The 142,828-nt window shown below is 44.4% G+C and overlaps 3 protein-coding genes across 4 annotated transcripts; 1 reads left to right on the top strand and 2 right to left on the bottom strand.

Annotated features, from left to right (window-relative positions):
• Positions 1-28,306: 28,306 nt before the first annotated feature.
• On the bottom strand, positions 28,307-36,823 carry GMNC (geminin coiled-coil domain containing). Its single transcript, XM_038145837.1, has 5 exons — positions 36,707-36,823; positions 35,756-35,912; positions 35,577-35,662; positions 34,072-34,188; positions 28,307-32,792 (listed from the first exon to the last, which is right to left on the bottom strand). The coding sequence occupies exons 1-5, from the start codon at positions 36,707-36,709 to the stop codon at positions 32,148-32,150; spliced, it is 1,008 nt and encodes a 335-aa protein (XP_038001765.1). The 5' UTR covers positions 36,710-36,823; the 3' UTR covers positions 28,307-32,147.
• A 23,049-nt stretch (positions 36,824-59,872) lies between these two features.
• OSTN (osteocrin) lies at positions 59,873-121,323 on the top strand. 2 transcript variants are annotated; one of them, XM_038146316.1, is made up of 6 exons: positions 59,873-59,963; positions 76,334-76,394; positions 112,446-112,544; positions 115,352-115,569; positions 119,698-119,794; positions 120,099-121,323. In XM_038146316.1, the coding sequence occupies exons 3-5, from the start codon at positions 112,446-112,448 to the stop codon at positions 119,780-119,782; spliced, it is 402 nt and encodes a 133-aa protein (XP_038002244.1). In that variant the 5' UTR covers positions 59,873-59,963; positions 76,334-76,394; the 3' UTR covers positions 119,783-119,794; positions 120,099-121,323. The 2 variants fall into 2 exon arrangements, with proteins under 2 accessions (XP_038002244.1, XP_038002245.1); XM_038146317.1 differs by lacking the exons at positions 59,873-59,963; positions 76,334-76,394 and adding an exon at positions 93,925-94,090.
• Positions 121,324-124,210: 2,887 nt separating this feature from the next.
• Positions 124,211-133,870, bottom strand: UTS2B (urotensin 2B). Its single transcript, XM_038146318.1, has 5 exons — positions 133,414-133,870; positions 131,134-131,235; positions 128,249-128,286; positions 126,818-126,911; positions 124,211-125,094 (listed from the first exon to the last, which is right to left on the bottom strand). The coding sequence occupies exons 1-5, from the start codon at positions 133,535-133,537 to the stop codon at positions 125,069-125,071; spliced, it is 384 nt and encodes a 127-aa protein (XP_038002246.1). The 5' UTR covers positions 133,538-133,870; the 3' UTR covers positions 124,211-125,068.
• Between the last annotated feature and the right edge of the window lie 8,958 nt (positions 133,871-142,828).

The following is a 142,828-nucleotide window of genomic DNA, read 5'->3' as shown; positions in this document are numbered from 1 at the left end:
ACCAATTTAGCTGGAAGTTTTTGCGTACTGAAATTGAAATCCATGTCTGCAGTCACACTGTGCTCTGCCAATTGCTAAATCCTTCTCATGTGGAGAGTGGTGGTTGCTGTGGGCCAGCCTACATGGCAGGGACAGTTTGGCTGATGGCACCTGGTGATACAGAGGTGGATTGAGCCCCACGTGGAAACAGCCAGCCCTGAGCTGACAAGGGATTCCATATAAATAGCAGGGTTTCCCTTTCCAGTTTGCCAGCCTGTTTTTTGCTGTGCAGGAAAGGATTTTCAGTCCATAGATGTGATGGCAAGCTCATAAACAGCACCTCAAGTGAGTCAGTGTTCCCAATTCTGAGCCAAAATCAACAAAGCCTGTGCTCAGGCCTGGATGCTGGGAAATGATAATTGCTTTTTGAGTTGTGGACATGTCCTACACTGAGCCATTTAGCCAAGATCTTAAATTACCCTGAAATGAGCAGAGAGGATGTAATGGTCAGGGAGGTCTATGACAATCCAAAGGACTTTCCAGTCAACAGGACCCCAAAATTGCTCCCATGGGCAGCCAGCTCCAAGTGGTGCTCTCAGCAGAGGCTGGTGAACTAGTGGTGAGCAGCACATGTGATTCAGAGTGGGGCCAGAGCATGCAGAAGGTGCTGAGCCACTGGCTGGAGCTACTGTGCTTTTGGGAAAGACCAATTCTCCCAGGTCACGCTGAGAGTCCTGTGAAAGCCAGTGGGGAGATGTCTTTTATTCTGATGTATTGATGTTTGACGTTACTGAAGGAAGTACAAGGATCTAAGACTCGAGGTTTCTTTTTACTTTTGCCCGTTTAAAGTGGGGTAGCTGAATGCTTAGTCTGGACTTTTTGTTTGCAAAGCAGCCACAGCTCACACTGAACACAGGGATAATTGTAAGTTCTCATCACTTCTGGAAAATGGGCCATTAAATAGGTCATTAAGTATAGCATTAGCTGCCTCATTTCAGCCACCTAGGCTGAAGAAATTGGGCTGTTGCAAGGCAAACAGAGGCTCAGATTGGTGCTGGGTGCAGGCTGGCTGGCCATGCTGTTGTCTCCTGCTGCACCAGCGGAGCACAGGCAACCTGGGAGCTTTCAGACAGGTGTCATGAAGTCCACACTGGCATTTAATAAACTCCTTTCTCAGGAGAAACAAAACTTTTCCTGAAGTCATGTTTTCACAACACATAAGAGATCCACAACCCACAGGACCTCTGAAAGTGGCAATCAGAGTTTTATGCTTTTAGATCATTGATTCACGACGAGTTCAGGTTGGAAGGTCGTTCAAACAGTGACTGTTGGTATCCTGCTATGGAATGGGTTGACTTCTGTCCCTTTAGGAATCTGTCCACAGGAGAATGCCCCTGTGAGCTACCCCATGTAAGTGGTCTCCTGTGAGCACAGGGGTGGCCATACCACCTCAGTCTAAAGATCCAGCTCTTCCAATGTGCTGTATCAACTACTGGATCCATGTAAAAACACATAAGAGCTTGGCAAGGACATATGAATCTCCCAAATGCAACTATTTGCTGTTTAGGAAGGGTCAGAGCCAGAAGGAGTTTCTCTGTCTTGAGCAACTCTATACATTTCTATTTCAGGAAGTTTTTCTGTCCTCCTCCTTCTCCCACAGACCTATTGCATCCACACCATCCCTAGACAGGAACAAATCAATCTGAGAATTGAATTGCAGAGAATAGACATGAAGAACAGTTGGAAGCAGCAGGAGAAAGCAAGCCAGCTTTCCTCTGGCTCAATTCCTCCTTGATGCAGCTGTAAGGAAGCCTTTTCCCAGCACGCTGGGTCTTTGCCACAGCTTTGGATTTGCTAAACCAAATTTGTGAAGAATCAGAACATACAGAAAAAAAAATCATTAGTGAGGTATTTAGCATGAATGTGAGCAAAGTAAGCCAACTGTGGGGCTGTGGGATGACCCCACCCAAACCCGCACGTGTTCCATAGGTCCCGGAAACAAACGTGAAAGCTCAAATGGCATCATTGTGCTACAGTGAGCTCTCTTCTTTGAAACATTCAATGATAAATGTTTAAACAGCTGCCCTTGTAGGATCCAGGGAAGGAGAGCAGTAAGGCATTGTCTTGTATTAAAGCCACGCTGGACTTCGGCCAGAGCTGAGGAATTTGTAGGTGACATGAGTACATTTTTCATGCATTTTGCTGAATCCCCTGCATGGCGTAACTTTCTCCGTGGGAGATTTAGCCAAACAGTCTGAAGAAAAGAAAGAAATGTGGACAAACCAGCTTCTGTGATTTATTGCCTCAAAGCCATTCAGTAGAGATTGTCCCAGCTGGTCATAAACTACTTATTTCCTACTTCAGTGGAGGGGAAGAAGGGTACTGGATGCACGTTTTGCCCAGATAGAGATCTCTATTCTTTAATTTATCTCACACACTTAGGACAAATGAATAGTAGTGTTGATCTTATCTCTTAATTTCTTGTTTATTTATTTATTTATTTTCTCAGTCCTCTTGCCCCCCCCTCCTTTTTTTTTTTCCCACTCCCTTCAAGATGGGAAGTTTTTAACATTAGCTTTATGTCACTGGGGAGTTGATAAAACATAAATTAATAACTTTAGTAACCACAATGCCTCATCTGGTGTGATCCCAGAGAATATAAATACTTGAGGGCTATGAACTGTGTTTTCCTTCCCAAATATCAATTGAGATTACTGATCCATTGATTTAGACTGCTGTGAAGCCCTGAGTATGTGTCTGCATTAGGGTTTCAGTTCAGACCAGGAGCTCCCTGTAAAATTAGTTTGGTTTGCATTGTGGTGCCATCTTAAGGATGCTTGAATTACTGTCCCTTTGAAAGAAACTTGTCTGGAATATGTGGTTCCCTAATCCATTCCAGGCACCACTGGGAACCAGACTGTGGGTGGCAAGAATTAAAAAAAGAGGCAAAAAAAGCCAAACAGAAAATCCTCAAGCAATAAAACCAAGAAAAAATGCGTTTACTGTGGATGTCAAGTCCTCAGCAAAAATCTTCCTGGTCCTTGGCTCTGCTCCTCTTAGTTAATCCTATTTGCTAATGCAAATGTAGTCTTAGAAAATCCACAGGTGATCTGTGGTGAATTTGAAGGCTTCATGTCTAAGCACTTCCAGTATAACCATAAAGTAAATGTACAAAATTAAGTGAGTCCAGCTGTGTTGTGTGTTACCTGTTTGCCTGCAAGCTCTGTGAAATGCAGCTACTTCTGTTGTCACAGATGGGAATTGTTCAAAATATCAGTGTTCTTTTTTAAAATTCCATATAGGTAAAATTCTTATTTCTACAATATAGTAAATTGTTGGGGCTGGGAATCCCTCATTGGAAAGGGAGCGAATCTGTGATTCTTCTGGTGCACCTGTATGTACTATGGGACTTCAAGAGCAGCTCTGAATTGTACAAAATTCCATGCCAGAACATTTTCCACGTGTCTAGAAACCCATTTATCATCAAAGTATCCATCCTTTGAGGTGTGATCCTGCCCACCCACAGCACCAGCATCCCAGCACTGATGATGGTTTGTTCTTCAGCCTTGGGGACAAAAACTCACTGATCATCACACGGGTGCAAATCACCACATCCCATCACCTCCCACAACTCTCCTCTCTGCTGCCCCTTCAGACGACTTTAATTAAATCCCTCATTCATCACAGCCTCCCAAGGTGCAGAAACTGCAGTGTTACAGGGGCAGAGGGTGCAGCATGGGGGAGGCTGCACTGGTGGGAGTGGGGTTAAGTGTTCCTCACCATTGCACTTGGATGTCTGTGCACCCCACTCTCTCACCTGACTGCACACTTTGGGTTTTTTGATGACAAAGTGATGAAATCAACTCAGCTGAGATTGATTCTTTTCAGAGGGAAGGAATGGAAAGCAAGTGAGATAGTCTGACACGCACACACCTGCTCCTCACAAAGCTGCTGTGCAGGCAGGTGGATGGGCAGTGATTGTCAAGCAAGGTGTCCTGCTCCAAGCTGAGTCAGAGGATGTGGAGGGCAAAAAGCAGAGGCTACCTCTGCCACCTCACTATTCCCAAGGATTAAACACCCCCCAGAAGTGAGCTGCTGGATAATTTTGTTCAACTATTGACAAGATCTCTGAGCTTGCAGTGGCACATTGGGAAAAGTTTATTTGTTTGTTCCATGGGGCTTTCCATAAAACTACTGAAAGCAAGTTTTTTTAATCTTTCTCTCTCTCACAGACACTTGTCCTTGCTAACACCCCACCCTGCTGCTATCCACATTCAAGTAATAAGAGATAATCACTTCACCTGCAATTTTCCTACCCATAAGTAATGCAGTTACCATGAATATTTAGGAGGAGGTTCATGATGATGCTGTAAATCAGGACCAGATCTGATGTCTAGATCTGCAACACATTTTTTATTATAAATTTTTTATAATTGGAAAAAAAGGGGATTATGTAAAACATCAACAGTCCTACTCTTTTGCCAAACACCCCTTTGGCTGAAAGTGTGCTCTCTATTAAGATGTGTTACTTCTTCTATAATCCAAGACTTTAAACATTCTTTTTGCAGGACTGTTAAGGAAATGATGAACAATTAAAATGTAAAGGATTAACAACTCTGACAAAATTATAACCTATTGAATTTACTTTGTTCTATTTAATTTTTACCTCTGTGAGGCCTCATACACTGAAATGCTGTGTCATCAGCACCCAAGACGCTCATTTATGGGTTTCTTTAATGTGTTACACCCTCTCTGGTGTAATCTGCAGAGGTCAATGCATGTAACTGCAGTTGCCCTTTAGTAGATGTCTGAATTTTTGGGATCTATCCTTTTCCAGACCATCTCAATAGAAGCCTTGCCCTCTTCTTGGCCACTGTTTGACCAGGCCTTTATGGACACAGATTTCATGGAAAGAAAACTGATACAGAGAGAATTAATCAGCCAACTGTCCTTACAGACAGGAGATCTGCATGTGGAAAATTCTTACAAACACAGACTTTGAAACTCAGTGTAGGGCTTTGGGATTTAAGGGCATATTTGAACTTAGCAAAAAGAAGCGACTCAGTGAATATGAATAGTCCCAGCCTCCGTGTTTGCAGCTTATGTATCACTTCTGCAAACACAGGGGTTTATAATTGACTGAAAGGAGAAATACATCTTGCAACACCCACCAGCTCCTGCAGCCTGGGTGATTTCCCACCTGAGCACCTTGCTGGTCTATTTTTATCCTGTCAAGAGGTTACAGCACCTTGCTGGCCATGATTTCCTTTACCTAACAGGTGCTGGTCACACTTCATTTTGCAAATGAGGCATCTTGTGAACTATCATGAGAGTAAAGAATTACTAGAGCTGAGGGCGTGGGGGTGAAATGGAAAGAAAAGGAAGGAGGGCAAAGAATGACTTTGCAGACAAATCCTCCACACTATTGAATCTTTGTTGGCACAGAAAAAAAACCCCAAACATCAGAAAAGTCACGCTTCAGTTCTCTGCTGTTGCATTATCTTTTTTCTTTTCTTTTGCTACTTCAAAATACCTACAAGTATGCTGCCCTCCTTGAAGCCAGCTCCTTGAAAATGAAGTGTACATTTCAAAGACTGTGTACAGTATAACTCTTTGTGTTTGGCTTGGAGAAATATTTGGTGGGTGGAAAGGAAAAAAGGAATTCAAGTAGTTGGAAGTAAGTGAATGTTCCTCCAATGCCTGCTCAAAACACTTTGAATCTAAGGACATGTCTTGGCCATGCTGGACAAAAGTTGCATCTTGTGATGTTAGAAGACAGTTGAAGCTCTTGAAAGGGAGTTGCAGAATTAAACACCCCCAAAACCTGTGAGGCACATGTCCAGAGAGAGGGAGGTCCCCACTTGTCAGGGAGGCAATGCCCACGTGGAGATGACGGCGAGGACTGGTTGCCTCAGCATCTGTCTCCAGTCCAGGGCAGGGTCCTGAGCTCCTGCGGCACATCTGTGCTGCTGGCAGGGCTGCCAGGAGTGGTTTGAAGAGTGCTTCATCCACAGTGAGCAGCAGTGAAAATATCTCATCTTGTCTGGCATAAAGCCACTAGAGCATCAATAATGGAGAAGTCTGAGACACTGTTAACTTCCCAATTGTTTTGCTCTCATATAAAAGCAAAATATTCTCGGTCATTTCCCTGAAGTGTGGCCATAAAGAACACATCTTTAACATCAATGATGGCTAAAATTGGATGAGGTTGTTCCTGTGTTACGGCAATCAATTCAGCCATGTTAGGCACTGCTGCTGTCAAAGGTGCTCTATTGGCATTTAATTTCCTGTAATCCACAATTAACAGGCATTTCCCATTCAACTTTTTACTGGCCATACAGGAGAGTTATATGGGGAGTGAGTGGGAACAATTATTTCATCTTCCCTTAAGTCCAATATCACAGGGGAAATCCCTTCTCTGGCCCCCAAAGGGGGATTTTACATTAGTTACCTCTGAAGGAGATAGAGTGGGGGTGGCAGCTTGCAGCTGGTGAAGTGATGAAAAATCCAAAGCAAAAGTTCACTGACTGCCCTTATCATCAGTCCAAGACCTGCCCTATAAGATGTGTAAGCCAAGCCTCTTTATTGTCTCCAAACTTCTTGGAGCCAGAAAAATGTTGGAAAAATGTGTACAGACGGGGAGCCAGGGCCCAGAGGGAAAACTGAAGACTGCTCAAATATTGCTGCCAGTTTGTGTTACAAGTTGCTCCATAACACCCACTGAAGTAATCACTGGTGAAAGAATGAGAGGGTTTTTAATTCCAAACTTGACAATTTGATAATAAATCTCCCTATATTTTTTTTCTTCCCCTTGGATGCACACGTAACCCCAAAGCTTCTAAAACAGGACTTCTGGTGAGCTTGCAGGAGAAACAATGATGAATTCACCCCCCAGGTGACATGGTCTACCTGCTCTACATTCCCCAGGCAAACTAGGGAGGACAACTGATTTGGATCACCTTTTGTTTGCTGAGCATGTACAGATGAGATGATTAGCTCAAATAAGTGGGCAGGACTGAACTTTCTTAGCATATATTTGTTCTGTCCTCATTTCTTTTCCTTTGGACTCAGGTGCCAAAGCACGTTGCCATGATGAATATATGAAGGCCTTGGAAAATTAGAATTAAATATGTGTATTTTTTGTAAGCTGAGACATCATGGAAAAGGGAACTCTAAATCTAGTGTAAATAGCTATCAACATACTTCTGTTTGTTTTTCGGTCCAATTGTCTAAGTGTGCTATAACTCATGTTTTAAAATAATACTTGAGGTGAGCTGATGCTAGGCTGCATCTCTTTTCTCTCTGGATTCCTAAGCAGCATGTACTCAGCCAAGGAGAACAGGATGGGCACTTGGGTCTGGTGTCCAAAGCTTCCATTGACCACCCACCCAGCACCTCATGGCTGGGCCAGGAGTGAAATGCATCAGGATTTTGTGTCTTGCTTGGGCACTGAACAGAGCAACACAAAAGCTTTGCCATGCTTTTGTGTTTTGTTTTGTTTTCCTTTTTTTGTTATTTTTAAATTTACATTTTATTTTCCGTAATTCTCTGTGAGTTAGTAATTTCCTGGGCATATTTTGGGGTTAGCTTAATAAATTTGGGGTTGCTTGAGCCAGGACTTGAATTCTTTCATCTGTATTCAGAAAAGCTGGAAGACTTTTCCTAAGCTTTTTTGAAGTCTCAAGTTCATGTAAACACCTAAAAGAAGCTCAATTTTATGCATGCAGAAGAGGTGCCTCAATGCTTGAAATAATTTCCAGAAAATGATAATTTCTCACAGATTGTTTGACCTTCATCATCAAACAGTCAAAAAGTTATTCCATTTTTGACTAATTTTGGCCTGAAGCTGTCCCAGAGCAGAACTGAATATTCCAGGACAAGTCAGTGTTTCAGCATATTTTGAATTCCAGACGAAAAACAAACGTGGCTTCCCTTGAAAGAAGTAAAAAAACAATTATTATTTAATTTTGAAAGACAATTTGGAAATAAAAAATATAAATGTTGAATGTAGAAGTTCTTCAGTGGTTTAGAAAAACATAATTGTATTTTTGGCTTTTATACACTGCTTTTGCATTTAGATGAAAATGATATTTTAGTTGACAAGTAGCTCAGTTAAAACCTCCCCTCTGGGTGTCTGACTGTCCTCATGCTCCTCTCCTGTACAAAACATGCCCAGTAGAAGGCACAGGAACAACATCAAAAGCATCATCTTGATCTGTGCAGGCAGAGCCTGTATCCTGGTCCATGGTCTGAAAGATGCAGCTCCTGGAGTCAAAGTGCTCCTTTCCTTGATACCCATTACAAAGGATTTCCAGTTAACACAAGATCAGCAGCTTTCCTGACCAGGCACCTCTGAAGTGAAGTACTCCTTGCTTGCTCCCACGGGAAATAGAGGAAAATATGGCCAAAGAAATAAAAAAAAAAAGCCAAGGTCAAATCTAATTAAAACTACATTTGCCATTGCAGGAACAATCAGGCTGTGAAATCAGTGTTATTTGACATCACTGTGGTCAAGAATACCACAACATACAGGAAGAGTCTTTCACTTGAGATGAATGTGCATCTGTCTCTGCCTGGACACACACACATATCTCCAGAGGTATCCTAAACCATTCTAAGATATTTGCACTTAACATTAAGCCTTCTGCCACCCTGTTTGTGCCTGTTGAACCCTAATCTGTACTAAAGATCTAAGTTCCTATTGAAGTCTAGGAGCCCACAGAGGCTAAAGGACCCTCCTGTTGTCCTGCTATGGAGTGCAGGACATTATTCCAGCTCAGTTACTGTGGCTGGAGTGCTGCAGCTCTGAGCAGAGGTCTGCTGAGTCAGCCTTTATGCTCTTGGAGATGAAAATGTGCAAGCAAAAAAGCTGCCCCCCCCAGAGGCTCATTTTTGGGTGGAGGGGGCCAGGCTGCCCACACAGCCATCACGTCCATAAGGCAGCAGGTTCCAGTGGAGTAAGGATTCCTGGGACCTGCCACAGATTGTAAGAGCGTGTCCAATCTGCAAGTTTCAAAGCCATTGGGAAGCAGTGAGTCAGTGGAGGGATCTGATAAGTCCTTTGTTAGAGGCTTGTTCCAGTTCTAATTAATCACATTCAATAACAATTCAATTAGTGCCGTGAGTTAAAAATTACCAAGTTAGCTGCACAAACTGAGATGGACACATTCAGGGCTGAGACAAAAATAGTCTGGCAGAAATGAGAGGCATTGAATAAGGCAATGATCTCCTGGGACAGTTCTGGAAATTGTTCATTTTCCATGTCCTCATTCTCCAAATGCTTCTGGTATTGCTTTCCCTCCCTGACCTGGGCCCTCCACGGCAGATCTCACTCACGTTTTCTCTTGCTAATGGACAAGAGTGGAGACTTCTGGTGTGAGTGGGTGCTGTGGTTAGAGAGCAGACTGGAACCTCTCTTAGAAACTCAGTCCACTCTGCTAAGAGCTCCCTGTACATGAAAAAAAATGAAGAAGCCCTGGGAAGATTAATACAGCCTAAACAACAAGCAAAAGGAATACAATTGAATAGGATCCATGTCCTGAGAGCCAATGCTCCCAGCAGTTCAACTGCCAGCCCTCAGGCTGCTGGACACCACACTCACATCTACCAAGAGAAATACACCGAACATCACCATCCCTTTGGCTTCTCCTATCAGCCATTTCTTCATGTATGAATTTCTTTTAGTTTCATGTATTTAATCTTGTATAGTTTTTAGAGCACTTGGATTGTGTTCACTGTTTATATTGCATCAAATACAACAGGGTTCTGGCTTGGACATTTTGGCTGGTAAAAAAGGAGGTGAAGTGAAAGTCATCATTCCACACTTTATAGCATTTAAAAGTTACTGATGTTAGTATGCTGAAATGCGGAGAAACTTCTATCAAGAGGAAACAAGAAATAACAGCATGAAAATACTCAGTCATTCTTTAAATAAAATAAAAACTGAACACTAGAAATCATCTTTGGCAAGCTAGCTCCATAATTTGCCCTGCATCTTTGAGGTGAAATGCCTTTGGTTGCTTTGTTAGGTGTTTCTTCCTCCATTTTCCACTCTCTTAAGTTCTTTGAGGGTGTTTCACCAGAGGAAAAGGGAGCACAATCAGAATATCATAGAAATCTGAATTGTTATGTACACACACACATGCACTGATATCTGAGCCAGCACAGCATCAAAGTGTCATTGTTGTCTCTAGATGCATCAAGCTGGTACAGCTCCTGCAACACTTGCAAGCAGACCTGGGGAGCAGATCCCCAAAAGCTGAGAGTGTTGCTGAAAATTTCTTTTGGAGATGGTTTTCCTTTATTCTGGCCCGGCAGTGCTGTCATGAAGCACTGAACCCTCAGGTTGCAACATTTCTTTTAATTTCAAGAATCAAGAGCACTTTCTGTTTCAAACCAAACTTGTCTTGCCTTTACCTGAATATCTAACTGGTGTGTAGACAGACAGGCCTTTATACCCAGTGTATCTCCATTTGGCACTTCCTCAGCAAGTCAGAATATTTACCTCTAATCTCATTTTGCATAGAATAGTACAAACAAATTCCAGTTGCAATCAGTCAGAACAATATTTGCCATTTTGGACAAATGATTTGGAAAAAGAATTACTGAGAGCTGTTTTCCCATATGTCATCAACTGAGATACAGCTGGGGCAGTGCTGGTGATGGGGCTGATGCACAACATGGGTGTAACTAATGAAATGGGAACTCTAAAGAGGGAGCAGTGGCAAAAATAAACCTCTAATTCAGCAGCCAGATTAGCAGTGGAAATTATTTTTTCAGCACACACTGCCTCTGTGGCTCCCAGCACAATAGGTGCTGATGTGCTGTTGCATGATGATTCAAAGTCCACTCCAATAACTGGGAAAGAGCTTTCTATTAATTTCTTTGAGCTTTCCATTGTCTTACAGAGGCAACTGTTTATGGCTTGAGCCACAGTTGCAGAAGGCTCTTTCTAGGATAGATTAAAATGGATGGACACTAAGCAAGCAAGAGGCAGCAGAAACCCCCCAGGATCCCAGAGTAATTCCATCACTTGTCTTCTAGTGGCCAATGGCACTGCTGACAAAAGTGCCATCACAGCCCATAGCTGCTGCTTCTACCCACATGTGGGGGCCCTGATTGCACCAACAGCTCTTCATTGTCCTGATCAGCCTCACCTCCACCCACAGCCCTTGCCCATCAACCCAGGGATCCTATTTAGGCTCAGACTGGGGCCCTGAGCTCTGGTTTGAGCTATGCTGCAGGACTGGGGTGGTCTGCAGTTTGGCCATGCCCTTTCCTGGCCATAAATCCCACTGATCCAGACTCCAGTGCACACAGTGACTTCTGCCCTGGCTCTGCATGTGCCTTGCTGCTTGGATCCACCTGAGGGTGACCTGTGGTTTGACTTCAAACCTGCCCCATCACCATGGACTCTCCAGCAATCTGAATTCTCAGCTGAGCCTGCCCTGCTTGGGTGTTGTGGATGGGCTCCTGGCTGGCGAGGCCCAGTGCTGCCAGTCAGTCCTTGCAAATGTGCTGGGCACCTTGAATGCAGCAGATTTCAATGCAGTAGCTGAATTTTCTAAATCATGGAATTGTCCAGGCAATTTTCAATGTGGGTAAGTGCATCAGAGATATACCTTTACTTTGAGGGTTTCCTCTCTATTCTGACAAAAGGGGATTAAGGAATATACTGCTCTGCACCCTATGCAGACCTTGCTTTGGAGAAGGAGCAGTTGCAGCAGCCTGTTTTCAGCCACTGCCTCCTCTGCACACTCCTTAGCTGGGTGCAGTGCAGGAATCTGGCCCTTGACAGGACCTGCACTCACTGAAGCCAGCCTTGGCACAGAGTGTGTTAGGTCTGTGACCCTTGCAGATATCAGTAGTAGATGAATAGGCGTGACCAAGACCCCATAGTGTGCCAAGTTTGTAAACCTTTTTTGTCAAGGGTTATCTTTTCAGTGCATATGGAGCACCTACCTTTGTGTGGTTTTGGTCATGATTCCAGGTGCTGCTGAAATGTAAATACTTACTAGAGTAATATCCAAGCTCCGGCTGCTTTTGTTTTGCTTTTCATAAGCTCACATACCAGAGAGGGCTGGAATTCAGGATTTACCAATAATAGACCCTGCTCTAAAGGGGATGTAAAGGTGGGTGAGGAATGTTAGCAGATAGACATGGTTACTCTTGGGAATAAATAACTAGGATTGCTTCTGTGAATGCCTTGGGAAATGTTTAACTGTCCTGCTTGTTGAAAATGCTTGAATTTACATAATCCATTAGGTTGAAATGATCTCTGAGATCATCAAGTCCAACCTTTGATCAAACACCATTATGTCAACTGGACCATGGCACTGAGTCCCACATCCAGTCTTTCCTTAAACGCCTCCAGGGATGGTGACTCCACCACCTTGCTGGGCAGCCCATCCTAATGTTTAATCACCATTTTTGTGAAGAAATTCCTCCTAATGTCCAACCTGAACTTTCCCTGGTGCAGCCTGAGACTGCATTCTCTTGTCCTGTTAGAAGAGCCTGACTCCCACCTGGCTGCACCCTCCTTTCAGGGAGCTGTAGATAGGGAGAAGGTCCCCTCTGAGCCTCCTTTTCTCCAGGCTCAACACCCCACAGCTCCCTCAGCCATTCCTCATAGGATTTGTGCTCCAGACCCTTCACCAGCTTCATTGTCCTTCTCTGGACTTGCTCCAGCCCCTCAATGTCCTTCCTGAGCTGAAGGGCCCAGAACTGGACACCGGCCTCAAGGTGTGGCCTCACCTGTGCTGAGTACAGGGGACACGTTGTCCAAGTTCCTAGTTCTTGAAAGAGCTGTGGGGTTTGAAAAACTAGTTTTTGTTTCAAAATCTGTTTTGTCATGTGATTTAAATGAGTTATTTCAAGGGGGAAAATTCCTTCAAATCAACCTATTGTGTTTTGAAACAAGACCAGAGCCCTTGCTGTGCAAACAATAGGGGCTGCATTGCCAGCATCTCCCTTGCCTCAGCTGCAACAGACCATGCACTTTATGCTGCTCGACTGGAATCCGAACTGTCGTGTCTGAGTGTTCAGGACAAGCTGGTTAAAAGTGGTCTGAGATCAGTGAACGAGGCTGAGGGCTGCTGTCCTCCAGGGAGAGGGATGAATCCTGGGTTTTGGGGTGTCCTGCTGGCTTTGGTAACTGGTAACATGTGGGGCTCGTCGCACTCTTCAGTGTGCTCCTTCAGGCAGGGCTTGCACAGCCATCCCAGGTGATGCCAGTCTTTAATTCAGCATCAAACAGACTAATATCTCAATCTGTCATATTTGACAGAGTTGCTTTGTGAGGGAGCTCGTTTTTCATGAGCTGCTACTTTATCTCTCTCTTCCTTTCCCCATTTTCTTCTGTTTCATCTTCCTCTGACTTCCGTTTTATTTTTCCCTCTGGCCAGCCTGCCTAATCTTTATTTTTTGCTTGAAAGTCTTTTACTGTCTGAAAGCTGAAATTGTGGAGCATATGGGCACTTAATGCAGGCCACCTGTGTGCATCCAGGGACCCTACACAGTCCATGAATTGTCTGCTTGACAACCTCACTGTAAAATGTTCTGCAACCACAAACAGCAGATATGAGTCAGGCTGCTGCCAAGACATGGTGGAAACCCTAAATTGTTGTGATTCCTTTCTGTCCTGTAAATGCTCTTTATTTGCATAAATTCAGAGAAGCCTCCTGGATTGCCTCAAAGCTGCAGCTGTTTCACTGAATCAATCTCAACCACCTCAACTGTTTTTTGCTGCAATTTTGCCAGCACCCACTGCAGGCACAGCTGTAGGACACAGCAATTTGTTTCCATATGTTCTTCACACAGCATGTGTAGTAGCACCCAATGGTGCAAAATGTTACTAGTGGGCCTGATCCAAAAATTTTAGATCTATTTATTCGGTGCTTGGAGTCTGGTCCTCCAGTATTATTTTGTACACAATTTATGCAGTGGAGTTTAAACCTGCAAATACAATGCAAGCAGCAGATAGTCATAATTATGGTGTTAATAAGTGGTCTCCTGGCAAGATATCCCGTGTAGGCTGCTATGCAAGCCATTTCTCCTTTATTAATTGTTGCTAATTATGTTTTCACTGTGAATGATCCATTAACTAGCTTAGCATGGCAGAGTTGAACAAGAAAAAAGTATTACATTTGCTCAGAGAATAAGTAGAAAAAACTGTAACTCTTGGCTGGGTCTCTCTCACTCTCAGATGTGTTCCTGACCACTGTTTATTGCCTTCCAGGCCTCACGGGCTGTACAGGCTGTAAAATGAGCATTCAGGTGATATCATCTGTTCCCTTTTTCTAGTGCAAGTGATTCAAGGTCTAATTTTTTTATTCAAAGCAACCCAGCTTTTGCTATGTGTAAAAGCATATTATAATGATGGCCAAGATGTGATTTGAGTGCTTTAATGAGCAACAATGGCATCAATCATCCACTTGGAAGGTGGAGTTGCTTTCAAACAAATCTGGATACCTTTCCTGGAAGTACTCATGAAGGAACTGCTGCAGGCTTCTCTTATAACAAGGACTTATTTTATGGAGCTTGGATACAATTGCTTATCCAGAAATCAGTGGCACTAGTGGGTAAAAACTTCAATTGAAGACTGATGTCTGAATAAACATATACAAGAGACTGGCCTAATCTGATTGGGTTTCAACATCCTAATAGTATTCTAAAATAGTTACTGAGTAGAACAGACTCCATAAACAAATATGACTATATGTTTAGATAATCCCCATCTTTGTCTGCTGAACAGTTTAAATAATTAAGAAGGAACCCAAAGGGAATATGGATTTAAGAAGATGTTTCTTTTTAAAGCAAGAATATCCAACATATTGTCCTCAAATCCAAGGCTCAGAGAACAAATGGGTCTTTGAAAATATATCATGGTAAAAGACCAGGGTGTTAACCAAGCCATTACAAACAAGTGGTGAAAGGAAACTGTCTTCAGTTTGGTTTAGCAACACAACTGGGAAAAGAGCAGCTAGGCTGATAGTATTGAAGACTGTCAGCACTGCCAGAGTAGCACATGATGAACAGCACAGGATTTGGAAAATCTGCATGAGCAGCCGCCTCGCTGCCAGCATGTGCTGATGCTCCACAGGAAGGACTTGAAACATTCACAGAGAGCACAGGGAAAAAGGGCAGTGTGAAGAATGTCTGGGAAAGCATGAGCAGAATCCCAGTGCTGTGCTGCTCTGCGGAAGAATTGCAGAGCCTCCCAGTGCACCTGGAGCAGCTCTGGCACTGTACCACTCCTTGACTCAGGTGTATTTCTGCAAGAGGAGTAGGGAACTTGGTCATTGCAAATACCCACTGCTATGATGCTTGTGGTTTTATTCCTTTGTCCTGCTACATTTTATTACCTTTGATTGAACTTATTTACTTACTTTGCTCTTTTCTTGTTATGCTATTTTAAATTCCCAGTTAAGCCCTCCAGCTTGCTTAACTAAAGGCTAGAGACAGCAGAGGTTATGGATTGGCCAAAAATTATCAAAATTGTTATAGATTCAAGAGGTGTGTCATGTGTAAGTATACAGCTGCTTCTCCATTGGGGTGTCACTCATGGCCACAGTGCAGGTGCTCCCCTACAAGGGTGAAGGCAAGCAGAGGGCACCCAGATCTCTCCTTTGTCCTCTCCTCTGCAGGGAGAGCTGGAAAAAAGCTCTGTGCACCGATTCTTTACCTGGAAATCTGGAAGAATTGTTGTGTGTATTTTAAATGGCCTTTAGGTGAAGCACTATATGTATTTGAGATGGGAAAACACTGGGAAAGGTGGTTATGAGCAATGCTCTTCCACAGTGATGCAGAGAAAACTGTTCTCTGCTAAGACTAAAAATTTTTCACTTGTGCAGGTGATTACAAAGCAGGAAGAACTAAGGACAGTGAGTCACTTCCCTCCAGTTGTCAGATCAGTTTGGTAGTGATCAATATCCTCCACACCATCTCTTTGTGTCTATTTGGCGTATAAACATAAACTTGCAGGCTGACTGGGACTGTAACTCTGAATAGTGGAGCAATAGGTGCACAATCAGACTACTGCAAGATGTGTCGTGCATTTGTGCCAAGCCAGTTTGGCCTCTGGATCAGAAATAAATGGCCTGATATTGCAAGTATTGTTCATTGAATATAGATGTACTAGCCTAGCCCCAAAGATTACAGTTTGCTGGAGGATACTGGTTTGGAAGAGATTAGATTAACTAAAGAGTGATTTTTTTAAAGGGTATTTTTCCTTTAAGCATGATGAGGGTGTTGAAATGATTGATAACCATTTTAATATAACTAGAGTCTGAGAAAGAACTTGGTGGATAAATACCACTTCAGATAAAGGTTTCAGTGAGATTTGCTTTCAAATACTTTCAAATGTATAATTTTTCACAGATTTCCTCCTGGAGCAGCTGTTCCAGCTGGATGGTGAGTCCCAGATAGCTGCTTTCATACCCTGCCTGTACAGAAGCACAAACTGCAGCCAAACCAGGGTTGCACTTGTGCAACTTGTGCATTGCATCTTGCATGCCTATGCTCTACACTGCAGCTTGTTTTAGTAAGAGAATACACTACACTGCTCTGGCCAGAAGATGGCAATGAGAAATGAGGTTTTACACTTTATTTTTTTAATCAAGTATTGTACTCTGATGCTTCAAGCTGATCACAGTTTATATGTCAAATTCTTCCAGGCAGATTTTTTTTTTTTTGGAATTATTAAAAAACCCCAGCTTCACCTCTACACAGACAAAGCCACCAGTGGGCTGTGTCTGAGCACATCCAACAAGAGGGAATGGAGGTGCAAGTTTAAAATCAATTGTCCTTTAATTAATCTTTAATATCTTGTTTCCATGGACTGCACAGTGCTTGTAAAGCCCAAAAAACGCTTAGCAGCTGTGTTTTAAGGACTTTGGGAAGACCAGATGGCTGAAGATTCCCTTGAGCACTGGGGCCCAGGGTAGCTGCTCCCCTGGAGCTTCAGCTGAGGGGTTTTTAACAGTGTAGGGGAGATTTGTTAGAATGTGTTGATTTCTAAAGCAGGAATGTAGTTTTAACACAAGGTTCATTGCCAGAGATTCCCAGCACCAGTGAAAATGAAGCTGTGTAGTTGCCCTTCAGGAGCTAGGGGCTCAGAAGAATTATTACTCACCTGTTCCAGGGACATGAGGGTGTTGTTCCTGGTGTGGCAGCTCTGGCTCCATCATGAGATGTATCCCCCAGAGCGCTTTGTGCTGCATTTCTTCTGGTTTTACTCTCACCTCTAGAAAGACCTTGGTTCTTTATACAAGATAAGAAGTTCATGGGACTCTTCAGAAGATGATGATTGCCATTAAACTCTTGCTATTATTTTTATCATGCTGACTCCTAATACCCATCAGAAGTAGGAGAGTGGAGTCGGCAGAGGCAAACTCACTGCGCCAGAAGAGGAAATTTCTCTCCTCCTTTAGTATTTCCACGATTGACTGGAAAGCTGAGTACCCAAAAGCAGAGGTGTTTTACTGCTGGGGAATAACTTAGAACCAAGCAGTTCTTCTGACCTGAGTGAATGAGCAGTTATTTCAAACTTCCCCCTCAAACAGAAACAGAGATAGTAAAGTGTTTACAAACTTTGCACAGTCTCCTTTGCTGATCCCCCGAAAGTGAGATGTGTTTCCAGGAGGAAGATGAACAGCAGGAGAATGCTGAGGAGGTCAGAAGAGAAGTAAAACCACCCCGGGTACAAGACCAGAAGTTAGTGTAAAGAGCCAGGCTGACAGCTTGCCTTATTGCCTGATCCATGTTGATTCCCTCAGGTGATCTCTTGACATAGGAGCTCATACCCCACTATTTCACAGTCCTGCTGAGGTGATTTTAGCTACCCAAACTGACTGTACCTCCTGGACCTGCTATTCTGCATCTTCTTTTTGGGGCAGGACAGCGTTTAAGGCTCTCCCCGCAGGGGAAGGGAGCTTATCTGTGGTGTGTATTGTGCACCATGATGGCAATCTAAGAGCAAGTGACTAATTTTAGCTTCCTTGTTTGCTCTCAATTCAGCAGTTACAATGAAGACTCTCCAGTGTCCTCTGCTGTTCTTGAACAACTCAACCAGACCTAGTGTCAACAAGGAAGCAGCTAATCGAGGGCTGCTGGCGTAAATGATCAGACCCAGGACAGCACAATGAATGCACACGCCTCCACAGGTGCCCCATACCCACTCTGTTTGCCTTTCCTTGGTATTGGATTAAGCTGGCACGGCCATCCTCCTCCTGTGTGGGCTGATGATCACAACCCTGTCATTTTATGGGACTGGAAGTATCTAAGTGTACCATTTTCTCTGCTTGTTATCGTTTGCCAGGCTGAGAATCAGAATTCTTTAGGGACAGTCTGAAGAGGTTATGTCCCCAGTGGGAAAACTTTGGTTAAATAGTCCAAATTGGTTGGTTTGTTTCCTGGGACACCTTCTGATACCCTAATTCATGCTTGGGGAGGATTGACTACAGTGGTATATGGCAGGATACAACATGAATGTGTTCATTCTCCTGTGTCACTTCATGTTGAATTGGGATTTTTTGGAATTACTCTGTCCCTCAGTGACTGCTCAGTGCTGGGATTACAGGAGCAGATCTGTGGAGCCGATCCAGTCACTGTTTGTGGTGAGGCTCAGCCAGCAGGATGATGGATGTGAGGCGGGGGCTGAATACTTGCTGTGGCACCAGGGCTGTCTGTCAGAGGCAAGGATGACCATCCATCCTCTCCTGCCTGTCCCCAGGCACCACGGACTTGGTGTGGGGATACAGGCTGGAGATGAAGGCTCAATCAGGAGCTGTGTCTTTCAGGGTGTGTGTTCCAGTTTGTCCTTCTTGCAGACAAGGCTTGTCCCTGATCTTTGACCCTGGCACATTTTAGCTGTGGGCTGTGTGGTGCTGGGCTCTTACTCCCCTACCTTATGTAAGACTACAGTGAAGAGGCAAATCTGACCAGGGAATTTCTCTGCTAATGAGAAGTGAGCAAAACCAGAGAAAAAGTGCAAAATGCTGCAAATATAGATTAATTGATAGAAAAATACCACAGAAAGGTAAAATACTATAATTCCTGTCTTTGCATTTTCCCATTTTTTTTCCACTGTTTTTATCTGTTTTTCTCTAGTTTCTGTTTCTTTACTGCTTATATGGCTCATTCCAGCCTTTCACATGCAAATGTATTTTAGTAGGAGCTGTGGAGACTCCACTGGACTGACATGAGTCCCAGTCCAGCAGGGTACTTGCTGAGGAGTCTGCAAAAGTGAGTCTCAGCTACACAGGACATGCATAGAGAGCGACTATGGGTGGATGCGTTCTTCAATTTTTTTTTTGACAGAAGAGAGGTGCCAAGCAATCAAAACCTTTTTACACCATGGCAAGTAATAAATCAAGGCTCTGATATTTTAAGCAGTGGTTGTATAACATCCATAAAGGAAGAATAGGAGTTCTGCCATCCATGCTGGTTATTCATCATCTTCTCCATCAGTTTAGCCAGTCTCAGGTATTCAGGTTGTTTCTTCCTTCTTTTTATTTCTTAGTAAGCATGACTTTATTTTCTAAGGAGCACAGAAATAAGAATAGAGAATGAACATAATGATGACAAATGGTTGCTTTGGCCTTCTCTGGGAAGACTGTGATAACCTTGGTCTGGTCTTTGTGTGTTCCTTTTGCCTTGCCATATGAGTTCACTGAGGTGGCCCTAGACTGGCAGACCTCCAAACTGGCATGTGTCTGACATTGTTTAGTGGGAACACTCTGTGCAGACCCAGGCACGCTCCTCTCCTTGGCATCAGAGAAAAGAAAACAAAAGGCCTTGGTTCCAAGTTTGTTGGCTTTATCAGCACACGTGGTTGCCTCCTCCGTCTTCCAAAAGCTGTTTCAACCCCAAGACCAGATCATTGGGACTATCTGGCAAGTCCCTCCTTACCTGCAAGCCATGGACAGTTGGCTTTCTTGGAGCTGATGAGTAGTGCTTCCCTGCTGCAGGCTGGTCATGAGCATGGAGAAACTGTTGAACATCTTTAAATCACTAATTATTGTCTCTTTGTCCACCTCCTTGCTCAGCTTAAGCATAGTTTTTGTGAAAACTGATTCTTCCAGGGCCTTTGTCTGTGGGCAGTTTGATCTTCCAGATGAGAGGGGATGTAATCGATACTACTGATTTTGAGAAGAGTTCCAGTTCAGCCATAAAATGAAACACATATGTTCTATTTCAAAGCTTTTGACGCAAAAATCCTTAATTTTCCTTGTCCAGTGATTTTTTTTTTTCCAAAAAGAAACAAAGGGTATAATGTCAGTGCCCAACATGACAAAATCACCTATTTTCAGCTTAGCTTTAAGGAGAATCTGTAAATCTGTAATGGTAAAAATTGTTATCAGATTTCTCAGGTTGCTACAAGGGATGAGTTACAGTGGAATTGCGGAATAATGCAGCCTGAGGAGGGGCTTGCATCCATGATTAGCTACTGAAACTATCTGAGAGGAGAGGCTTCCAATTGTACAGTCCTTTCCTCATGTTGAACCTATTGGTTGGGTGACCAACTGGGAAGTATTAAGTTGGAGGTAAGCATCTGGTGCCTCTGATCTGTGTTAATGGGGGATAGCAAGAGACAAACTATTATTCCACTCACATTAAATATTAAACATGAAAGAGTTATATTAAAATGCCCTAGGAGAAAGGAATTACTTGTGCCTTTTTGATCAGTGGGTGGTTCTTCTAGATTTGACACGGGCATGTGTGTGGCTTGGTGCGTCTGACTATATTTTTGAACAGCAGTAGGAGTTAAATTATCCTTTCAAAAAGGAATGGACACCCAGCTGGGGTTTATGCAGAAACATCACCAATTGACTTTGTGCTGTGAGATGCCTGGGGAACAGCTGCAGTTTCTGGATTCTGCTCCCAAATGGATTTGGACAAAGGTAGAAAGTGTGAAGATAAAAGCAAGAATCCATAGTCCTATTTTATAGGGGAAAAAGGCAAGTGGTGGATCATGCTCCAGCTAAGGCTGGCTAGTCTGAAGCAGGTGAGTGCTGACTGAGTTTCACTTGCATGTAGATAGTACATGAAGAGATGGCTGATCAGACGTGGATTTAGAGTCACTGAAATATTGAAAATCTGAAGGTATAAAGAGAAATACAGAGGTTTTCTGCTCAACATTTCAGCTCAAAGGGGTAATTTTAAAGTTGAATTGGGTTGCTCAAGGCCTTATGTCCAAGGATGCACATCAACTACCTAAATCCTTGCTTTTATTGTGAGGAATTTTGTCTTTATGTAGAAATGTGTGTATCCTTAGTTGTCTCTTGGCAGCATAAAGAGAATGGGGATACAAAGGCCAACATAAATGTCTCTGAGGGTTTCCTGAAAGGGACTTGGAACCCTTCAGGAAAGAAAAGAACAATAAGTGAATGTTGATGCTCAGGAGATGAGTTTCAGCTTCAGGGCAAATAAGAATCAAAGGGAAAGATGTCCTTCCCTTGTAGCTAAATAAAAAAAAAAAAAAAAAAAAAAAAAAGAGCTTAAGAAACCAAGAAAATTAAACTAAAATAATCAAATGCCTCTCACCATTCTGTGCTGGTTTTTCTCCATGAGCATTACTTAGCTCCTTGCTTCCCTGTCTCCTGGTTTCCTGTTGCCTTAGAGTCAGAGAAGAGAGGTCCTAGGGAAGCACTTGAATTCCATTCTCCACTTCAGGGCCTGCCAAGGAAGGCAATGGGCTTCCAGCTGCCCTGGACAAGGCTGGTTTGCTGACCCCATGGGCTAGTGGCCAGTACATTTTCTTTGTTTGTTGTAGCCTTCGTTGGGATGCAAAGAGAGTGCCAGCCATGGATTTCATTAATTCCACCATCAGTAGGTCTGAATTCATTGCCACTAATACAATGCCTTTTTTCTATGTGCTGTGCCAGGGGTATTTGTTTTTGACACCATGTGTGACCTCCTGTTATTTCTCAACAAATGTTGGCAGGCGCAGCACAGCTGGCAGAGCAAAGCAGCACAGTGTGTCACAAACTGCTGAGTGCATCCATGCTGAAATGAACAGCCAATTCCAGAGTGCGCTGAAAATTAAATCAATAAGAAAGAAAAACATGCCACTATTGCTCCCCTTTACTCCAGCCTTGACTGCTGCCTCCCATTGCATGTTAACTCTTCTGACTTGGACTCGGGCAATAGCCAGAAAAAGGTTATTGCAGTTTTAGAGTTATATTTTTCATATCTCTTCTAGCCTTCTAAAACTTCCCCAGACTTCTGTAAAACAGATGTTTCTAAACTGTTCACATGCAACTTAGGCTCAGATAAAGTAATTACTTGCTATCTTCAGACTCTGCTTTTTTTGTTCAGACAATATATTACAAATAATAATTGTTGTGAAGGTTCATTGTTTCCAACAGTGGATAACCCACTTTTCCCATCTTCCTTTCTTTGGTGTTCTGTGCCTCTCCTCTGTGGAAGGGGAGAGCAGGGTGAAGTGCTGCAGCTGGTCACAGGCAGCCTGAGCTTTGCTGGTGGCAGAAGGAGCTGCCATGGCTTAAACTGCTCAGGTGCAGGGCAGAGGACTGGGTAGTGTTGCAGAACATGACTTGGGGATACTGGCTCCTCTTCTTTGTTAATAAATCACTTCCATGAGTTAAGGAGAGGCTGTGCTACCCTAGGAACTTGCCCTGTGCAGCCATCCTACAGCCAGCCCCAGCCTGTTTGCCTCTATGCCCAGCTCCCCTCTCTGCTCCAGCCACACGAGGGCTCAGACCCTGCTGCCAGCCCAGGGCTCAGGCTGCTGGGGGTCACACAACCCCAAAGCTCTTCAGCTCAGGGGGGTTCATGGATTCAGCCCTGTCCTTCAGGGTAACACAAAAACGCATCTGAGCTCCTGTCTTATGACAGGGTTTTATTGAGTAGTTTTATTTTATGGTGCATTTAATTTGACCTGTTTTAGGATGACCATGGTAGGAGGCAAGTGTTCATGGGGCAGGTTTCTGCCGGGGCACCCTCTGTCAGAGCCATGTGTATAATTTGGTGTGCTCAGTATGGCACACTGGGCTGGAGAGCAGGGGGATATGCTCCCTGCCAACAGGCCTCTCAAGATGGCAAGGCAAAAAGAAATGGCTTCAATAGAACTATCCTGCAAGCCTGGTTCTTCAGGGGATTGTCATTTTTTTGGCACCAAGGAGAGCATTTTAAGCTGATGAGAAAATGCAATAGACTGATTTACTTGGATGCTTTCAATGTTTCTTTGACTTTAGCCAGGGGAGCCCAAAGCGGGGGTAGAGAAAACCAAAATATAATGCTGCACAAGGCTCGTTTGTATGCACTGGGGCTTGCAGGCACTCGTTGAACTTGTACCTGCCTGTGGGCCAAGTGGAAAAAGAGGGCAGGCAGAGGGAATTTTTGCTCTTGCTCCGATTAAAAGGTGAGGCCATACAGCTTGGAAAAGTTGAGAAAAGTGTGTATAGCTTATACCTGCTGTCTCTGCAGTCACACTGTCTTGCAGAATTTCTGATTGTTGTTGGATCTCTGGCTCACCCACCCTCCTCTTCCTCCCCTTGGGGACAGGTCTGTGGAGCTGGGCCCCCAGGTAGCACTGATGGGGTGAAGTGTCCTGTGAGCAGGAAGGTAAACCCTAAGTCTAAACTGATAGAAAAAAACTCATTTCTTATCTTTTCATGAGCAAATCTTGCTTCTCTCTCTGATAAAGAGCTCATTCCAGAGCAAAGCAAAAGGTAAGCAGTGACCCTGTTAGGTGCCCTGGGGCAGTGATATGTTGTCAACAGGAGCATCCCATGCTTTCCCAGTAGAAGCATCTCATTCCTACTCTATTTTCTCAAATTGTCTGGTCTCTTGTCTCCTTGATGTCCCTTTAAAGACTGCAGGAGGGGTCTGTAAGCCACTTGGATGACACTAACTGTTTCTCTGGCTGAAGTGTTTTGATGGCAGAGGATGGGACAGGCAGAAACAAGGAGGTGAGGATAAACAAGACAAAATAAGCAGTTGTATTGGTGGCTCTTAGAAATGAGGAAGTGTGACTCATCCTTGTGGACCCAGGGCTGGCACCAAACCTTGCGCACCAGAAAGCCAAAGAGAAGGAATTGCAGTGGCAGTTCACAGGAGAATGGTGACAGTGGCTCAGATCCTGGTAGCTGCTGCTGCAGCTGAGCACAAGTCCATGTACTTGCAGTTGTCATTCTTATAGAAAATGCCAAGTCCTGCAAGACTTTAACTTTCAATTTGCAGTGAGTGCATTGATGGAACTCACGTCCCCGTTGAGATGGGGACACTGTTGCCCAGCGTTGCATCTCTGGAGCAGTGACACACAGCATGGCTGTTTCTCATGTGGCAGCTCCAGGACCTTTATTATAGCTCAGAAACCTGGATCAGCCCTTGGATAAGAACTGACTGGTCTCTTGTGCTTCATCATGCTGCTGCTTCTAATTATACTCAGTCCTTGCTGATTAATCTATCTGACTAATGAGACCAGAAATTACTGGCCACTCCTTTTCTCTGCTGCCTCTGTCATCAATATCCAGGGACCCAAACTCAAGAGCACCTTCTTTTGCAGCCCTTTCATGTTTCTGGTCCCATCTTCTGGAGAACTCATCCAAAGGTTGGGTGTTGGCAACATCTCCCTTCTAGGATGATACAGTAAAAATATCTGGAAGTGCTTCAGGTTTCTGGAGTTGGGGTACTGCTAATCTTCCCTCTATGAATTCTGGATTAAATTAGGACTTGCTTTACAGGAAATTTTAGGTAATGTCTGCCTGTATTCACAGCTCAGTCATTTATTTGGGTGTAGCCCAGTAGTCTGAATAGCCTGTGATTTACTGCTACCAGTGAAATGAAACAGAATCACTTTCTCTGATTTATATCCTCTATTGTAGTTAAATATTTACATAGTATCAAGATCTTTATAATTGAATGGCTTACAGATAGGCAGTAAATGTTTATATACCTCTGGAATGGCCACAGGGCCATTGAGGTAATGATATTTCATTTTGATCAAAGATCTTTTACTAAGAAGAAACTTAAAGCTCTCTCAGCTGTATTTTATTCTTGGGGTCAGACTTAGCCATGCTGATTTCAGTGGATTACTGCAACTCTTATACACTGTAAAAGTTCAGAAAAACACTTTTGTTGAAATTAAACTGTTGTAGTGGAGGAACACGGCATCTTTCCCCTAGCAGTGTTGTTGATTTGTTCAGGTGTAAGAAGGCCAGAAAAATTACCAGGCTAATATCACGCTCTGAAGGGAACTGAAGCCGGCAGGTTTGAACAATACTACCACTATTAAGTCAGTGTTTCTCCATTCACTTGCAGAAAGGTATCAATATTTCATGACCCACAGGTAAACAAAATTAGCCCTGTTTCCTGAAGCAAGAAGGGCTCTTGTCGTTCCTACTTCTTCTGTTTGATTCTATCTCCAAGGGAGGGAGCTGGAACTCAAAGCAGGTGCAACAATTACAGCTGAGTTTGAATATTTTTGAGCTGATCTTGGCTTTACACTAATATTCAGAACTTGGGAATGAGCTGACCTGGATTACACTGTTGGTGAAGACTTAGTCTAGACTTGGACAAGAATGTGTATTTCTTAGAAATAGGAGTTGCTTGTGTCTTGGAACTGTGTGGTTTTATAACCAAAAGAGACATCAACTTTTCTTAAAACCAGAGTCTCCTTAGAGGTTTTCCATCAGCATATGTTTTCCTTTTTTTCATCACTTTTTGATGTTGTCAGGTAATTTTGAGCTCCCGGATTTCAAATCGGACAGGATGAGCAAAAAGTAAGAGAGCAGCAGAAAGGTAGTTATTACTATATTCTGTCTCTTGATTACTGAAAATCATTATAGCAGATATCTTTCATGTAATTCCAGAGTGGATGTTGGAGAAAAAACAGAAACAATATATGTATATTTTAGTCCTACTTTTAAGTGTAACTTGGAGAAAACTTTTAGAATGTGGGAGGCTGTTGGGAATCCTAGTCTGGGGGAAGGAGAACAAAATTTACTACAGAATGATTAACATTTGTGATATAACTTCCTACATAATGGAGATGGTATTCCTACCTGGATAGTCTAAATAATCCTATAACATAGAGTGATGATTACTTTAAATCTGTAGTAACAAGTGTTTCGGTAGAATCAACCTTATAATCAAACATGCAATGCTTTGGAGGTTACAAAGATGCTCTTCTCAAAGGTCACAAGGATTTCTTTGTTTTTCTGTCCCAGCTGGGAGGCAGTTGATAACCTCTTTATTCTGTATCTGGGATAAACTGCAGTTCATAACACTGGTACAGGGGAGCTTTCCAGCTGACACTGCCTCTACATGCAGTCAAACAGAGTAGGATACTCTGAAATTACCCTGCCTGTTACCCAGCTGCCTCAGAGCCTGGGCAGAGGAGCCCAGCACTGCTTGTACCTGTAAAGTGTCACTTATTCTTACCAAGGATGTATCCCTGTGACCGTGGTATTTCTCCCTGCTTCCTCGCCTGCAGTTGTGTTGTCAGGTAAGGATTTCCTCGAGATCAAAGCCAGCTCATTTTTCTAACCAACGCCATCACGTGTGACAGCGTCCTTCGAGCCCTGGCATCTGCTGGTGAGGGGACAGGGCTGTCCCAGCTGTCGCTCCACGTTTGGGTGGGATATGGCGGCTCTCGGGAGCCCCGCTCGCCCCGATGCTCTCGCTTTCAGCAGCGCTGCGGGGCGGGCGGCGCGGCCCTTTCAGCACCTTGGCCAGGGCCCGCGGCCGCGGCAGGATCGCGCCGGGAGCCGGCAGCGGCTGGGCGCGCACCGAGACCCCCCAGATGTGACAGCCTGGGGACACAGCCCCGCAGCGGGCATCGCTCCACACCTCTGGGTGTAGGTGCGCTGCTGCGGCCTCGGCTGTGCGGCTGCTGCTTTCTGCACAGCTGGGCTCGCACATCGCGGCACATCTGGGACACTGACAGCACATCTGGGACACTGACAGCGCATTTGCGTTCTCTAATGGGCTCCCAGGCCCCCATGCTGCACAGCTGGAAGCTGGTTTTGGTTACGTTGTTTGTGCTCCTGAAAGCATCACAAGGTTCCCAGTTCATGACCCTGTGTTCTGTGATCACTAACGGAGAATAATGTCGTGGTGGAACATGTTACAAATGCAAACGTTTAGTAAATGAATATTTAGAGTGATGTTTGACTAGTAACAGCTTTGGAGGCAGCAGTTGTTGGGAGTTTCAGCTAACCGTACCGGTACTACAGCCACACTTTGAGTGGGATTTTAAAAAATAAATTAGGGAAAATAGGGACCTCAGACCTCCCAGCTCTTCATGCTCATACTGATTTTTATAAGCTGTTCCTTGTGAACTATTATTATACTGATTTCCTTGGGCTGTACTGTGTTTAAGCATTCGGCCTTAAAATAACTCAGTGATGCACAACTAATGAAACAGAGGAATGACTGAAGAGATGGCATTTTAGGTGAATCACAGCTCATTTCTCGAATTATTTATAGACTGCTCTCTCCTTATGACAGGGTGTCAGCTACCTGGCAACAGGCCAGAGTGTTTATGAATCATCTCATAGACTTAGTATGGCTTCAAGATGAGGGCAAAAGAGATTAAGGAAGGCTCACTTTGTGTCTTTTCATTAGCAATAAGCCATCTCCATTCCAATGAAAAATCTCTCTGGTCCCAGCTGGTGCATGGTTACCAATAAACCAGCTCATGTACAGAAGGGAAAGTTAATAACTAACACAGCTTTTCTTTGTTGTCAAGTGGAGCTAAGTAAAGGTTTGAATTTTTTAATCAGGCTTTTCTGTCTCACCTCCAGTCTCTTTATGAGACTGGATGACACCTCAGTGCCATTTTGCAATTCATCATTTCAGACTCAAAATCAGGAGTAGCGAGAGTACTATAATGAATCAGGTTGTCCTGGATCAGGATGCTCAGCTGCCTAGGAAGGTATAAGGGAGAGAGCCAGACGCTGCAAAAACAACAGACTAAAAGCACAATGTTTCCCTCTGTCCTTGCTGTTTGGTAGCACGGCATCTATTCCTGAGTCAAAGCAATAATGGGTCACTGCAATATGCTGTGCAAGCTCAGGCTGAAAGGATCACACCTGTGGCTGTCAATATAGTTGGATCTGGTATCATGAAAACATGGCATGTCCTTGTGTGGACACTTGTGACTGCAGGAAATAAAGGTGCCTTTCAGTCCTCTGGGGAGATAGGTAGGTGCCAGGTGGATGCTGTGCTGTGTGAACAGCAGCTGCATGGTTTAGTGGGTGCTAAAGTGGGCAGAAAGAATGGCATCAATTGGATGTTAAGTTTTATTAGACATAACTTAGTGACAGTGGTAAAATTGACATTTACATATAATCAAGGCCTTTTAAAATCACTAAAATCAGGAACATCACCATATTAATTGTTAAATTAACTTCTATTTCTGTTAGTGTACCTTTCTAGAAGCATGGATTATTTTAAACTATGCAGCTGCACATTACATTCACATAATAAAGCAAACTTCAAATAAAAAATGAAACAAATTATGTTAATACAAGGTGAATATTTACAGACAAGGAAGTTCCCTGCTGCTCAAAGAACCGCCCAGGTCCCTATGGCCATTCAAGTCATAGTTACCCATCCTGGACTTTTATGGGCCTGGTACTGATCCTTGGCAAGAGGAGAACTTCTTGGAGTTTGCAGCAGCAAGAATTGTATTTTCTTGTTAAATAGCTATGAACTGGTCCAGTGGTGCATTCCATGGAATCCAAAGCATAGAAACCAACTGTAATACCAGAGGCAGCATCAGAACCCAGAACTTTTGCCTTCTGGCCCTTGTTTCCAGCTGCCTGTTTTTTGAAATTAGAAATACAGTACCAAGCTGAAACTTGTCTCTGCTATCTCTTGGCTACCTAGTTGTGATGGCAGTGTGAAGAACTGGATTTTGTTCCCACTTTTTGCAGTGTGAAGAACTGGATTTTGTTCCCACTTTTTGCTTTCATTGCCATTGATCTCTAGCTACCTCTGGGGCATAGGAATGTGTCATGGGCTTCCCTTGGCTTTACCTCAGACATTCCATGAGCAGCAGGGTGGTTTTGAATCTCTTTCCCCCACTGGGAATGGATACAAAAGGACAAACAGGGAGGATGGAGCACAAAACAAGACTAAACACCCATTTCAAAGCTTCATCTAGGCTTTTTACCAGCAAGAGCTTTTCCCCCACATCTTTGCAGGCCAAAGAACTGCACCATGTTAATGCAGCTTCAGTGCTTCCAGGCTCAAGGAATTCATGGGGACACAGCAGGTTAATCAGCATATCAACCCAGCAACAGCCCTGTCAGTAATTGTCCTCACATCCCACCATGTGACAGTTCTCTGCCATGAGATGTCTTCAACCTCTTCCTAATTTTCCACATCTATTACACCTTTAGGAAGGCAGGATTTTCAGAGGAACCAGGCAGATTAGAGTGAGGTTTTTTGAGCAATGGCTTTCTTTTGGCAATAGAAGCAATACTTATCTAAAGGAATGGTTTGGTCACTGCGCTGATTTGCTTGCTGTGGATTGGTGTTAGACAAACCCTGTTTCTATTCTTCATGTAACTCAGGAAATACTGCTTCAAATGGTGGTGTCAGGGTGAAACAAATCACTCTTATTTATTTGTTAAAATGCTTTGGGGATTTTTCTGTTTCCTTTCCAGTGTGCTCCCTCTGCTCCAGTGCCCAGCAGCATCATCAGCACAGAGAACTTGGCTCAAGCAGTTGCCTACACCAGAATTTTAAGTCTGCATGTGCAGGTCAGGAGCATCCATCAGCTGACAGGAGCAGCACCATGGGATCCTCTACCCAAATGAACTCCAGTAAAGTCAGGCTCAGAAAAAAAATCTCTCCAACAGGACTCAGCTCCTTCATATAGAGTAAAATTCAGGAACCCACTGGAAGAGAAGAGGATTCATTCAGGTAAATTATTTCCTCACATTCATAATTTATTTGCTCTGAGATAAAGGGTCAGTCACCCCTGTACAAAGGGCTGGCAAAGGCTCAAGCATCAGCCTGTTCCTACTGAAACCCTACTTCAGGATTGTACCAAAGATCTGACACTTTTGTTCTGGCTCTCTGCAGGAGAAGTTCTCACAAGCAGTGATATAAAAATGTGGAAAGGAAATGTCAGGCAAATGGAAAGCTTTTCTCTCTCTTCAGAGAAAACAGCCCTGAATTAAGATTTGTTGGTAGTACAAAAGCACTCATTAGTGCTGCTGACTCCATAACACTGAAATTCACATGTAATAGCATTCCACAGTGTTAGGAAACATAGACAGATGTTTCTCTGCTTCTGTTTTACAGCTGCTTTGAGAGATGTGGCATCTACAGCTGTGTTGGGTGGAGTCCTCTGGCCCCACTGTCTTACTCCCAGTTTGCTGTGCATCTTCCACATCACTTGTACCAGGGGTTCCCATCACATACTCAGGTTAAGTTCAGGCATTTTTTACACTAACACACACATTAACAAAAACTCCAGTGATAGGAGAATTTTCTTCAATACTTTCTTATACAGTGGGGCAAGGGGAGAATAATAGAAAATAAATGCATTGAGAAAAAAAGTGAGTTGTTTGTAGAACAGGATTTTTCTTCAGCTTTCACTGAAAAGCAGAAAAGTGCTACAGAAACAGTGGTCTTGTCTGACCAATCTTCATCAATCAACCACAATTTTATGGACTACAGCACGTTCCCCAAATAAATACTTGTATTTATTCCATGGGCATTGTTTGGTTTGGGTTTTATTGGTTTTCTTCTGCAGTGGTTGTTGTGTGGGTTTGTGGTGGTTTTTTAGTTTGGTTGGCTTTTTAATCCAGTGAAATAATGCCTACAATCAATGCTTTCATACTGCCTATTCTGGAAGTCTGCCACAGTTACTTTAAAGTAACTACCCAGAAATACAGTTTGTTTGTTTAGAAGTCCTTTGGGAAATCATTACTGCTCCTGATGGAGTGTCTCAAATATTGCAATTCTAAGGCACAACAGGCTATTAGAAGATATTTTTATCCTCTAAAAATAGAGGAATATCCTGTTTTCTATATGAAAATAAGCCACTGAAAAAAAACCCCTCTGTTTTGGTTATTTTTACTTAAGTCCTTCCTCAATGTCAGTGGCCCCATTCTGAAAGCAAGAATAACCAAGCCAATCAATTTTGAATATTTAGGGGTCCAACTACTGTAGAACTGAAGACAAAGGTAACAGAAAACAGTACTGGTGAATTTCCTTCATGTCCATTAACTTCATATCATCAAATCATTCATATCATTTAGAAGCACTAGTGAAAGTTAAGTACTGTGCAGTGCTAGAGCACCTTCTCTCAGAGAGTTTTAAAACATTCTGAAAGAAATGCTGGTCTTACCCTCAGCCCATGCCAGTCTGGCAGGCACAGAGAGGCAGGAGCTGGCATTGAAGGCTGGGGTTCCCAAAGACGCACTCCAGCCACTAAGTGATACTGCCTCCCCACATGTAAACTCCCTTTATTGATAGACAGGATACCTTTAAAACGTATTAGTAACACATCAGTCTCTTAATCACACCATAGGAAGATCCCCTGCCCTTGCTGAATCTCCTGTAACTAATAAGTAGCCTCCAAGCATTAGAAGTAAATCCTGTTTTTATTTTGAGGCCTCATTAAAGAATGTGACAGCACCATGGAACTGCAGGTAGGTCAGCCTTGTGCAGCACCTAAGGCAGCCATGGGTACTTGTTAAATCCAAGGCTTTCTGTGTAGTCAAGAGAGACAGAAATCACTTAGAAACTGCTGATCCTCAGCCTCCAACCTATGCCTCCTTTGTTTTCTGTGGATATCTGTGAGACAGGTGTTATTTCCAAAGGGAGAGAGGGGTTTTCCCAAAGTGCTTTCCCGTTTGGTGCATGTGAAAGTGATCATCGAAGGTGAAAGCTCTCCAGCCTGGAAACTACCAGTAACAAAGAAGAGCTGATGACAAAACCCCAGGAAACAGGTAAAAGCAGGTATCTCAACACAGGCACAAGAGAAAGGAATCCAGTTTGAACATCTGGGGCAGAAAATTGTCCAAGTGCTATCTGGAGTCACATCTGTGAAAATCTGTGAGGGAATGAGGAGTGGGTTTAAAGAAGCCCAAAAGGGGTCCTTTTTTCTGCCTGAAGCTGTCTGATGCACAAGGTGAAGTGTGACTCCTACATCCCCTATGGCTGACCCTTGATCAGGTGCATCACTCAGCCTGCTTGGGCACCCAGGTGAATCTCCACCCCCCATCGTCGTCCCTGCGCACAAAGGCCTGTCCTTGGTGGAAGCTGTGCGTTCTCACATTGCGGTGGGGACTCAGGGACGTTGTGAAGGCCACTTCTGTTTTGTTGGGTGACAAACCACCAGTCAAATAAGGCAACCCATAGGCTGGGACAGAGGAAACACTTGGCACTGGTGAGGAGATGCAGGGTGCTGAAGAAAATTCAGGAAGAAAGGGAGAATCCTGGCTGCAGGGATGGGTGCTGTTGCTGCCTGGGGGCACATGGCTGCAGCTAAACACTGCTGCTGCTTCTCCCCTGTGCTCGTAGTCTGCTGCTCCCCCAGGGCTCAGGCAGTACGTGTCTTTTCCAAGGTCTGGGGACAGGGCACTGTAGTTAGCTGAAGCTTCATCAATGGTGTTCACATCTTTTAATCCTAAGGTCTGCAAGACCCAGCTGTCCACAGCAGGGCTGGCTTGCTCTTCATAGGCAGTGAATTCATTGAAGAGGTTCCTTCTAGCTTTGGAAGCATGAGGATTTTCTTGAGGAACAAAGCAGTGGTCCTCTTTTAATCTCCTCTTGGTACTTTTGAGGATGGCACAGGTTTTTTGCCCATGGTCTGACAGTAGTTTCTATTAAAAAAACCAAAACAAGGTGGAGACAGAAGATTAAAATTTGAATTTCTAGATACCTGAAGGCAACATGCTTCTGACCTCAGATGCACAAGATGGTTACTACTTGATTACTACTGTCCTTACAGAGATTTTTTTTTTTATCCTCTGCTTAAACATATGGGCATGCCCAGCTTTTTTGTCTCTTTACAGTGTCTGCAACAACCGTGTTCCTGAAAGAGTGTTACCATGTCAATAAGACCTGTGCTTTGATGGCATTCCCAGCCCTGAGCTGCCACCTGCCCCTGTGCCAGCAGTGCTCTGCACGGCAGCAGGGCACGGGGGGCAAAGTGGCAGCCTGACAAAGAGGGAGGATGCAAAGGTAACTCGTCCTGGAACAGGGTGATCCTGACAAGGCAGTGCTCAAAGCAGAAGCCCAAGTGGCACTGCATTCATCAATTCACCTCTGTTATCATTATCCAAGGAGAAGGGCCCTTCAGGCATCCAGCTGTGGTCACATGAAGGCAAGAATAAACAAGGAAGCTCCCCACCATGTCATGAATTCACTGCTCCACACTGGATCCTTCTCCACAGGACATGACCATGTCTCCCTGCTGTGCCCAGTGAAGGAGACCTTTCCTACTGCCAGGAGCCAGGTCTGGCCTACAGTCTTTTTTACCTCATGCCCAATCTGCAGAGTTGAGCAAATAATCAATGGTTCAGTTTCATGGGCAAGGTTGGAATAGCAAAAAATGTCTTTAAGCTGACAAGAAAGAGTTGTTTTCTTTGTTTTTGTTTAGGTGAGAGACAAAGAATACAAATGTTAAAAAAACAACCCTTCATACTTAGTTTAACAGAATGTTTCATCCAACCTGAAATGTTTATTTTTGTATTTCACCATTAACCCCCCCCCAACTTTTAAATTAATAAACTGGGAAAAAATCCTTATCAAAGGGATAATTGACAAAAGAGAGACATTCAAAATATATATATTCAAATTTGAACTTTGTACTGAAAAAAAAAGCATTAGCGGGAATAATTTTACCTTGACTACATAATCTTATCTTATAGCTAACTAATAAATTAAACTTAATTATCTGAAGTGCTACACTGTCTCCACAGTCAGAACCTGACAGGATATCATTCCTGGAGCAAACTGTCACCTTTGTGAATTTAAATGTGAGTATGAGTTCCACTGCAGGTTGTCTACACTCCTAGATTTTCCATATATTTTACTGGCATGTACCTAATCAACCTGTTCCTTCTGCACACATTTGTATGACAGGTTGGAACACAATACCTTGGCTTTTTCTTCTAAACACTTAATCAGGGCAGAATTCAGGTATTGTCGGAGGTTATTATTTTCTTCATGTAACCTAGCAAGTTCCTCTTCCTTCTGAAGCAAAGTATCTTGAAGCTGTGGAATAGAGATATTGATGAATAGATGTTGACTCTGTAACTTAATAGTAATTGCCCTCTGGTACAAGCTGCTTGGATTTGATGATCTGGGTGTTTGCTTTGTGAGCTCAACCCACCCCCTCCAGCCTCTTGTCTCTATAAATCTAAGTGGCATGACTGTTCAGTTTTCACTTTTGACTTCCTTTAATCCTTAAGTGAGCGTTTGAAAAGATTACTCTGAAAAAACCTGCAACCGCAGAATAATAATAGAAATGAATTACAAGTAGCCCTGTGAGCAGCCAGAAATGGTCACGGGCATGACAGCAGCTTCAGGATCTCTTGAGCCACAGCAAACATCCCTTTGCACCCCTCCTTCCCATTTATAGCTGGCTGGTGAAAAAAAAAATGTTGCAAACTAACAATTTATGGGGATAGAGTGCAGAGGGAAGATGCAGTTGCCATTCTTCATGATAAAGTAGCACTCAGTGATCTCTTCAATTTGGGACCCTACTGTGCCAGCCCTGGTACATATACAGAGTTGAGATAACCCCTGGTCTCAAAAGCTGAACAGGAATGGCGGACACCTAAAGCTTTTCATGGGAAATCTAAGAGTTTACAGATAGATTTTTGGCTCCTGATCATAGCTCTGGAGTCTTCTTTAGGAGGACAAAGAATCTCCTGCCAAAGACTATACGCATCTGCTGAGTGAGCATCGGCTCAGTCAAAAACAGGCTTAAATGATTGAGGCAGAGACAGAGAATGAAGTACACTGACATCTGGAACTAGGGTTTGATTTCAGGGACCTTTAAGATAATATCTGAATTTTCACTGACTTGACTGTGTCAAAACATCATTCCAAGTACTTGATCAGAGTCATCAAACTGGAGTTCCTTCAACAAAGACAGTTCAGAGTTTCTCCTGTCACTTGTTGGGATTTACAAAAAAAACGAAATATATGAAGAAATAAAGTAACAAGGAAAACCTGTTGGTCAAAACAGTTGATCTTCCATGTAATTAGGCAATTCTGGTGGAATAATTTCCCATGAAGTTAAACCTGGTGGAATCAGGAGGACACACACTATGTATTTTTAGCCAACAGCATCATGAAAGCCTGAGGCCCCGCTGTTCATGCCCCTGGTTTTCTTTGGTGCCAAGGCTGCTGCTGCAATATGATGTAAGAGGGGAGGAATGGACAGGGAATCCCACCACAGTTGGTCCAACTTCCCAGGACAACATGGGGGAGACAAATACGTCAAGCAAGGAGCAACAGTTTTGTGTCACTTCCGACATCCGTGCCAGTGACAGGGAGACATGCCATAAGCCAACCCAGAAGGTGCAATCCGTGACACAAAGTTCGGGAGCCTCGTGGAGTGAACCTGGGGGTGCTGGGGGTCACGGAGCCTTTACCTGCTTGTTTCTGTAGAGCTGGGAGGACAGCTGGTCTCCCTGCCACGCCGCGTCCTGGGCACCGAGCTGCGGGCTGCAGAACTGGCCTGCGGACGAGAGCGAGGGTCATCCCGGCCCCGTACCGCTCCCAGCGCGGCTGGGCACCGCGGCCACTGCCGGCGGCAGCTGAGCGCACTCACCCGGCGGCCGAGCCTCCCGCCGGCCCTGGCTGTGCGGCGGCTCCGCGGCGCAGACGGCGGCCCAGGTCTCCTTGGAAACCCCGGCGGGGGCGGACCAGGGGCAGGCGCAGCCCGAGCCCCCGGCGAAGTCCGGCTCCGGGCACGGCCGGCCGGCGCTCTGCGGAGGGAAGAGGCCGAGGCGGTGGGGCGCTCGGCGGGGCCGGCGCGCCCCGGGGAGAAGCGGAGCCGGCCCGGCGGGGCGGCGCTCTCCCCGCTGCTGTCCCGGCCGGGCTGTGCTCAGGTGCTGTCGCGGGGCAGCCCCACCGCCCCTGCCAGGCGCCGCCGGCCCCCGAGCCCTGAGCCGGTGTCCGCTCCCCGTTTCCCCGGTGGCACCGCTCCGTGCGCCGAGCGCGAGCAGTGCCGCCCCGCCAGCCCCCGCAGCACCGGGGCTCCGAGCCCAGCTGTGCCAGGGAGGCGGCTCGGTTTCCTGCAAGCCCTTGGGAAATGCTACGGTCCTGAGTGGGTTTAGGGTGAAGGGGGGTCCAATGCTGCCCTTGGCCAGACCGTTCCTGCCACCATGGGTGTTCGACTCGGCTCTAAAGCTGCAGCACAGAGCCAGCAGAGTCACCTCCTGGCTGCTCGCACTCTCTTCTGCCCCTGCAGTTCTGCAGGAGTCCCAGACCGCAAAGCCTGGGGTTGTCTCTGGATTCACCCTTTCTCCCTCCTCCAAATAAGCCTCATCTGCAGCAACTCTAAATCTCTGCAAGGAAGGCAACGGCAGAACTTGGAGTCTCAGTCAGGGAGTCTGCCCACCCATGGGAAGGCACAGCAGCAGAGACTGCATGGCAGGTAGAGAAGAACCCTCCTCCTTTCCCATCTTAAGAGGGCACAAAATCTATTGCACTCCCCCAAGGGAGAGACCAGCTTCTCCTCCTCTGCCTCGAGGTCGAGAGAAATGCAAAGAGCACTTACCATATTAGTGGCAGAATGAAATGCAGGTCTTGGGAGCACGTTTCTGTTAAAGCCCCAGAGAGGTTTAAATGGCTCTGAAGGAGGGGGAGAGGGGGGAGACCGGGGAGGCGAGTTTAATCTAAAGGAGCTCCCAGTGACGCCTCAGAGCTCTCCTGAAACCCAGCAATCTGATTTGGTGTAAAGCTGTCAAACTTGTGACGTGAATAAACAGCAAACTTGCTGAAATCAAAGTCATTCTGGTCCCACAAATCAACACAAGGAAGGAGGGAAAAGAAAAGGAGGGAGAAGGAAAAAAAAAGCTTCCACACACTTCAGGGCAGCAGTGAACTGGTGTGTCTGAGTTTCACTTCAGGAAATGAACAGGCATCCAAAAAGCATCCCACATGTTCAGAATAAGACTGCTGGTATTGCTGGTGAGATTTTTGTTTTGTTTTGTAGACTTGTTGGCAGTTGTAAAATCCAGCAGGAAGAAACAAGTCTGTCCAACCTGCCTAGCTGACGGAATGGGTTTTGCCCAGCTTCTCAGGGGTGTGCAGAAGCAAATAGGATTCAGAGCACTTCTGTGCACAGTTCTGAGGAGGAAAGTGTAGGTTTCAGAACAACAGAGTCTGCAAGGACAAGCTCCTGCTAATGTCTCACTATATCGAGAATGTTTTCTATCAAGCCCCAGACTTCCAGAAGATCTTAGGATATAAATGTGGCAGTGGTAAAAGATTTATTATCATAAAGGATTTACTACCATAATGTTGCAAAAGGCATGGACAGGTGTGTGAAAGGCAGATTGTTTCCATACAGTCACTTCTGATTCGTATCAGATTTACGTAGCAATCAAAATCCATGGATAAACTTGAGATTTTCCCAGAGGGGAACAACAACAACAAAAAAAATCAATCAAGAAATCTTCACTGAGGGTCTGCCTTTGAATAGCATCGGAGATGGTGGGAAAAAAGCCAATGGCCAAGCAGTTGTTCTGCCAGGACCCTGCCCCTGCCATGGCAAGGGCTGTTCCAGGTGCCATTCCAACCCGCCTGCAGCCAGCCAGGATGAGGCTGGGCAGAGGGCAGGCCGTGCTGGCATATGGGATGGTCTTTCATTTCTGCCCTGCAGGATGCTCAGTGCTGTGCCCCCATCAGCAAGCCTCAGGGACAATACCTGAGGGACAAACCAAGAGAGCCATTTGCCTTCCATTCTTTTATTACAGGCTATTTTCCTAGGTTGGTGCCCAAGGTAAACTGGCAGTTATACCAAATTAAACTCCTGCCTTATGTTTTTTTCCCAACTGAAGCGATTTAAAAAGGCCTCGCACTCTCTCACTCAGCCTACAGTGTTTGGGATCACACGTTAGGTTTCGTAACCCGCAGCACAGCACGTTTGATAACTGCTGTGATAACCCACTCCCTTCAGATGCCAACCCCTCCTGCACGGCTGGGTCCTCTGTTGGCTACTAAGGATCTGCAGCTGTGACACACGCCCAACACCCAGCGCAGCTCCCCGGCCGGGTCTCGCCCCTCTGCCCACTGCTGAGGTGCCGCAGGGCGCTGTGGCACCGGCGGCTCCTCCACACCGGCCACGGCCCGGGCAAGCACCGCTGCTCTGGGGCCCCGCGGGCGGCAGCGCGCTGGGTCATGGCCCGGCGGAGGCGGGTAAAGCCAGGAGAGGAGACGTCCCGGGGCGGGCAGGCTGGAGATGCCCTCAGCGCCCGCTGCAGCCCCGTGCGAGAGGCGAACGCCCCGTCGATCCCGCCGGGCCCCGCACCGCCAGCCCGAGGCCGCCCGACCCGCCGCCATGTTGGGGCTGCCCAAGATGGCGTCATCAGCCCGCGCCGCCCCCGCCGCGCGGGCATGGCGGCGGGGGGAGCCGCGGTGTGTGCTGAGGGGCCGGGACTGCCCCACTGCCGGGGCCCGGCGTGCCCTGCTCCCGGTGCCCACACTGCCCCACTGCCGGGGCGCGGCGTGCCCTGCTCCCGGCGCCCACACTGCCCCACTGCCGGGGCGCGGCGTGCCCTGCTCCCGGTGCCCACACTGCCACACTGCCGGTGCCCGGCGTGCCCTGCTCCCGGTGCCCACACTGCCCCACTGCCGCGGCCCGGCGTGCCCTGCTCCCGGCGCCCACACTGCCCCACTGCTGGTGCCTGGCCCCCGGCAGCTCGGGAGGTGCCCGGCTGGCCCCCGAGGGGGTGAGGCGAGCGCAGAGGAGCCTGCAGTGGGTGAAGAGTGGGGATGCCCAGCGCAGGGGGTGCTCCCCATGTGGCCCCGCGGCCCCTCGCGGCTCGTGTGTGGGGGCAGCAGCAGGAGAGGAGAGCTGGGTGAATGAACAGCACATCCAGGGGATAACTGGGGGATGGAGCAGCTCTGTTATGAGGAGAGACTGGGAGAACGGGGCCTCTCCTTAGGGGCTCTCATCAATGCATATAAATATCTCAAAGGTGGGGATCAAGAGGCAGGTGCCAGACTCTTTTCAGTGGTGCCCAGTGACAGGATGAGGAACAACAGCCATAAACTAGAACACAAGAAGCTTCACCTCAACATCTGGAAGAACTCTGCTGAGGGTGCAGGCACTGGAAGAACTGCCCAGGTGGTGTGTGGATTCTCCCTGTCTAGAGACATCTCACACCCACCTTTAAGCCGTTTTTGGGTCTGCACAGCTGGTGTGGTGTTGGCTGGGGGCTGACAGTGCTTGGCTTTCTCAGCTCAGGGAATTCAGGCCAACTCACCGAGGCTGATATGCTGGGGAGTGAAAGGTGGTAATGAGTAAAAGACAATCAAATGAGCCCTGGTGGGTTTGGGGAGATACCCTTTGGGTGACTGCCAAAGAAAGAAAAATGCTGTTGTAGGAAAGAAACACCTCATTTAGCAAAACGGTGCATGGATGATCACACATGGTGATGGAAGAGGTTGAAGTCACAGTAGCAATCACATTGATGTGTGTAAAACAAAACTAAGTAACAATCATCTCCTAATTTTCCTCCTCATCTGGAGCTTTTACTGCTTTTTGCACTTAACAGACCTCTTTGATTGGGAATAAAGTTCTGGGGGAAAACGTGTATCAAGACTACAATGTTGCTTCAGTGGAGATTTCACTTTGTCATAGCAGCTCTTTTCTGAAGTTCTGGGAACACACATTTAGGTGTATTACAGTGTGTTAATTACTGTATGTTCTTTGTACCTATATTTTATTTTGTAATTTCGGTGGTGTTTTTTGTTTAAACAAAAGTGGTGAAGCTAATCCTTCAGATTAATATTAAAAAAAAAAAAAAAAAACCAAACCAAAACAAAAACAAAACCAACTTTTTCCTGGTTTATCTCTTTTTTGTGTAAAAAAAAAAAGGCCTTAAAGTTGCATTTGCACCATAGTGAATGGGCTGTCAGAAGGGATGGTACAGTGAAGAAAATAATACTTACAGATATTAAGTGATACAAGTTTTCTACCAGGCTTACAACAGTTACAGTATGGGTTACTTTGTGTGCTGGCACCTGCACTGGTGTCCAAACCCACCCCAAATCCTCTTTTCTTGTCCTGCCATATTACTGCTACAGTGCTTCTTATCCGTGGTCAGTGGTTAAGTGAACCAGTGACAAAACAGAGGCTCACTTATAACTCAGGATGTTAACCTATACACAGGTACCTGGCACTTGCTTGAATCGCTGATCATGTTTGTGAACCAAAGGTGTGAGAAATTAAACCTGATGAGACTGATTTGCAAAAATGCTTTTGGAAGGGAATTTATGCAGATACAGGTTCTGGCTGTTTTTCTGATCAGTCTTCCTCCTTGAACGCAGGACTAAAAGGCACTTCCCAAATCCAGTCCCCTGCTGTTGAGACATTCTTAAACTTTTCAATCTCCCTCTTAAAACTAATTAGGTTATTTTCCTTATGTTATTCCCACTGTGAGGCTACCCCATACTCTGAGCTCTGATGGCTAGACACTTTCTAGTTTCCAGGCTGAATGTATTCATAGTAGGTATAATCCCTTTTGTCCTTGTGCCAAACTCTTGCTCTAGTTTAGACACTTCATCTCCCTCTCCAGTGTTTAGCCTTGATGTCTTTGCAAAGCACTGTCACACATTGTTGTTTTTTTTTTTAAGGTCAAAGAAGGCAGGTTTTTTTGCAGTCTTTCCTAACCTTAGGAACCCATCTCTGAAAACATTCCAGCTGATATTAACCTGTTTCTCAGATGGATGACCAAAGTTACTCAGGTTGCTGTGTAACATACCATTGTTTAGAGAAAAGCATGGAGAAATCTTTCTCTTTCATATCTTCCTGTTATATTTAAGGGCAGCCTTTACCTTTCTCATCACTCTCCCACACCAGTTACTAGTCTCAAAATCCCTGTCAGCTGGCAGTGAATACACCTGTGGGCTTTATTTCCTGTAAAATGCAGTTAAGTCAAACTGACTCTGCAGTGCTATTGGGCTCCAGCTCTCCCATCTTGGTACTGTGGAGTTCCACAAGTTTAGAATAAAGAAAAAAGATGACTACAAGATGGAAAAATTGCAAAACACCTTTCTGGGTTTACCTGCAATTTCTTACAGCAAGAGTGGTGAGTCAGTGACTAGAGGATGGAATTTATCTGGAAAAGTTGAAGGTTTTCTAAGTAGGTAATGGCACTTTTATGTGAGAGATTTGCTCTTGTGATGCTGGTACTGCTTTTTACTGTTCAGAATTTCACTCCAATTTCCGATCAGACATTTGTAGCTTTAGCTTTTTCTGGTTTGCCCTGTGTGCCATTTGATGTGTTATAAACAACAATCTATGCTGTGTTTGTCTGGATTTGTGCAATTGTTTTTCTGTTTGCCAGCCACCTGAGAAGCAGTCCTCTAGATTGCACTTGACTGCAGCCTCAGGTACAGGTATGAGGTTTCCCTGAAATGGAAAGGCAAATGGAAAAAGTGCGAGTTTTATGAGCACAGAATATGTTTACAGAATTCACTGCTTGCAGAATGACATTGAGAGTGAGCGGATAAAAACAATGAGTTTTATGATTCTTGTTTTTTCTTTTGAATGCTTTCATTAATTCTACTGGGTATATTGATCTTTTGTCAGAGGACAACATTAATTGTACTTGTTTAGTATCCTATGGACATGTTCTCTCAGAACTCATCCCAGGCTCCATTTATTGCCTGTTTCTTGCCCTTTCCTTTGGCTGGAATTGTATCATAAAAGAACCCTGAGGTCCTGATCTTAGGGCTGGCTTTTGATGAGCTGATAGGCTCTCCTGAAAACTGCAGGTGAGAATTTGTTACTGTTGCTAATCTGATTGGTGTATGGAAGAGAAATATGTTCTGGCTCTGATGTTGTACAGTTTTATAGTAGCGCTTAAATGCCTGAAATTTCAGAACATCACCCATTTACGGTATAGACCTAAGTCAGTCTCTGCATTTTTGTTTCAGTTCCTCATCTATCAGTTTGGTGTGTCTGCTTAGATTTCACATTTCTCTAATAAAAAATGTCCTCATGTAGCCCTTGGCCAAATGAGTCTCTTTGTTCTTGACTGAGACCAATTGGCTCCAGAAGAGTAAATTAATTGTGAACTGATAATTTTTCATGACGTTTGGGGATTAATTGGATGGGAGGTTTAATATAAGCCATGATGTAGTTATGGAAGCAAAGCCTGTTCTTGGCTGGCATCAGCAGCATGCTGCTGCTGTCTATGTCCCTCATTCCAGAGGTTCCCGCTGCACTGAGCTGCCATGCTGCAGCTAAGTAACCTTTACACCATAGAAAGTGATTCAGCAGAGCAAACAAAAGCCCTGAGGTAGTCCCAGGGTTAAAGAACAGATGTCAGAAACAGTTTTTCTTGAGTGTGCTCGGAGTGTTGACCATCGTGGTTTGGGGGAAATTGTTGCGCCTACAAGAGAAAGAGCCGTGTGCTAAAAAGCCATGTTTTTCTCCATGGTGTTTTCTATTGAGCTCAAACTATTTTGCAGGGAGACATGCCAGAAAAGCTTAGCTCACAGGTTTAGTCCAAATTAGGATAAATTTCCATGGGACTAGATGCAGAGCTGAATGGGGCCTCATGTCTAATCATCCACTGATGTGTGCATCTGCCTGCTTCTAACCTGGCCTGTGAGCTCCTCCTGTGTGAACGGTACTGCCAGCCCAAAATACTGGGCTTCACCTATTGAACAGTGCTTTTCCTCTTGGCTCTGGCTCAGGAGTTGGCAGTCTGGCTTCTCTCCATCTTGCTTTGGGTGCAGAGTGGGCACTTTCATTCTTGGCTGGCAGTTGGGATGTTTGGCAGAGATCTCTGATCTGAGTAAATATGTGTGAGGGCATCTCTTCATTGCAGAGCTGTATGGCATTGCTTTCCCTAATCAATAATGAAAGAAAGATTCTGGGACGTGTGTAAATATGTTGGAGGTCAGAAGGTGAAGGATGTTGTTGTCATGAGCTGAGAAAGATGTCAGGGTTTTTGTGCATACTTTTCAAAGGCTGAGTTAAAGCAATAAGTCATGGGGGAGATATCCTAGTAAAACAGCTCTGTCTGTATACACAAAATTTCCAGCTCCTAGTCCATGCAGGTAGTGTTCGATGAACTGGTGATGAAAAGAAATTAGTTGGCTGGTAATTCATCTAAAAGATTGGCAGAGGATTTTACAGGCTTATACCAGGGCTGGCTGGAGACAATAATCTCTTTTCTCGAAGAATGCCGAGGTCCTGACGCCCAGATCGTTGGAATGAAACCTGAATGCTTTTTAATTCTCTGTGAGAGAGTTTTTTTTCTTTCCCCTCTTTGGTTTTTGTTTTTAGGAAGGAACAAAATGTTTCATTGTGATTTTGTCAATTATTTTGATATAATGGATTAAAAGAGTAAATGTCTTCCAAATCCCAAGGCCTTTTAAAAGAATTCCATTCAAAACACATCAGAGCTGTTTTCTTCCTGAATTTTTGCTGAAATTTAATTTTAACCAAAAGTTTACACACTTCAATGGCAGCATGACTTCCCTTGTAGGAATGATGTGTAGTGGATAATAACTGCAGACAGGATTTTTTTTTGGTCTGGTTATATGTTATGCTATCCTGGAGGAGAAAGGGGTGGGGGGAGGTTTGTATCCATTTGGCAGCCTCATACTGTGCCAAAGCAATGTAAAAAGGCCTGAGAGTGAATAAGAAACAAGAGAAGTATTTGGTTTTTAACTGTTCCTGGATGAGAGAGCAGGATTCATCCATGCCTTACTGTAATTTTGCAATTCCATTGCAAACTGTAATAGTACAGCAAGGAAAGAAAGAAGAGGTTAGTACAGTGCAACAGAGCAGGCTTTGGAGGGGAGATGTTCTCCTGGTTCCAAGTTCTTGTGTCCGAGCCCCCTGAAGTGACTGGAAGGAACAGAGACTTAAATGGCAGCTATTGAGCTGCCCTGAAGCTCATGTGGATTCTGTATCATCTCTCCCTTTTCTCTTTCTAGTCAGACAGAAATGAGACCTCTTGCCACCCACAGAAGCTGCAATGGCTGGTCTGTCATCCATGGCCAGCACTGAAGCTCAGCAGACTCCTGACATGCGCATGGGGACCTTATTGGCTCTGGTCAGTGTGTGCTGACCTCCCCCTTAGAGCTAGAAAGGTGTAGTGTTGTTTGAGAAATTGCAGCTTCATTTGAACTGAACTAATTTAATCTGTGATTATCAGCTATTCACTGTTGGATGTTGTTTTGCAACTCCACAAATTTTAAGAGAATTGTATGTTCAGGGACAGGGCTTAGACCTTTCTCCAACATCCAGGAGATATAAATCTACAAGGAAGAGTCTGGACAAGCACCCTTCGTGCCTTGGGCACAAAGGAGTGGGGTCCCCTGGAACAAAATACTTCACTGGGAAACTGAAAAACCCTACAGTGCTCCATTCTGGGTTGGCTGCCAGCCTGCAAAGTGCCCTTCAATGACTTGCTTTTATTGCTTTGCTTATCCTAAATGTGTGATGAGGATGATACTATGATAGATGTTCTTACTGAGGAATAACCCTCTGTAACTGCTGTCAGTTTTATTTTCAAGAGTAAAACTAATTATAGACTTTATTCTTTCAAAGATGTGGTTTAGTATCATGAATTTTGAGGGTTAGCTTATTGCTGAAAATGTTTTGGTTTTCATGCACTCCAGGACCGTGGGATGTTTTATAGAAGGATGTTGCAGGTGGACACTAGAGGGCTTGCTAGCATCTGTCCCTCAGCTCCCACCCGGGCACAGCAAGAAGGTTCAGCTGAGTAAATCAGGAAGCCTTCACTTAGGATCTTACATCTGGATTTAAGTTTTGAGGATGGGGGAAACTGAACAAGATGGGGGAAAGGAATTATTTTGGGCTGCATTTTCAAAATTCCTTCGGCTCCAGGAGGATGATAGCACTTACTCTGCTTTATGGCAATGACCTTTTCAGGTGCATTTTCAACCAGATAAAAGTTGCCGGTGGGAGCACTGGGAGCTCAGGCTGTGTTTCTGTTAAACATCCAGGCAGGAAGGATGAGTTAACTGCAGGCATTTCAGAATTTAGTCGTGGGTAATGTTCAGGTTGCCTTTGTAACTTTGCAGTACACAGAGATGTGAGGACCAGAGGAGGGGCAGGCTCTGGATTCAGGTGTTGTGAATTGCTGTGTAAAAGCCTCCAGCACTCTCCATTGCTCACAGGGAATCTGACTTAACACCCAGCAGTGTGACAGTTGCCATGTGCTTTCCCAGATCTGGGAGTATCTGACCTGTCACAGCACTTCTTTGCTCAAGCTGAGCACAGCATTGTGTGAGTGCACTCACCTCGAGAGCTAGTGGTGTGTCCAGCCAGACTCACCCTGGCACTACTGTTGCCTATTGCTCTGTTTTACCTGCTATTAGGCTGTAACTTAACAGTGACTGGTTAAAACAATAATATCACTGGGTTCCCCCTTCAGCTTGTGCTAAGAAACCTTCTCGCAGCGCTGGGCAATGAGAGGCAGAAAGGCTCTTATTAATTATTGTGGTGCCCACAACCAGCCTTGCAGCAATGGGTTAAGCAGCACCATCCCTGTAGATGGTCATTCACCAAATTGTTTTTGGGGTTGACCTGCTAGGATTTCTCCCTCTCCTCCCTCCCCTCCCTCTTCTCTCTCTCTCTTTCTTTTTATTCTTTCCCTCAGGTCTCTTGATTTCATGCTGGCTTTCTAAATTGAGGATAAAGTTAATTCAGTGCACAATGCCACAGCTGGAATGAAATATGGCCAGTTGCCCGTGTGGAGGGGAGGGCCCCGTGCTGGCTGGGGGTGGCTTGTTGCATCTCCTAAGGCCCCTATGGGCTGTCACTGATTTATTGATAATGCTTCTAGCAATAAAGCAAGAAGTTAACTAATTATGAACATATGGTTCAGCTCACGCTTGACTCAGCAGCCACCTTGTTAGCCTGGAGCTGCCTAGGTGTTCAGAAGCAGGAGAGGAGGGAAATTTTGGGTGGAAGGTGTGGTCCAAAGTCCCACTGACAAGCCAGAGGGAGACTTGATTGATCTTAATCTATTCTTTTTGTTAGGAGGCAGCATGCTGCTGTCAGGAACAGCTTGGTAATAACAGATTTGGGGCCTCTAAGTCCTTGTGGTTATAGCCAGCATGCGACACCCGGTCAGCTCCTTGCGTGCTCTGTACTTAATTGGTCTCGATGGTGGGGTCTGAAATGAGACGGTAGTTCAAGGTGCAACACATGCTGTACCTGAAAGTGCAGCCTGGGAGCTGCTGCACAGATGTCAGCTTTTTACCAGTGGGCTTAGCACTGGGGACCCGGAGGGTCCGCACAGAAAGGGACAGGGGCCGTCTGAGAGGACCCTGCCGGTTTTCAGTGCTTAATATGGAATTAATTAGAGGAAAACTTTAGAGAGAAGGAGTGTGACTGGTAGAGGAACAAGGAGGGAGGCCCAAAGAACTTGTTAGGAAGTTAATCAAGATGGATTGCAATTTTGCCTGCATTGAGTGGTCAGCATGCATAGTCTAGACACAGGAGAGTCTTTAATGGGAATTGATACCAGCCAGAGGGGGGAGGAGGGTGTCCCTTTCCGTCCATCTGTTGGTCTTTCACTAGTGAATTGGTCTATGCCACAGGATTCAAAGCAGTGTAGTTAGAGACTGGTTTTTTGTGGGCGTACATGGTCTGCAGAAAGAGTGAGCTTATTTCTGCCCAAACTTTTAAAAGAATTTTAGGGTTCTTAGACTTCACTTAACTACAAATGCTGAGTGTAGAAAGAAGACAGTTTTAATAACAGGCATCAGAAAGAACTCCAGGGATTAGTGATTTGACACAGCCAACAAACAGATAATTTTATGACTACCTAGACAAAGCAAAAGTGGGCAGAGGGTGCTCTCTGTTTGCTAGGGTGCATTAGCAAGACAACAATTGGTAACCTCTACTAGGCACTGGTGAAACTGCATATGAGGTATTGCATCTGGTTTTGGTCTTCACAATGCAAGAAAGTTGTTGTCAAACTGGAAAATCAAATAGGAGGGCCAATAAGCTCGTAAGGAGGCTGGAGAAGGTGAGGGTGAGGGAGCTGGGCTTACTTAGCTTGGAGAAGAGGGCTAAATGAATCTGATGACAGTTTTCTGCAGCTGTGGGGGGTATATAGAGAAGACAGAGACCACCTCAGACATGCACAGGGAAAGCATTCAAAAGCTGGGAGAAGTTACATTTCAATTAGATACGAGAGGAAGGAAAAAAAAAGAAAGAAAACCCAGACATCATAAGCTAGAGAGATCATGAAATCACCATTTCTGTGGTTTTTCATAAAAAAAAACTTGCCTGGGCCAAGTCTTGAGCAGTGTGATCTAACTTTGGAAAAAATTCTTAATTTCCTATAATCAGGCTGCAGCTGGAGCACAGCCCAGGGCCTGGGACAGAGGGACATGGCTCACGTTCTGCCCGGTGCTGCTGTGCTGGCTGGTTTGTGGCTCTCGTGTCACACCACAATGTTCATGGCAATTATCATTGTTTCCTCTCTAATGTAATGAATTAGGGCAGTTAATTAACGGGTAGAGTTGATCTGTACACAATAATTTGCAATATAAGTTGCCCAGATAAAGCAACAGCTTTTCTTAGCAGAGGCTGTCCTTTCAGCTGTGATTAGCTGGTTAGAGCTGAAATTATTTTTGAGGCTAAATAAGTGCCTGTCCTTCATCTATTTCTTATCTCCTGTGAGAGGATACTGCAGGTGAGTTGAGGACCAGAATGTGAGTGGTCCCTGTGAGATTTCATATTGCTGCTGAACATGGTTTGAGTTCACCTGGTTGAGCTGCACTGCTGCAGGTTGGAAGCACTGATGTCACTTGTACTACAGGTACAGGCTATTGGCAGGTTAATCTCTAGTCAGCTGTCATCTAGAGGAGGTGGAGGGGTAAATTCTCAGGCTATTAAATCTGCTCTTACAGTATATTTTTGGCCAAAGCCCTGCTTTGTGTTTGCCTGCAAGGACCTTTTCTGGATGAAATATTTTCCTGCTGTGTAACCAAATAGGAATAGTTACATTAAAGAAAAGCACAGAGACTAAATGTTCAACCTTAAATTCTTAACAAATTCTTATTTGTATCACTCTAATAGTGTGAGAGGGAGAAATCTGAAGGAATGGGCACTTAATCCCCGCATAATACTTTATAACCATGGTGCAAAACACCTTTGGAGGAAAGAAGAACCAGGATTTGGTGCTTTGCTATCAATCTTGGGATCATCTCTGCTGTGTTTCTTACCCAGAGATGCAGTGTACTACAGTGGAGACCTTCTCAAGGTAGTGTTGTCATTCCTCGCTGCAAAAATCAGCCACCGCCTTGGTTTGTAGCAAGTTCAGTTTATTCAAAAAGATGAGACTTTTGTTATGAAAAATTCAACTGAATTTGGCTCAGATTTGAAACTGGCTGGACCAGTTTGTGGTTTTGTACCTAACTCAAAAAAATAGCTGGGGGTAAAAATTAGGATGTAGATCATAATCCCAAAAATACAGTAAATACTCAGAAACATGTGAATTTGAAGTCTAATTTCAGACTTGCTGCAAGGGAGATCTCCTAACTGCCAAGTTAGGAGAAGCTTTCCCGACTGAAGTTTGAGGTTGTTATGCCAAGGCGGACCTCTGACTTAGTAGGAGGAGTTATTTGCTTTAGCTGGTGCCAAGTGGAAGTTTGGTAGCAATGATCATAGTTCTGAGCACCTTTTTTCTCTGGAGTTGGCCAAAGAGGGGAAAAAAATCTAAGCAGAACTCCCAGTGCCAATGAATGAGACCAACACATACACATCAAAGGCAGAGGCATTCTGCAATGAGTCCCTGCAAACTGAAAACCTCTGTTCTCTGCAAGGAACATCATGTTCCTGCTCGAGTGTGCGGAGCTTCTTTGCTGTGTGTTGGTAAAATGACTTGTTCCTTCATGCAGGAGTTGCAACACCTGTGGCTTTATACTCAAAAGCTTATTTCCTTGTCAGAGAGACCTTGACATCACTGCGGACGAACTCTGTAGGCGCTTTCCTATATAGAATTCAGTGATATTTCCCCATCTGCTAATTTCTTTTGGCTTCCCAGCTGCAGCTGGGACCCGAGTGCAGATGCTCCTGTTTCGGTGCCCGTTGCTGCTCCCTTTCCCGCCGCGTGCAGCTGCAGCCATTAGGGTGACTTGCATCCCGCTGCACGCAGTATGCCCGATCTTTACCCTACAAAAGTATTGTTTAAAGGGCTCTGAGCGTTTTGAACAAACTGGCCTGGCAGGGGGACTTTCAGCTTGCCCTCCTTTACGGGCACAGCAGCCCGTGTTTGTAAACAGAGCCTTAGAGGAGTAGTGGGAGCCACTGGACGACTGTCAGCTGGTTAATTGGATGTCAGCTCCCTGCTGGGGACAGGGCTAATGAGTGATCCTGCAGAACGAGAATGGCCTTGGGAGAAAGGCAAGGAATTGGACAGCAATAATCACATCGACAGAGGAGCCCAGAGCCCACCTGTTGGGATGCAGGCAGAGCAGCATTTGGGGGCACAGGGCTTCCCTGTTTGGATTTTGTCAAACAGAGATTAAGCAGGCTCTGGATTTGTAAAGTTGAGATATTATTGCTGGAGCATGGGTTAAATAAGTGCTTGTGCGTATGGGCAGTGATCTAATATGCAGTAGAAACACTTTCAGTTTATAGGTTTTGGTGGCCTTTGTTTTTAGGAAAATACCTAAGGAAAGAAATAAAAGTAATATATTAATGGGGAGTTTAATGCAGGGAATGTTGAGAGAATCATACAATGAACAATGAAATAACTTCTTCAAATTAGGGAGTTTATTTTTTCCTTTGAAAACATCAGTCAAAGATCCTTTTTGCTGAAAACTGTCTTCTAAAACAGTGATATTTTTTTCCATAAGAGCCTATTGTTTAAAAAGTGAAGTTTTTTGAAGTTAGTATTGTGTACATAAGTTCACTTTATTCCAAAGAACATTTTGATTTAAAAACATTTATCAGTGTAGTTACGTGAATAAATAGAGGGATTTTATATCTCTTTCAAGAGGGTAAACACAAATGAGAAATATTGGATATTGGTATTAAGTCCTAAAATAAGGGGGCGTGTTCCCATTTAAAACTATTTTTGCCAAAGAAAAAGCTAATAAGAGAGAAATGGGTAGACATGCAAAGAAAGGTAATATAAAGGTTAAAAGAATTTTTTAAAAGATGGCTGTAAGATATCCTGGTGAGTCATCATGTCTCTCTGTATGCTCTAAAATGAGCTGCTCTTTAGCTGAGCTGTGTCTGATGGGTGTTTACCTGGCCCGCTCTTGCAAACAGAGAAGAATGGAAGATCCCTTGCCAACCAAATCCAGCATGCCACTGTTCTTACTGCAGAGATTTTCCTTGATACTGAATTTGTGATAATTTAAGTTCATTGCTCATGTCCTGCACTCCTTGAGCATAAAATAAATTCATTTACAGCAGCATTTCCTATATTTGATACCTTTCTTAAATCATCTTCAGAGGAAATACCACATTTTCTTCTTTCATGGTATCCAAATCATTAATTGTTCTAGTGTTTATTTGCTATTTATTATTTGTTGAACAATGAAGAGAAGATGGGGGAGGAGGAAAGGTAAGAAGACTGGGCCCTGCTGCAAAGAGAGTTTGTTACCCAGGAGAACTTTGGTAGGTAGGAGCCACCTGCTAATCGGAGTGTCAGGGGAATGGAGTCAGTGCTGGATATAGCCAAGCCAGTTGTCATCCTGAAGTCTGAGCACATCTCAGCTGTGAGTGCCCACCCTCATAAGCACTGAGCTCCCTGATCCCTGGGCAGTCATGGCAGTAGCACCAGGAAGATCTGAATGCCTCAGTGCCCCTGAGTCATTCAAAAATGGGCATTCATGGGGCAGACAGCCAGCAGAGTAAAGGAGGAATTGGCTTCCATCCCAATTTATGCAGCATTCTAGTTTTTATCAGGGCTTCTCTGAGGTTTTCTTTATAGACAAAAAAGCAAAGCAGGACAAAGCAGTGTTTCCCTTGATCTGCATTCACCTGTAGAGTCCAGACCTGGTCTGAAATGGTTGAGGAAAAAATTCATTTCGTTTCTAAAATTGCTTAAATATTGCATAGTGGCCTGGAACTGGGGCCTTCATGGATAGGGAAACTCTTCTTTTGAAGGCTGTGGATCCCTTACTAGTAGTGACATTCACAGGAGCTCCTGTTTGCCCTGAACTCCCACTTGTGCCTTCTAGAAGGGTGGCTGTTTTGGTGATAAAGGTTTCTAATGAGCCAGGATGTGCAAGAAAATAGAAAAAAAAAACAACTTGCAGAGAGCTGTATGGACAATGTGGTTCCAGTTACCCAAGGGAGGATGAAGTGCTGTGTCACCTCCTTCCACATGGACAGCATGACATATTTACCTGGCTGCTGCTTATGCTAGATCTGATCTGTGGAGTAAAATCAAAAGGCTGTCAATCCTGCACCAAATTAAAATAGAATCATGAGAATTAACATGCTGTATAAATGCAGGTTAAGCACACTATAAGCACATTGTAATTATAGTCAGCTGCCTGGCTGCTGCAACCCAGTAGCACTGGGCTTAGGAATTGACTATACAATTAATAGGGGCTTATATTAAAGGCATTAGTAGAGTTACAAAAGCTTTGTAACAAGAGTGTGACCCAGCCTTGGAAAGAGACAATGAGGGTTTGTGTTCTATAATTAGCACACACAAAACCTCCCCATTAACTTGACAGTTTTCAATTTGCCTTTTAAAGAACCGAGCAGTGCAAAGCACCCTCAGCCCATCAGAGATGGGAGCTGTGCAGTCAGTATGGAGGTTTTGGGGTCTCAGTGTTGTCTTTCTTTGGTCAGTAACAGCTGGTCAGCTGAGACACCTGATGAAATAACTTCCATACAAGGTGGAACTTTGCCCCCACACTGCCTGAGTGCCAGGACCAGCAGGCAGCTGCTACTAGCCCTCTGGAGAGATGAACCTCCTTTTCTTTTCCTTGCTCACCTGAAACAAGTGGTTCTCAGTGCAGAGAAATATTTTGACCTGTTTGAGAGCCTGATGATTAAAGGAGAGAAGCAAATGCAGGAGGGAAGGAAATTTTTCATATATGAACTAAAGTATTGGAAGAAATCTCACTTTGAATTCAAGATCAATATGTTAGTATTTGTGATCTGTGACAGCTGGAATCTTTGAGGACACACTGCAGGTCTAGGATAGAACTGGAGAAGGATTGTGGGAATTAAAGGTAACAAGAGAGGTGTCTGTAGGAACAAATTTATGTAGAATATCTGAACCTGAAGAAAGGCAGAAAAACAGAAGTGGAAGACTAAGGGAAAAATCCTTTTGAGGCAAAGAATATCCAGCAGCAGTTTATTTGCTTTGAATCCCATACGCATCTTGAAATTCAGATGATGCTTAACACAGAGTCTTTTTGGACAATTATCTGTGTGACCAAGGTAGAGTCTGATGGTTAAGGAAGAGGAAAAGGATTAGTGTTCACCTTCAGCTCATGTGTAAATGTGCTAATTAGCTCCAGAGGTACTCTGCTCAGGAGACTTGCATCCCTAGTTCTGCTGATCTTTGGGACAGGGCTGGCAGTGTGTGCAGACCCGTGGCAGTGAGGGACATGGGGTTGCGCTGCTTTTGCTGAAGTTCGAGCAATGCTCAGATCTACCCCATTCATCCACTAAAGACTGAGTTCTTGCACATTTCTCTAGGAGACTGTGATAAGATTCTTTCACACTAAGCATGACTTCCCCTCTTTAGAGAGGAGAGGTGGCCGAGATCAAGTGAAATGCATGACAGCGTCCTTCTGTGCTGGGACAAGCACCTCTGAAACTTGGTGGGCAGATACAGACATGATCCAGAGAGTAGCATGCAGTGCTTCTGCCCAGCCATTGACTCCCCATTCCTCCTGTTTGCTGGATGTAAAATACTGTCGATTTCTGACTAAAGGTCATGGGAGAACCTCTTTTAAGATTTTTTCACACATAGGTTGACCTGTTATTCCCTTTAAGGTTTGGTTTATGTTTAATACCCCTCCAAAGCTCATCTCTATTCCCAAGAGAAACTCTTCTCTGTCATTTTTGCTGTCATCCTACAGTTTTGGGGACAGGTATTAATCTAGAGAAATGTAATTTCTGTTAAAACTTTCCTGATGCCTTTGTACATGGACCTAAATAGCATTCTAGTGCTTACCTGAGGCAAGGTGCAGCCTTTCCTATTTAAAAAAGCAATCTTCTTTTTCACTCACTTTTCAACATTTTACTACTTTCAGAAAAAATTTGTTTCCAAGTGGTCTCAAAGAATATCAGTCATTGCATAAAAATAATTTCATATTGCTTGTTTTCTCTTCTTTCAACTCTGCAGTCTGTGCTGGGGCCTTTTATAAAGCACACATTGCTGGTGGGCCCTGGCTTTCCTGTAGTGCCCTAATATGTAATACAAATGACATCTGTCATGTTTGATTTGTTCTGGTGCTTAAGTTGGGGAAGAATAGCTCTCACTTGTGGCAGGAAGTTTTGAGTCTCTCCCTCTGAGTCGACCTGCCTTGCGATTTGTTATGGTCAGTGAAGAGGGCTGTTCTTTGCTGAGGCTAAAATAAAGTCCTGCTAGTGATCACTAGTAGTAAATACAGTGATAATGCTTCTAGAAATTCCCGAGCTTGAAATGCCTCATGAGCAGATGAGTATATGGCTGAAGCAGTGCCCTGCTCTTGCATACTTTCCTAGACAACCTCTGCTAGCCACAGCAGAAGACAGGCTGTAGAGCTAATCGGTCCACTTGTGCTGTTAAATCTACATTTTCACAAAGATTATTTGATTATCTTTTACCCCTTCTCCTCAAAATAATGGCAGATCACCCAGCTGTGTGGTGTCATGTTGCTTAAACTGTCCAATATGTACTATTTCTTATCCTAAAGTTGGCAATAGCTGGAGGGTTAATGTTATCTGGAGTTATGGCAGTGATGAGTTAAAAAAGATGATTGAAAATAAAGTGTTCCAGCCTAGACAATTGTTTGCTGTCTTATTGTTGTCTTGAATGCTGAAAAAGCTTAGAGCATCAAAATTCTTATTGAGTGGCATTTTAAAAATTAAAAATTTAATTAAATTTCCTGCTTCTTTTGGTCTTACCTGCAAACCTTCTCCATGTTGCCTCAGGCTGTGTCTGTCGGTGCCACCTGGTTCTTGGTTTTCTGTCATGTTGCTCCCTTCCCAGTGTCACAGTCTGTACTTGGGGTGTAAAGGCTTTGTCCTGGGCTGTTCTTACAACCTGAGGCTTACTTCGTGATTTTTTCCCTTTAAAAATAAAATTCTTTCCTTGCCTGAACCTTTCAATTTCTGCTAATTCTGTCCTTCTTTAGTATTGACATAATGAATAATTTTATAAAGCAGATGGTTTGCATGAAACATAAGCAGATAACTTACTCTCCTTTGCTTAGAATGGTAGGGGGAGCACTGTTTGTGTAGCTATACTCTGGTGTGCCTGCACTTATTCTCTGAGCAGAGTTTGTGTTTTTAACATGCATGTATGGACACAGGCGTATACACCCAATCTGCCTTATCACACCCTTGTGTGCACTGCTGTTGTGTGCCCTGAGTCCAGATAGATTTCATACACACAGCCTGACTGTCTGATTGTTGCTATTATGCTTCAGAGTATGTTTTCAGAAATAATTTCCTGCCACATTCCTGACTGTATTTGTAGGCTGAGTTTATCCTGTTCCCTGCTGCTCCATGATCTGCCCCTAGGTTACTAACAACCCCAACAGACAGCCTGGCTCATGCGACCTGCTGCTTAGACACAGATTAACTCCCCACCAGCCATATGGGCTACCAACTTCACAAATTCCTCTCCTTTTGCTTTCTGCTCTCACTAAAGTTAATGGACAGTTTGCTGGTAAAGAAAACATAAAACAAAACCACAAACCTGTGACCTAAGCACCTGGGTTTAACACAACTGGCCCCTCCATCTGCCTTTTACACTGGGATCTGTGCACATAAAGCAGAATCTAGCGCTGTGCAGGATGCAGGTTCATCGTGGTGACTTTGCCTTATGGCACAGGTACTTGCTTACAATACAATGGGATTAAACGTAGGCACTATGCATACATTGCACACACATAACCAAATACAACTGTATGTTCTTAAAAAGATCCCGTTGTTTTTGTGAGCTTTAGTTAGTAGTGGCTCTTGTGGTCATTTCCTAAATGTTTTTAGACTGGCAGACCACATTTCAAGGCGATTTCTCCACTGACTTTGCAAGATGCATATTTGGGGAGGAATGCATAAAGGGCCAGAAACACAGAGATTTCATCAGAAGGCTGAACCCTTCAATGCCAAGTGCTGACTTGAGGATGGCCTTTCTAAACATTATTTCCTACCTGGGTCTTAGATGTAGGGTGCCAGGATGCTCAGGAATTGCTGGGCTGAGTCTCGGAAGTGCTCAAAGCCAGCGTTAGCAATTGTCAGTGGTGTGCTCTGCCCCAGCCCCGTGCCTGGACCTGTTGTGCCTATGGCTCCTGTCCAGGCTGTCCTGACTGGCTCTGCTTGAGTTTCTTGCCACCTGGGACACACAAGGACATCCCAAAGAGATGGTAGCATTAGTCTGCACTCTGGAAAACATGCTGTCCATCTGAGATGCAAGCAGAGCTGCCTTGAGCCACCCCAGGCAATCACTAGTCATGAAATACCCTTCTGCCACTGAGGCTCTCTTATATCTAAGACTTGGGTTACAGGGATGCTGCAGCCAGTCACTTGTGAATTACATTTTATATCAGTAGTTTGCACCATACCTTTATCTGCAGTGTGTGTGTCCATGTACAGGTAACCTGATCCCTATAAATATGTCAGATTATCATCTTTATAGCTGTTGCTTGGATACTTGTTTTTTGCTAAAAGTTAGATCCTTAATTTAAACCTGGAGTTAAGACTTGCTTTGCATCTTAGATTGCAAGCATTAGCTTTACAGTCTTTATATTTCTTTGCTAAAGGACTAAATGGTTATGGAAAGTGGAGGACTTCAGGTGGCCCAGTGAATGATATGATTGGTGAAACTGCTGTCACAGTTACAGCAGTGCTGTGTTTACAAAAGTGTAGTTTCCTAAATGCTTCTGGAGGGGCTCATTCTTTGAATATTTTGGCAAAAAAGGAACTTAAAGCTTTAAGAAGAAGCTAATGAAAAATACAATATAATATAAACTTTAAAATGGAAATAGATTTTCTTCAATATTCTGCGACTTAAATAGGAAATATGAATATTTTTAGTCTCTTTGACTTTTCCATGTGTATCGCCATAGAAATTCAAAGGTAACTTATTGGACCTGATCCAACACTTTACAGGCTCATCCCTCCTCAAAAATAAAAGGTTTGCTAATGATTTTTGGTTTCTCCAAATTTTTCTGTCCTTGGAAAAAAGGAAAAAACAAGCCTTCTCAAAGTAAAAAAGAACTAAGTATGACCTCTCCAGTGACAGAATGCAAATTGGGATAGAATGAAAGAAAAGAAAGACACTCAAGTAAAGGTAGTTCTTATTTTCCAAATAATTGAGAGGGGTTAATAAAAAAGACTTCTATTATTTGTTTTTAGAAAAAAAATTTCATTCCGAATATCCCAGCTTATGATCATCTTTTTGCTTTCATACTGAACATCTGTAGAGACAGGTATCATGTGTGAGAATACTGAAAAAAATTTGGTAGTTCCACATTAGATGGTACATTTGACTTGTCTGATGCTTTGGTTCCTGCCTTGAGCTATAGTTGCTACTTCAGAAACAAAACATAGCATAAAATTGAAGCTAGAATCCATGTTTTCAAACAAATGGGATTTATAAGTGATTTTTGATATGTGCTGATTATTCTGAAGGAGTATATGCAATTTTATATGCTGTGTTTTGTAAATGGAATTGCCTTTAATTTATCTGTTCAATCAGAGGCGAGTCTTTCTCCTGGTTTTGTTCAAGTTGGTAACAGAGAAATGAGATGAAAGGGATGAGCTGGTTTCCATGTAGCTTCATTGGTTGATTCTGCTGGAAGTGTTACCTGAAGACAGGTAGAGCTATCCCTTGTTACTGGGATGCTGGGGAGCTAAATATCTGGGAAAACCTATCCTCACTTGCAGATTCTGTGACCACAATATGTCATTCTTTGCAGCTGGGTGTATTTAACTGTGTGACTGACCACAAGGATCCTGGCTTTTCTCCCCTGAGCTTAATGGTGAAAATCCCTCACTTTCATCTCAAGACTAGATTGAAGATTTGTGGTGTTATTTGAAATGCTGGGACTGTCCTTTGACCTGCCTATTTTGAGCCAAATGGATCTCACCCCCTTGGATCTGTTCTGGCTGTCTGAGGACACAGGGAAGAAGCAGGCCGGAGGGCAAGGCAGGTTGTGAAAGAGAAGTTACAAGGGTCTGTCTTTGGGATTTCAGGATTTTTATTTAATTCTAAGCAATAAGGAAAATTTAATTCTTTAGCAATGAGGAAAGTCCACGGTGCCAGCCCATGGTGTATCTCTGCAGCCAGAGCGGAGCACCTGGAGCTGACCAGGAGCAGTAACTCCTTTGGTTATTCCCAGCACGGGCAGTGCATGAGGAGAAGGGGTTGTTGCTGTTCTCTGCAGGGTTTATGTGCACTCTTAGCTGACTGATGGCAGGCTCAGAGGAGTAGACACCATGTACAGTTATAAGGAACTCTCTGGTAATACCCATTCAGCTTGAGCCCTCTGTCCCATCCTTGTGTAATGAAAATTTCTCAGCAGGATGGTGATTTGTGCTGTGGCCCCAGGTTCTTGGGAGGAGGGGCAAAGGGGGAGGAAGAGATTTCTATATCAGCAAATACCTTGGAGGTGGATGCAGGATATTTAGGGAGCACGTGCAAGCCGCCATGTGAGCAACAGGGAAGCAAAGTCTTAATGAAAGCCTTTGACAGGAGGGTAGGGCTGGCTGCCCTGGTCGCTGGCGCTGAGCTCTGGTGCAGACGCCAGCCAGGCCCTGCTGACATAATCCTCTTAGGCAAAGAAAGAGTGGAAACCGTTTCCATTTGCTCCATGTTCTGTTGGGACAGTGTTTGCTGTGTCCGAGTCTTCTACATTTCTCCCTGTCTGTCTCTGAGGCACAGCTGCACATCTCAGGAAGGGAGAAGCACTACAAGTCATACCCCTCCTCAAATGGACCTGGATGGATTTGGGATGGAGAGCAATGAATAGGTCTGCCTCCCATAAATCACTTTGGGCGTGGACTGGCATTCCTTACAGACTGCATTGCTGCCTCTGTACATCTCTGCCTTATTCCTGCTGTCTTTCTTCTCCAATTCTAAACCACATTGTTTTTCTCTTGATGTGGTTGCCTCCTTAAAGATCTCATGTACAGTCACTCTGCTTTCCAAAAGCTGTCTTCTAAAATGTTGACTGTGGTTTTCTACCTCTTGAGACAAAACAGATGCTGAGATGAATATTCAGGACACTTCATTTCTGGTACCAAAATTCCAAGTCCAACCACCTGTTCTATATTGAAGGGAAGAAAGCTCTGATCTAGGTTTGAATTTTGCTAATCACAATCTGAAACGAATCTTCTTCACTTTTTTTTTTAAGAAGGAATTACAAAATCAGATTTGCCACCACATCTGGAGAGCCTGAGCAGAGCTTCTCTCTCACCACTCTGAAACAGGCCTGGAGTGATGTTTGGTGCCTCAAAACTCTCTTGAAGGAAAATGTAATATCCCAAACCCATGGGTAAGGGTTTGCCATCCTCAGTCTAAAAGGACAGGTCTCTGCATGTTCAGAGAAAGAATCAAACCTTTCCACCCTGTTCTTGTTTCCATTAATGATTTTTATTTTGATCTTTTAACTGTTTTTTCCCAGTCTTTGACATTTTATAGCACTAAATTAAGAGGTTTTACACACCTGACATCTGTGGTGCACTGTCCTCTTGTCATTCTGGGAGAAGCTGGTCTTTGTCACGTGGGTTTTGGTCTTTGTACTGGCCAGGTCAGGTACAGGAGCAGCATGTTTATTTCAATATTAAGCTGTCAGCAGTTTATACCAATATATTGTAAGGAAAAAGAGGTTCCTGAACATTATTAAGTCTTTAGTTTGGGATTAGAAGGTTTTAAGACAGATTTAATTAAACAGAGCAGGGACACCTTTATGAACCTGAAGTTGGGGTTAATTCACTCCCCTAGTGCTCTATTTCTTGATTACACAAAGATGAAACAAATTCCATGTCCTACCTGGGGAGCCCTGGATGGGAATAAGAAGTTTCATCTCCAGACAGTTCAGTGCCCTGTCAGTGAGGCCATGATTAATAACCATGTCAGGGGACTCTTAGTGCTGGAAAGAAATGAGCTGGAGCCACGTCTGACAGTGAGCCAGTGCCACCCTGGGAGCTTTCATGGAGATCGTGGTGCTGGCTCAATGGACCTGATAAAAGAGGCCCTTCAGGGCTGCCCCAAGATGGAAGAAGAGGAAAGTGGGACCCAAAAGTTGTCAGGAGGTCATGATTAATGGAACCAGAGACAGACAAATTTAAATAAGCACCTTTGTGCTTGGCATCTCTTGGACTGTGATGAGCTCCTTTTCAGTGAAGTGGTGCAACGGGTCAGATGTAATTGGAGCTCACCCCAACTGCCACCGCCACGGTAACCAAGCACAAACAAATCCTTTTCAGAGCTGTCTTGAGTTTCTGATGGATTTTCACCAGATGCTTCCCACTTTTGCTTATTTCTGGCCCCCATGTCTCAGTGTTAAAGTGGCATGAGATTTGCAGAGGAGGACACTGTGACCGTCTGTGTTACACCTACAGAGCTTTTCATCTTTAAACCTCTATTCATACAGACATGGACCTGACATGGGTGAGTTTCATGCTAGATGCATAATAAAAAAAATTAGGCATGGGTGTATTTTGTTAGGAGAAATGAATGAATGAGATATTTGGGGATATTGCAATGAATTTAGTTTTGTAGAATCAAGTCTTTGCAGAGCTTGAAACCCAAAAGGGACCACCTTGCCTCTGACACCATAGAGCTCTGTCAGTTCTCTTAGTTCTCTCTGCACTGGGGTTTTGTATGAGGTTAAAACGTCCTTTCCCAAAAGGCACCTGCCCTGATTTTGAAGTACTAGAGGACAGTGTCACTGTGTGAGGGACAGTGCCATTGTGTGGGAAACAGTTCCAGTGTTTAACTGCTGGTGTTATTTGAATCTTTCCATTGTGAGTAGTGGCTTCCAACTGTAGAATGAAAGATCCTGCGTGTACTTGGAACTGGAAACATGCTCACATATGGCTGTTGGTCTCGTGCTACTCTTCTCTTTTGCTGAACTGAACAGACAAAAAAGATGTTTCTCAAAAATCCAAATACGCCACAAGTGTTGGACAAGACCAGGGAAAAGCTGGTTCCCTGTTCTGTAGTTCCTCTATCTGAAATCTACAGCTATCAGCACTCTTTAATAAAAAAAATAGCTTCAAATCCTTAAATTTTTTGTGTGAACTGAAAACAGATGCACCTGCAAACCACGTTCCTGTGTCCTTTGCAGTTACTTTCTCATTTCTTATTCCAAGCATCTGTATCAATTTGATGGGAGGGCAATCACAACTGAACACTGAGTCAAGGATACAAATGAAGTCCAGATTTTTAAAATGTTATTTCAGAAGTCCTGTACAGTTAATGCACTAAAAGCCTAACAGTCTTTTTATTTTATTGTTTTTTTTTCAGTCAGGCCGCTCTATACTCACAGTACTTGGGGAAAATTTAGTCAGGAAACAGGATTGAGCTGTGTCAAGTATTCTGAATGCATCTTGGTACAGACTTGATTTTCTCATTGGTTCTTTTTTAATTGTTTTGTACTATTTCTGGAATACCAAACAACGATGTTGTAGCACAGTTGACATGCAGATCTGCATGCTGGCCCTGCAGACAGTTAAGGAAGGGCAATAATGCCACCTTATGTCCTGATTTGTCACTGCCGAGCCAAGTACTTGGTTCAAGTCAAGCACGTTCTGAGCAAGGAATGCTGTGTGCTGAGGCACCCCTGCTTTCTGGAGTTATTGCCACTAGGCCAGGTAGAATCAGATGAATCTGAAATGACAGATATTTTGGTAGAGAATTGGCTCCTATTTCACAGGAGTTTGGGAGCATGAAAGTGGGGGGGAAATAAAGACAATTTAGCCCCAAAGTGCTAACATCAAAACTTGTGAACATAGTTCTGCAAGCTTTCAAACCTATAAATATTTGCATGAAATGCTTCCTGAGTTTTTAATTTGCACTACTAATTTAAAAGAGTTTGATGATAAATGACACTAAAAGTGGAACTGCATTGGAAATAGACATTTACAGGTGGTAGGCTTCTATTTGCTTTTGACTGTTGCGTGTTTTCTACAAAAATTTGAATTTCTTAGGAAATACAATTATCTAAAACTTAGCAGCAATGTATTTTATAAAAATAGTTCCAGTAGTAGGAGCTAATTGAGCATCAATATGGCCAGATTCAAAATTAACTTTTAATAAAGGTCTCTGATTATTGGTTTGTAGTCTCAGTCATTTGGAGGGGGAAAAGTGTGATTTAAGAATTAAGGAATACAATGTTTTCACTGAGTTTCTAGTTGAGAATGATGTGGAGGGCAATCTGCTGGAAAACCATTACTCTTTTTCTCACATAAAGGGAAATAGTTCTGCCAAGTGGGTGTTGCTGAAGTCATTGGCAGTTACTGAAATAAGCAGAAATTGAATATAATGCTCTCAGAAAATAGGTGGGCAGATAAAGCTCCCTCAGGTATAAGGCAAGACTATTCTTCCCAATAAAGACTTTCTGCCCTTTGGTACAAATGTTTTCTCCATGTTATTAATTTTCTGCTGGGAAGTTGTTGTGCTGCTCCAAACACAGGCCCACTCAGGGAGTAAACAGGTTTAGAACATAATGCAGTAAGCCAGCAGAAGTACACAGAGCCTAATGCTTAAGGTGCCAGAAGGCCATAGCTACGGTTTTGCATGTATGGGGCTGGCAGGAAGTATGAATTTGATAAAATTCTGTAGAAATGTCCCTCACCAGAGGACAGGTGTGTGCTTGCTGCACGTGTTGACACACGTTTAGGAATTTGCCACAGTAGACCTTATTAAAAATAAGTTGGCGAACTCACAGCTTTAGTGGTCAAGTGAATGTTGTTGCATGGGTCAGCTGGATGCCTCAAAGGCTTCTCTGGAATTGAGAATTTATACAGAACCCTTAATTCAGCAGAACTTCAGAGCAACCAAAGCTGTACTTCCAGCATCAGGAGCCCGCTCTTCTTTCTCTCTTCCTGTTTCCTGGGGCCTGCATGCCTGATATCCCACAGCCCATATGGTCCCTTTCTGCAGAAATGGGCATGCAATGAGTATTTAATTTCTCTCAGCCAAAGAAAAAACCCCAGAAAAGCAACCACAGCCCAGGTTTTGATCTTCTGTTACTCCAGCATGGATTTGTTTTCCTTCGTACACGGATCGCATGGTAGGGGGTTGCTGTTGTCTGAGCAACTTCTTTGGGATGGAATCCTTTAGAAAGAGAGGCAAAGAATCCACTTACTCTCCTGCTTTTGTAATCTCATTTCAGGGTTTTGGCATCATTTCCCTGTGTATCTGTTGTGTAGATTAGAGAACATTTTACTCTGCCTTCGCTATCTTTATGCCCTTATGGGTTCCTTTGTAGATAACACCTCCTCCTTGGATCAAGTTCATTTCATTTGCTTTCCTCCTGAACCCTTATCTCCTTGGTTAAATAGAGTGCTGAAATAGTTGGCAGACTTTGAGCATCTTTAATTATCATTAGCAAATTGTTGAGAACACAGCAGACAATTGACAGTCTGGTCTTCAGAGTGCCATTAAAAGAGATTAGAAAAGACTGTTTGTGTGTGTTGTACAAATTTGTTTGTTTTCTAGCACTGAGAGTATAATGAAAATGTCCCAGCCAGACTTAGCTGTTGCCGTAGCACCAGTCAAAGCCTGGGACATGCGAGTGAGGCATCGTTGTTCTGGGTTACCCAGGACCTCTGGGTTACTGAACCTGGCCCTTCTGAGCAGAAGGCTTGCAGGGCAAAATGAAATCCCAGTGCAGACTGACTGCCCTGCCCCTCCTCAGCTTGCTGGGGAATGTCTGTCTACATGACACTTGCAAGTGGATTATGATGCTACTTCTATACAATGATTTCACTTAATTGTATAAATCGGTACTGTAAAGGGTGAATATCTCAAGTAGATAAATGTATTATGTTCAGAAAATATCAGTAAAAATGCTTTAGTTAAGAAAAAACAGAAAACAGAAAAAAAATACAGTCTCTAACATTCTCAAGGGAAGTTTGAGTCGGAGGTAATGAGTGCTCAGCCTGTTCTCTGATGTGCAGGAGGTTAGAACTGTTTAAGTGTTTATTTTGTCTAACATAAAAATGAATTCTCATTTTACATGTGCAAGAACTCCTCTAAACTTTTGTTGTCACTAATGCCTTATGCTTGAGGAGTTTCCCAGGATAAACCTCCCTAGCACCAGCGTGTGTAGAGAGAATGTGGTGAAAAAAGGGTCAGAAGGACCTGTGCTGCTGGCCATAGGTCTCCTGGCTCATTTTAATTTACTATAGAAAGCTTTCTTGGTTATGTTTGTCCAACAGGAGAGATGCTGGAAACAGCCTTCACACTTTGCAGAAATTCATCTGGCTTTTCCCTTTGCATTACCAATGTGTTTCTCACAATGAATTTGTCACTTCATTTTTGCAGTCACACATGAGTTTGAAATATTGAAGTGGAGCTTAACAAAATGTCTTCGATTTCTCACTTTCATCAAAATTCTGAGTGGTTGTATTTCAAATCGGTGATACTTTCTCTCAGGTTTCCTTGGAAATATGCAGACCTCTAGGAAACACTTACAAATGTGCCAACTTCAAGCTTCTCAAGAAATCTGGTGGGTTTGATATGAATTCTCACACTGTTTTGCTGACAGATTCACAGTTATCATGGTTGTGTGGATATCACTGTCCAAGCTCTGTACAGGTGGATATTTTAGTGTAAGGTGGAGTTAGGGGGTGTCTGGAGCGGGTTTCCAGCTGCTCTGGTGGAATATGCTCTAGGATCTCTGATGCTGAGTTTTGCTCAGCTGAGCTGCCCAGTGCATGTTACCACGGCTCATCCTATGAGACAGCTTGGATATGCAGGAGAGATGGTTCTGATTTCCCTGCCTGTGAAGTGTCAAACACTGTTTTTAACAGAGAAGAGCTGAGAATTTTGCAGGCTCTGCAAACCACCAAGTGATCATGTATATCTCTGCCTGATTTTTCAAATAACTCCTGGAAGACATTCCATGTTAGAGACTGGAGTCTCCTTGCTGAAAAATGTAGGGGCTGAAGTTGGAGTACTGTTCAAGGGAAGACTGGAAGAGTTCAGAAAGGAGAAATCCAGCCAAGGTTACCAACCACTGAAAATGCCCCTCTGACTTGAGAAGTTCCTGGGCTGAAAATAGTTGGAGAGTGGAGGAATTTAAGGGAGAAGTATCATACATCTGTGTGCTCTGTCTGGCTACTGAGACCATTGTTGAGGCTGCCTACTTAGGGAGGTGTTCACTCTGATCCAATGCAGCAAACACTGTTTCTGTATAAAACTTCTTTCTATTAACATAATGTTCTCCTAGCCTTAGATTTCAGTCTTAGTGAGTACTGAATTATCAGATAATTTGGGTATGAATTATTTCCATCCAGAGCTGATAGATGGAACCCTTTGAAGCTGCAGACCACTGGGCATAGAAGGGAATCTAGATTTCTTGCAAAGATTTTACTTCCTTAAAAAGTACTGTACTGCTGCAGAAAATAAAGTTTATACTTAGTGTCCCATGAATTTTGCCCCCTTTCCTGTGTAGCTGGTATGCTTTGGGCTCCAAGGGAGTGAATCCTACAGAAGAAGTAGACAAAGTTGCTGTCTGCAGCTCTGTGTGGTAGAAGGGCAGCAAGTAACAAATGCTGAGCATCCCTTTTATCCACTTTGCCAGCCTAATATTAGTTATTCCACCGTTAAACCAGATTTGAGTAGGATGTGTGAGTAGCTATTGCAGTGACAGAGATGAGGGCATGTTTCCCCTTGGCTGACTTGCTGTGCAGGCAGGGACACCAGCTGAAGACCTGAGCAGCTGCTGGTCTGTGTGTGCTTGCTGTCCCCTGGGAAACGACCCTGAGGGATGGTAGAGTGGCTTGATGAGACAATAACAACACAGATTAAAATATTCTAAGTTTTCAGTCATGTCATGGTTGGCTTAGGCAGAGAAACTGAAACTGTCAAAGTAAGCTTCAGAGATGGGAAGAAGGTTCAACCCAAATAGGTTGAGAAGTGAGTTTTTGTCCCTTCCTGCAGGTCTTTAGCCCCATTGCTGCAGCCTGTTTTTGCCCACACCCTGGTGGAGCAGTGTCTGTTTTCACATGGCACTGCATGTGATGCAGTTCTTTGGTTCTTCCTCCTTTTGACTCCCTAATCAAATTTTTCCACTTTCATTTGCGAGGAAACAAAAGGTTTGGTGGGGAGAGAGAAGCAATTTCCTTTTAATTGCTTGTTTGTCCTTGTCTGTTCTGCCATCTTTTCAGATTTCTCGGAGCAGGGTTGGGAGTGTTTTGTCTCTCTTATTTTCTCTGGTACCAATGGAGAAGAATGACATTTTCTGCTTGGATAGAAACCAATCACTTCCCCAGACCCCCTTTAAAAACCTTAATTTGCTCAACTAGTCAGTATTCCATCTTCGTTAAAAAGTCCCAGACTGGAATTTGGATTTAATCCTTTGACTCACATTTTTCCTTCTCTCCTTTGCCTTCCACATTCCCACTACTTTCCAAAGTACTTTCCTCACCTCATTTTTTGATTGCTGTGCACTCAAGTTACCCTTAGCTCAGGAGGGAAAAGGACAGAAAAATTCTCCCAAAACAAAAGCAAATAAAAAAGCCTCTCACCAAAGTAAATAAATAAGTAGACAGAAAACAGGCTGCTAGTTCATTTTCTTCTGCCTTTCCCTTAAGGCATGAGGTAATGCCAAACTATTCAGTGTGTGATGCAACTGCCTGATGGACATTCAGTGAATCCCAGCAGTGGCAAAAACAGTTTACCCAAGTGCAAGTTGGCAGTGAGACCAAGTTCTCCAACAAGAGACTATTTAAAGCCACAATGTGATGCATTTTTAACATTTTTATCCAGCACAGGATTTAATTGCTCACTGACAAACCACCTAGACATTTGTGCCTGGGTGTTTGTGCCTGGAATTGTTGGCTGTCTGTGGATTGTTTCAGAGCTGTTCAGGCATCAGCTGCAAGACTGCTGCAGGAATGAGAATTTGTTCCCTTAGCACTTGCTGCCTGAGATGGATCAGGAGGGATCTTATGCTCTGGTCATGTCTGGCCTCTTCAATTTTTCTGCATTTACCCTTCTGCCAGCTTGCACACAAAGGCTGGGGGTGGATGGCATAGGAAGGTGTCCTTGGCTGTATTAGCTGCACCTAGAAATGAGAACCTGTAGCATGCAGAGGTTAAGTGTGTTGCTGAAGGATGTGGAGGTATCTGTGGTGTGAAATGAGGAATAGCCACAGCTCCTGACTCGGAGCCACCAGGATGCCTTGGCCGTGCAGATGAGCTTTGCATCAGGGGCTCAGCTGGCCTGGCAGAGCTCTACAGCTCTGCCTCAGGCTGTCCCCCTATGGACTATGCTGCTAACACAGCCACTGTAGGCATCTGACCACAGCTCCTCTATATACATACACCTTGGTATTCCAAGCCTTGAAGCAGTGTCACTTTATACCAGAAATGTGTTACACACACTCCCCATCAATGGCAAACTGGGATCCTCAATCGTTTGTGCATTCTGTCTTTAATGCTCACCTGGTTCTTGAGGTTGATTTAACCTTACCAATTAAAACCCACTAGTGCCTAAAAAATGTGTTGCATCAAAGTCAACTCATTGTCGCATGGGACTGACAGGATTCACAAACTCTGCTGAGTTGTGGCCTCGTCTGCTGAATGTTTTGACATCTTTGGACAGAAGTAGCTTTGTGTAAGTCAGTGAAGGGTGCTGGAGTTGCACACACAGCCCAGCAGCTTTATTTCATTGGAGCTATCCAGGCAGGTGAACCCTAGCAGTATCTTTTCAGAGATGTCAGCAGTGAGCTGGTATTTTCTGAAGTGAAAGCTCCAGAGTAACCCATTTGTTTACCCATGTGGGCTCTAGGAATTGCTGTGCTCCCTGAGGTCTCAGTTTCCCCTCTTGCTGAGAGGCAGCAGCAATGGTTGTCCTCCTTTGTGAAGCACTGGAAGGCAGCTGATCCTGGACTCCCTGCAGGCAGGCACTGCCAGCTCCTAGGAGGTTGCTGTAGGTACTGATCATCTGAGTATATGGGAGACAGGAGGAGAGAACAAGTAATTCCAGAAATTCCCACTCCCAGTAGCCTCTCTCTCATCACAGCACAACTTTGGGTATGCTTTGCTTAAGTATTAATTGGTGCAGAAGCGCTTACATGATTGGTTTGGTTGGATTGTTGAATCTCTTGGACCTCCTATGCTTTCTTCTTCTTCTTCTTTTTCCTTTTTTTTTTTTTTTTTTAATCAAGGCAATGTGTTACATGTGGTGACTCTGTTGACATTGCACAATATAGAACCACCAGCTCCTGAGCTGGATCCTTTTGCTGCCTTTGCATAGGAAGTAACTGCAGAAACACTTTGCTGGGACTTTGCACTTGGTGCCATCTCATTGCATGGCAGGAGTCCAGGCCAGCACCCAGGAGTGAGTCAATGTATGAGATTAGTTTAATCCTCTCTCAGAATCCTGTGATGGGGAGGGGAAGGACAATGACCCAGTGCCAGCATTTATTTGTCCACAGGTTCAGCTTGAATAGGGAGGAGAAGGTGGTGGTGGTGAGGAAAGGAGAGGAAAAAAAACCTTCCTGGAGTTCATTTGGTCTGGAGAGGTGCCAAGCCTGGGGGGGTGACTCACGAATGGGGAGTGAAGCAAAGGAGGGAAAGGAGAGTGGAATGATGATTAGAAATCACAAATGAAAGAATCTTGGAGAGAGGGGTGAAGAAAAAAAAACAACAAAAAACTTCTCTGCTTCTCTGAATATGTGTAGGGAGGAAAGAAAAATTCCTTGCCTTTTCTAAGAGTCTTATTCATTAGTAAATGCACTTGCCCTGCTGCCAAGGGAAGAGGAGCACTCTGAACAACCTCCTTGGGAGGCACCTACTGGCTCAGCCTTGGTGAGAGAAAAATACTGTGTCTGCCGAAGTTTCTCTTGTGTTCATGTTTCTTACAGGGCTCTTTGGTCTCTTATCTCCTTCTCCAACTCATATCACCCCGCGTACATCTCTAGATACCCCAGAGACCACTAAGGACAGCCTGCAATCTGCTTTGCAGCGTGGAATCACTGGGGATTCTCTCTACTGCCTCACCTCTGTGGATCGCTGCCAGTGCGGAGCTATTCCACACAGACCAGACCCCTTCTGTGAAGTCAGTTAAACATACCATCCAAATGGAGGTGGGACTTCACATCCTGGATGTCTGGGTCACTTGAATAACCCACCAGCCTGTGGCGTGTACCTGGACACACTCAGCTGAGTTGCCCAGTGGGACCAGGGACAGGCTGGGCTGGGTGCCCCTGGCTCTGCCTCATAGCAGATCATCTGAGCCCTTCCCTCTTCTGCAGAACCCCTGAATGCGAGCAAGCGCCAAGGAAAGAGGCAGAGGTGCCCCTGGGAGGAAGCAGTAGGGTATGGGTAGCATCTGCAGCAGATTTTGGAGGCAGTTTAAGTGGCTGCTTTCCAAGGGGGCTGTTTGTGGCTCTGCCTCTGCCACAGTAGCCTGTTTAAGGGCCAGGAGACATCTGCTCCAGTCTTGACTTTTTATGGAGCTATTTGATGTGCATTTCACTCATATTTCTGTTTTGCAGGACAGCTCAGGAATGTTCTGCACACAAGCCCCCATGTACACCATGTGTAGTCTTCTGGACTTGATGCACTTTATTTTTCCTCTTTTCCATATCCTTCCAGCCGTTACTAGTCCTTTTAAAATAAAAGAGCATTATGTATATCCTGCTCCCTCCTTTATGCATAAAGCAGCTTTTAGATTGAACTGCCTTCCCTGCTGTTGGGAACACGGGCGGGCTGTGCCGTGTCCGTCTGTCCGTGCGCACACAGCCCCGTCTGCGCGGGCGGGCTGTGCCGTGTCCGTCTGTCCGTGCGCACACAGCCCCGTCTGCGCGGGCGGGCTGGGCCGTGTCCGTCTGTCCGTGCGCACACAGCCCCGTCTGCGCGGGCGGGCTGTGCCGTGTCCGTCTGTCCGTGCGCACACAGCCCCGTCTGCGCGGGCGGGCTGTGCCGTGTCCGTCTGTCCGTGCGCACACAGCCCCGTCTGCGCGGGCGGGCTGGGCCGTGTCCGTCTGTCCGTGCGCACACAGCCCCGTCTGCGCGGGCGGGCTGGGCCGTGTCCGTCTGTCCGTGCGCACACAGCCCCGTCTGCGCGGGCGGGCTGGGCCGTGTCCGTCTGTCCGTGCGCACACAGCCCCATCTCGCGGCGCGGCTGCGCGGGACACGCGGAGCGGAGCGCGGCCGGGCATTCCCGGGAGCCAGGGGCTTTCGGGGGCAGCGTTTTGTCTTACGTGGCCTCAGGAGGGAATGACCCAGCCTGGCAGTCCTGGGAAAAGCGCTCCCTCCTCCAGCGAGCAGCTCCGGGAGGAGCGCGTCTTTTTCACAGTGTCTGAACCCTCCCCTGGCTTTATCCTGTTTGCCCCAGTAAGACACTCACCATTTTCTTTGAAAACATTTTGTGAGTAAAGATAGAAATTAATAGAAAATATATTAACTAAAAAAACTACTGGAGAAAGGTAAAATACATCCTAGGCCCTGGTCTGGAACCCCAGGGGAGTGCAGATCTCTATGTGTTATGTCTGTGTGATTATTTTATTTTCTTTAAACCAGAAGTGACATTTGGACTGGAATTTAAATCCGGATCTGAATTTCCTTACAGATCAGGTTTCTTTTGTTCTGGGACCCCATTTTAATTTGTTGACAGCTAGAGAGGCAGAAACACACATTTCCTGGAAGCAGCCTGTGTGATGCTGGATCATTGAGTATCTACAGAAATGACTGAAATGCCACATGTGAGTGCTGAGCAGGTGCAGCTACAGTCGTGGAAAGCATACTTTTTTATGAGTGCTACGGAGAGTAATTGTTTAATCTAGTAGGGCAGAATAAGTGCAGCTGAAAACTGGAAGTGTAATTGATGTCGTCCCTGTTCCTGTGGTTCTCACCTCAGTGTGCAATCAGTCAAACACACTGCAAGCATTAATTTTTGCCTGTTCTTTTAAATTACTTTTGACAACTTTCTAACTCATCGCCTGGGCTCTCTGGGTGTCTCAGAGCTGTGGGATAAGGTTTAGTGGGGGAGCTGTCTGATGGAAGAGAGAAGGCTCTCTGTTTTTCCCAGCCCCTGCCAATTGCTCTTGCTGTGTTCCTTCTGGTGCCCACTCTTCACTGGCAGCAGAGTCCCGTGTATTTCCAACTAAGGGGAATGAGGACTGCAGGAGCCACACAATCCCTAAGAGGTTGTAGAGGCTTTGCTGCTAGCAGACAAGTTCAGGTGCTCTTGCCCATCAGAAGTCCCTGGATCACCATTCCTGGCTGATGGGACCATGTGCAGTAACACTTAACTGCTGCACATCCGAGTGTGACAACACAGGGCTCAGCTATCCTGGGTTTTCAATTACTTCACAGGAAGCTATCAGGAAAGAAATATTCCTGGAGCAGCCCATCAGGTCTAGAGTTTAATTCCTCTGTATATTTTTCTAAAGTGATCTCAGAGTATAACTCTGAAAAGCGGAAATCCAGGGGGTGAGATTTGCTGTGCAGTATAGAATATGTGAAAGGGGTGAAGAGAGAATTCCATTTGCCTTACACTGCTCCTCTGCGTGCTGAGAGCTGCCTGGGGTAAACACGGGTTTGAATTGTGCAACATCTCATTGGTACTCAAACCTGCATATTCAGGGATCCTTTTGCTTTATATTTACATAACTGCAAGACTGAGTGATGTTAAAATATGAATCAGATTTTATCAGAGTTTTAAAACCCTTCACAAACTGTATGCTTGGCTTGTCCTCATTTAGCATCTATCTAATTGCTAAAGTAATATTCCAGTCAGTGAGGAATTGCAGGAAGTGCAAAGCTGCAGGTTTGTTTTGGGAACCATTTGCAGAAGCAGCATTTATAGTCAGCGTAAAATTCTGCACAAAACCCAAACTGTAATTTAGTTCAAACACTGTTATTTTATCTATAAGTAGATGTACAATCAATTATAATTAGCCAGCTCACCCGAGGGAAACTGAGGCAGGAGCATGGATCCATTGTGTGTTAAGGCCAAGCAACAGACCTGTGGGAAGGACACTGTGGTTTTACTACTGCAAGCAACATTTTGCATTATTTAACTTAACTTTAACTAACTGGGGACTGGCTAAATATCCACCCCTGTTTTCCTGCTGCCCTGTAGACTGTCTGCTCCAGAGTGGGATGGTAGATACAGCTGTGATTAACTTGGCCTTTTCTCTGCATGGCAGTAGTTACTGTAATGTGTGCCACCTCTCTCAGATTCAGTGGCACAAAGCATAATGCTTTCTTGGCATGCTAGGCACCTGCAGATCTCTTAATCTGTCACGACAATAAAGACTTTGCCTGCATGCAGCTCCAGTGAATGATGGGGTTTGAGTGCTGGGACTGGCTGCAGATGCTTTGTTGCATGTTTAGTGATGAATGTGAAACACTACAGTGTTGCAATCAGTGTCTTCTATTGCTGTAATTATAGACAGGTCATTGCAGGGACTTGTTCTAAACCTGATTGAGTATTGTAAAGGAAGGTGCAGCTCATTTATTGAGGAAGTTCTTTGACTGAAGTTCTTTTGAGTGCATAAAACACAGAGAATTCTGGTTTTAGGGTTTTGGTATTATTTTAGTTGTTGTTTTTTGTTCAATTGGGTTTTTTGAAACAGAGCCTTTCCTATGTGATGCTTGTTCAATGTTTATTTATCAAGCTGCTTGTGGTGTGATTTCTCTTACAGCTGGCATTAGACTTGTTCAGATTCCTGCCCTAACCAGCTCTAGAGGATGCTGCTGCTGTGGGGATGGTAACAGTGCATTTTTGTGTGTATGTGTGTGTGTGTGTGCTTTACTAGGCTCTGTCCCATCTGCTGCAGCCTCTCACACATACAGCAAAAGATTGTGTCACTCTGGTGGGACAGTGAGCTGTCTGTTGTCGATCACAGGGGACACCCACCTGTGGGGTTATGGGGTTATGAAGGTTTCCTCGTGTGTCAGAAGCTCTCGAGGGTGAATCCCAGCCCAGGCGAACAATAGCGGAGTTTTGCCATTGAGGTCAGCAGAGCACTGCTCCCACCCAGGGCCCCTAACGAGATGGGATGGACACAAACCAGGACTCTCCAAGGAGCTCTTCTGTGTCCCATTGCTCACCTCCCACGCCTGCCCCTCTCCCTGCACAGCCCGTGGCACAGCCTCAGATATTCTGCAGCCTGTGGAAACTGGAGCATCCTGGCTGGAAAGTGGAGATAATGGCAACGCCTTGGCTCAGTGACATCCCTTCCCGTGCTGGCTCTGCCCTTGCTGAGGCTCCTGTATCCTGCAGAGCCCTCTGTACCACGCTCTGTGGTTTTCCTGCTGCTCCTTTTGGGAAGCCCAGCTGCCAGCTCAGGTTGGGGCAGTCTTTATATTCCTTCCTCTCTCGCTACAACAAATGCTTAAATAACCAGCCCAGCTCTGCATCTTCCTAGCTGAAAACCACAAGCCTTTATTTGAAAAGTAGGTCATTGAGGAGTGGTTATAAGGGCTCAGATTGATTCTGAGAGGTCATTAGGCCCTTCCTCAAGCTCATTAAAACCTGCTGCACAAAGGGAGTTGCAGCTCTTAGAGGAATCATCTCAGAACTGTCACAGAAATGCAGCTTTATGTGAACTGTCATGTGTTATTTAGGCTCCTGGGTGATGGAGGAAGAAAAGATCTGGAAATGGGAAGGGGTGTTCAGCTAAGGCAAACCATATCCTGGGCTTTTGGCTGTTAAGGGTGTTAAGTATAGGTCATTTGAAGGCTGTTAGCCTGGGGTGAACCTGTAAGCTACTGAAGAATAGCAGCATCTTGGTAATTTAAGAGAGTTTCAGTATCAATACATGCGAAGTGATCAGAAATAGGCTGATGTAATTCCAGGAGCCTTCCACTGTGTGGCTGGACTGGCTTCAGGACAGCAGCATTCTTAAATCTGGAAAACACCTAGAATTAATTAATTAATTAATTGTGGGAAGACTTCCAGCCTGTGTTGAATCTGCACACATAAGCACACACATGTATTTTAGCAAATTTATTTTTCTGTTCTGTTTTCACATTTATGTAATTGATTTCAAATTTATTAGGGGTTGAAAAGCTGTCACTGGACAAAAAAAAATTTCTTTGGTGCAGACAAATGACTGTCAGTTTGATTTAAAGTCTGTTGTGAGTGTTTGCTCCCTACAGCTCTTATTCAGGCAGGCGAACATAGAATTATGTGGTAGATATACTAAATGTTTATTAGTTTTTCAGGGCTAACCACAAAGTGGAAATTAAAACCAGAAGTGGAATAAACTCTCGTTCTTGAGGCTTTCCCCTGACTAGTGGAAGGAAATGTTTCTGGGCTGGTTGGTGATTCACTGTCCCAGCCTGTGAGCCGTGGTTGGAATTATCTGTTGGACTGATCAGATCTGGCACTTCCTGCTTTCCTTACCACAGGGTGCCAACACAGAGGCATTATTTGCCTTTGTGCTCTGAGCTCTGCTTGCAGCTCCTTCCCATTTAAAGCTCCTGCAACGTTTAAATTAAAAAGGACTTTCAATTAATATGTTAGAAAAATTGCTTTAGTCTGTTTTCTTACTGAACTGCCATGTCTAAGGCAAAAGCTATTAGTAAAAGATATTTTAAAAACAACCAAACAACCAAAAACCAAGGCAGAGCTTTGACATACTTAAAGCAATCACAACCAACAGTTTCTTTGGCATCAACTCAGGAAATTGTTGGGACATGTTAGTGACTTACAGTGAAAAAATCCAGGTCCGAGAGAGAGGGTGATGAGATAAAATGTATGCTTATGATGGAAACAGACCTTGTTTACAGCATGTGGCATTTGTGTTCTCCTTGGATCACTGCTTTAGGATCAGAAGCTCTCCAATGGGAAACACAACTGCAGTTTTTCAATGAACACCTGACAACACTTACTTTCGATGACTCTTTTTCTGGCTCTACTGCATGCTGAGTGTTTTCTTTTGGGAATCTTACTTGGTCTCTCAGTGGTCCATTTCCCATAAAGCAGGGATCTCTGTCCTCTTTTATGAGCCTCTGGAAGGGTCTGGTGAGGTTGGAGTGGATTCACCAGTGTGAAACAGCAACATGTTATGTGCAAATCGCTGCCTTGTGTGAGCTGCAATTCCCAGCAAAGGTTTCTTATGGAAAGGCAACAAAGCTCAAGTGTGAGTTGGCCAAGAGGGGTCTGGGATCTGCAGCTCTGAAAGTATCTGGATCAGGTTGACCTCCTAGGATTCCTCCTGGCCCTTCTTTAATTTTGGATGCTGTGAAACTGAGACAAATAGTGATGAGCACAATGATGCCATGCCCTTGGATTTTTCTGCTGTTTCCATGGAACAGTTCACAAATGGATTGTCTTGAAAAACTGGGCTTTTTTGTTGTAAACTGAACTCAGCACAGGTTATTTATCATCATCAGTTTTTTATGTCTATTTGAGGCTTCTTTTAGTCTCTAGGTAAATCCACAGATTGAAGAGCTCTGTACTGCTGCAAACTTCTTCATAACCTGATACTATTAATATCTTCAAGGTAATGCCTACCTTTAATCAGAGTAATGTCTGAAATCAAGGAAATGCAAACAGAAATTTTAGCCACTAGGGAAGAAAATGTTGATGAAAAGTTCATGGCTTTCATTCAAGTTTTGGATAAAGATTCAACTTCATCCATTTTTTAGTTGAATGTGTCCCCACCCTGACTGTGACAAGGAAATCAGACAAGCTCAGTGCAGAATTTCAGGTAGACTAAATTAAGCATTGCTGTAGTATCTGATTGATCCATAAAAGAATTCCTTTGGCTCATCACTGGCTGGACACAATATGAGAAAGTTGTAACTCAGCAAGACCCGAGAGGGCCTTCCACTAACCATTGTCACGTTGGTTCTGACCATGGACATTCTTGTTCTTACTGTAATTTATTATGATCACATATTTTATCTCCAAGAATTAGTTTATAATTTCTGCTCTGCAGCTGTTGTGAGGAGCTTGATGGAGTGTGTAATAATTTCATATTTTCTGCATCAGAGTCCCTATCTCAAGACATTCAATTACCCTTCTGGCTTGGCATTACATTCTGAAGCCATGTCTGTCTTGATGCAAACTCTGGTAACGTGGATGAGGTCTCTGCCACACAATCCATGGAAGTAAATAAATATGCCTTTAAAAAAAAATAAAATTAAAGTTTGTTTAAGAGCAAGTTCTGAAATACCATCAGTATTGCCCTGTGTTTAGTTGTGTAAGTGTCAGGGCTGTTCTTGTTCCTTTCAGCTTTGGTACAATCAGTCCCTGTATGTTATCCAGCAAATTTTAGGGGATTATAGGAAGTTTCACTATCAATAGACAGATCTGGCTTTCTGACATTCACATCTGCATGAAGTAGGATCTGTTCTGCAATTCAGGAGCATCATTACAATATTTATTTCACTATTTCACAAATATATGTCTGTTCATTTTCAGTAATTCTGCAGGGACATGCACTGTTTTCATTGTGTTTTTCAAGTTGCTGTGGTTACAAGGAGATACTCCACTTATTATTTTCCATGTGCCAGATCTGTGCCCTGGCTATTGGCCCAATTCTATGAGGTATTTAATACCTCCTGAAAGTGTCAGAGTGCTGTCAACTCATACATAAACCAAAAGTTACTGAGGGCATTGAGTCAGCCCCGCTGTCTGTGTGTCTGCTGCCAAACATGGAAGATTTCCAGTTTGATGCTCCTCTTTGGCTGCAAGTGATGCAAGTGTCAGCCTGAGCAGGAACAACATGTGGGAGAAATCAGGTGGATTGACCTCTAGCAGGGAAATCAGCTTCCACCTTTAATATCTAGCAGTTCTTTGTTTCTCTGGTCCCATAATCCGTACCTGTATTTCTTTGGCAGAATACCTGAAAAGGTGAATTGTGCAGGAGCTCTGCAGTTAGAGGACACTGGAAATCCAGAGGTAAGCTTCTCTGAGTTTGTCCTTTGGTCCTAATATCATCTGCAGTAAGTTCCCTGGGCACTCAGTCTACATTGGACAGGGTGCTTGGCCAAGTCACCCCATCTCCTTTTGCAGTTCAGCTGAAGTTGTTTATCCCTTTCTGCAGAGCTGCTGTTCATGTGCTTCCCCTGTCAGGGGTCCTTTCTCAGCAGTGTGGGGTTTACTGACAGCAGCTGTGGCTGGCAGAGCTTCTTGGGGGTTAAATTCTGCCATACCCAGGCACACAGAGAACTGTATCAACAGAGGTATTTTGCATAGAAACTCACTCCAATTCCACTTCACCCTGCCAGGCACTCACTGCTCACTGCTGAGGGTAACAGCTGGCTGCAAGACCCCCCAGCTTTGCCTGGAGTCAAAGTGAGATCAAGTCTTTAACCAGAGCAAGTTCTGCTGCTGCCTGCAGGATGCTGTTCTGTCAGTGATGCTGCTCCTTCCCAGCAAAGGCTGAGACTCAAACCACTCTGCACCCTACCTGCATTTGCTGGGCTGGGCCAGAGCAACCTGCAGAGCAAAACTGGGGGCTGCTGGGACTGGCAGCTGCTGGGCATCCTACCCCCACTCTTTTTACTTTCTGCAAAGCCTGTGAAAACTTTTAGGTTCAGATTTCTGCAAAATTCAACATGGATGCCTATCCTTTTTTTTCTGTGCAGTGGGGCTGGATTTCACTGGGAGCTCTTACACACTAAGTTCTTGTAACCCCTAAGGAATTTGCATGAATAATGAGGTGTAGCAAACCATTTAGACTGCCACCAGACACTTAGTGGCCTCACATAACTTCGGGTGTGATGAAAGCATCTGACTTCTGACTAACATAATTCACAGTTCTCTTAGTGCTAACACAGAGCTCCATCTCAGGGTGTCACCCTTAGATATGTGTATAGGAAATGAGCATTGTAAACCCAAATGCCACCAGAAATGGCAGAATGGTTTTCTTCCCGTTCATCACTTACCTGTGCACAAAAGCTTCATGCTGCAAGGTGGAATAATGATTCTCAGTAGTGTAAAACTCTACTGTATTTCCCTTTCAAGAGATTGCATAAGTGCTTTGATAACATGGCAAATCCTATAACAGGGAAGTCTTGTCTTGCGCAGAAATTGCCACACTGAGGTCCCATCTAGTCCTATACACCACAGCCTGCAATAGATTTATTTCTGAAGTCCAGGAAACCCTGCAGTGGACAGCCATAGAATTAGTAATGTACAGCTGAAAATGTATTTTTGGTGAGATGTTAATTTCTGAAAGTACCCTTTCCAAGCTTTGTTATTACAAATCTGCTATTAATCTTCATTAGTACAGATTCAGTGCTTTTGGGAGCTGTTTAAATGAATGATACTTTTGAAGCTCTTATGGTGGAGCAATTAGAGAAGTACTGTTTTTCTGATAAAAGGATACACCTGAATGCTATTTATTTATTATCAGGGGAGGGAGGGGAAGCTGGGCTTGGTATTTGAGATTCTGGGAAACTGAGAAGCTTTCTGTTCTGTTGTGCTTTGGGCTTCTTTTGTAACTATTGGGAAATCACTTGAATTTGGATAAATACTCACATTGCTGTGACTTGACAAATTATTGCAGATCACTGAGTCATGATCACTGTCTTGATGCAGGTGCTCAGCTCTCCCTTTGTGTAAGGTCTTGTTGCCTTAGGGAGGCTTCCCTTATTGCATGCTAAGCTGGGTCTGACAGATCTGCACTGGCAGAGAGGTGAGAGCCCTCACAGGGCAGGCTCCTCCACACTGGGTGCTGCATGGTGGCTTACTGGTGCCGCTGGCCACTCTGTAAAAAGTGACATAAATTCACATTTGCCTCAGCCTGTGGCTGGATCCACATGCAGGAGGGCCAGCCTGAGCATAAGGCAAGGGTGTGCCCTGCATGGCTGGTGTTTCTCTGTGTGAATCAGTTAACTTTGTGAGTTGTGCCTGTGTGGGTGATCACAGAGCTTGGCCTTGGTGTGAATCCACCTCTGCACTGGGAAAGGTCACATATCTCCAGCAAAGAGGTTAATTGTGAGGAAAAGTGCAGAAAGTATCAAGCTCAGAAAATGCTAATTGTACTTTAATATTGCTGTGAAAAATTCATCCCTTACCCATTGTTGGCTCACAGGCTAAGAAGCAGGCCAGAATAGTTTCTAGAGGAATTTGAATCAAAAGTAGAGTTCTGATGTGGTTGGTTTGTTGGTTTCCCCCCTGCCCCTCAGATTTTACAAAACTAAAACCCTGCTTTTCCACAGACAGTAACCAGCACCAAGCACTGGCACACAGTGATCATCTTATTCAGAAATTAAGGTGAGTGCTTTAAAAAGAAAGTGTCAGTTGCTATGGAAGGGTAGAACCGGGATTTAAGAAAGAAGTGGCTGTATTTTCTTCTAGTCCAGAGTGTTTTATTGTCAGGCTCACTTGGAGGAAGCATTGGGTAGGGACATGGGAGTCCTGAACTTTAAGACTGGTGGCTGTTCCAGATTAGATAGATGACCTCAGAGGAGTCACATCCCATACCTTTGTCTCCATTTCTGGTAGGTAATTACATCCCACTGCTGTAAAGAGCAGTGAGACCTTCCAGCAAGAGGTGTTGTTATTATCTTTATAGCAAATATACCATGTACTGTGTTAGCATCACAGGTGCTGCAGCTCCAAAGGCCTGGAGCCGTTCATGGACAGGACACAAAAATTATCCTCAGGCCATCATCACTTGCCTTCCAGTCCAACCTGATTTCCTGGGTATTTGTATGGGAAAGAATGGGCTGGGCTTAAATGATGCACAAGTTTGCTGAGATCATGTCTGGGGAAGGCATATGTTGAATAAAGATCACCAGTGTCACGTTTGGTTTCCGTAGTGATACTACAAACAGCAAAAGCAAGCCAAAGAAGATTGCATGAGAGCTTTAAAACTGCTTCTCTCCAGTCCTGAGGATGTGAATCTGTCCAGTTTGGCATGCAGGTGTAGCTCCAGGAAAGCATTAAACATGACCATGGCAGGAGAGCAGCACAGACGCTCCAGCTGCTGCTGAGTCCCCTGAGCCCTCTTGCTCTGGGTGTACTCCTGTCTCCTCGAGATTCAGAGATGCACAGAGGAGTTTGTTGTGACTCTTGTTCTCTACAATCCCACCCTGTAAGAGAAATGGAAAAATAGCACTCTGAGAGTCCATGGGCTGGTAGGATAGATAAAGTGAAATTAGAAATATGCAGGAATGAAAGCATGGATAGATGGCATTGGTCTAAGTCTTCAAGTGATTACAATACCATGATATCAGCAATTGCTATTTCAGTACAATTTCTATAGATTTTAAAATTTTTGTTGTTTAAACCATGCTCAAAGTTGCAGCTCTTTACTGGAGAAAGTAAGACAATTTTCATGAACGTGAGCTTTGATTGGTTTGCATTCTAAGCAAACCAATAAGGAGACTTTATCAAGAGACATTATTTCTAGTGCAGCCCCTTACAGATGGGGGAATGACATGGAATTGACAGAAATGGGAAAATAGTGATTTCAGATAATGCCCAGGCTGGTAAGTTTTCAGTTGCATTTCGGTCCATTTCAAGGTGATTAGAGAACAAGAGAGACCTTAGGGAATTTGGGAAAAAACAGATCACTCCCATAAAAAATCCTTATTAAAACACCCCCAGTGTCAGAGGATGCTGCCAGGAGTTGGATGGGCTAGTGTGAACCATGCTGAGTGCCAAGTTAGAGACCTGAGCTGGCTCTGAACAAGCTGCTGCACCTGTGTCACACAGCACAGCGTCACACAGAGCATGGGGCTCTGCCACATTAGCCTGGCCTGGCAGCAAATGGCTTCTCCATGTCTTTCAGCAGTACTGATTCCCTGATGTGTTATTCCACATTCATCTGCTGTGGGACTGTGTCAGCCCCACGTGGAAGCTCCCTCAGCACGAGCATTGTCCTCTCTGATGTGGAGGAGTGGTGGAAGGGAGAGTTTGGCCAGCAGAGATGAGTGAGGGCAGTGACAGGAGCTGGGCTTGTTTGGGTGTGAATCATCAGCACGTGGTGAGCTGAGCTGTGTGGAGCTAAGTGGTAAAACTGTGAGGTGTTCAAGAACAAATTCTGTGCCCAGGGCCCAGAACTGGGCAAGGCCCATGATCAGACTGGGGAATGGTCAGTTGGATGGGAGTGAGCCTGATTGCACCCCAATTCATAACAGCACAGAGGGGGAACAACACTGGGCAGCCCCCCCTGTGACCCAGGCTGATCTGTCACTCACATCACACCATCTTTGTGCTCTCGTGCTCTTTGTAGCTCCTCCTGATCTTGTCTTGGTGGATGTATTAATCATCTCTTCGTTGTGAGACTAATGAACCTATTACCAGAAATTCTGATGATGACTTGGGAAAATCAATTAAATAAAGAAAGACTGTTAGCACACTACCTTGGAAGGTCACTGCTAACAGAAGGAATTATTTTCCTCTTGTCAATGGTATGGCTGGAAGCTGTTAATGTCATGCAGCACTGTGCTGCCTGAAATGAGTGATGTGGAACTTGCCAAGTTTTATTCTAAGGGCTGGTGTCTGTATCAGAAACCTTGCCACTCCAGTGAACTTATGGGAAGGAGTGGAAAAGGAGGGAGAATAATTTTTATACAATATTTGCGTGATTGGTGTTTTAGCAAATTCTGTGGGGTTTTTTTATGAACTGAAACACCAGCAGTACAGCCTTGGGTGTTCTAACATTGGCTGTTCTCTGTCAACGTGAGTACAATGCAGGTATATTAGGCAGGTGACCTGTGGAGATAGGGATGTTTTCATGCTGCTGTACAAGGGACTGCTGAAATATCTGGAAATGGCACTGCAGTGCACAGTCGTAAGGCTCTGCAAATTATTTGAATGCAGGCTGGCAGTCTTTGGGCAGTTCTGTAGGTCTGAGCAAGCAACTTGGACTGTCAAAGCAAGCAGCCTCCCATGTTGTTTGTCACAAAGTGCCTGTGAAAGCCTCTCCAGAACACCCTGTGCGTGCAGCGAGCGCTGCCCTGCGCTGCCTTTGAAGGTGCCCCAGACCCTCTGGCAGGAGAACCAGGAGATACTGCAGGAATGCCCCAGGGGCTGTCCTGCCAGCCTAGGGAAATAAGGGTCAAGTGAGCCACCAAGATCAGAGCTGACTGAGCTGCTGAGTTCTCTGAGGCTACAGTTGCAGGACAGCTTCCCTGGAACCTGGCAACTTGGCATCGTATTTGGGTAGTCTGCTGGGCTTCCTGTACACCTGTGTATTCTCACTGAGCAGCATGAAAGCATTTTGGCAAGCACCACAGGTAAAAGTTCCCTTCTGTTACTAATATTCTTTTTCCTGCATTCTAATTTAATTTCCCTATCATTCCTTCTTTTTCCACTGCACATTTCCTCTTGAAAGCTAAGATTGCATGAACGGATGGATGTTTTTTCTCCCCAAGCGCATGTAGCCTTTTCTGCTGTTTGAAGAAATGAACATTTGGGTTGAAGTGCACCTGCAATTCCCATTAATGTAGCAAAGTGAAACCAGTCCACCGGTGGAAGGAAATAAGCTCTGAACTCCCTCTGACAACAGATCTCGTAAGGAAAAGAAAAAGCCCCAGAAGATGGCAAAGAAATCTGCTTTCTATGCCTGGGCAGTTTGTAGGGTGTATGGCTGCTGATGGAGCCTGTATGCCACAGGAGCTTTGCTCTGGACAGGAATGCAGTGCAAACACCCACAATTTGTTTAAGTATTTAATTTGTACTGCTATCACCCAAAGATGTGTGACCAGATGGATGAGCTAAACACTTCTGCAAATGAAACTGTGTATGTGGAAGCTGTACAGATTGTAGGAAGCTGTACAGGTTGTAGGAAAAGGAAAACTGAAGGGATGGGGTGAGGGGAAGGAAGTGCCTTCTTGACTTTGGTTCTTCTGCTGAGTGGTAGGAAGTTAGCAAGCAACTTTTGCTGTGGTTGTTTATGTCCTGATCAGCCACGTAGGGCACTTATATCTCACCCTGCAGTTGCATTTTAGGATTTCTGTTTGGATAGAAATATGTTGCGTACCAGTGAAGAAGGCTAAAACAGAGGAGGCGCACAAAGAGGAACAATGGCAATTTTGTTGCTTAATAGTGATTGCACTAAATTACACTGGGGAATAATTCTGGTCCCCCAATCCAGTTAAAACAAGTTAAATTGTCACAGAATCTGTGCATGAAGAGCAAGTGGAAAACAAAAATTTTAAACAGTTTAAGTCCAATATTCCAGTCAAACTATTCTTGGCAAAATGATTCAAGTTATTTATTAAGAATGCTTTTAGTGAGGAAATAACTCCTCTGTTTATTCTTGGTCTATGTGTTCTTTCCCAGTATACTTGGCTTTTGCCAGATAATTTGGACAAGCACAGATGCAGCATGCTTCTACTCTGTCCATGTAAGCTGATCCCCCTTTCATGTTTGTGGCAAATCCAGATGATGGAGTGTTTTCCTCCTTTCTGAAAGGAGTGACTGCAGTGCTGTGAAACTGCTGGTAAGGCTCACAAAAGAAAGGTTTGATTTGGGTGAGGAATAAGATAAAGCCTCCAAAAAAGACCATGGTGTTCCAAGGGCTTTGCACGCTGTGTGCTGTTGGTGGATCAAGTCCTGGAAAGTTGCTGGGGACAGCGGGGGGTGGAGGAAGGATGTTCATGCTGTGCCATGCAACGTATGTCTGAGCTTTGCCTTCCAGTAAGGCTTCCCCTTCCTGCTCTCTTAACAAGGCTGTGAAAACCCACCTGGTGTTTAGGTATCTTGCTGGCTCAGGTTGTCAAAGATAAAACCAGTGTATAGGACAAGGTTTCTCTTATCCAAATTTGAATCTATTTTGCTTTGGGTACTGCAGGAGCTGACTCATGAGGAAAAGACGAAAGAGTGCAGAAGGGAGATGGCACCAAACTGATTACAAAGTGGCCACAGAAAGTCTTTTGCAAGAATTGCAGGAAAAGGGAATCTTCAGGCTGTCTACCTATGCTATTTCATGTCTTGTTCTGAGAGCATGAAGGCTGTATGTTTCCCTTCAGTCCCTGGCAAGGCGGCTCATGTTGATGAGATTCTGTGGAGGAGCTCATTTCTGCCCCAGTTTGTCCCAAACAATTATGTGATTGCTCCTTATTAGGATCTGTAATGTCCTTCTCCTGCCTTAGCCCTTCCCCTCAGACCTCTGCTGCTGACAATGCCTCAAGATTATTACATTAAAAGGTCTTTGTTCTCAGCTCTTCTCCATGGTGGGGGCCTGTGAGATCCAAAATACTCTTCCAGCTCTCCCTTCTGTGTGCAGCTGGTGCAGAGTGCTGCCTCTCTGCCAGCTGGAGCAGATCAACACCTTTTGCCTCACACCTTGTGTCTTTTCCAACGGAGGGGTCTTGGTGCTTTGTGCTGGCACATCAGCTGGGGATTGAGTTCAGGGTAGTATTGCACATCTCCATGGTGGGCAGCAGCCTCAAAAACCAGCTGCTGCAGCACTTCCCCTCTTCTGTGCAGAATTCCAGTCACACTTGCAGGATAGTGTTCTCTGTGTCAGGCACCCAGAGGATTTTACTTTGATGTAGGAAGAGTGGGTAGGAAGATAACACAGTCTTTGTGAGTGATAGATAGGATGCACATTTGTGTGGTTTGAATTTCAGCATCTCAGCAGTTCGTCTGAAAATAGGCAGAAGGAGCAGAGGAGGCTGCACCATGGGAAGGAAAAAATGCAGAACAGAATTTCAGTCTGCAAGATAGCTGGATCCAAACTGCATTTTTTTCTTTCCTTTTTCTTTCTTTAGAATAGGAAATGAATCCCATATTCCAAACTGTATTCCTCATATAAACCAGGAGTAGCAGTTAAAGCTGAAAGGAGCAAACCTGGGCCTTCAGAGTTCAAAGGGAATTGGGGCTAGTGAGTGCAGGCTGGTAAAGGCAGGATTCCTGGTATCTCAAATTGCTGCTCACTGTTGCACTGGCCCTCAGTTGCAGGGACTGCTGCAGCAATGCAGTCTGGGTTTGCAGTTTCTAGATCAGGGCATTTGCAGACTCCAGCAAGCCAGAATGGAGGATCTGAAAGGAGAACAGGGAAAAAGAAAATTGAGAATGAAAAATAAATCACACAGTCCAACTGCCAAATGTTCTCAGGCCACAATTGTCTTTGGCACCCCTCCACCCTCCAAGGTCTCCAATGGTTCTCAGGCCTCTGCCACGAGAAAATCAATGGTTTAAAAATACAATGATTAAAGAAAATCTTGATGTCATTTGGGTTTGGGAGTATTTGGACATTAGTGTCGTGTGAGCGTGTTTGCTCATGTACACCCTGCTTTGCTGAAGCCTGAGCTATGCAAGGACTGAAACCTTCTACCCTGGGGGAGAGGGAGGATGTGCCCACCTGTTCTCACTCTGACAATCCAGGAACTGGGGGATGATGAGGTGCTTCTTGTGGAAGAACTTTTAAGGTGGCAAGTCCCCCGCTTTGCTTTGTGCCAGCCCCACCTTGCTGAGCTACAGTGCCCTGGTTCCTCTGCAGGGGTGAATAAAACGTGTACTACACTCATGGCATGGTGACACAACCAGCTTGATCCAGGTGAACTTGCTTGTGATTCCCTCGAATGTGTTCAGGAGCAGAAAGGTGATGGGGAGAGTTCTGTTTGTACATGACTTGTGGAGCAGTCGCAGGCCATGTGCTGGCCTGGAGCCTCACCTGTGGAAGCAGGAGACAGCATGTTCAACAGGATCATTCATCTGCTCCATCCAAGACAGTCTCGGCTGCAGCAGGGATCCATTCCCCTTCCTGTCCTGTTTAGGGTTAGGAGGTGTGCTGTAGCCTGACAGTGTTCTTGCAGGAAGAATGTGTGGATGGCTCCAGCATGCTGCAGCTGAGCTGTGACCAAACTCTTACCCAGACCCAACGGTGGGCATTTTGGGCATCACTTGTTGCTTCAGCTGGTGTAATTGAGCTGGCTTTGGCTAAAGTATTGTTAATTTTCTTCACTGTAGCTGGGGTGGGGCTGTGTTTTGGGTCTGTGCTGGGAAGTTCTGAGAATTCCAGGGATATTTTAGAACCCCGTTGATGAGCAGCACTTACACATAGCCAAGGCCTTTTCTGTCTCACCTCCCCCCAGCAGTGATGGGACTGGGGGTGCATGGACAGCTGGAAGGGGACACAGCTGGGATAGGTGACCCCAGCTGAGCCAAGGGATATTCCAGACCATCTGACATGATGCTCAGCAAGAAGCTAGAGAGAAGGTCAGAGTCAGGCAGGGCTGCTCAGGGACTGGCTGGGCATCTGTCTGTTGATGGTAAGCAATTGTTTACATTTGTATCACTTGTCCTTTCTGAGGAATATTTCTCATTTTCTTAATTTCCTTTTCATTAAAATTTATTTTTGTTATCTTTTTTCAATTGCAAAATTGAGCTCAGCTCACCATTTTTTTTTACTTTTACCCTTGGAAGTTTCTTTTCCCCCCGCTGGGGTCAGGGAGTGAGTGACTGTGGTGCTTTGCTCCTGGCTGGGTTAAAGCAGGACAGCAATGAGTAAAGTGAACACACAGCAACAGCCTGGGCTCAGAATAAAGATACAGACCTGCATGTGCCTTAAAAAAAGGATAGATTTTTCCTTCAGAAATGTGGGTCTAAAGGTTAGAAAATCCTGCTTGCACTGTTGTAGCCTATTGCATCATTTCAGACTGGTGTCCTGCATGTTGAACTCTTCCTGCTGGCCAGCAGCAGTTAGGTTCTTTACTTTTTCTCTGAATTAAGTCCCAGAGGTGGTATTTTATTAATGAGTAAATTGTAACTCAAGTCCAATTTATGACAGAATACTTGATGTAGAGGGTGCTGAAAGAAAACCAAAGAAGTGAGCCTTCAAGAAACTTCAGTATAAAATATTGCTTCTCTGCAGATTGGTCTACAGATTTACGTACAGTGATGCCAGACTGCACTCACATACACTGACTGTTCATCAGGGATGGATGCTGTATACCAGCTGTTGGTACCTAATATGCAATTTTAAAAATTTTTAAGTCCCTAAGAAGTTATTAAAATGACCTCACTAATTGCAAAGGAATTGAATGAAGAGCAATTAAAAATGTCAGTTAGATATTTGCTGTATCAAATGCCAAGCCACATGGCTTTGTTTAATGAAATCAGTTTCCAGTGGAGTTCATAGCATCATCACTGACATAAGCAGTGCACCTGACAGCTTGCCTGCCATCTCGAGCTGTAAATCTGGGTAACTAATGGTACATCAAAGAAGAAAAGGTCAATAAATGCAGAAATGTGGAGAATCTAATCTTTCCCTGGCACTTGTTATTCCTCCCTTCTCATTCTCCTTTCATTCTATAATCTGTCACATTAAACTAGTCACGCTTGGCCAGAGCCTGATCAGGACAAGTTCCTGATAAAGCTGCATCTGTTCTTGCCACACATATCAGATGGACTGCAGCCCTGGAAACCTCTCTTCTGGAAATGCAGTTTAAGAAGGAGCCATAAATGTATTTAAATGAATTAAATCCGAGGAAGAGAAGGGAGAGATTACAGAAGTCACTCCTCTCTTCATGCACAATTTTAAAAGTTTTCATGAGCTTGGTTTTGCTCTGAATAAAACTGCTGCTGTTGAGAACAGAAATGCCTTAGGCTTCTGACCAGCAGAGCTGGTAGTCTTTCTGTCTGCCAGCACATTTTTTCCCTGCTTTGCCCAGTCCAGAAAGAAATGACTCAGTCAAAAAGGCTTCCTTCCTCTGCCTTGGGTGATTATTCCACAGCCTATTAGGTCTCCCCATTAGGAAATATTTCCAGCATCATTTTCCCTGCACTTACTTTTAAAGCATATTCTATGACTACAAATTATCCTAAACAGTGCCCTTCCATCATTAGTGTTTCCATTTCTCCTGTGCTTCCCTGTGGTTATCACATGTCCTGTAGCATTTCACTGGTGCTTGGTGTTTGTTTCACTAGTTGGGCTGCAGATGTTTAATTTATTTAACCCTTCCCTGTATTCTAAGCACAGGACTGGCACCAAGATGTTTATACACCATTCAACAAGGGAGGTGCCTGCTAAATGCAATGACTTTTCTGGTGCTTTCATGGTTGAGGTTGTGCTAGAAAACAAGGGCAGCTTCTAGTCTAAACTACATGGAAAAGGTGCAACTGCTGAAGAAGAATTACTTATAAACAGACTATATATAGAAGTACATTAATTTAGCATCCAGCCATGATTTAAGTCCACAGGGGAAGCAGTTACATTTAATTGGCATTGGCCTCTCAAACAAAGACACTGCATGTGTATATGTGCACAAGAAATTCCAACCAAACTGAGGAACAGTATTAGGCTTACTAGGATTCTGAATTTTTACTGCAAAGGATATCTCTAAAACCACTAGAGCCTTTTAGGCTGTGGGAAACATTGCAAATGTTGCCACACTATGTCTGGATGCATAATATGTATTTATTTTCATGTGTCTGTATAATTGAGTTTCTTTAAATTTTAAGATTTTCTCTGAATTTCTTTAGCTCACTTCATGAGCAGTTATATAATTGCTGTATTTTGTATTGCCCTAAATTGTTGATATGTGCTATTCACTTGAACTCTAAATTTTTTTTTTAATTAAAGGTAGGGCAGATAGCTCTGTCTCTTATTTAAATTGTAAACATTTAGCATTCCCCTTCCTTCAGTTGCTTATTGAATTTACTAAACTTCAAGTCTTTGTGTTGAAATTTTCCATGCCAACTCCATCTATTGAACAAAATACGGGGCGTGTGTGAATGTAAATGATCATTTTTAAGTGATTTGTTTTTTAGGTTTTTCTGAGAACAAGGCAACAGGAAAATGTGATAGAAAAGTGCAAGAACAGTCATACCAGGTCAGCCCAGGCGTCTGTCTCGCTCAGGATACCCACTGACAGTGCCAATCCTGCAAGCATATTTGTCACTTCCTTCAAATATCCCCCCAGCCTCCAACAATTTGTGGCTGAGGGATTTCAGAACCAGACACAATATTTTGGGCTTAATAGTCCTTGAGGGATTTTCCTTTGGTGACTTTGTTTTTGAATCTGTGTAAGCTTTTGGCACCTAGAACATAATTTGGTGAGGAGTTCCGCTGTTAAAATACACTCTGGTTAAAAAGAGGTCCTTTCTGGTTTTAAAGCATATTTCCTGACATTTTCAATTCAAGATCCCAAGCTGTTACATTGGAACCAATCATTTTGAGAGCAGCCCTGCCAAACCCCCTCTTGGTCCTCATTCTGGGTCAGGCACAGTCAGCTCAAAGCCCTTTGCTATGCAGACAAAGTAGAAGGATTTAGGATTGTTTCTTCCTGTGTGCATCACTTCACATTTATTGGCACCCAATGTCATCTGTCCATTGTCTGGGCCAGACAAACCATCTTGTCACCTTCACCTAAAGCTTTCCATAACCATTCCTTGATACTTTGGAATACTTAATTATTGGTAGCAAACTCTCTCTTCTAACTGTTTTCTCTCTTTTCCAGATCATTGCACAAAGCTTGTTTTTCTCAAGATAAAAATACCAAGAGGGTTTTTTTTTGAGCAGCTTCAGCCACTTCATCTGATAAAAAAGAGGAAGGTGGGAGTCAGGACTGTCAGGAATATGCATATTGCTATGCCCCTGAGCATCCCAAAATTTCATGAGTCATGTAAAAGGGAATGCTGCAGATTCTTGACAGCAATGATTAAGGAAAACTGCAGATTTTCTGTTTCAATAGAACTTAAGTACCTTCTATTAATGTAACTTTAAAGGGCTGACTTGACATACCAAGGCAAATAGATTTTGGTTAAAAATTAAGTAGCAGACCCAGAGCTGACTGAAATTGAGAGTGAAACTTGCTTAGAAATCAGTAGGATGTTGGATCAAATGTAAAAATAATGTTCCTGGGTTAAGAATGAATAGGAACTAGTCCAGGAAAAAGTTAAATGAACCTTCAACTGTACATGCTTGAGTAAATATTTTCAGTGGGGACACATATTTTGAAATTGAAAACTATACCTAAAGCCTTTGCTGGACTCTTTGAGGAGTTGTATAGCTGTCTGAAAATACTGAATTTATGTGAATTGTTTGAGATGTAAAACAAATTTGAAAATAACTTCTTTATCAAGGGGCTTCTGACTGATCATTAGTGATTTGTTTGTTTTTCGTGCCCCTCTCCCGGATTCCCTGTGAGCTGCAAATTTTGAGTCTTCTCAGGGGTCTGGTTTGGTCCCCATGGAACTTAAGAAGTGGCAAAGTTCACCAAAACAGTATCAACAGGATTTTATTTTTTTCCTTCCAAAGGAAGTTTCTCAATCTTCTCCATTCCTTCCCCCTGTTCCTCTCCAGGAGATCCATTCCACACAGACCATGGAATTTTGGCCTATCATTTATACGTGGAAGAAAAGCAAATTTCAGAATGTTGGAACTTCCACAGATCAGACATTCCCTTTTCCAGGCAGTTCTTCATGAAAGTGTCCTGGTGGCTTCTGTGGCACTTAGCTTCCTTATTTAGGATTGTCAGGCAGATGTGGGAATTCCTGAATGGGGGAGAAGGGACTGTAAGGTGACAAAGCCACCCCCCTGCATGAGGTGAAGCAGCCTCTGCCCTTGCAGTGACACTGGGGACTCCCAAGCCTCCTGTTCCCCAATCCTCTGCGAAATCTGTTCCAGAGCAGGGGCTCCTCTGCTGAGTCAGTTTAACCTCTCCAGCTCTAAAGGAAGTGAATATCTTTGTTAGAGGTGGGATCTCAGAAGTTCTGAGCAGGGCAGCTGTCACCTCTTAGCAGCTTTCACAGGGACTTTTCAATCTTAGCCTGCCAGTAAGAGGGAATTCTGAAGTGTGCCAGGAGGCGTTGCTCCTTCTTCACATGATGGTCTTTCCCCAGCATGAAAGAAAAGAAGTAACAACAGAAGCAGGAGATTTCAATAGTCAGTAGACAAGGAATTAAGTAGTTCTAGTGTCTCCCTTTCCATTGTCCCTGCTGCTTATATTTTGCCTTCCAGTGTATTATTTCTGCTGTCCACTCTCCAGACTCCTCTGTTAAATTTCCTGTGGGAATATGACAAAGTAAAATTTCACTGAAATGCAGTAGAAACAGAGATAGGGGGAGGCAGGAAGGTCATTTTATGTATAAAAAAGGTGGAATTTAAATAATCTAGGAAATGTGTCTGAGGCAAGGCAGGGGCAGGGGGTGTGAGGCAGATCCTGCAGGAGTTCTGCTCCTCTGCTGCCACGGCCTCTCCACACCAGTTGTGACTCTGCATGTGCAGAATTTGAGTGTGGGTGGGACACTGCTCCTCATTCTCCAGAGTACATCTCCTGTAGTCATTTCCACGAGTAGGAGAACATGTAAAAAGCTACAATTTCACTGTTCCTGATTTCCTTGTTTGTTTGTTTGTTTCCCATAAAAGAGGGCAGTTAAAGTTCACGCTTATACAGATGACAAAGGCACCAGAGCAAATTTTAAAGCACTTTCTTTAACAAATGAAAATGATTGGCCTTTTCTGTGCTGGAGAATAATAATTAAAGGAGGCTGAGCTGCTCTGATTTGTTTGCAGTACCCTTAGTCTATGACAAAGTCCATCACAAAATGTTCTTACAGAAGTTGAGCAGTGAGGAGGGAATGCTGAAATACTGACTAATGGAGAAAAATAGAAATAAAATGATTTCCAATGTGTCTTAAGGAACAACAGCAGATACTTTAGGTTCCCTGGATTTTCTACCTTACACTTTGGGAACATAAATATTTTGATCTTCATGAGCATCTTTGTGAAAGACTTATCAGCAGTGGTTGAAGGATTTTGCAGTTCTAGAAGGGAAAAGGAACTCAATCCCCCACAGCAGCAACTTCATGAGCATTTAGCCTAACTATAAAATGTTCAGGGAGCAGAGATAAAGACAAAACCAAGGAACTTAGTCAGATTCCCAGAGAGAGGATGTGAGGGATGGTGGGATGAAGGTATGTGCCTTTCAGAGCCCTGAAGTGAGGATCAGAGGAGATTCTTTGGACATGCCTTTCAGATCCCTGCCTGGCACTGAAAACACTGCCTGTGACACCCCACAACCTGTCTGGCTGCACTCCTAACAGAACTGCTCAGAGCTGGCCCTGACAATGTGATGTTGGAAAGGGAGACAGAAAATGGTTGTTTCCTTCTATTCTAGTGCAGATTATCTTGGAAAATACCACTGCTGTGAGGCAGAAGCTGCTTTATATGGCTCAGTTCAGGCTTCAGGCTTCCTTTATCCAGGGCTAACTTCTTGAATTTCAGAAATTTTTGTTTTTCTAATTGACACCAGTACAAAGAGAAGAAAAATCAAGTGATAAAAATCTCTTCCAGTAAGTGATCCTGGAGCTGTCTTTGCCATTAAAGTCTCTCTTCACAGCAGGGTCTTAAGCAAGTTCAAGGCAGGCATGTCTGGAACAGGCACAAGAAGTGCCTTCCTGAGCCACTGCCTTAAAATAACTCCACCAATGGACACTTGTGCAGTGATATTTTGGAAATGTGTACCACCTTATTAGAAAATTCAACTGTGAATCCCAGGCCCTCTGCTGAGGCTCCTGGCATGTCAGCCCAGGATCTCAGCAGCCTTCTCATTCCAGCATAGCTCAGAGAGGCAGTTTTTAAACTAAAATCTTTGTGTAAAATAATAGACATCATCACATGGGAAGCCTCATAAATTGAAAAATGTCAGTTGGTTTTGCAGAAGTTGCTTACTAATTTTCACCTCATAAAGATTTCAGAAGGGATTCTAGCACTTTGTTAAACTGCTGCAGTGAAGTCTTCCATGTTTGTTTATACACACCTAGTAAACTCCCTGAAGTAGCCAAAGGCTCTGGTTCCATCAGCACACAGCTGGTGACTTCTCTTGTTTTTATTGTGCTGGATTAATGTTCTCAAATGTGAGCAAAGTGTATCCATTAAATTCAGGTGCTTGTTCCCAGAGGAGATGTGAGCACCCAGCTCACCTCTCCAGTCCAGGTGCCCCTGCCTTGCCCTCTGTGTATCCTTACTTTTGCAGCTGCAGCCAAATCTGTGTTCTGTTTGGAGCCATTGGCTTGATTTCAGCCCTGGGCATCCTCCTGTCCCACTCAGCACACATGGCTCTGGCTCTCTGCTCAGGAGCCTACAGGGCAGGATCCCAGCCTGACAGAGGCTGGCTCAGCTCCAGCCAAGTTTAGAGCCCAAAATCTCAGCTGTTGGCAGGTTTAGTTGATTTAAAGCCATTGTGAAAATCTCTGCAGCTCTGTACAGGGAATTGTTCCCCCTTTCAGGATATGTGCCCCATGGAAAGCTGCTCAAGCTGGTGGAGTAAAGCAGTGTTTTCTCTGTTTTCAGCTGGTCTCAGAGGCCTCCAATCCTCCTGAGCCACGTTTGCATTGCAGTTACACCAAAGTAAATGCTACTGAGGACAGAGGAGCTATAACACCAAAATAATACTGGGAGATACAAGAAACCTTACACTTATTTTGCTACTTTATTCTTCACCCTCTGCTTGTGTCCTTGAGTGTCCCTCACTGTGCCCAGCAGGATCTCCCCATTGTTCTGCCCCAAGCCTCCCCTGGCAGTGATCCCTCTGAGCCTGACAAGGGTTTGCTCTGCAGTCACCCCCAGGGGCACTCAGGGTGCCCTCCTGAACACCCCCAAATGTGTTTTTAAGGTCATTTCAGTGGTTAAGCTTTTCCCCAGTGCAAGTGAGCAGGAGCCAGCAAAGTGAGCAGTTTGGGGCCAGTGACAGGGAGAGAAGTGTCAGGGTTTAGTTGCAGTGCAGGAGGTTTTTGCATGGGTGTTAAGGGCTGTGCTCCTGGCAGACCGAGCCAGGGTAGCTTAACTGTCTGGACATCATCTCCTGCATTTGTGTGTGTTTTCTGCTTCTTTTTTTTTTTTTTTCTCTTTTTTTTTCTTTTTTTTTGAGCCATATACCTCCCTCATCTGGAATATCTCCATTGATTTTCGTGAATTTCTCAGGATTTTCATCCCCTCTAAAGAACATTTAGTTCATTGCTCATAGTACTGAACCACCTCAACCCTGCAACAACTGTGGCAGATGGGCCAAAGGCCAAGTTGGGGTAGGCAAGAATATCCTCCATTGGAAATGCTGGGGGCAGATTTTGCAATCCTCTTTGTGTACATTTGACCCAATCAGTGTGTAAGCTGGCCAGAAAAAGTATCTAAACAAAGCTGGTATGAAGTGGGTGTGCAAAATGAGTGGGACTTCCACTTCACTGGGGCCAAGGGGAGGCATTGAACAGCATGAAAGGAGAAATATAATGCAGAGATGTGTGTGGGCATTTAGCTGCATGAAGAACAAGGGACAATAAAGCCCTGTACAGAATTATGCTATTGGTGGATCTAGCTGCTGGTATTTTGGTGAATTATTGTTGTTATTACAGCCATCTGGAGCATGTAAAAGGGATGAAACTTGTAATTTATTTTTTTAAAGCATTTAGGACAATTTTCTTAGTTGTCAGCTCTTGGGAGGGCAGTACCCAAAGCAGTTCTTGTTGTTCCCTGAGGGAGGGGAAGGGATAAGTGCCCTGCACTGTGTCTGCTGGGGACTCCTGCAGGTGCAGGGCTGGTTCCACCCCTGGGCTCTCCAGAAAGCTGCAGTGCCTGCCTGGGTGCCAATGCTCAGTGTGTACCTCGGCCCTGCCAGCCCTGAAATCCACCTCTGCCACTCAGATTTGATGCTCATCCCTCTGCTGTGCTGAGGACTGACTGGGTGTGGCAGGTAAGGAGCATCCCCTCTCTCCCCTCCTCCAGAGCAGGTGTGACCTTTGCTGCCCTGGTGGAAGGGGATGTGTTAATGGCTCTGTGTGGAGAAGGATGATTTTTCCTGGCAGCACTTTTAGGTTTGCTTCTAGAATATGTACAGTTATCATTTATGTGCCTTTAAATTCTTTCCTTTACTCAGAAGAGGTCATTGCATAGAAAGAGAATTTGGATTATTAGGCTGCTGGCACTGACCTGCATTTTCCACTGTGTGTACTTGGAATACAGTTTGGTGCCTCTCCTCATTTGTTTCCTTTTCCCCTTCCCCTCTTTCTGCTCCCACCTTAACAAGATGTTGTATTTCTTTTTAAATGATAAATATTTTAAAATTTTAAGTGATCCATTAAATCACTTCCTTAATTTCTCTGGGAATCTTTAAGATTGCACATCTGATCTCTTGAAAAGTGAAGAGCCCAGTGAAATGATTGAGGCATATTAGTGCTTCAGTCCTCAGTGTGCTCAGAAGCCACCAAATTGGTGTCCTTGCTACTGGAATAGGAGCTTTGAAAATGTGGGATCTAATCCTGTAAGGTGCCATGGCTGTCAGTCTGAGCTGGTCAGTTTGCAGATGGGGAAGCTGCTGGTGGGTCTCTGGGAAAGGAGAACTCCTGGGCTCCTAGTTTTGAACCACTGGTAATGTCATGGTAAAGGCCACCTTGGTCTATGTGATATTTCTGCTACTTGGAATCAATGTTTTTCAGAAAGTGGTTTTATTTTAGGTAGGAAAGTTATTTTTTTGTTGTGGAGAGAGTTGTGAGTAGGGAATCTCTGTGGTGCAATCCATCAGCATGTTCAGCTCATAGCTGAAAAGCTGGGGTTTGAGCCCATGCATAGATGGGTTTTCCCTTTCCTCTGCCCCTGTCAGGAAGGTTGGAATTAGATCACCTTTGAGGCCCAGTTCAACCCAACCCATTCTATGATATTGAGCTGCAGGGATTTGTCCACACAAGGCTGTCTGTTGTAAAGGGGGATCTGTGCTTCTGATGGCAGCTCCCAGGACAGAGGAGAAAAGGAGCTGCCTCTGCAGCCCCACAGGGATCTCAGGGCTTGGGACTGGGGAGACAGTGGGTGAACTGCCACATGAAATGGCCAGGGATGCCTATGAAGGGATGATAACAAGTTGTGGTTCCTGGGAACCCGTCCTATTTCAGAGCACATAACAGAAATAATACTGCTTCTGCTGCTGTTTTGCTCTAAAAGAGATAATAATGTAAGAAATAGAGTAATTTAGAAAGAACTCTCTTCTCCCAGCTGGCTGTCGTGGCAGCAAAAGCCCCATAACAGAGCCATTCCCTGAGCCAAGGTTATTTCTAAACCACTTTTAGTTCGTGGAAAACAATTTGCAAAATTTTGAGTGGTTTGGGAATAAGAAAAGTCATTTTACAAATCATTGTCTGCTGCAGGAAAAGCAATTGTCATGGACATAAAAACACAATATGGGTGTTTTTAGTGTACCAAGTCACGTGCCAAATCAGAGGGCTACCAAAGAACACAATTTCAACACTGTCAAACAGCTTCTGCTCTTCCTGCATGGTGATTATCCTCTCAGTTTACACAGATCTTTGCACTCCTGTGGTGCTTTAATAACATCACTGTTACCCCCTGACATTTGAATTCTCACAGCACCCACAGTCATCAGTCACTGTCAGCCCTGGGCTGAGGTTTCTCCTCCCTGACTGTGGGGTGCACAGCTCAGACAGCTCTTTCTGACACTGTGCTTCCCATGGCCCCAGAAAACAACCTGGGGAGTCTCTGGGTGATGTGCCTGGCTGCCCAGAGGCTCCAGAGCCTGGGCAGGCAGCAGGAGGAGGGAGAGGCTTCAGTTCATGAACCCTGGCTGCTGCTCAGGGTGATGCTGCTCATACTGAGTTATTCGTGTGGTGGGAGATGGAGGGGAGCAGGGAATCCCCCATGCTCCAAGGAGCCTACAGGACCAGGTGGGAAAAAGAGATGGAAGAAGGGCAGAATTGAGGTGCTTCAGACATTGACTGTGTGTGATAAATGCCTTGAAGAAAAGAGGTCTGACTTTTTCTGCATTCAGTCTCTGCAGCCAGGCTTTGGCCTTGTTTGTGCTGGTGTACTGCTGACTCGGTGTGATGGCAGCATTCCCTGCTCTCAAGGTACTGACTGGAGAGCTGTTATTCCACTGCTAACATCCCTGCATAGAAGCCAGTCCCTTGTCTGGGCTGGGGAGAACCAGGGATAGGGCTGGTGGCTGGCTGGTTTTTCTCCCTTTTGGTTGTTTTTTTGGTCTGCTGAGAACTGAACTCATCTCTCCACGATTCAGGCACTCCCTGCTCCTGGAGCATCGGAGCTCTCCGAGCATTTGGTATGAGCAGGACTGACAGCAGGGGCACTGCTGTGTGCCCAGGAATGTCTGTGTGCAGCCAGACATGACACCACCCAGGGCAGGGTTTCTGCCCCACAGGATGAGCAGAGATGAATTACCTGGGACAGTGTGCCAGGTCTGTCACTCTTTCAGTAGCAGCCTTAGCAGTCTGCCACTTTTTTTTTTTGTTGTTGTTGTTGTTGTTGTTGTTTTGTTTAATATGCTCCTTGTGTTATTTATCATGTACTTTTATTATCTGTTATTTTATCACAGATTTTTCAAAAATGATCAGCCACTTCTTCTATGTTTACCTTAAGCACCTCTGATGTTCAAAGCTTCCATACTCTCCCAATGCCATTTTTTTCTCAAAGACAACCAGGTTTAGCTGTGTCAAGGCTGGGCTGTGGCGAGTGTAGATGCTTCAGATCCCAGAAGGATCCTCTTATGATGCAACATCCCAGCTTGTGTTACATGACTTAGTTCAGTACCCAGCTCCTCTCTGACTGGTCACTGCAGTTGTGTGCTTGGTGGCCAGGTGCTTGATCTGGGGCTGTGAAACAGGATTGGGGTGCTTAGTCAGCATTATCTGTTCCATCTCACCCCTCTGGTTGGTTAGTTCTGAATGTATTTTGGATACTGATAACTCCAAAACAAATGTCTAGAAGAACATCAGGAAAACCATCCCCAGTACATAAATGATATGTGTTAATGAGACTAAGCTCCAGTGGCTGAGATTGCAAACCATTTTCAGATGCTGTCAGCATCTTTTTTTTGGTGCTTTGTCTCTGTCCTCCCGTGACCATTGCTTGGAGAGCTGTGTATGCACTCAAAGGAATTGCCCTGGGGGAGGGCTTAAATATCAAAGTGGAAAAAAAGCATTCAAACTTAAAAGCTGACCATAAAGCCCAGCACATCATTTTCAGAAGCAGAACATTATTGTTACTCTGCTGACAAACTTCTTTTGAGGGCAGCAGCACGGTCCAGCACCATTTCAGATTTGTCTCGAAGCCGCACGTAACCAAAATAAATATATGGTTACATAAGAAACTATATTATATTCCTGCTCCACGCTTCCAAGTGTAATTGTAAAGTAAGCACAAATGCAGTGTGCCTGCCTCTGTGGAGGTAGAGGGCAAACCTCCTTCCACACACGGTTCTGTGGATTCACACCTGGGATTAGTTAATGAGGCAAGCAAGTGCAGGAGGTGGGTTTGTCCCCTCTTCTAAGGTCCTCGCATCAGGTGTGGAGGCCTCCTGTGGAGAAGACAAGGGACAGGTAGGGAGAGGCACCAAGCAGGCTCCAGAGAGCAGCCATGTGGCAGGGAGGGCAGCGTGTGGCTTTGGGACAGCGCCCAGCTTGGTGTGAGTAACTGAAGCCCGGAGGATGACACGGCTCCCATGAATCTCTGGTGATTTCTGCAGCTGGTTAACGTGCCAGCAGCAATGCCTGCAGTTCCAGGGACTTGCTGCTGCGTGGCACGAGGCTGCTTCCTGCTGTGTGTGACCAGGGGAAGAGTTATGCTGAGCAGCTGTGACAAACCTGCACTGCTAGAGCTAGGCTTTGACATTTGGCAGGGGATCATTGTACTTCTTTGCTCCTGAAGGGGGTGTGAAAATATATGAATCATTGGTTATTTTCAAAGGGCTTGGACACTATAACCTTGAACGAGATAGAAAAACCCATGAAGGAACCCAGAGATCCTCATGAAAGAGAAACCTTGGCCTGCAGAGAGGAAAGGTCTGACTGTGTGGCTGGCACAGTGCAGAGGTGGACAGGGTAACACAGCAAGGATAAGCAGGCAGTGTTAGGGCCTTGAGTTTTCTGAAGCTGTCAGTCTCTCAGTTTTAATCAAACATGAATTGTTCAGTTCCATGCAGAAGGAACTGGATAATGTTCACTGTCCTGCTGCTCAGGTGCCTCAGATTGTATTTAGTTTATGTTTTCTTTAGGTGCTTATGCACACATATATCCTACACCACAAGTCGAGAGACTGGAACAGAAAACTGAGCACTGTATAATATCCTGTAGCCAAGGGCTGTGAAGTCCTGTTCAGAACATTATGACCTGAACAATGCCCTTTCATCTTACCAGCTTTTTTCCCCCTCTCTGGCTATTGTATTCTAGACAAAAAGTGAGGGAAAAGCCCCAGTTTTAAGCCTACAGGGAGTGCAGGGCAGTAAACATGCTACAAAAGCCCACAGAAGTGAATGTTGCCAAGATGAGGAGCCACACAATAAAGGGGGATGATAAGATATTTACCTATGAAGGATAAATGAAATAACGGCTACATCAGATAAACAAAGCTTGAAATCGCTTTACAAAAGAGATCAGTGGTATCAACACCATGGAGAGCAAGGCTCAGAGAGCTGAATCCAAGGGCAGCTAGTCAAGGCAGAAGTGAAGCTGAGAGTAACCTCATGCACCTACACAAGGTGAGGGCTGAATGTCTGGAAAACAGCTTTTAGAAAAGAGCTGGGGGTCCTGGCAGGTGCACTGACCATGAGCCAGCAGTGACCTTGCAGCAAAGAAGGCCAGCAGCATCCTGGGCTGGGGGAGTGTGTGCACACCTGGCATGCTGGGCTCCCCGTGTAAGAGAGGTGTGGGCCACATCTTGGAGCATTTGTCATGTGTGAGCAGAGGGTGAGAGAGCGGGGGTGTATAGCGGAGGTGATCTTCTCAATGCATATAAACACCTCATGGGGGAGGAAAAGACAGCCAGAGTCTTTTCAGTGGTGTGCACTAAAAGAAGCAAAGGGCACAAACTGAGTACAAGAAATTACATTTAAACATCAGATTTTTCTTTTTTTTTTTTCTCTGGCAGTGACTGAAGAATGAACAGGCTGCTTAGAGAGGTCATGGAGAGCACTGGCAAAAAGTTGCTTTTTTGACCCTTCTTTGAGGAGGGGTGTTGGACTAATCAATCTCCAGAGGTCCCTGTCAAGCTCCACCATGCTGTGATTCTGTAAGAGAACACAGCTCTCCTGAATGCCAGGGTAAGGTTTGAAATGTAATGTTTACTGGATCCTGGGCATCTGCTCTATTTTGATTAAACACTGCCAACAGAAGTGTATGATCAGGCTGCGCATGCACAGGTGGTCTGTGCATATGCGTGTGCATGGTTACCTGCAGAATCCCTCCACAGGCAGGCAAACCAGCAATCCAGCCAGCCTGTCAGAAGAAAATGTAAAAGATTGCTAAATTCCAACTAGACAGAATTTCCAGCTGGAAAAAAAGAGGAAGGATGTGTCTAGGGAAACCTGGCCATGTGCTATTCCTGCCTCCAGGATCTTATGTGAAGTCTCTGCACAGAGCAGTTTCTCCTTAAATACTCACCTAATCAAAGAGGGCCTTTGCACACCAGGAACAGTAGATTCATCACTTGATTATGTGGTAGGTTACTTACTATTCATCACTCTTTGTATTCTTCTCTTTAAAGCTCCCAAGGTATTCCAGACAAGGGAAAGTAATGTGAGTGTGTAGCTGTACAGAAGGGCTTGCTGCTTTTCTCATCCAGGACATCCAGCTCATGCGGGCACAGTCAATTCTTGCAGCTGTGCCACTGGTTCAGTTTATGCACGATGTGTAACAAGAGTTTGGTCTGGCAGTCACTTGTTCTGCTTTTTATTCTAGCTGTGTGTTATGGCTCTCGGTGTGCTTCACTCCTCTCTGCGTGGCACCGCTGCCAAAGGCACGGAGGGAAAATGCTGCAGCTGGGTGAGCTCGGAGCTGGAGGGGAAAGGAATAACGGAGGAGCTGGGAATCGGGGCTCAGCCCTTTGCAGCCATAAGAGTACCTGGATCGATTCAAACCGGCCAACACCTTCCTGCTGCTTCTTGCAGGAGCGCCGGGGCTGTGGGTGGCTCGATGGCAGCGAAGCCAGCCCAGCCCGGGCACGGCGTGGCCGCCTCAAGAGGGCGGTGATCGACTGCTGAACGCCGTGCTGCAAGGGACGGCTCCTGAAACAGCCCGGACCCATCCCGCTGGGGAGCTGCAGCTGTTGGGGAGCTGCAGCTGTTGGGGAACTGCAGCTGTTGGGGAGCTGCAGCTCGCCTGCAGAAAGGTGCACAGTCTAGCAGAGTCAGGCCTCTGTCCAGCTGAAGTGATAGAGGAGCTGAAGTGGACAAGTAATGTACCAGAATTTGGCTCAAGTGTTTAGGACGAATTTACAAACTGTTGTGAGATGGTTAATTCTGAGAAATACCTGAGACCTTCATTTCTGTAGTGGAGGTTTGCTATTTCCCTTGTTTGCTGGTTCCCTTGAAAGAACCAATCCATAAGCACATTTATACTAGAGCGAAGCAGGAAAAAATCAAATCAGCCAGCACAAATTGCTCTGAACTCCTGGGTTGACACTAACAGCATGCTCTGTTTGGATTCCAGCACAGCATAGTCCTGCTGTGCAAGGAGCATAGTTACAGGGGATGGAAACACAATCTACTCATTTTCATTTCTGTGTTGCCAGTTGAGTCAGGACCAGGCTGATGCTGGCCCAGAACTATTAATGCTTGCTTGGTACATTGAGACATGTGTGTGTTTTTGTTACCCCTTGTCCACTGTGTCCATAGCACAGAAGGTCCTGTTGCTTTTCTTGGCCATTTTCACTCCTCATGTCCATCTTGGGCTGGGAGCCAATGGCGTGGGCACCAGAGATAAAACATCTTTTATTTCCAACCACAGCCTTCTGCATCAGAGCATGCCTTGCCTTTCAAGAAGCTGTCCTTTTTCGGACTTTTACTTTGTTTTTTGAGAGCTTTTCATGGATTCATGCATGTCATGATCCAGCACCTGTCGCAAGCACATAATTCCAGCACAAAGAACTTTTAAAAAGTACATATATAGAAACTGCTGGTAGGAAGCCTAACATTCCTAAAGAATGTTACTGTCTTCAGTGCTATTTTCTACCTTCACTTTGTGGTTTTTGTTTCTCCAACTCTATCTAGCTGCAAGGATTCATCTTAAATGGAACTGACACAGCAAAGCCAACTTTGATAGTTCGCAGATTTAAAAATAGCTGTCTTAACATAGGTTTTCCTTCCAAGGTAGAATGCACCTTCTATTGGAAAACATTCATACACATTGTTAATGCAGGGTCTCTTTTCCATAGTCAATCTTACAGTGAGTCATCTGCTCTCTGGCTCTCTGTATCAACATGCAAATAGGTGGGAATTAGCTTGGTTTCTGAAATTCTCTCTTTTGTATTGACTAAAAATCTGGGGTGGATATTTTTAAATGTTTCCCATTCTTCAGACAAGATATGAATGTAAATGCAACAAAAGTAATGTTGGATGTTCTCCCTGTACCAATAATGTGTCTGTAAAATGCTGTGTTTTTATTAATCTGGTGGAATACTATTCCTTTTTTAGACTGGTGTCAGAATTTGGCCAATTTTATCTGAAGAGTTTATTGTCTCAAGAAGTAAAAATAAATTGAAGTCACTGTAATTTGGAATATCTCAGTTTTTTATCTTAGAGCTATATGAATCAGTATCAGCTGAGCACCTGGCTCATGAAAATCAGCTCTTTATTTTAAAGAATATAATTTCTAATGTGAAAAGAAAAAAAGCACTTGGATTATTTCTTAGAATTTTGGGGCAAACCTCACACATCTGGAAAAATGTCCACTTCTGCTAGCTTCAGTGTGGTGGTGTTTTTCCATGTTAAACTGAGAACTGGGCTGTTCCTGGTGACACACTCAGTGTTTAGTGAAAATATGTATAATCATAAGCAATCAGAATGCCTCAGGTCAGAAGCCTTTACTCCATGCCAGATCAATCAAAAAATTCCTGAGGACAGGTTTTTTGCTGTGTCCATAACACCTGCTGGACCCTCACTGTTCACACTGATTCATGGGGTGTGATGTGTGAGGAACCAGTGGCTGCTGGAAAGGGCTGCACACTTTGAAGAGGCTGCAAGGTGAAGTTCCCATGGGACAACTCAGTGACTGAAGGAGGAGGCTCCTGTGGCTCAGATCCCAGGGATGTAACAGCACTGCTGCACATTTTAGTGGGAGAAGGGAAGGACTGAAAGTGCAGGAATATCAAGTATTGTATTTGTGTGCCATTCCCACACCTCAACAGACAAGGTTTGACAACCCCAAATAAAGTTTCCACAGGCAAGAGTGCTGAAGAGCAAGATTGCTCAACACTTACACAAGTGAGCCCCTGCTAACTCCTGCTCTCTGAATCAGAATTTGTCTACTTAAGGAAAACAGCCAGCTCAACTGATTTGCAAACCAGTGTTGAAAGATTTATGGAAATTCTTGTGGGACCATGAGGGCAGCAGGGAGGTAGGTTTGTCTTTCTCTTGGATGGTAACAAAAAGTTTAATGTCTTGTGTCCTTACTTCCTCCAATTTTACCTTTTTTTTGTCTTCATAGTTGAGAAAAAATCACATTATATTTGTTTACTCATTCATTGTTAAGACAATAATGACTCCTTCCAAACTGTCGGTTGCCGTAACTTAATTTCATTGTAAGTAAAATTAAACCACAGTGTTGCTGAGGATGTCTGTTCCTTAAATGCTCTGCCAGCAGAGTAACCACAATATACCTTTTGCATTGTCTGGGAAGCTTCCTTGGCAGTCTTCACTAGAAGATGTCAAAAAAATGTTAATAAATCACAGTCAATTTAGAGCAGGAAATGAAATGTTAACACTCTAACATGCTATTCATTTTTATTAGTAGTATTTCTTCTTTTGATTTGTTTGTTTGCTTATTTGGTTGCTTTTTTTGTTGGTTGGTTTGTTGGGGTTTCTTTTTCCCCAGAGACAAAACCCACATGTGTGCTGGTAGAATGTCTTATGCTAGGTCAGAAGCAGCCTGTGAAGATGACAAATTACCTAGAAATTACCCAGATCTGAATCTTTCACACCTCCTAGTCAGAGTTGACGATAATTGTGTGTATTAGCAACCATTTCTGAAATCTCTTAGATTTTGAAGGAAGGATACAGTGATAAATTGTGAAAGAGAAAATAACTTTTCTTAAAGGAAGAGCCTCAACCTCCGAGTAGGTCCACTAGGTGGAACAAAAGTGGCTGGAGCTTTGCTATAGCATCACTGATCCATGGAGAGATAAAAGAAAATTTTGATGCCAGTTCTTAGACATCCCCTTGGAGCCAAAGGAGGTGACACTATGGCTGCACTTCTCCTGCTGTTTTTTCTGCAGTCCTCCCTCTCTCCCTCACTCTTGTGAGGTGCTGTGTTGTGGATGGCTGAGTCTCAGCTGTTCTCCAGAATTTCCCTTGTGTTGTGAAACAGCAAAACACCTTCACTGCCAGCGCTCAGCTCTCTGTCATCAGCTTACTCCCAGTGTCACAGCCCAGGTTTCCTACAGTCACATCAACACCAAGCAGGGTGGCAGAATGGAGTCCTGCAGAGATTCTGCCTGAAGACCTTAAGATAGAACCCATGGGAACTCCCAAGAGGAGTAAATGCCTGTGAGTGCCACCTTGTGTCCTTCCAACAGAAGAAAGAAGAAACTCAGTGCCTGGAACTGCAGTAGCCGGTCAGCAGCACCTTGTGGTCTCTAAGGTAGCCCATAAACTGATCATACCTCATTGTTAGATTGTCATGATATTTTTATTTTTTTTGCCCCTGAGATCCTGCTTGCTTCTTTTAGACACATTGCTCACGTACTGCTGTGTCCTTGGACTTCCAGCAGCAAACCACCACCTAAATGCAGTAAAATGGACCTCAGGCCAGGTCTCTTTGTGCAGCAGCATTTTCAGCTGTGTTTCAGCAGTCTGGTGGTGTTTGGCTCTGCTCTTGATTCTCTTGCTCCTCCAGTACCCACAGAGCCCATTTGGACTTGTGCAGCTGCCATCACTGCTCTGTGACAGCCTGCAGTGGAGAAGAGGCTGACACTGGTGTGGCTGCTCCTGTGGCCAGCTCATTTGTGTGTTTCTGCAGCGTTTCTGCAGGGTTTCTGCAGATCTGCTCTAGGCCACATTCCCACATTGGCCTGTACTTAGAGATGCTGCAGAAACACCTTGGGTTGGAAGGACCTTAAATATCATCTAGGGCCAGTCCCCCTGCCCTGGGCAGGGACACCTTCCCCTACACCAGGCTGCCCAGAGCCCCATCCAGCCTGGCCTGGAACCTGTCCAGATATGGGGCAGAAGTCCTTGCTTTGCCTCAATATGACCAAACTCTTATTTTTCTCTAATCACTTTGATCAAGACAAATGAAATCAAAGTGTTCACTTCCTGGCTGGCATTTTTTTTCCCACATGCTGCAAATTTCCTTTTACTGTCCATGGCTTGTAGGAACAGCTTTTGGCAAGTCAGAGTAAAAACTACTTTCAAAGTACTGTGCATTTCTATTTAGGGAATAAAATTACTGTGAATTAGCTGTTAAGGAGCCTGCACTGGTTAGAATTTTAAACCCCAAAACAGGTCTAAAATGCTCCGGGAATCTATTAAAATCTGAGATTTTTAAAAAGGGGCAAAAAGGAAGATAGACTTATTCCAGGGAGGCAAACAGGGAATGAAATAAGTCCTCTGTCACTGCCTAGGAAAGATAGGCATCTCCACAGCCCATGCTTTACAATTCAATAACAGTTCAATAACAGAAATGAAGAGTCTGAAAGACTTAAGTTCTTGTCACTTGCTTTACAAAGCACAATCCTTTTCTAATGCTTAACTTACAGTGGTGTTTGGTCTACTAAAAACGTGCTAATTTCTTTCTGAAGCTAATACAGTCCTTCTGATGCCCCCAAGAAACAAACTTTAAAAAAAAAAAAAAAACAAAAACCTCAGTAATGACTCAGGACATTGTGTTTCTGTACTGCAGTTTACAAAAGTGAGAGTTCAGAGGAATGGTGATGCTGCTGAAAATCTTTCTACTCCCATGACTGTCTGAATCTTGAAATTAAATGAAAAAAGGGAAAAAGAAACCAGAACAAACCCCTAGACCTTTAATTATAACCTAATCATTTTGATCACAGCAATAAGTATAACAAATGTGAGGCAAGTATGCGTGTGAGAGTGCAGGACAGAGAAAGGTTTAGGGCAAGGATCAGTGGAAAATCTTTAGAAATGATGTAAGAGAAAGCAAAGGCAGTGATTGGAGTTTGTAGCCTACACCAGACACTATAAAAACTCTGAAAGAAAGCTGAACATTAAGGATAAGTTAGGAGGGAGAACATAGGAGGACCATTAAGGTTGAATTGCTTGCATCTAATGCAAGGTAAGAGGAGTGAGGGCAGAATGTGTTGGGGATGTTTTGTGTCTTCTGCTCTCTTTACAGAAGAATTCTTCCCTTCTGTGTTTTCCTCTTTTTGACGTTTTCTTCAATTTTCTTTATTAACAGACATGTAAAAGGTATAAAGGTTTGATGGGAAAAAGACAAGGACTTTTTCCAGTACTTTTTACTTTGGAATTAATAAGGTGCCTATCACCTAGGATTTTTGGTAGTAAAACTGAGCTACAAATATTCAGTGGAAACTTATTTCCTTCAGTTAATCAGCCAATATTTAAACAGAATGTGTCGGTGCATTTTGCAGCAGTGAAAAATTACTTTTGTGCTGTTGCAGTGCTTTGCAGTAAACTGCTGTCTGTTTATATTGTTATGGATTTTCCTTTTGTGTAAGTTATTGCCAAATGCATATTACTTCTTAAAATAAGCTGAAGAGCTGTGACAGAATAATTCTTTTGCATTGCTAAATATCTTATGGAGTAGACAAGTTTGCTACATCTAATATATTGGAAAACATGAGATAAATTATTTGGGAAAAGTCTTTAATTTATGAATCTGCAAGAGGGTTTTACTATATCCCATATTAGACAAATGTTCATCCAGATTCTACTGCATTCCTGCAATAATAGAATAACTGCAAAAACATTCCTACACTAACAGAGTAATTATCATTATCCAGTGATCTGGCTAGTTCAGTTTTGTACCCTGTAACTGAAGGCAGGCTCTGATTCTGTGATAGTCATTGTAATTTCTCCATTCTGAGTTCAAAACTATTTCACTGTTTTTTTTCCTCCCACACTGAAGTTGTACAAGTAAATACATGCAAATAACGTTTGGTTTAGATGTCCAGAGGCTACAATAAAGTTCAGAATCCACTGATTTTTGAAGCACTAGCATGCAGTGCCCTTAGCTTTCCTTACTTGGTCTTTCAATTTGCAATGATTGTTCTCTCGTGGGGAGTGCAGAGCTGAAACCTGAGGAGCTCAGAGGACATTTTGTGCCTCTGCCCACTGCTTAACTCAAGAAACTTATTATTGCATTTATCTGTCTCTGCTCACCTGTATTCAAAATGCAGCCCAACCTACTTTTCCTGTAAAATACTTTGAACATTATGAGGAACAACAGGAAAAAACCCCCAGCTCAAACCAAGCAATCTATGGTGTAAATGATGGGAAAACTGCAAAATATGTCTGACTGGACCAGACAGTCTTCATTTTATATAAATACCTGCCAATCTGAGTTCAGCAGATTAGGACTTTGTTTTCATTTTTTGAATGAATGACAAACGCCTTTCTGGGCTTCTTGACTAGCCAATTAAAACACATGACAGTTGTTGTTGTTAGACTCTGACAAAGATTGCAAGTGCTTGCAGCTTTCCTTCTCTTCTTACTTAACTCAGAGAGACGGGTTACTCTCTAATTTACATTTGCCATGCATCTCCCCCAAGACTTTTCTTCTTCAAGTAATACCCCTGATCAGAATGTTTAAGTGTTTTTCGAGTAAATCAGTATCAGTGTTTGAATCTTGTTAAGAAATTCCAATGCCATTCTAGTCTCTTAAAAGCTTATCTTGAGGGATATTTTTATTATAGTTTAAGTGGTCTGTTTTTCTATTGATAACATATTTTGCTAATATACTCTTTATACCTGATGTGAAGATCTTCCACTTATCACTTCAATGCTGTTAGGAAAAAAAAAATTCTTATATAGAAACCCACAATCTATTTCTTGATTGTTCTTGATGGAAAGATTTATTATTTTTGCTTCAAATTCTGAAGATGGCACTCTAACAATGAAAAATTTTTGGCTCCTGTGGAAAATAAGAAAGCAAGCAAGCTGAATGTCAAATGGTTGGAAATGTTAAGAAAAGTTGGCATGTTTTATCAGTACATATATAAACAGTGTGGGGTTGAGAGTTTGTTGGCAATGAAGAATAGTCTAATAATGTTTTGTATTCCTTTGTACATACCAGGAATACTGCAGCTCACTCAATTATCTTTTGAGAAAAAGTGCAGATAGGTTTTTCCCACTAAGAGATATTTTTTGCACTTCATAGCACCCTTGTTTTTTAGTAAGCCCCTTCTAGATGGGCTTCACCACTTCTGTTTGTTTGTTGCTTCATGGTCTCCTACTTTGATAGTATATATGTGAGTTTGGGGCTTTTAATTTTTGAACTCTGTTGTTAAAAATGGATTTATTACACAGTGTAATAGTGTAAATGTGTAGCCAGCTTTGCAGGATGTCCAACCTGTGTCCTTCCTGCCCATTCTAAAGAAAACTGTCCTCATTTGTTTGGCATGGCCGCTTGGTTTCATGCCCTGTTTTCAAAGGAAGAGATGAGAACCATGACTGACTAGTCTTTTCACAAGTGTTTGCCCACCTCTGTCGGTTAATTTGTTCCTGAATCATGCTTGTGTCTGTTCAGCCAAGGTGCCCTGGCAGGGCTGTGCTCATTTATGCACTTCTTGAACTCCTCATGGGAATCAGAGGGTCACCTTCCCATCCTTTCTTCACACGATGCGAGTGCTGCTCCCACAGATGTTATGTCCTGTGTGGGCAGGGTCCAGGTGAGCTCTAAACAGCTAAACCATGACTGAAACCATGGCATAAAACTCTGTTTTATCTGAGAACAAGTGGTAGGAACAGCTGTGTGCTCGAGCAACTTCTGAGCCAAAGCACAGCTATCAAACAGGTAAAGGTGACTAACGTGGTGATATGAGAACATGTCAGGACTGAACACCAGAAATCATGGTACAGGGAATGCAGTTATTGAAATGAAGGCTTTAGAAATCAATCAACAAATCTTGACTACCTTGAGAAACCTTGAAGGAACTTCATTTTCAGGAAGTGGAGCATGCTTGGCCTTGAAATACTGTCTGACAAAAAGATTCTTTTGGAACACAAAAATGCCTAGTTATCTCAAAATAATTAATCATAAGCCTCTTGCATGGTCTATCAATTTCAAGTTCTCTCTGATTCCACTAGATGAAACCTACCTGCCTCTATATATCTATACAGTAATGAAACTGAAAATAGAAGGAAAAACACATTGTAGAAGTTGACAGTGTCTGTACCGTGTATAACAAAATGTATGGCATTGTTTAAAAATCTACACCCACTCCAGAAAACACATTATTAATAACATAAAGAGCCTGACACTGGCAGCATACATTTCATTTTGTCACTAAAGCCCCATGTTTCAATGTGTGGCTTCAGTATCTTTTAGAAAGCAATATGTGAGAAATGCTCCATATCCTGTCTGTGGGATGACAACAGAAACACCACTCTAACCTATTTTTGAGATCTGCTTTTTTTTTTCTGAGGGTGAGATTGTTTTGATTTGTATCCTTTTTCCTTGACAAGATTGCACCTGAGACACACAGGATCCTTCAGCAGCTCTGAAATCCCTAGGATTGGTGGTAGGGGCAGTATTTTTGGCTTTGTGGTGATATATATGATCAGAGGATACCTTTTACAACTTTCAAAAGTAAGGAAAATTTGTTCCAGCAGGAGCAGACTTCTTAGAGCTTCACACAAGCCATTTTTAAGTTGTTCTTTTGGTAAGATAATCATCCATCATCCTTTTTTGGGCCAAGGTATATTCCTATTGGGTTTGCAATGCAAGCATAACAAGTGTGAGTACTCAATTCAATTAATCAATTCAATTAAGATCAGTAGCAGCAGTTAATATTCTATTTTGTGGTGCTGGAGCAGTAACAAAATAGCTCAGTAACAGGTTTGCAGGCCTGATTTCCCCCAGCTGGCTGGAATCTGCACAGACCCAGAGACCTTCCTGGCTAGCAGGTGATGAAGGCTTCCCAGTGCTGTCCCAGTGTTGTAAGAGGAGCTCTGGAGGCCAAAGAGGCACTGCCAGGATCTTCCCAATGCCTGTGGGACAGCCAAGCCTTGGCTCTGCATCAGGTAATTTTGGTGGCTTCCAGGCAAAACCTCTAGGCTTGGCCACAAGGAGCTCACTGCAAGAGCAAGGTCCTCGTTTGCAGGTGGCTTGGGCGTGTCCCGTGCTGGTGTCACAGCCACGAGCAGGGCACAGCCATCAGGACAGACTGGCAGCTGCAGTGAAGGATTGCAGAGCAAGGCATGATGTCTTGCCTCGGTTCTCTTGCTAACAGGCCGGTAAGAAAAATAAGTCCCTTGTGATTTATGCTTGCAGAGTAATCTCCAGAGTAATGTGAAATATCGTGGTTCAAATGGGTAAGAACAATGATGGCTGTTACCATTTTTGACAGGCAATGGGTTTGGAGCTTGGTGATGAATTGCATTCTGTCTGAGGTTTGTTCAGCCCACTTATCTTCAGGATGTCATTTTGGGTTTTGTTTTTTTGTCTGTAAGAAAAACATCTTTTAAGTTCTTTGGTTTGATGTTGGAGACTTAACAGTTTCTGTTCAGTAAAGCGTTTTGCTTTCTTGTGATATTTTCTTGGAAAATGGCTCTGCACCGGTTCCTAAGTAAAAGTTTTGTATGTTTATCCTGCTTTGATAAGGTAAAATACTGTTCTTTCTTTTATCTTTAATTTTATTTTAATTGGACCTGCAACAAAGATACCTAATTATATAAGCAATTTTAGTTTTGACACATTTCAAGCTAAAGTACCACTAAGACACATAAATATGTCTGAATTTCAGACTTGCAATTACATTTAGAGAAGGGAAAGCCATATTTTTTGTCAGATAACACAAGACCCTGAGATACTACAGACATGGAATTATACACCAATCCCTTGACCTAGCTCTGTGAAGTTGGTGGCGAAGAATTTTCTGGAAGGATGCAATTTCAATACAATCAATTTCAAATTCAATTAAGGGTGCATCTTGAAAAGCTTATCAGAGCTTTGCTTAGTCTCCTTCAGAAACAAATACTGTCCAGCCTCTCTTAAAGCCTCTCTTGGAATGTGTCAAGGTAAAACATGGATGGGGTGAAGCAATAGCCAGTGTGTGGCTGGTAAAACCCCTTTTTGGCCAGAGGGCTCTGCTTGGCTAATTGCAGCAAATAAGCTCAAGGAGAAATACCAATAACTTCTTTTAATAACTAAGGTACTATGACATGGCTGAAGGTGGTAAAACTAAGTCCCAGACTGGCAGAAGAAAGTGTGATTTTAATTGTATTTACATAATCCTCACTGCATTATTAGTTTTGCAATTGCTTTTCTAAAGCCTAACTGTTCCACTACAATAACCCTGCCTTTTTCTCCTGCCTTGGTCCCATTGCTGCATGAAAATCAGTACAACAGGGTCTTACTGGACTCAAGTTTTTCTCCCTCTTCAGTCAGTGACACCAGCTCTTTAGCTGCTTATTTCTTTGGGAAGTAGAGCCAAGCTTTAAGTCCTTAAAATTTCCTCTGCTTCTAATTTCACTGGCGTGGAGTTCTGACCAGTTAATCAAATGCCTTCAGTGTTGCAGGTGCTTTACTGTTTATTTTCATTAGTGTACCAGTTGCTATTTTTAGCTCTTTAGTCTTTGGCTTGAATGAATACCAGCACAGATCTTAAACCATAATAAACATATGTTTTTAACCTTGCCCTTTATTTTTACATCTCTGTATCCAAATAATCAGGATGTGGTTATCTGTGAAGGTAGTAGACTGCTACTTCAAATTTCAATGCACACCCACATACAAAAATATACATTGTAGAGCGTTCCAACTTTAAAAACACCCAGGCAGGCCTCTGTGTGTATGTCAAGCAATGGCTGTTGCAGTGGGGCTGAGACAGTGGTACCAGATGGCTTAGTGCTTTGACTTTGTCCTTTGATTCCAGTGAACTGTCTGCCTCACCCCTGCAGAGTAACCAGCAGCTTTCTTCCTAAGTGCTCATCCCCTATGGGCAATAGTAACAATAATTGTATATTCTATATATGCATATTCATACACTCTTTGTGTTTCTGCTTTTACCAAGTGGAGACTCAGCAAAGAATGGCAGAATCAGACTTGAATTATCCTCTGGGGCAGGGCCTGGAGACAGAGAAATCAGCAAATCAGCAGATGCCTTTGGCAAAGGCCCCAGCCCAGCTCTTCCTAACATCATCTGAAACACTCCCACCTGGGGAATTGAAGGCACATCAGGTTTTAAGATCTGGATCCAAACAAGGACTTAAATAATGTAGGCCCAACCCATACCCAGAGGTAACCAAGCACCTTCCCCATCCTGAGCCTCCCAAAACTCCCTGCATTATTTAAAGGCTCGGTGGGCATCTGCAGTTCTGCAGCTGTGATTCATGGCCAGACCACCACCAGTCTCAGCAACACATCCCTCTGCAAGCTAGTTGTGAATAATTTTATTGCAGGGTGCCAGTGGTGGTTGTGGCTCCCCTAAATCATGTTGGGAGCTAGCAAAACTCAGCCTTGCCTTCAAAATACTGCTGGAGAGGTATATGACTTCTGTCACAACTTTGAGCACCTCTCCAGCAGGGGGGGAGGTTGGGGGCAGCCTGGGCTACAAGCCAAAGGCTCCCTGCTTGCTAGTGAGCATGCAGTTTGTCTGGTTTTAAGGCAGGTTTGCATTCCTCACTGCCGCTGCTGCAGGGATTGCACCACTGTGCAGAAGGGAATCAAAGATTGGCAGGGCTGTGTGGGAGGGAGCAGAGGAGGGAGCTGATTCTGCATGCAAGGGTGAAGAGCATTCAGCTGGCATTACCTTTATGCAGTGACTCTGACAGGTAAAACTTATTTACAGCCTTGGGGAGAGTCTCCCTTTGTTTTTACTTTTTAAGACCTGTGGAGCAGGATTCCTCGGGGGATGCAGCTGTGGAGTAATTTACAGATTGTTCTCCTTTGCAGATGCTGCAGTTCCAGCTTGTGGTGGTGCATTTGGCCCTTGTGATTGCCCTGCTGTGGTGGAACTCCAGCTCTGTGCTCCTTGCACAGGCAGCTCCAGAGGTGGGTGAAGGTTTCTGGTGGTTGTCACATAACTGCTCTTCCTTGGGCATTCTTAGCCACAGAGTGAGGAGGACACTGGAGTATCCAAACGCTGTTGGAAGGTGTGGGATCAGTATTGACTCTGTAAGGACCAAGGAGGAGTCTCAAGAAGAGAGAGACGCAAATTTTGAGATGATGCAAATTGCATGGCTCTAGGGGAACAGACTGAATGAGGCCTCACCCAAATTCTCACAGCCTCTCCAAACACCTGGGGATTTCCTGTGTGTTAAAACATTGTCCAGTGGACAGAGAACTTCCTGAAGAGGGGAAGGAGGTGATGGAAGGGGGGAAAGCAAACTTCTCTAACACTGAAGGGAAAGTTTAATTCCTCTTCTTACAGACAAATAATAGCATGAGAAAGCTGAAGCTTTCAGAAGCCATAAGGAGATCCCTAGCAGAAGATCACCTGCAAAAATTACAAATTAAAGGAGATGGACTAGACCAGGAGGGGGAGGGAGCAAAGTCACTTGCCTAAGCTTGCAAAGGAGAGCAGCAGAGGAAATGGATGAGTTGTCTCATGTTTCACCCAGGATGATATGTAGGGTTGTAGGGGTTGCACCTGAAAATACTTCTACTGCATTCCCTATTTTTGTGTCATCTTGACATAAGGCAGATTTGGCAAAAAAAGGTATTTATGTAATGGTTTCATGCCATAAAAAAAAAAAAAAAAAAAAAAAAAAAAAAAAAAAAAAAAAAAAAAGTCAAGTATCTAAAAGTTAACTCAAAGTAGCACTGTTTACCTCTAGAGTTTTTACACAGGTTTTAATATCAACTTAAACATGAGATAACTACTGAAGAATACTGATGGATCCCTCTACCTTGCTCTCTGTCTTCACATAATCATGACCTGATTCTCCAGAAGTGCTGCAGCAGCTGCTGTTCTGGTGCCACACACACCTGGTATCCTGCCTCCATCAGTGATAGATTTTTGTGAAAATAATACAAGAATAGAACATCTTTGCAGACTTCTAGAGCTAGAGACCTGCACTGGACCAGGGCATGATTTAGCTGCTGATGGGCCAGAATCTGTCTTTGAACCAGTTTAAAATCTCAGTGTCCATGACATTCTTTGCCAGTGCATTCCCTCCATCTGTGTGCTGTGTTTAAAAAGTAACTCTTTATTTTAAATTCACCATCTGTGACTTCACGGGGTAGACTGGGAAGCTCTTTCTCTTGAGGAAAAAATTACTGGATTTTATTCATTTCATTGCTGTTCCTAAGTTTGCAAACCCTCCACTGTATCACCTACACCCACTCTCATCTCTGTTTATCTGTGAAATTGTACTTTGTTCAGTGGTTTACCAGAAGGAAACTGTTTTCTACTTCTGATTATCATTTTTAGCTGTCACTTTACTTCTTACAAATCCATTATAACTTCTGAAGACAAAGTAAGTGGAGTTGCAAGGTATTCAAGAGCAGAGGCTCTTTTTGCCCTTCTAGTTTCAACTGTTGTTGAAGGGTTATTTATCCTCACTAACTAGTAGGAAGGGTTCAGTCTTTTTTGAAGGCATCATTCAGTTGCAAACCTCTATGAAAGTTTTAAAACCTTAAAAGAGAACAGAAAGGACTGTTCCGTGGACTTGAGGCTTACAAAAACCAGACAGGGGTCAATGTGAGATCCTTTATAAAGGTTTCAACAGTGCTACACCATTGGTGTGGTCATTGTGGTCCTGTGCTCCTCCTCATATGAAGGTCACAGTTTTATGCACTCCATCACTGTCTGCCACCCATCAGCCGTGGGGAACATCCCCACCACAGCTGGAGTAGACGTGGAGATTGCATCATCCATGTGCTGCCTTCCTTCACACGTGTACTAAACCCACCATGCAAGAATAACAACAGCAGTGTGCTTCTAAAGAGAATAAAACCTGTTTGATGCTGTAAGCTGTAATGTTTCTCTCTAATTCTGTGAAGATCAAGTGAACAAGAAGGTGCATCTCATTCAAAGAGACAATGATCTGAGCTTGCTTTTGTAGACTAACTGCTGCCCTGTGTTTTTCTGGCACAGGCAAAGCAACTATTTCACTTTGATTTGTTTCATTTCTTTCTTGATAGACCCCAGTATTCTCAGCTGTTCTTATAGCAAAGTTTGGTTTTGAAATGGTGTTAAGCCTAATGTTGTAATTAATGTTCAAACTGCTATGTCAATTCAAGAGCATTTTCTTTCCTTTCCTCCTCCCCATGTAGTGTTACTGCGTAATTTCTTTGGATGCCAGGGCTGAGCAAGCTTTTTTTGGTGCATTTTTTGCATAACAATTAATTAATTTTTTAGATATGGATGGAAACTTCTGTAGAAGTTTTCATTACTACTTATTAGCATTCATTTAAAAAACAAAAATCAGTTTCCTGAAAACTATCAGAATGAATATTGGAGTTGGGCAATGGTGATTGCATTTTTCAGAGGGATTAAATTACTCAGCTCATGCTATAAATGATACTAATCACAGTGCCGATAGGGATAGTGGGATGGCCTGCAGAAATAGGCCTTGTGAAGTAACAAATTTTAATATTTCTTGCAAAAATAATGAAAGCAAGTTCAGTTCTATAAAAAAAAATAATTAAAAATCCAGACTTTGACAGCAAAATCCTGTTGATGAAAACAGGCCACATTCCAGAGAAGAACTTTGTTGTAAAACATTCTCCCAATTTCAGTGTCCTGGCAGTTCTGTATTTACAGGACTGCTCCTATGACACTGGTTGAATTTTTTTTTTTTTTTCCTGGGACTTGAGCAGCCAGCAAACTGAAATTTTACTGCTTTCTTCTGCAGCCTCTGGAGCCTTCTGCTGCTCTGGGTGTGGGAGACCATCCCACTGCCAGTGAAGGGAAGTCAGCCACCAACCTGGCAGCCAAACTGTTCCTTCTTGATGACTTGGTGTCTCTGGAGAACGAGGTGACTGAGACCAAGAAGAAAAGAAGCTTCCCAGGATTTGGCTCCCCCATTGACAGAATTTCCTCATCCTCTGTGGATGCAAAAGGCAAACAGAGGTAAACTCTTAAATGCCCAGTGATAAAGTTGGAGGAAGGCTGTTGCTAGGTGCCCTGGACACTGATGGGTTAGCTTCAGCCTCCAGCAGGTTTGCCGGTCAGTTGTGAGGTGTTTCTGATCAGAAACCTTTCAAACAGTGTGTCAGCCTTCAGCTGTGATGTACAGTACATGCACTAGCTCATTCATCCCTGCAGTGCTGCACAGCTACCAGACAACCTTCCAGCACGTGTGATTTTCCAGTGCACTTCTTTCCACTGGTGCGAGCTAACACTCAGTTTAAAGCTACATTTCTGATCACGAGCTGTGCTAAAGCAAGAAAGGTGCCTGAGGTTCACAAGCAGAGGGGCAGGGCTGGGTGCTCCTGAGACTGGGATGGAAAGAAGGTGTGGTGGAGTGGAGGTTTTGAACAGAAGGATGAAGGACACATCATGGCAATGGGCAGGCAGACAGTGGAATGAGCTTCAAGACCTCCATTAGCTTTGGATAAGTCAGGGTTTAAACAATGCAGCAATGTGTGTTTGAAGATAAACTTGTTTATTACAGGGCTAAGCAATGAATGATGCTCGATGTGGCTGGGCAGAGACAGCGAGTTTGGGGCACAGCTTTAGGGGCTGTTCCTGTATCTGAGAGAGCTTGCCTGTCTTGTTCTGCTCTTCTGGTAACTGTCTTCTCTTGGATGGAATCCCTAATGCCACAAAGTATTTAATAACATGCTTAAAGCTTAATCTGGAAATGGAAAGTATTCATGAGAGCCAGTCAATATTACAAGTACTTTTTTCAAACAAAGTTTTGCAATATTTTCTTGTTGTTTTTCCATTTATCCACCCAGTCTGCCACTAGGACTGTTTGGCTGCAGCCAAAAGTGATAAAATACAAAATTCTTAAAACCTTAAGTAGAATTATTCTGTTCTGTCTGCCTCTTCAAGATGTCAAAATCAGCTCACTCTTCATTTGCTTTTTAGCATGTTTTTCCTTTCCAGGCAAAGAAAAAAAAGGTAATTTGTGAAGCTCTAATTTTTTGCAAAGGTATACAGTAGTCCCAAATTTTCTCCTTTTTTTTTTGATAGAAATCTTTCATTCTATATGCAGTACAAGGGAGAAACTAAACAAAGAAACAAACAAAAAATTCCCCAAAACAACAGCAAAAAGCAAACAAACAAAAACCAAAAAGGGAAATAGTGGTGAAAACCAGTTTGTCTCTGAATAAAGAGCTCATGAAAGTAAGTGACACACTGCACAAAATTCCCCCTTTCCCAGCAGCGTCAGCAGTTTGCAGCTTTGAGTTGGGATTATCACTTTGGGGGAGCTGTTTATCTTTTAAGTTTGGGGTTGATCCATTTATTAGAACCACCCGAGCTGCTTGGATCACTGCAGTGATAGTCTGACACCACCAGCATGGACCACAGAGCAGACGGGCGCTATGAAAGAGTAATGAGGCTTTTGACAGAAAAGTACCTTCAGATAGAAACAGGCAGAGGCTGCTGCAGTTGGAGGAGTCATCCGAGGACTGAGCACTCTGTCACAGTGGCTCAGCCAGCAGATATCAGCTCATTCCTGTACCAGCTGTGCTGGCCACCTTTAGAGACCGGGAAACTGATTTGTGAGAGCTGGTAAACAGACTGAGCTACCCGCATCAATGCAGTGCGTGCAGTGCCTGGCACAAAGCAGAAGCTTTTGGAAAAGAGCGGATCAAATGTTAGTCCACTTCACAGCTTGTCCTGCCACCCTCCGATGACAGGAGAGCCCAGATCCTGGTCTGGCATCAACATCGGTTTGTAGCGTTTCGAAAAGCAAGGGGAAAGCGTGCAGGAGGCAGGAGAAAGATCCACAGGCAGACAGAGAGAAAGAACCTGCGGGAATCCTAGGCGAGGCTGTTTCAAGTAGAAAAAGCCACTTTGTCCCTCGTACGCGACGGCACGGGGACCCTGCGGAGCGGAGGGTGGCGGGGCTGCCGTGGCGCGGGGCGGCCGCAAGAGGGGACGATGGCTGCGCTGCTGCTGCACGGCACCGCTCCTCAGCCCTGCTCTGAGCACTGGTACAGCTCCTCTGCCCTGCTCTGAGCACTGGTACAGCTCCTCAGCCCTGCTCTGAGCACTGGTACAGCTCCTCAGCCCTGCTCTGAGCACTGGTACAGCTCCTCATCCCTGCTCTGAGCACTGGTACAGCTCCTCTGCCCTGCTCTGAGCACTGGTACAGCTCCTCTGCCCTGCTCTGGATGCTGGTACAGCTCCTCATCCCTGCTCTGAGCACTGGTACAGCTCCTCTGCCCTGCTCTGAGCACTGGTACAGCTCCTCATCCCTGCTCTGGATGCTGCTACAGCTCCTCATCCCTGCTCTGGATGCTGGTACAGCTCCTCATCCCTGCTCTGGATGCTGGTACAGCTCCTCTGCCCTGCTCTGAGCACTGGTACAGCTCCTCAGCCCTGCTCTGGATGCTGCTACAGCTCCTCATCCCTGCTCTGGATGCTGCTACAGCTCCTCATCCCTGCTCTGGATGCTGCTACAGCTCCTCTGCCCTGCTCTGAGCACTGGTACAGCTCCTCATCCCTGCTCTGGATGCTGGTACAACTCCTCAGCCCTGCTCTGAGCACCGAGCATGGCACTGGTACAGCTCACCGGGCAGAAACACCACCCCGTCCTGTCCCACCTTTGCCATCCACTTCCACTCCAGGCAGTTAACTCCCCTTCTCTCCAGGCAGGCTCAGGATGGCTCTGACAGCCTGAGTGTCCCACCTGTGCCTTCCCACCTGCGGGGAAAGCAGCGCTTCCCTCGAGGTGACAGGCTGAGCTCACATCCTGGCTTTCCTTCCCTTTGCTTTCCCTAGGGCCTGGGGCAGCAGTGCTGGATACCTGAGGAAGGCACAGGCCAAACAAAAGGCTCCCTTCCTTTGTGATGTTCTCTAACTGCTCCAGCACTGATGTGTGCTCCCCTCACGTGGGACACGCCACCAATTCCCAATCCCTGAGCCCGTGTGGAAAGCAGCTGGACAGAGCCAGCAGGGCTGTGGGTGCTGGAATGAGGCACTGGACTGCAGCCCGTGCCCCAGAGGTGTGAGGGAAGGAGCCTGCTCACCGAGCCCCAGGGCTGCACGGCTCTGGGTGGGGAGTGCGCAGCCCCAAAGCCCCAGGGTGAGGCTTAACAGTGCTGGCACAAAGTTAGACTCGAGTGTACCACAGCATTCTCTCCTGCTTGTTACTGTGCAGTTGCCAACTTACAGAACAAAATTTATTTTTATTTATGTTCCTCAGCAAGGACTGATAAAGAATTAATCTTCCAGGGCTTCTCTTGGACTTGCATTTCACTGACAAGTATTTCTGAGGGCAAAAGTTGAGGTTGTTCTCAGCTGAATCTTTGGAATTCTTGCCATTTCCACAACTAATTAAAATAAAACTTCTGCTGGTGGAAAAAATGCTCCAAAAATGCTGAATTAAGATGGGAGAACTTATTATTTTATATAAAAAGAACTACAAAAAAAATGTTGCTGTGTAGAAATTCTTTCACACATTCCTTGTGCCCTAATTCATCAAATTGTCAGGAAATTTACCATATACAGGAAAAAAAATCAACCCCAAAATCCTCCCATTTTCAATCTCATCAAAGGACTGCTCCTATACAATTTTGATGAACACTACATTGCCAAAGAACCTATAGAAAAACCCTGTCAGAGTATCTCTGACTCATCTGCTGTATTACTGCACAATGCTTTCTAGCTCCTTGCTAATTTTAGCCTCAGCTGGCCCTGGAGCTTTCAAAGAGCCAGGTAATGGCTCACCTGCAGTGTGTGATACTGTGCAGGAAACAATTCCCCTTTATAAATGCAGGGCATCACCTTGCTTTTATGAATAGCAGTTAACCTGTGAAGTTAGTTTGCTGCCAAATAAAAATAGGGGTGGTGGATCAAGCTCAGCCAGCCTGTAAAACAGCTGCAACTGCAGCCTTTTGTAAGACAAGTGCAGCATCTTATTTTTAAACGCTCACAACTTTGGCTGTTCCTGCACACTGTTCTATCTGAACAATAAGGTGTTAGTGGGATGAATGCAGGAATCAAACATGTGGTAACATCTTGATTATTCACAGATGTCTTTTCCCATTTGTTCCCCTCCCTCTCTGCTCATTTTCCTCGCAGGAAAGTGCTGGAGCTGCCTAAGAGAAGGTTTGGAGTTCCTCTGGACCGGATTGGAGTGAGCCACCTCAGTGACACCAGGGCTTAGCAGCTCCTGCAGGTAAGCCAGAGCACTCCAGCTGTGGGCAGGCTTGGAGAACCCAGGTGTTCTCTGCTGCTGGGGGTACTCAGTCATGTCAGCAGGCTCGGGAGGAGTGGCTTAGGGAATGATGGCTTCTTGTAACATGGAATGCCCTAATTTCCCACCGAGTACCTCTCTACAAGCAAGCAAGTATTCCTAACATGGTAATCTCCTCCACTCTACCTTACAGTGTGTTTGCCCAAGCCTTGCATGGAAAATGTAATGTTTACTGCTTTTTTTTTTTTTTTTTTTTTTTTTTTTTTTTTTTTTTTTTTGCCTACAGATGCTTCTATTCTGAACGAGTGATGCTGTATTGGAAACATTACAGAGTTTTGGAAGCTGCCTCACAGCATGTCTTGTCTTTGCCTAATGATACAGCACTGAAGGAATTGACCTCCTGCAAAATCTGTTTCAAGTTGCATTTTACAAATATTGCATTTACAAATAGTAACATGTTCAGTTCATCAGGTCAGAATGCTCACAGCTGTGCACAGTGTCACTGGTAGGAGGGAACAGAGAATATGTATATATTTTTATTGCATGGCATTTTTCTGTTAAACTTGCAGAATTTTATTATCCCAGGCAGGACTGAGGTTTTTTGGATTGAAAATAAAACTTCTAGAGATGCCAACAGCAGTCCATGAAAAGCAGAGAGTTTGCTTTGCACATTTCTTTCTGGAGGGGAGCTGATCAGTAGATGAAGGGAGGATATGGCAGTTATGGGACAAAGCTAGAATGATTTTGAGCTGCTGTTTGGGAGATGTTTTCTGCCTTCACTAGGAGTTAGTCTGAATAAGAACAGTGACAAGACCTCAGTATTTGTCCTGATGTTTTGAGTAGTCTCTCTCTTATCTCTACACCATATTTAGACATGTTTTCGTCCTATGGCAGATCCTGAAATGTAGTGAGACTTTTAGTTGATGAATACATTTCACTCCTCCCTATGCATAACATAGGATAGTGTCCAAATATGAGGTCATCCACTTCCAAGGCCATCTGCATCATAATGCCTTATTTTAGCCTCTTGATGTGTGCACAGGGCACAGTCAGAACCCAGCTCTAAAAGTTCAAGTATTTCTCACTCTGGTAAAATGTAAACATGTCCTCTCCACTTCAATTCAGAGTAAAACAGGTTCTCTTAAATCCTCTTTCATCCTTTTCACTTCTTTCCAGATTAAAAAATACAGCTGAGAAGAGCTCTCTGCTGACATCTCAATGCTCAGATTCCTAGTTGATGTTTTCTAAACCTCACATTCTCCTCCTTCTTGGACTTTGGTCCATATCAGCTAAATTCCTCGGATTGCTAGTCTGGGGTATAAATCATCTTTAGCATTGCAAAAGAAGATCCATTGAGAAAGGGATTATTCAGGATTAAGGAAAAAAAAAAGTTATTCTTGCCGAACACCCTGTGTTAGGCAGGAGGCAATGCTGGAGATGGGAATCAAGTGTTAATTTCCTGATCTTGTATGAGGCACAAAGCACCTGGCCATCAGCTAGCAAAAAAAAAATAAAAAAAAAAATTAGGGAAATCAATGAGACTTAAAAGTTGTGAGAGTTGGGACTTTGGGACAACTGCCCTGGTTCAGCCATGGTGAGAGATGAGGCTCCCACTCAGAAGGGCAGGTAACATTTAATTCATGTGCTCAGACATACCAGGGGCCTTTTCCATTTTCCTCCTTGCCTACAGCCCTGCCCAGAGACCAAGTCTGGCCCAGGCATAGAAAAATGGCAAGAAACTTCACTTTTATTGATATTTCTAATAGAGACTGCTGCTGCTGAGAGCAGCAGCATAAACCAGTGACTCACATCAAGAGGTGTCCCTACCTTTGCCACCTGCCAGAGCACTGCAGCTGAATTAGGAGATCATTCCCCCTTCGGTGGGTGAGCTGTCTGTGCTTGTGTGTGAGGTGAAGCACTGCAGATACTTTCCAGACCAAGTTCTCAAAAGTCAGATTAAAAAAGAAGGCCTGTAAGTCCATATGTGATGATCTTGGGTTTTTGCTTCCTACTTTTCTCATGGCCATGCTGCTAATTTTCTGCCTTTAAGTTTGCAGGTGAAGGATCTGAGAGCTGGGCTCAGTGGGTGCATGTAATGACTGACTCAAGAGTTTCAGTCCGTGCTAGAAGCAAGCCTGCAAATGCAGTCCCAGGCAGTCCTCTGCAGTGCATTGCCACCATCCTTCCTGAGCCTGCCGTGCAGTTTAGGGAGCATTTATCTTCCTGCACTGAGCTCATCCAGACAGGCTGCAGATAATCTGCTTGCAGGGCAGCCATATGTATGGGACATGGGCAGATTATGGAAGTGGTGACCTGACCACTCAAACAGCTGCCAGTCAAAAGAACCACAGACAGAGTCAGTGCCTGACACATTTTTGGAGACTGAGAGCAGAGGAATCTAGTGCAAACACAGCAGCTTTGCAAAGACACTGCTGGATCATAGAAGTATTTAATAATTGGCAGATATTAGCTGGGGCTTCCAAAAAAAAACCAGGGTTTTAAAGGCTGAAAGTTGTGTGCACAAATGGCCTTCACCTGAAGGGAAATGTGAAAGCAAAGCAGGACAGAGGGGTCTCTGGTGGTGTTGGTAGAACTGGGAGCTGGAAGCTTCAGTCCTGCTTCCACTCTACTGTGTGGATTACCTGGAAGAAAGCAACAGTCTTTCTGTTCTTTTGCATCATCCATCACTGAGCACACTGAGACTTCCTGTGGCTCAAGAAGCACTCTTGAAAATCTGTAAATTGGCAAGTGCTGTTTCAAATATGATGATGTCTGAAAGGCCAAACACCACAATTTGGTTTTGTAGACAATGTTGGATTGCTCCAGCCATAGTGCACAGCATGGAGATAAGCAAATGTGAAATGAGGATAAACTGCAGCATCCGTTGCACGCTAGACTTGCCCTGTGCTGCCTGGATTTGCAAATCCATTCAGATGTCTGTGAGGATTTTCTCCTTATAAATCCACATTATCTACTAGAATGTCTCAGGGAAATCCCTTTAATTATTGCCTGTGGGTCATTAACTTTAGCAAGAGTGACTGCCCAAGCATGGGTAGGGTGTCAGCAGCCACTCTGTGGAGGAGAAGGGTTTCTGCTCTGTGTGTTAAGGAGAAAGGACAGAACCCTCACACTGCCATGCAGAGGGTAAGCCTGGGGGAAACAACACCACTCTGCTTCTAATTAGTTAATAAATTGCATTCAATACATGCTGAGGTCTGCAGCACAAGCAGCTAATATGGCAGCATAGAGTGCCTGTCAGGAAATAGAGGGCAGTTTGGGTACCACAAGCACTTAAATAACTGCACTGATGGGATGTAGCAGAAAATCACTACTAAGCAGCATGATGCATTGCACTCCAGGGAACTCCTGTCTAGGGTCAGAGCAAGCTGTTAAATATCTGCAGACACAGTATTCATTTTCCTGACTTGCTGATGAGCTGTCACACTGGCTCAGGAAGGCATGGCTGCAGCGAGCAGGTGGCAGATGGAGCCTGCTGCTCTGGCCTTTCCTTACACTGGGATTTCCTGCAAGCTGAAATCATCTGAGCTCAACACCACCTTGGGGCACTCAGTGTAGCTCTTGGAACACATCTCCCTTTCAGCAGGAGCACCAAACTTTTAAAGAAAGAGAGAGACTATTCTTGTCTATAGGTTATAATTTTTTCCTGGATTTGGTGCCAATGTGAGGGTATGTGAAAATGTGTTCCCACATACCTTTCCATTCACACAAAAGCAACAAAGAACAAATGGGAAATGGGTTCTGAATCACCACCAAAGAAATAAAAAACAACTAATAGGAAACTATATTTTGCATGTCATTAGACTTCACTGATCTAATCAAGCAAGCTGGCCTTATTCCCTAGATGCTGGCTTTGGCCTGCAACAGGATGAATAGGTCTCCTGCTAATGGAGTGCATGCAAGGTACTGCTGTGGTAAGCCTGTGCTTCTTGCCAGAGCCCAAGGCAATGAGCGTAGGATGGCAATTACAGCTTTGGGAGAGGTAACTTTGGAAGAATATGTAATATGCAAGCTGAAGTTAAATCACATGGCTCAGCAGAGCTGGAGAGACAGTTCAATGCTAGTCAAAGTCATTCCACACATTCACAGTGGCTACCAGATCCTACTCTCATTTATGTTGTTGGAAACCTCAAAGTTAATATTGAGATTTATTTTGAATTTACATTTTTGGGAATGAGGTCCTTTGCTTTTGCAAATAAATGTGGGTAATGTGACTTGAGATGAGTCACTAATGGATTGTGATCTTTTCCTTTTGAACAGGGCTAAATATAATTCTGCAGTAGAAAAGGCCAGCTAGCACCTGCATTGACCAGCCAGATTAACCAAAAATCTCTGCTCAAAACATCTCTTTGGGGTGAGTAGGTAGAGACCATTGGGTCTGGTCCAGTCCAATGATGACAGAATCCCATAAATAATTATCAAAAACACCCAGCTCTTGTTTCTGATCCTGGCCAAAAGGAAGGGTCTGTTTCTCAGGCACATTAAACCCCTAGGTGTTTAATGGGAGTTTTTCTTCCATTGTGAACTCCACATGAACCATTAAGGTAACAGGAGCCAACATCAAGGGAAATGTGCTGTGCTTTGGGTTCCTGCAGGGGCTGAGAAAGCAAACTCTGAGAAACACATGCTTCTGTGCAACAGAAAATCTTTATTGGAATGGTATCCAAAGGATCCAGAGCTCACTGCCTGCCCTCCCCTGTGCACACTGTGGGACACGGCGAGGAGCAGCTCTGGCTCAGCAATCCAGCCCTGAGCCCTCCACATCACACCCAGCCTGCCTTCTTGTCCCAGCAGCGGCCACCAGGGCAGCCCAGACCTGCTCAGGAGGCGACAGGAAACCCAGACACTGCTGAGAGCAAGGTCTGCAGGTGTGGGCAGAGCCCCAAGCCCGGGGAAGCTGAGTTAGTGCTCAGTGCCTCAGGGGACCTGGTGAGCAGGGGGAGAGTGAACAGTGACAGCAGCCTGGATGGCACACACAGGACAGCACAGAAAGTTGGGAAGCGTCTTCTTAGTAGAAGATCATGGCAGGTTAAACCTGGAAGAAAGGAACAGTAGAGAGTGGCAGTGGGCTGCCAGCTCCTGTCTTGGCCCCTGTTAGACTTGGCTGTGGTGCAGTCATGGAGGATGGCTTCCAGATTAGCAGCACGATGAGGGAACAGAACAAACTCTTAACATGGTAATACCCAGCAAGACAGTTTGGGGAAGGGCTCATCTTCATCCTCCAGTCCTGAAAAGCCTTCAGATGCAGTATTTCCAAAAGCAGGCTGTGAAGGGATATGAAAGAAAGGTGTCAGCATACAACTGACTTTTTCCAGCTTTCCACTGGACCCCTGGAGAAGGTTTCAAAAGACCCATGTCTTGAGAGAGCTGGAGCATGCCGCACTGTGCTTTCAGGACACACCTCAATAACCAGCTCTGAGTTCATATAACACTTTTAGAAGGTGTTTCTTTTAACTGCTCATTGTGTAAACATGGGGGTTAAAAGTTGTCTTCAAATTGCTTAATTTAAAAGGATTCATTTTCTTCTACTTCAGCAATGTCAGGAACTAGCTTTTTCTTTCCTGTCTACTGGTCAGCAGTTTTGCTGCTTCAGAGGTGTGTGCAGGGGTTTGCACCTGTGGCTGACTGGAAGAGCAGGATACTGACTTGGAGAGATTAGATCTGGTTCTTACGTTTTTTAAACCCAGTCACTACCACTCTGCTATCGACCATCTTACAAACAACATGGATTTCTGTAGAACCTTCTAAGAAGAGTAAATTAGGGAAGGATGTATATTCTGATGTTGGAAAAAGTAACTGTATCACAACCAGCATGAATCCCATGTGAGTTTCCTGTTTCCTCAAGTATGGGAAGAGATTTATACCTGGTTTTTGAAAGCAGGATCTTGGAAGAAAACTCCTACTGAATCAGCAGGGCTCATGCTGAGACAGGAGCTCCTCCCAGACTGGAAGGACTTTAGATGAAGACAAAGATTCCCTGCTTTCATTTCTGTCAGAATCTGATTTAAACCTGGCAACGGGAAGTAGCTTCATCTACATTAAACCTTCCAGACTGGTGGGGGCATGAATTACATTAGCCAAATTAATGACAGCCTCCAGGGATGCTTACAAATTGCATATTGCCTAAGGATCACCTAAGCATCTAAGCAAGCCTTGCACAAAGGGATTTTCTCTTGGCTCTCTGGCAGCTCTCAGCTTCCACGTGCACAGAGCATGTGGGCTAAGGGCAGAACCAGCTCTTTTGGTTTTAGGCCAGATCTGTCATCAGTGACTTGTGGTTCACAGCTGCTACAGCTTTGTGGAGGAATCCATTGAAAGCCAGCATCAGCAGCATTGTCCATGTGCTTGTAAGGGGCAGCTTCACAGGAGCACTCGTGCAAAAGGCTCCCGAGCCACTGGATACAGACTGGACAAACAAAGCTGGGACACCAACTGAGGGACATACCAGATCTTAGTTCCCTGCATTCTTGGTAGATTTCCACATCCTTTTTAGCTGTTTTACAGCACCAGACAAGTGCTCCTTTTTTCTCTGTTGGGAGGCACTGACCTTGGCAGAGGGGAATGCCTGCAGTCCACATGCCTCATTATGCCTCCAGCAGTTGCTTTGAGGCCAGAGCAAAGGAGGGGTGCACTGTGGGGACGTGTTCATACAGAACTCCCCCCCTCCAGGGCAGGCACTCATGGCTCATATAACCCCACACTCCTCTGTGAAAAGCAGGATGTGACACTGCCTGCCTCCGTGAGGTCCTGGGTGTGCAGACCTGGTGTATCTGCCTCCACAGCAGACAGGGCTGGGGGACACAATCCTTCTCAGCAGCGGCTAAACCAGCCAGCCATAAGAGAGGGCCAGGACTGCTTGAAAAGCTGCCAACCAGCTGCTTTTCAGCATATTTGGGGCATGTGTACTGTGACTGTCTTTGTTGCACAAAGGAAACCCTGGAAATGGGGGTGGTCAGGATGGCTGCAAGGCCCAAACTCAAAACCTACCGCGTTTTTTCGGCTGGGATGCTGAAAGACTTTCCAAGGCATAGGCCACCTCTGACCCATCCTCAGCTGAGAGCTGATCCTTCAACTTCTCCAGCTGTTTAAAGAGAAACACAGCAGTAAACAAGAGCCCCATCATGAGGATCTCCACAGAGTGCTGGGAAATGCAGGGCAAAGTCCCATGTAGATTGGCTGGCAGCCTCCCTGGGAGGGATAGAGTGCTCCCTGGAGCAGGACCATTCCCAGAGGATCTGCCTTTGGAGCACTCATACCTCCTCATGCCCTCCTTCATTAAGCTGCTTGTTTAGTGGCAGTGGTGTGGGCACTCCATGCTCTTTCCCTCCAGCCTAGGTGTAAGTCCCTGTGGAAGGGAGGCTGTGTGCAAGGTTATTGCAGCACTAAGAGTCAGGACAGTGCTGGGACAGGCATCCAGACAGTGCAGCAGAGGACATTGCTTCTCCATTGCCCTGGGCTGTCCCTCCTCTCTCTCCTTCACAGTTCTTGCTACCTTCCCTTGGTTATAATGTGGACAGTCTGCTGCATTTCTTCATCTTTAGCTACTGTCTTCTTGTGGACTGGGAACATCTACAGGCACCATCCCAACTTCTGCTCTGGCAGAGCTGTTCTCAAAAAATCAAAGCTTATGCCCCTCAGCACTGGAGAGAGAGGCTAGTGGAGGACCTGGCAGCCTCCTGTCTGGCATGATGCACTGGGATTTTTCAGTCTGAAATTAAAGTGCCATGTGGAACTTAGCAGGACTTCCAGCACCTATGCAAACAGCTGGAACAGCTGCACCTGGCCTGAGAAGGGAAAAAAGCACTCCCACTGCTTGTAGGGCTTGGGGCACAATGGAAGCCATGGCAAGGTTGCTGCAGACCTTTCCCTGTTCCGGGGCAGTTGGTGTGGGATGGGGACTCTGTTTGTATATGTGTGCTCTGATCAGCTCAGCAGGGCTCTGACCTTGAGTAGGGCCACTCTTACAAGAAAAGTCCAGAAAAAATTCTGGCTTAGGCAGGCAGTGACTTTCCCTCCAAGCTGTTACCTGATGCAGCCAGCTCATGCAAGGCAGCATGACCTCCTCTTCCCACTCCCTCTTCTCCTATGGAGATTTCCTTTGGTGCTTTATTCTTTCCTGGCTTGGCCTTCACTGGCCTTTCACTGGTGACAGAGGCAGGAACTGCTCAGCTTTTATTGCACCAGTCTATAGCTCTGTTCCCTTTTTACCTTTTCTAGCTTGTGCAGCTGTTGAGCCAGGTTCTTAGCCAGGTTCTTTAGCTTTTCCCTTTTCTCCATCCATGCTTACATTATAGCAGCAGGTGGAAGGGTGGCAGGATGCAAAGATGGAAGGATAGGTCAATAAAGACAGCTTACACAATTGTTTAACTACCCATGCAAGAACATGCATTTATGTGTCTGTGCATTTGCTCCTCTCACCTCTTCAAGCTCTTCAAATTTCTTTGCCAGCTCCCAGTCTGCAAGAGGGAAAAGAGTAACATCAGTATCTGCATTGCTTCCTGAAGCTCATATTAAAAAACATTTCTTCATTTGCCCTCTCCAGAGGTCAAAAGGCAAAGACCTAGTTATCATTTAACTCCTGATCTTCAAATAAATAACATCAGAAACAGAGAGAAAAGCAGGTTTTCTCTGCTGAATCCTATGGGACCTTATCCTAATTCTCCATTATGAGGGAGGCTTCTTTACTGCTCACCAGGCCACAGGGGAATTGGCCCAATGAGGTCACTTACTGTGTGATCCCAGTTCAGATGAAACTCTTTGCTGCTTTTTAATTTTTATCCTGCTAACTGCAAATCTCTAGTGCTGGCTTTTTTTGTCACTGGCTTTTATATGAAATCCCACTGCTTCCTTTAAGGCTTGTTTATCCTCCCATCACCCATGCAGGCAGAAGTCAGAAGACACAAATTTAGCCTAGCATAACTTACTGATTTATAAGTCAGCAAAGATCCAGGCTGGCAGAGTGGAACAACAGGAGAAGTCACATAGCAGTAAGTGCACAGATTCCACACTTCTAAATCTTAGGGAAGCATGAGGACCTGGGGCTCAGCCTCACAGATCAGACTTAAGAGATCTCAAGGCTAGTCAGTACTGTACTGCTGTCCAAAAACTGTGCAGGTGGATGAAGGAACTGCCTGTGCAGAAAGAGGGGAGAGTTAGGTGCCTAAGAATGGGGTTTGAAACATCAGCTGAACTGAGAAGAGCCTGGAATAGCAACAGGGAAAGCTGCAGGGGTGGGGAATTTCAATCTCACTGCTCTCGAGGACTGAGGTACCTTATTCCAGACCCAAACTGATGTACAAAGCAGTTAATTTTTAATAAGACAGATGAGTTCAGTCAAAGCTGAGTGACTGGCTACAGTAGTTCTCTTGGGAGGGAAGTGCTAAGTGATCAGCTGGTTTTAAGTGCTAGTTTGGGAAAAAATGCAGTAAAATAAGTAGAAGAGCCAGGAAAGAGCTAAAGAATGTTTTTGCTGGGCCCCACAAGCAAACCAAAAAACAGCCCTGGAGCTGCCTATTTTCTCTGTTCCTAGTGTGGCAGCAGGCATTGGTCTGGATCATGAGGGGGATTTAAGACATAATTCCCCCTGATTTCAGATTTCAGATAAGACTTCAGCACACAGACACATTGCCAGACTTGGGATTTTTTTTTTTTTTTTTAACATTTGAAACTGAGCAGGAGGGTGCCAAGAAAGAGCTGACTGCCTTCTTGGTTCCTCCCTCAAGAAAGGAACAGTTTTGTTGAAAAGTCCTGAATATTTTCTGATATTCATCCAACAGTAAAAGCAGCAGTCCCTAAGCAAATCCATTACATCAGGATTCAATTTGAGAGATGAGATGGGGATGGAATCAGAAGGTGTAGGCTCTGTTCCTGGCACTATCAGCAATGACCTCAGGCAGATTCCTCCAAAGTGTATCTTTACATACCCATAAGGTAGAGACAGACAGACCCTGGCATATCTGTAAGTCAAAAGTCTCACTTAAGAATTATTATTATTATTAACATTTTTGCCTCTTTCAGAGTTTCAAGTGACTGTTTTGGCTTGAGTTTTTGCAAACTGTAAGTTTGGCCAATGACTGCTATGAATACAAAATGAACAACAGTTGAAATTTGGAACAGATTATCTCAGACAGGGAGAAGGAAGTTAATTTATGGATGAAGCTTTGAGAAACTGCCTGCTGTAAATCCTCTGTCTGTGCTCTGCTCAGAGTATCATTATATTCAATTGTCTGGCATAAAATGCAGCCTTTCCTCTAGGACTAATAAGTGCAATAATCCATAAACCTATCATAAAAATGTTTTTTCTTGAATGCATCCCCTTTGCAAGAAGAATGCCTTTGTTAGTATAAGGGCTTGATTTATTTATGTTTGTTTATTTGTCCCAAGCTTGTTTAACCACTGCCTTGCTGCATTAACAAGGGTCTGGGGAAGAGCATTGAGTGAGTTTGATAAATGGATTTTCATAGCAATGTTTTTACTGGGCCCCCTCTCAGCTGTTTTCACAGGGAAGGGCAGCTTCCTGCTCCGAGATCACCACATCCAGCCCAAACCCTCCCCTGGCTGCAGGCTGTGGGAAGAGCTGACCTCTGTAATCCATTTGGTGCTCGTGATCGCTGTGCCTCATGGCAAGGAAAGCCCAAGTTTGTCTTCAGCAGGTCTGAGTTTAGCCACAGATGGGTGGCTTTTACATTTGGTGTCTGTTCACAGAGCACGGACAGGAAGAGCCTCTCCTTGCCCCATCTTTGGTGGCTGTGTGGGAAAAGCCACTTGTCTCAACCTCCTTAGGCCCAGGCAGGAGCTCCCCCTGCCCTTGTCCCAAACTACACCTGACCCCAATGGATCTCACTGGAAAATCTTCGTGAAATCCCTCTGCCCCAAATGACAGCAAGATGCTGCTGTCTCTCAAAAGCACATGGGGCTGTGTGGGGTGTGGGCAGAGATGTGACTCCCAAAGCTGGTCCATGCCCCAGGCAATGCACATAACATCAAAGGGATAGTAGGGCCACAGGGACTCAGCAGAAAATTTTCTTGTTTTTACTTATGTACACACACATGTTCCCAGCAAAGTCTTGAGTGTCTGAGGATCTAGGGTACGTGGGTTTTGGTGGCTTTACTTTGCATTGCAAAAGCAGGTCCTGGAGCCCCATGCTGGAGAGCATCTGACATTAATCACATGTAGGCACCATACTGGATGCTGCTTCCACTTTCTGAGCAGTTGGTATTTCTGAAGAACCTGAGAAGCAAGTTCCTTGCATTCATGCAAACACAGATTCAAGAAGCAGAGATCTCCCCTCCCCTTCACTTACCAATATTTTCTGGCCTCCGCCATGCGAATTTCTTATTAAGAAGCAGAGTCAGCAATGTGTTCTCATGATTTGTGTCTTCTCTCTCTGGAAGCACTCGGTTCTCTGCAGCACATAAAACACATCTTTCTCAATCTCATCAAATTAAGAATCAATTAATCAATTGATGCAATTAATCTCTTAATCAAATTAAGAAGGATGAGAAGTGGAAGGAAAATGTCTCCTGTCAGCACTCGTCAGGTTGGAAGGAGCTCAGTGGAAAAGGAAAGTGTGTGAGCACAGAATAAAATGTCCAGGCAGTGAGGGCTATGCAGGGGAAGGGTGTGGGATGGGAAGCCCTCCCTGCCAGCCCTGGGCTGCTGGCCAGTTCCACTGCAGCCTCATCAGCACGACTGGCTGCAGAGAGCTGGAGCCATCACCTTGATTTACACAGCCCCGAGCTCTTCTGCGAGGCAGGTGGAGTGAGCGCCTCTGCAAAGCCAGACAGGAGCCCCCAACATCCTCCCCTCTCAAAAGTGCAGGAGTTCCCCCACTCACTCCATGCACCTTCCCAGGGCTGACAGAGGTGGGAAGTCCCTCCTCGCTGGGCTGAGGTGTGGGTACCATGGCTGAAAAGCCCTGCAGCCCCACAGCCTTTCCTGAGCTCACTCAGCCTCGGGGCTACTCTGGTTGCCAGCGGTACTGAAGGATTCCTCCTGAACAGAGTTCAAGTGTGGAGGAACTTAAAGCAAGACCATGCAGAATTTTTCCAGGAAAAACCTCCCCAAGCTGCTGTCCTAAAGCAATTTGGAGCTCTCTAAGAGGACCCTTTAGGACACTTTCTCAGTGGTTTTACTTTAGTGGTTGTGGCTGTGCCCTCAAATGAATGGTTGTGAAGATCAAGGGTTCAGCAGAAACCAACAAACACAGGGAATGGGACTGCTCAGTGTCCTGAAAGCTCTGCTACCCTCCCAGCTCTGCTCAACATATTTCCAGAATCATCTGAACTAGAATGTTGTACTAATTTTTGAGAGTGACAGAACAGGATCCAGACTTTATAGGGAGACTTGGCATTCAAAAAAATCTTTGGTCTGAACAGCCCTACCCCACACCCAGACCCTACAAAGCCCTAGAAGATGCCTACAGAATTCCATGGAAAATACTAAGTGATTATATAGAAAGGCTTTTTTTTTTTTCACTTCTTCCAGGATCTTTAGGACTTCTCCTCAATGCAGTTTCACATGGCTATTAGCCCCTCTGAAGGGATGAATGCAATTATTCTTGATACACATAAAACAAAACGTTGTACCAGATGAGCCTGAAGGATGCTCAAGAGCATGTGGGAATCAGCTCCATTAGCTAATGTCATATAAACCTGCAGAGGCTGAGGGATGCTGGCCAAAGGGATGCTCCAAGTATTTGGCCAGACTCAACCCTGCCTCACACTGCGGCTGAAGCCGCTGGTCCCGATTGTGATCTCTGGAAATCAACCCAGGGGAGCGAGCAGAGCGACCTGCAGTTAGCATGGAGTGCCATAAACCTCCTTCCTAAGTATGAAGGACAGTTATAATTTTAAAATAGCTACTTTAAGTTTTTTTGGGGGATTTGCTACAGGGAAAAAAACCCCAATGCTATAAACACTCCAGTAAAAGCCAAACAGAAGCAGGATTTAGATAGAGTGGCCTGGGGAATGTTTAGGTTGTAATTACAAAAATAAATAGGTGATATTAGAGGAAAAACCATTTGAAAAGCAATGTTATTTTCAAGCCTATACTTAGCGGCTCTTTCTTTTTTTCCCACTGCCAAGCCTCTTTAAGAAAGAGCACTAATGACTGACATTTCCCTGCAGTATAAACTCAAGTTAAGATTAATTTAGATTATGGGAGAAGTACATATAAAAAGAAGTTCTGTGAAGAAAAAAACGTTCAGCATCGCCGTACTACTGACATTTATGAGCTGTCAAATCTCGTATGGTACATACTGGAATTGCTACTCTCTGATATTCTAATTTTTAAAAAAAAATTCTTATGGGAGAGAAAGAGCTACCCTTACCAGATTTCACCAGATTTGATATTTTCACTGATAAGCAGAAGGTGTCATACAGCCAGCTGCAGAGCAGAAGGACAGCTTTGGCTCATGATAATACGAACAAGCCTCTCGCTAGCACCCATGTTAACAGACAGTATAGCTCGAGGTTCATTTTGTTTTCTTTCCCAGAGAAGAGAGTGTTGCATTGGCCATGGCAAGCAGCAAAGCACAAAGATAACCACCTACCTGTGTCATGTAGCCTGTATTCCAGCTTACCTTGGAGTAAAAAAGGGTCTCCATGCGTTGACGGGACACACAGAGCCACGGTCAGGATGGTCAGCACTCCCAGACACAGCTGGGCAGACCACATCTTCTCCACGTTCCCAGAGCCCAAAAGCATCCTTCCTTCAGGCACGGTGGAGGACTTCAATGCAACCAGCGCCAGATGAGCTCACTTTTAAGAGGCAGTGGATGTGCCGTGATTGCAAATGGCCTTTGGAGGAGGGGAGAAAAATATCTCTTGAGATATAATTCAACCTGTCAATATGATTCACTCTGCTGGGAGTGGACAGAACAGCCCAGTAACATAAGTCAGATGGAACCTGTTCAATGTATCTCATATCAGACTGATCTAATGAATTCTGATGTTCCCACAGGCGTGCACTGTTCACGCACGTTGATATACATTCCATACATACACATATTAAAAATACTTTTTCAGGGCTGTTGCTTTAAAAGAGTTCAGGCATGAGGACTCCCACGTTAGCAAGGAAGATTTGTCTAATGTACAAGCTGCCATATTTTACCAGTTTGGACAGAATCAGGTTAATGGGGTTTTGTAATTTATCATCTCACTTCCTAGTGCCTATATTAATTAATGTGAGATATAATGAGTGCTGAAGTGGTGGGAAACAGAAGGGGAGAGCTCTTTTCATTTAACTGATTGGAGAATGTTGAGTGTGTCTTGCTCGCTGTGACTTATGGCTTTGTCAACGGGAAAGGCATCACACCCTATTTTGGGATTATGTCTGAGTGGGGGAGTGCAGATTTGGCAGTAGGTATGGAATACGTCAAGGATGGGCAAGAGTCTTCAGTTTTTTCTTGGGGGAAAAAAAAGAAGTGGAAGTGGAAGGTCAGATGCTGGTTCTGGCTACACAGCCTTGTTTTATAATTTTAGAGCAAAGTACTGAGACACATTGCATATATTCCATGTCTTCTCAGGCCATGACTACATTTTGGTTTGACTTCCATTTGTTGCCTATCCATCACTATTGATCAGGGACCAGCTACTACTTTTCCACAACAACCTTACCAAGAAAAATATTGTAATAGTAACAGTGCTAGGCTTTGTTCTTCTCTTCCTGCAGAACTGAATCATCTGTACTTGTCGTGGTTTAAGCCCAGCCAGGAGCTAAGCACCACAGAGCTGCCAGCTCACTCCCCCCGTGGTGGGATGGGGGAGAGGATCAGGGCAAGCTCTGATTTGTACATACACTCCTAGTGACTCATTGTGGGTCCTTTTTTGACATCACATCATGCCAGATTACCCAAGATAGCTTCATCTGATGGTACCTGCTCTTCATCTCAACTAAAAGACAGTATCATTACCATGTTTGGGCTTTTGGCTTCAGGTCCCCAGCTCTCCCTACAACTCGTTCTGTTCCTTGGATAGGTACTGAATGACAAGCCTTTTAATAATCCTTGTAATATTTTATTATTTCATAGATTATTAATAAAAATGGAGCGGGAGAGGCTCATATTTTTTGTGGGAAATGCCTATAAAAACGAATGTGATTCTTTCATTAATGAAGAGTTCTCTACTGAGAAAACATTCCAAAATTTTCTCTGGACATATAATATGTACAAATTAACCAGACTCATAGTTTCTCTCAGACTTATGAACTAGTGACCAGCTATCTGAAGTGCTCTCCTTCTTCACAAAGTTCTGTTTGGACTGAGAGAAACATATGTCCTACTGGAACACTTTTCCAGACACCTCCATCTCCCCAAGGTGCCAAGTTTCAAACTGGTCAGAGATGAGCAGCTCTCATGAAGCAGAGGCCATAACTTGATGAGCACCACTTTGCACAGGAGTCCAGTCTGGAAAATAGCAGCTCTAACTCAAAACTATAGCCCTAAGGGAAGGTCAAATCTATTTTATTTTAGTGCTAAATCTCAATCTGTCTTGAGATCTGCTGTGAAATTGACTTTGCCTGGATACAGAAGGTGAGTTTCTCCATCTCATCTAAGTTTATGCAAAATCCACAGATCTCTGACTGTTTTTTCCTACCTTTGGATACAAGATCTCATGGGCTATTGGCAGGCTCTTTCAGGAAGTTGAGCTATTCCTGGGATTTCCTCTTCACTGCAGAGAATCTTCAGTTCTGGATCATTGCAACTGTTCAGCCCCCAAAGCAACTCATGTAGAGAGTGTGCCAGACCTTTCAAGTGATGGCTCTGGTGAAGGTGTGGAACTGCAGTGCTACATTTTATGTGAAGGAAGATGAGTGGATGCTGTGAGGAGTGGAGGCTTTCAGGGGATGGGTTGGTGGAGAGAAGCCTCGTAGTTACTGTCAGGTGCTAGTGGAGTTTTTTTTATTTTTTGAAGTTAGGGGATAATTGATTTGTACTGTTGGGCTTCTCTAAGGCTCCCACCCGCAAAATTCCTCTGCTTTTACCCCACTAGTCCAGGTGCTGGAAATAATATTACATGTTATTGTTCTTATGTATTTTATTCTCCATAGGAAAACAATCACCCATTTGTGTCTGGAGTTCAAGGATAGTGAGAACATGAAGATGTGAGCTCCATCTCTACCTCCCATGATCCCAGTCTGTCCCTTCATGTAAAAGCTTCTCTTTCCACAAAGCTACTCAGACTTCAGGTAACCCAACACAACCAAATTGGAAAATTGACAAGGGTTAACAGCCCAGAGAGCAGGAATACAGAAGACTTGGTTCAAGCAGTGCCACCAAATGCAGCTGCCCCAGCTCTCAGTGTGAGAGAGATGCACAGGAGTGTCAGTGCCTGGAGGGTCTTAATGGTCCTGAGTGTCCTCAGGTGGGGCCTCACCACCCTCTCTGCCCATCAGCTCTTGAGATCCATTTAATCTCAGCCTGGTCTCCTGCTTTTCCTAGAGCTGTGCTGGAGGAATTCTGGTCTGGAGCTCAGCTGTCTTTGCCTGCCCATGGTCACTATCGATCTGGACCCAGACCTGCAAGTGGGTTTCCTTGCTTGGCTGTGGCTATGTCCTATCTCTGTGGACCTGTCTGGTGCTCACTGAGCTGTGTTTGTCTCTGACTGCTGTCATCAGGCCTGATGCTGACCAGTGCACTGACTTCCATCTTGACCTGGGATCTGCCTCATCTTCATGGGCTTCCCTGAGTGCTGGGGCTCTTGATTGAACCTAGCTGCAGTCTCTGATCCTGACCTGCTTGCCCTTCTCAGGATGGGTCCCTGTCCTGCTGTCACTGCACTTGGCTCCCTGTTTCCTAGGGAACAGCTGGCCCTTTCTGCTCTCTGACATCATCTTCCTCAAAATGTTCAGCTTCTCCCTGTGCATGGACTCCTCTTCCCTGACAGGTGGATTGGTGGATCTTGCAGCAATTAAGATTTTCAGGTATGTTATATAAAATCTCAGTTTCTCTGAAGTTGCTTTGGGCTTTGCAGTTGTCTCTAATGACAGTAGGACTGCAGCCTCCAAATAACCTAACCTGAGTTTAATCCCAAATCAGTAACCCCTGCTGTTCCACAGCAAGCCTCAGAGAGGTGGAATTCAGTGGGGGGTTGAGCTAGTTGATGCAAGAGGCAGCGTCAAGCTGCTGAAAACAGGACAACATAAAAGGGCTACTTCCCAGAGCCAGCTTGGAGTGGCAGGTTTCCAGACCACTTTGTATACTGTACATTTGGGGTTTGGAGGGAAAAAACCCCACAATATTCTCTTTTTTTTCAGAGCTTCCTAAGAACACATAAAACATCACATGCACCATGTGTTTCAGCTGAACCCCGTGAGCATCCACAGATTTTGTCATGGTCTTATGGATTCCACTTAACCATAGCTTATTTCATCCCAAAGCAAGCAACCTGCTGAGGAAGGACCTATCAGGGAAGCACCTTTACTTAAGGTGCTTAAGAAGCACGTGTGAACAGTGCCACAACCTCTGCACTGAGTCTGGGACTTTGCTGCGAGTCGGAAGCCTCAGCTGGTAGAGACAGGACTTCTCTCTGTGTGGTACATATGGAGAGATTCATATATCACTGCTTTCTTGCCTAGAATGATCCTAAGAATAAGATGAGGATGAGGAATAACAAAAAAAGTTTAGAAATTTTAGGGAGTGGACATGCCTTGTAGCAGGAAAAACAGAATGGGGGATTGACAGTGCCAACAAATCAGTGAGAAGTTGACAAGCATTTAGCAGGCAAGAAAAGAGAGCTGCCCTCATGGCAGGGGTGAAGGGAGCTTTGTGCACAATGTCAGAAAGACAAGAGTTATCCTGCTCTCCATCCTGAGCAGTGGCTTAGTGCTCCCATCTGTCCCACAACATGCCTCTCTCTCCTCAGTCTACTCACATGCACAAGAAACTGTTTCCATCCTCTGTAGCCAAGTCCCTCCTTTCTCCCATGGTGTCTGCTTTTTTTGCCTGTATCACCACTGTACACTTATTACTATTTATCACTTCTGTCTACATTCCTATTGCCTGCCTGCTCCTCTGAGTCTCAAGCTGTGCTTTATCTGGTAGGAATCAGAAGAGCAGATACTGAAATGCACCCTGAGCTCTTCAGCCTTCATCTCTTATACATTTAATGTCTGATTTCTCCTTTAACCAAGTCACTTCTATGCTGGAGCCAACTTGAGAGAAAAAAGCCCACTCCAGAATGTTATTTAAAGCACCATTGGAAGGTGCTCAGATATCCTCCTGATGTGTGGTGCAAAGTCCCAGGCAGAGCAACTTGACTGCTGAGAAGAATTAAAATATTGTGCTCATAAGCCAGGACACTAACTCCCCTTGCAGCTTCCTGAGAGGAGGGAGTGCATAATGGGGAGGGAGATGTAGTTATAAAGATTCTATGAGATTCTCTGTTCCTTAGGGGACTGTTAAAACCAGTCAATATTTATGAAGCTTTTAGTCTGACTCATGCAATTTGTTCCCCCTTCTATGTGCTTGTCTTTGGGGCTCAGCTGTTGCTTGGTCTGTTACTGATATAAAATTAGATGCTGTGGTTCAACTGTATCCTTGCTTACAGAAAGACAAGGGAAAGGTCCAAGACAGTGTAGAGCAGCTCAGCTGCCACCTCACTGCAGGCAACCAAGGATCACACACAGAGGGAAGCATCACCAGCTCACATCTGAGGGGCATCATACTAATGAGAACCAGTTCCTTGAGGTTTAGGCTGTGGAGGGTAAGGAGTGAAGTTAGGCTGCTTGTCTGGCTTTTGCTTCCTGTCCAGGGCTTGCCAGGAAACCATTCAACTTCTCAGGGAATAAGGCAGCTCCAAAGTGTTGCCCTGGAGTGAGGGGCTGAAAGAGCAAATCAGGACTATAAAGGTGTTGGATGTGGGATGAGGCAGCCTAGGGAGAAAACAGGGAGCAGAGGCACTCATGCCCCAGTTCTCACTTCTGCCTCTTAATCCTGAGCTGAAGCACCTCCTCCAGAATCAGCCTCCCTACTGACTAGGGTGACTTGGCTGAGGTTCCTGGTGAGGAGAGGAATATGGAAACCTCTTCTGCTTTGGAATGTGCCATGACCTGCTGGTCTCAAAGACACTTCCAGTGATGCTCCTGAATGGTAAATATTGGTGTGCCTGTGTAGGACTAATCTGACCTCCATGCCAGGACAGTGTCCTGAAGAGGCATGATCTGGTATGACCTGGTTAAACCACCAGATTTACCCTGAGCTTGACTCCTCTCTCTTCTGACTTGCCTTCTCCAAGCCCCAAGTTCATCCTGGATGATGAATGCAGCTTGTGCATGTATTACTTTGAGTAAAGACAAGGCTGGGTAATTTCCTGCTAAAAATACCAGTAAGGGCACTTCTAAGGTTGTGGAGGTCAACTCTATCTGCTAACAGTGCCAACTTTCACTGTCATTCCCCTTTCCCTCTCCTCCTGCTCAGTTACCATCTGGTGTTTTGGTTTATTGATAGATGTTGCCCATTTTTTGGAAAACTATCGCTAAAAGTCACCCAAGGGATGACTTGGAGCATACACAGAGCTGAAGTGTTTTGGAGAAACTTGTGCAGATAATCATAAAATTTGCCTTTTGGAGAGCCTGTCTTCTAACTTGGCTTTTCATTTGCACCCCGATCTACTGAGACTCTGTGAGAGTTCTGCACATGCAAAAGAGTGTTTTGTTGAAAGAACGCCAATATTTTATGGCTGTAGACTTGCGCGTACAAAGTAACTTGAAATGAGGGATCCAACTGAAGCTATAGGACATATTCATGCCTTACCACCCTGCAACTTGGGAAGCAAAGCTGGCTCAAGTGATAACACAGGAATTTTTTATTTTAATTTCTTTAATCCAGAAGAGGAGGGGCAGGTGCAATCATATTAGGTGAGTTTTTTTAGGTAGACCTAGAAATTTTTCTGAGTGGAATATAGCAAAGTCACTGCTAGGCAAGAACTGCGCTGACTTCAGCCCTCGTCAAATTCCCTCTTACAACATCAGTGTGTTGAGGTTTCATCCAGGTAGTAGTGGCTGTGAATAGCTGAGAATGACCAAGGTGCTTCATCACTAGCTGCCACATTTGTTATGCTTTTTGTGCCTCGATTTCGTGGGCTTGCAGGCAGCTCCCTGCAGTGCACTAAGTGAATAACCTATTATTCTGGTGGGTTCTGTTCTTCTGACATAAGAGTAAGGAATGACACATTTAGCTACTTTCTTCTTCTCTCATCTACTATGTAACACTTTTAATAATACTTTCCTCTAAGCGAGATTTTTGGAAGGCATCTCTCACTTCAGATTGCACATGTTTACTCTTCAACTTGACAGTCAAAAAAAACCCCTTGTTCTGTTGTGGCATGGCTCATGATTTTCCTAGTGCTCCTCGTTATGTTACATGTAAGCACAAGTTATGTTTCCTCTGCTCATTCTTTGCAATCACCCCATTCATTACCCCTGGTGAGCTTTATAATACCTTAATCCTTGCAGGCTTCTGCTCTCCTTGTTCTTCAGGGAGCCTGAATTCCCAAAGGCACCATTCAGCTACCTACGGAAATTACACACCTGCTTCTTGGCGCTCCTTGCCAATGCTGTAATGTTAGCCTCCTCTCATCCACCCCTTATGGCACAGGAGTTCAAACCTCTCTTGAAGTGTCTTAGCTTAGAAGTGCAGGGAGGTTGATGTATGAAGTGTTATTTTTTTCCCCTGTCTGTTTTTTCCCCTGCATCACTACATCACCTGTCTCCCTCCCTGGGAGGCCCTGCAGCATCCTTGCTCTGGGCTGGGGGCAGGTTCTGTTTGAGCCCCCAAACCTTGATTTTTATTTATCACAGGGAGGAAACAATGCACTTATATCCTTCCTTCCTGCAGATTGAATGGAGTCCTACACTGGGTTTGATAGCTTTATACAGGAATTTTACTTTGGAGAGAAAAACCAGAGCCCATGTCCCCAGAAGGAAGTTCCCTAGCATCAGTCACCTCTGATATATTAGTTTTGGATATGGGCTTGTGCAGTGCCTGATAGCATGAGAGTCCTAGAACCATTTTCCCCCATCCCTTTGCATTAACCATTAATGCATGCACAAGTTCCTGCCTGTAGGATTATTATCCTCTGTGTCTATTCGGACAGCAGCCCCATCAGTTGGAAGTGAGCTTTGCCATCATTAAGGAGACTTTAACAAAGACTGTTCTGTCGAAAGTGAACATCTTGATGAGACTTAATTTATTTCACAGTTGTTGTTATCCTGTTGACCTGAAATGACAGCAGGAGACTTGGAGAGGTTCCCAGTCTATTTAAGAAGCAAGTACAAAACACTCTCTGCCTGCCTGGAGAAAGATCTTAGCAGCATAAAGCAATCCTAGCTCCTCATCCCAAAGCTCTGTCTGGCAGCTCCTGCTCATCAAAGCTCACTGTGACTTTTCTGAGGACCAGTCCAGATTGTGTTGCTTTTCTTTCTGTTTTTAAGTATCCCAGCCTCTCCTTTGTGCATCCACTCAGGAGTGTTTTCAGTGCTGTGAAAGCTGGGAAAGTGTTGTGTGGTGTACCAGCAAAACTGTCTGGGTTTACTCCTGTGTTTAGGGGCAGATCAGATGCCTGGATGCAGGTAGGCAAAGTGCTGGAGCTCCCTGATGTTTAATACTTGTGTGGTGGCACAGTCCAGCTGCATTGCCATGTCTGAGCCCCTGCTGCCGCTGTCTGGTGGAGCACACCCCTCACAGATGTGCCTGGTATATGCTGTCTGCCATGGAGAGGGGCAGCTGGAAAGCAGAGCCAAGCTGGGCACACGGTGCAAGGACAAGGGTCCAGATTTGCAGGCTGCAGCTGGGAGAAGTCCACCAAGACACAAGGAGAAAAATCATAATGGGAGGTGGTATGATCTTTAGCCTTGGAGATTTTCAAACCTCACCTGGGCAAGGCATTGAGCAACCTCATCAGATTTTGAAGCCAGTTCTGCTTTGAGCAGGGGGTTGGGCTAGTGCCCTGCAAAATCTCTTCTGAATTAAATTACTCCATGAGAGAAGAGATAAAGTCAGATTGAATTCTGCTTTTTTCATGGGAAACAATACGGATTTTACTTCCAAGAGAAGATCCTAGTGAGAATAACTACCTGCTTTTATAAAAGAGTGAAGGGCCACTGTCACTGTCTTGTTATCTTCAATAAAAGGAAGGGGTTACTTTTCCCAGCTTTAATGGGATTCACCTACCCACTGCAACATGTACTACTTGTCAAGCTAGGTGCTGTACAATTTTCACAGGAAAAGCTGACGACAATCTCTCAGAACAAACAACTTTCATGCTTTTTGCCTAGAAGCTGCTGCTTGCAGACACAAATGAGAGTTGGGAGGGTGATTTGAGATCAACCACACTGAGGAGCCCTTTGGGGGAACCTAAGATGTGATGCTGCTGCAGTGCTAGCAATACATCAGTAACTCATTGCCTTGTTCCTGTTTCATTCCTTCTCACCCTCAGTCCTGTTGTGGTCATTTTTGGATCTTCTATAATCAAATGATACAATCCATTTTCCAATTATAGAGACTTCATCTGAAAAATCTCTGAAAAATCAAGCTAAAATGATAGAGAAATCTAGAAAAGAAAATATTCAGTGTGTAATATGCTGCCTTATGGAACAGGTTGACAGTGTTGACAGGGTTTTGCCTGCATTACCCTTCCCAGGAGCCTGCTCCAGCCTTTCTGCGCTCTGACAGCTGGAGATGTTCCCTGCATTTCCACATTTCCAGCAGCAATAACAAAATGTCATTTACTTTGTATTCCTGTAGCTTCCTTAGGTTCTAGCAGAGCTCACCATCCACTGGCTATCATTGAGCTTCAGCAGACCTTGCAAGATAAATAAATATAGCTACAGGAAGGCATTAGGAGCCCATAACTTGTGTATTAGAAACCTGAAATCAGGAACTGTTTTGCTGTGACTTTGAGCACTGGGTACCAGATCCTCATTTAGTGAAGTTAAACACATGCAAGAAGACAGTTTACTCATAAGAGCAGCCAGAGCCACATCATCCCAACATGGAA

This window comes from Motacilla alba, chromosome 9 (genome assembly GCF_015832195.1).
Source record: "Motacilla alba alba isolate MOTALB_02 chromosome 9, Motacilla_alba_V1.0_pri, whole genome shotgun sequence".
Classification (NCBI taxonomy): Eukaryota; Metazoa; Chordata; class Aves; order Passeriformes; family Motacillidae; genus Motacilla; species Motacilla alba.
This window is presented reverse-complemented; position numbering and strand designations above follow the sequence as displayed.

Excerpts from the sequence above, each read along its gene's own strand:
- GMNC (XM_038145837.1), bottom strand. Across the intron at positions 35,663-35,755 it reads GCGGGAGGCTCGGCCGCCGG|GCCAGTTCTGCAGCCCGCAG; the intron begins GTGAGTGCGCTC and ends TCTCGTCCGCAG. Across the intron at positions 34,189-35,576 it reads AGCTCTACAGAAACAAGCAG|CTTCAAGATACTTTGCTTCA; the intron begins GTAAAGGCTCCG and ends TCTATTCCACAG.
- OSTN (XM_038146316.1), top strand. The coding sequence starts at position 112,446 with ATGCTGCAGTTCCAGCTTGTGGTGGTGCATTTGGCCCTTGTGATTGCC. Across the intron at positions 112,545-115,351 it reads TTGCACAGGCAGCTCCAGAG|CCTCTGGAGCCTTCTGCTGC; the intron begins GTGGGTGAAGGT and ends TTTCTTCTGCAG. Across the intron at positions 115,570-119,697 it reads GATGCAAAAGGCAAACAGAG|GAAAGTGCTGGAGCTGCCTA; the intron begins GTAAACTCTTAA and ends TTTTCCTCGCAG.
- UTS2B (XM_038146318.1), bottom strand. The coding sequence starts at position 133,537 with ATGCTTTTGGGCTCTGGGAACGTGGAGAAGATGTGGTCTGCCCAGCTG. Across the intron at positions 126,912-128,248 it reads AATTTGAAGAGCTTGAAGAG|CTGGAGAAGTTGAAGGATCA; the intron begins GTGAGAGGAGCA and ends CTCTTTAAACAG. Across the intron at positions 125,095-126,817 it reads ATCCCAGCCGAAAAAACGCG|CCTGCTTTTGGAAATACTGC; the intron begins GTAGGTTTTGAG and ends ATCCCTTCACAG.